The 110922-nt window shown below is 42.2% G+C and overlaps 2 protein-coding genes and 1 long non-coding RNA gene across 11 annotated transcripts; 1 reads left to right on the forward strand and 2 right to left on the reverse strand.

Moving 5' to 3' along the window:
* Nucleotides 1-2904: 2904 nt before the first annotated feature.
* Nucleotides 2905-26919, reverse strand: LOC309339468. The gene is made up of 3 exons (XR_014155384.1): nucleotides 26558-26919; nucleotides 6373-6455; nucleotides 2905-3114 (listed from the first exon to the last, which is right to left on the reverse strand). It is a non-coding gene; the product is annotated as an uncharacterized lncRNA (long non-coding RNA).
* Nucleotides 26920-27042: 123 nt separating this feature from the next.
* ID2 (inhibitor of DNA binding 2) lies at nucleotides 27043-29889 on the forward strand. Its single transcript, XM_081857538.1, has 3 exons — nucleotides 27043-27544; nucleotides 28572-28636; nucleotides 29255-29889. Exons 1-2 carry the CDS (start codon nucleotides 27197-27199, stop codon nucleotides 28626-28628), a joined length of 405 nt encoding a protein of 134 aa, XP_081713664.1. The 5' UTR covers nucleotides 27043-27196; the 3' UTR covers nucleotides 28629-28636; nucleotides 29255-29889.
* An 11162-nt stretch (nucleotides 29890-41051) lies between these two features.
* Nucleotides 41052-100765, reverse strand: KIDINS220 (kinase D interacting substrate 220). 9 transcript variants are annotated; one of them, XM_081856702.1, is made up of 32 exons: nucleotides 100566-100765; nucleotides 91849-91985; nucleotides 88472-88570; nucleotides 87939-88037; nucleotides 87203-87301; nucleotides 84533-84634; nucleotides 82982-83080; nucleotides 81909-82106; nucleotides 81441-81539; nucleotides 80199-80297; nucleotides 78971-79069; nucleotides 78461-78638; nucleotides 77318-77482; nucleotides 76796-76975; nucleotides 75930-76095; nucleotides 74646-74797; nucleotides 73590-73879; nucleotides 73101-73241; nucleotides 71953-72196; nucleotides 71713-71801; nucleotides 70764-70908; nucleotides 69384-69546; nucleotides 62964-63142; nucleotides 59378-59604; nucleotides 57453-57563; nucleotides 55862-55918; nucleotides 52665-52697; nucleotides 49320-49448; nucleotides 47154-47252; nucleotides 44967-45212; nucleotides 43973-44053; nucleotides 41052-41350 (listed from the first exon to the last, which is right to left on the reverse strand). In XM_081856702.1, exons 2-32 carry the CDS (start codon nucleotides 91954-91956, stop codon nucleotides 41210-41212), a joined length of 4317 nt encoding a protein of 1438 aa, XP_081712828.1. In that variant the 5' UTR covers nucleotides 91957-91985; nucleotides 100566-100765; the 3' UTR covers nucleotides 41052-41209. The 9 variants fall into 9 exon arrangements, with proteins under 9 accessions (XP_081712828.1, XP_081712822.1, XP_081712820.1 ...); XM_081856696.1 differs by lacking the exon at nucleotides 41052-41350 and having other exon boundaries at nucleotides 41587-44053; nucleotides 52665-52694; nucleotides 100566-100762; XM_081856694.1 differs by lacking the exon at nucleotides 41052-41350 and having other exon boundaries at nucleotides 41587-44053; nucleotides 100566-100762.
* Nucleotides 100766-110922: the final 10157 nt, after the last annotated feature.

The raw sequence follows: 110922 nt of genomic DNA on the forward strand, positions 1-110922 counted from the left end.
ATATATTGTTCTATGAGTTGTCAAGACCAGACCCTCCAAGTGTCCCTATTTGCCAGTGACAGTCTTTACAGAAGCTGTCCCAGTTTCTGATTTCATCCCACAATGTCCCGCTTTTCCTTAGGAAGTCCCTATTTTCATCAGAGAAATGTTGGAGGGCATTGTGTTATGTGACACACACACCCCAAATCAAGGAGATAAGTAACTTTACAACCTTTAAAAGACAATTGAAGGCAACCCTGTATAGGGAAGATTTTTTTTAATGTTTAATGTTTTATTAAGTTTTAATATATGCTGGAAAGCTGCCCAGAGTGGCTGGGGCAACCCAGTCAGATGGGCGGGTTATAAATATTATAAGAATAGTAACAGTAGTAGTTGTAATAACAATAATAGCAATAATAATAATTGAATAGGGTGTCCTTATTTCCATCGGAGAAATGTTGGAGGGTATGCGAGACTCAGGAGACATAACTGAAAACCTGATGATCTCTGGCATATATGCATGCTTGCTTACAACACTAAAGAAAGAAACCTCAGTAGCTCTCCAAAAAAGCAAAATGAACACCTCACCAGCATTTTAGCGGTGGAACGCACCAGGGATAATGACTGCTCATGGTAAATAAGGACAGTTGGGACACATGTCAAATAGCATTTCAATATACACGTGATCTCACCCTTAAAAACGACAACAAACATTTCGTTTAGTTTTCATGAGCAATTTACATTTCAGTTGAAGTTTCTGAAGAGGAGCCCTTTGGCACAGAATTTGCAAGAGAAACGCTCCAAAAGATATTTCTCCCTCTCTCAGGGAACAGAGGTACAGGAGCCTTCTCTGTTCTGCCACTCCAGAGACATATGTTCTGCTATCCCACCAGTTATGAAGTGATTATTAGAGTGGCACAAACAGATTTTTTTTTAACTAAGTGAAGGTGCTATTTTCTCAGGTTCTGCGAGAACACACACACTAATTTTTACCCATCCAATCTGTTCTCTAGGAGCTCAATGTCCGCAGGGTTTATGAGGCCATTTTAGGTGTTGGAGTTTTAGCAACTTTTATAGGGTGCTACCTAACAGCAGAAGTTTGAAGGGGGGGGGGAGAAGTGGAAGAGAACAATACAAGTTTTAAAGTCTGCGGGGGAAATAATTTTAAAACGAATTCAAAGTTATTCACCCAGACTTTGCCTTGATAATACAAACAAAGCCATACTTTAAAAGACAACTCTCTGAGGAAACCATGAATGGTCAACTGAAGCAGGGCCTCAGATTTATTATTTCAGATACAGTGGTATCCGTTGACGAACGTTTCGGTTTTCGAACACCGTAAACCCGGAAGGAAATGCTTTGGTTTTCAAACACGCCTCGGAAGTCGAACATGCCATGCGGCTTCTGCATTGAGTTTTCCATACTGAGGCTTCCATATTGAGTTTTCGGTTTTCGAACGTTTCAGAACTCAAACGGTCTTCCGGAACGGGTTGCGTTCGAAAACCGAGGTACCACATTGTATTTGTATAAACCTTAATATTCAGAATTTCTAAGCGGTGTGTCTAAAATAGTTTTTTATTAAAAAAATGTTGATTGAGAATTTTTGAAATAAATTACAGTAAGAATTGGACTAGTCTACAGAACAAGAATAGAAGAAGTAAGAGGAGAAAGAGAGAGAGAAAAAGAGAAAAAACTGTAAGGCCCGTTATCATGTTTTTATCATATATATCCTATCATTTAACCACACGCAGAGAGGTAGACCCTCCCATCTCCCACCTGGGACCCTACATCTTCTTGCTGGGAGACCCTTTCTATCCTGCCTTTCATGCCAGGACCCCCCTTCTCTCTCTGACTGTCCCCTTCCCGTGTGTGTCCTCTTCAGTCCAATTTAAAGGACTCCTCTCTCCCACCCAAAAAAGCTTTTTATAAATGTTTAATACAGAGAATATGAACAATTAAAATTCATCATGCCAACAAAACTGAACTACCTTAACATGCCTGTTGAAATAAAGTCTTTGTCATGCACCAGAGGTTCAGCAATGAGGGTGCCTGTCTAATCTCAGGTGGGTGGGAGTTCCACAGGCTTGGGCCCACTATACTGAATGTACAGCTTCAAGTGTTGGGCAGCTGAGCTGGGGGTGGGGTGGGGGGAAGGGGAAGGGAAGGAGAGGGGAGGGGAGGGGAGGGGAAGGGACCCTTCAACAGAGACCCTGAAAACCTCAGAGTTTGGGAAGCGGTGTTAACTCAACTGTTAATGGATTTTACATTGACCAAATGAATTAAACAACTATTTGTTAAGAAGCTGCAGAAGGAGTTAAAGGGGCTTGTTTTGTTTCTATGCGATCGGGTAGTTTATGAAGGCGAAGGAGGAGAGCAAGTAAATAATAATAAAAAAGTTGGCAACACCCTTTTTTAATGCACACTTTGACGTGTCACAAAGGTTTGGTTGGAGTGGTTAACAAACGTGTCCTATAGCTGTAAGACCAGCACAAACCACCTTTCTCTGGACACCCTAGCATTTGTAAATTTGATGCATGGATCCCTTCAGAAATGTTAGAAAGTAATCCGTTGTTTAAATGGGCATTGGCAAAAGTCTCTCAAAGTTCTCAGAGGCCCTACTGCACCATATCTGATGAGCAGTAGGATGCACCTTCTGGGGGAAATGTGCCCCAAATTGATTTTTCACTGGGTCGCAAAGTTAAAAGTCTTGTCATTTGCTCGTTTCTGTCTCCAGAGATAGGACAAAAATTCTTCCGAGGCAGGGACACACACAATCAACTTTCTGACTTTTTAAGAAAACAGTGTCAGTGCGTCTGAGAACTGTCTGTAGAATGAAACATCCTCTCTGCTAGAGGAAAAAGTATTAAACCAATGTTTCCAGAAATAGGTATTGGTTTGCACTGAGACAAATATACTTACCACTTCCTAATAAAGAATGTGCAAGGAGCCATTCTCTTTCTCTTCTGTTGAAACACCTCCGCACCATCTTCTTAGAAAATGTAACCACATGTGCTATCAAGCTTCTTGAACTGGGGTTTTAAATACAGTGATGGAGCGGGAAGTTCTGAAGTGCAGAAGCTCATCGCGACGCCCCCATAGCCACGTTCCCAAAGAGAGTCCAAAAGATGCAGGCAGCTGTGTTGATCCAAATACACACACGCATACATATACACAAATATACACCCACCCAAAAGCAGCAGTACGTAGCATAATAGGATCAGCTCACAATCATCGAATAGATGTTTATGGAAGAAATTCAACTCGAAAGACAAATGGAGCTTTAACAAAAGCTGAAATGAAACCTTTCGATTTTAATTAGAAATGGAGACAATCTTGCAGAGCGGTGTTGCCATTTAAACGGATAACCTGAAGTAGGGACCCCATCAAACGAAAGGAAAAAAGTATCTAGCCTCTGCATTAATGTTTTCCTCATTCTCTGGCTTCCCTCCATTCTGAAATTTACTAGACTAGTCTAGAAAACCGCTGTGACTTGGTGCAACTGTGTGAAGGAGAAGGATCCAATGGAAATACTTTTCATGAAGTTCATGCTGTGGGCACATTCTTAGCCAACAAACGTTACAGCGCTGAGCTCTTGCTAAGCCCTCAGCATGCTTGCTGAAGACGAGAGCCCATGAACTTATTAGCTGCTATCACTGATCAATGACCAGTGGTGGAGACTTAGGCAGGCATGAACCTTGAGATTGTTCAATGGGATTTTCTACATCAGCATAGTGCCTGAAGATCCCCCAGGACCCTCTTGAGATGGCTGGTAGTTATTGTGTGTGACACTGATGTTGGAGAGAATGGCCTGCTAATCTAGGCACTGTGAAAGCAGAACCCCAAACAACAGAATAGGCAATTTGTCCCAGAAACTATTTGGATGGGTGCTGCAATATCAGCCCATCATTTACTGAACTTCATGAAGGTAAAAAATAAAATGAAATCCAGCATTATAGCCACAGGTAGTTTCCTGCCTCAGAGCAACTAGCAATCATAGGGATGGCAATGGCTTTTGGATATGTTCGCAGGCAGACAGTGGCCATGTGCATAAAGTCAGTATGTTTGTGGAGGGTCAGTTCCAACAGCCAAGTGGACATGGGGTCAAGAACAAGGATTGCTGCCACAATCCCACTCCTTCAGGTGTGTTCAGTGTGCCTACAGTCAACGCTTAAAGAAGGCTTAGCATGTGCACCTTTAAAATACTGTGATGTGTTTGTGGGTGCTAGACTTCTCCTAAATCCCTAGGACCAATAGGTGCTAGAATTCAATTAAGGCTTGGGTGACAAAAGCTAATTGGGAGAGGCTAGTCTCGGAATTAAGTTTAAGATTTTAACTGATGCAAAGGATAGAGGGGGATTTGCCCTGCCGGACTTAAGATTATACTACGAAGCAGCAGCTTTCTGCTGGCTGAAAGATTGGCTACTTCTTGAGAACACAGACATCTTAGATTTGGAAGGATATGATAATTGTTTTGGTTGGCATGCATACTTATGGTATAACAAGGCAATGGTGTACAAAGGTTTTAAAAACCATACTGTTAGAAAAGCATTATATAATGTTTGGAGCAGATACAAAGATCTACTGGAAACTAAAACTCCCAGGTGGTTGTCACCAATGGAAGCCAAGGGGGTGAAAAAACTTAATATGGATTCTAAATGGCCAAAATATTGTGAAATCTTAGAATATGAAGGTGAAAGGGTAAAGCTTCAGAGTTACGAAAAACTAAAGTCCAAAGTTCGAGATTGGCTGCATTACTATCAGATAAATGAGACATTTAAAGAGGACAGGAAAATAGGATTTCAGAAGGAGAGGTCAAAGTTAGAAACGGAACTGTTAGAACCCAATACTAAGAATCTGTCAAGAATGTATAATTTGCTGCTTAAATGGAATACACAGGAGGAAACGGTGAAATCAGCTATGATTAAATGGGCACAGGATATCGGTCATGACATTATGTTTGCTGACTGGGAACAGTTATGGACCACTGGTGTTAAGTTTACGGCATGTAATGCCTTAAAAGAAAATATAATGAAAATGATCTACAGGTGGTACATGACCCCAGTCAAGCTTGCAAAAAATTACCATTTGCCCAATAATAAATGTTGGAAATGTAATGAGAATGAAGGTACCTTTTATCACCTATGGTGGACCTGCCCGAGGGTGAAAGCATTCTGGGAAATGATCTATAATGAAATTAAGAAAGTCCTTAAATGGACATTTACTAAGAAACCAGAGGCTTTTCTCCTGGGCATGGTTGGCCAATTGGTGCCAAAGAAGGATAGGACTTTCTTTATGTATGCTACTACTGCAGCAAGAATTCTTCTGGCAAAGTATTGGAAGATGCAAGAACTACCTACTCTTGAAGAATGGCAGACAAAGGTGATTGACTTCATGGGACTGGCAGAGATGACCGGCAGAATTCGTGACCAGGGGAAAGAGGCAGTGGAAGAAAACTGGAAGAAATTTAAAATATATCTTAAAAACTGTTGTAAAATTGAGGAGTGTTAAGATGTCAAGGGGTAAGAAGTAGAGAACTACAGGTGTAATTAACAAATTTATGGGAATTTAATGAAGGGAACTAAATGGATAAATTGACTAAAGGGTTGCTAAAAAATTTTAAAATAAGGATGCAGCGAAAGGGAGGTAAGGGGAAGTCGATTGAAAGAAGTTACAAGAAAATAAGATTATGAATTTATTTATGTTTGATTTGTTTATGTTTGTTTGTATTTTGTGATGTGTTTGTTTTTTAATTATGTGTTTTAAAAACTGAATAAAAATTATTATAAAAAAAAAGGGAGAGGCTAGTCTCCTGTGTGAGATGATAGCTAGACCTGTGTGTACTTGGGCTGTGTTTTAAGCCTTTTTAACCCTCCAGAATTAGCATGTGTGAAAAGCTAACTTACCAAACTGTGTATTAAAGGTAAAGGGGAGCTCACCCCATTGAGGGGATTCAAACTGCCGACCTTCTGATTGGCAAGTCCTAGGCTCTGTGGTTTAACCCACAGCACCACCCGCGTCCCAAACTGTGTATTAGGCACTTCTAAATCTTAGGGAATCAACATGGGTTAAGAACTGATCAAGACAGATTAATTTCCTTGTAGGTGGTTGCCTGGAGGTAATGACTCATCAGCACACAGTAATGACATATGTGTAAATAAACCATATGTCATTAAGACATCAGTCTCTGCTGTGCCTCACTTTCCAAAAAGAAACATATAGACCCGGGTAGGCATGCCTGGTACCCCTGGAATCTCGCACTGCTGTCGATATTGGGGTGGCATGTAACAATACTTTTGCGGGAAATTTATTGTACTTAATTTCACTTTCCCCAATAACTTCCCTGTAACTTTAGAAATATTTCTGCCACAGCAAACATTTTCGACTGAAATTTACCTGTTGTAAAATCTGAGGAATAATATGCATGGTCCTTCATTTCAAACATTGAACAATGGAACCAAACTTGTTCCCTTGGAAGTCTGTAAGAAAACAAAGAGTGGTTTTTCAAGCCGGTCAGCATTGTGCTTTGATGTCTGAGAGCACACAGGCGCTGAACAGGAGCTCAGCATCACCGATATTAAGCGAGTGCGATATCTCTGGTGGGTTCTTTTTGTGGAATCAAACAGACTCCTCCTCAATCTGCCAGGACTTTAAATACGGAACAGCCTGGCCTGCAAAGGATGCTTAGCCAGTCTTGAATTATCGGATTGCTGAAAGAAACAAGACTGCAAAGAATTGGAATATTGAGTAGGAGAGCCGGGGGGGCAACCCACCACGCTGTTTCACTATGTGTGTCCTCTGTACAATAAGAAGGGGATAAAACATCTTTGCAGATTCAACGGAGCTATGATACATGTACATCGTATCTTGTCAAAAAATGTTCAGCAGTTTGTATGTGTGTTTGCAGGAGATTGCTGGAAAGAGGTCTGTCTCTGCACCACTAAACGTGCTTTGCTGTTGAAGCAGCAGATATCCTTGATTAATAACAAAAGGGTTTTCTCTTCTCTTCCCCCTGCCTCCCCCCCCTCCGCCTCTTAGGGATCAGAGCCGTTTCCCACCCTTTCTATGCAAACCCAGCAACACAAACTGTGTCCATTAGCATTTCAAGGAACTTCCTACTAAAGAGCGGCAATAAAGCTCCTCTCCGTGGGTAAAATCCATTTTGTCCTCTCTGGTGACATCTGTTCTAACTTCTCAAGCCAAAAAGGAAACCAGATAATGCCACAGAGCCTTTTGATTTACTGTATTGGCACTTGCAGCAATGTGTCGAACTCTTAAAGCATGTAACCCTAGTGGACGTACATGGCTGTGTCAATGGGAACATCTGCATATTCCCACCACATAGTGTGAAGGGAAGGAATTCCAGAATTCCCTTCCCCGGCTTTCTCACTATCACACTTCACATTTCCATTCTTGCTTGGTCTGCTGTTGGACAAAATGCATTTTAAAACACCACCACCACCACTTTTGCTGTGTTTAGGCTGCTGGTGGTTTTCATACCCTCCAACATTTATCCAATGAAAATAGGGACATCTATTATTATTATTATTATTATTATTATTATTATTATGGTACCTCGGGTTACATACACTTCAGGTTACATACGCTTCAGGTTACAGACTCCGCTAACCCAGAAATAGTGCTTCAGGTTAAGAACTTTGCTTCAGGATGAGAACAGAAATCGTGCTCTGGCAGCACGGCAGCAGCAGGAGGCCCCATTAGCTAAAGTGGTGCTTCAGGTTAAGAACAGTTTCAGGTTAAGAACAGACCTCCGGAACGAATTAAGTACTTAACTCGAGGTACCACTGTATTATTATTATTATTATTATTATACCTCGCCCATCTGACTGGGTTGCCCCAATCACTCTGGATGGCTTATAAAAACATAATAAAACATTAAACATTAAAAAAAACTTCTCTATAAAGGGCTGCATTCAGATGTCTTCTAAATGTTGTATAGTTACTTATCTCCTTAGCTTGCGGGGTTGCATAAGAAAAAGAAGAGTTTGGATTTGCTATCCCACTTTATCACTACCCTAAGGAGTCTCAAAGCGGCGAACAATCTCCTTTCCCTTCCTCCCCCACAACAAACACTCTGTGAGGTGAGTGGGGCTGAGAGACTTCAGAGAAGTGTGACTGGCCCAAGGTCACCCAGCAGATGCACATGGAGAAGCAGGTAAGCGAACCCGGTTCACCAGATTACATTTCTCTGATGAAAATATGGATGTCCTACCATACCCTCTACCGTTTCTCCAATGAAAACAGGGACGTCCTGAGGAAAGTGGGACATTCTGGGATCTAATCAGAAACCAGGACTGAAAATCCAGGACTGTCCCTGGAATATAGGGACACTTGGAGGGGTCTGGCTCTGAACCCCTCTTTTCCCACAAGTTGGCTTTCATTCATAACACAATAATAATAGTCAAGCAGACGATCAGCCCAGATGACCTATTACCAAATGGTAACTTGCTACAATACGTATGCAGATTTTACAAAATGTTGGGCTTGAATGGTAGCCTGCACCAACCCAGAATTATTATTTTTTGGTGCAGGGGGCGGGGGCAGAGAGACATGGGAATCTTGGTATTTTTACTTCAGTTACAGACGCCCGAACAATGCAGGATAAAAGAACAAATTTAAAACGTGCAGGATTCTTACTCCTTTATACCATCTGTGCTGTATAGGCCTTAGCTCTTTTACATTGGTCATCCTGGGAACAAAAAGCTGAAAGCAGATTCCAGCAGTTTTTCCATTCACTATTCATTCAGAGGTTCATCAGCTCCATATGGATTCAGCCAACTGCTGTGTTAAATCAGAGGCCTTTCCCAGAATTGACATGGTAATGAAGTCATGGTATTGCTTGCAGAAAAGGCCTCTATAGGTATTCTACTCTTCAACAAACCCAGCCTTTTCACCCTATTCAGTCCCCAAAATAGACTCAAACCGTTCCAACATCTGTGAACTGGGTTCTGGCCGTTGGGTGAGCGATATGTTTTATGACACCAACATGTTTTAAGCGCTGGTTAACACGACTCCTACATGGTCCTGGGAAAACGCAATAGATTCCAATGTATGGGGCACTTGGTAATATGTACTGCATCCCCTTTTTATTCATTTGCACTCGAAAACATATTTAAACCTCGCACTTGATCTGTAACCCGTGATCTTCGGTGTGAGTCTTATAAACATTGTCTTTGATAAGAAACACACTGAGGGTTAAAAAAATAAAGCTGCCAAATAGTTTAAAGGACAAATAGTTTGAATGACGTTCTAATAGCTAATGAACCAGTGCCTTTTTCATAGCTGTCAACGTTTCCCTTTTTTTAAGGGAAATTCCCTTATTCCGAATAGGATTCCTCGCAAGAAAAGGGGAAAGTTGACAGCTATGGCCTTTTTATCAAGTTGCAAAAAAAGTTTGCATTCAGAGTGATCAAGGAAAAGGGAAACACATGATTTCGTAGTACACTATCTACAGATCAGGCAGACCCTGATCAAGAGATAGTGATTATTAGCTTGTGAAAGCACATTTCTGCTTATCCATCACCCGCTGGATTAGTAGCGGCACATGCAAAAGCCACATGTGCAAAACCATGTGCATGTAGATCTCTCCCAAGAGTCGAGCAGATGCCTGGGTCTTAAGGCACTCGGGATTTTAAAAGGTGAGCACCAGCACTTTTGAACCGAGCCCAAATACTATGCAACAATTGCAAAAATGCAATTGTAACATACAGACAGCTGCAAATTATGACAACTGCTTACTGCTGCACAAGTAAGGGCTAATAAGCACAGACGTGTCTCTCTCCACCCCAACTTCTTTTTCTTTGCTTTTACAAAGTCAGTGAGAGGTTGGAAGGAAATGCTCTGGCATTCATGAAAGGAAAGACACATGAACACAGGTGTGGTCGACAGATGGATCTTGCATAGTAGATTACTCAGAAAAGTTTACTTCCCATGATGTAATTCTACTGCCTGAACATTAAGATGACAACTGCTGAGTCACACAGAACTGGCCAGTCCCATGTGATCCTGCGCTTGCAAATTCTTTGAAGTTTGAAGTACAACCGGATAGAAAACTCAAAAGAACTTTACTTTAAAAACACAGCAAGGGACAGAAGAGATGGTCTACGTGTCACGTTAAACCACTGTTTACTCTAAAGCAGCCTTGGCTTCCCCAACTGTGGTTTGCTTGAAAGAAACAAATCACAAATGCTGTGTCATGCGCCAGCCTCTGTTTCTCCTCCTCATCCACCTTACTTTCTGGTATAGCACAAGCAGGAGCAGGGAAGGAGCGAATCAGGACACTGCTCTCACACATTACAGTATAATTTAAAATAAATTCTGGTTTAATGTGACATCTGAACCTGGTCTCTGTCTTAAATATAATGAATTATACTGTATAGCTGTTTTCCTTATTAAAAGAGAAGAGGAGAGAGGGAGAGATTACATATCAGAGACAACAGTTACATACTAGTACGTAGATTTACCCTGCATAAACATTCAAAACAATTCTGTAAATTTTTGTGTGGAGAGCATAAAGGTTGTCTGCAATAAAGGGTGTTTCACTTTTTTAAAAATGTGAATAGCAGGCTCTGGTAAATCTGCCCCTCATTTCTCAAACACTTATGTTTAGTTGGGATGGCCATGACAAAACTAATAGTTAAGATAAGCATCACATTAGCTCAGTTGGTTAGTGTGGTGCTGACATCGTCAAGGTTGCAGGTTCGATCCCTGTATGGGGCAGCTGCATATTTCTGGACTAGATGGACTTCAGGGTCCCTTCCAACTCTATGATTCCAAGAGAGGCACATTTCTGAGTCTCCCCCACCACCATCATTTCAGATACGACAGTGCATTTGCTCTTTGCTCTCGACATTCATTGGGTTAGGCACCGCGTTAGCACTGAATTTCGGAATACGCATTCCTGGCTTTGGTGCCAAGAAAATTGTGATGAAGGGCGAGTAAAGATATTGGGTCTACAGCAGGAGAGTCTTTCATGCAGTCTTGGTGTGTGAGGCAAGAAAAAACCTTCTCAACCATAGTTTGTTAAGGAGCTTAAAAATATATATATCCTACGGTACAATGTTGGCTGAAATTTCTTTCTAGTGTTAATAATGCTGCCTTTACATAGCTAAAAAAATAATAATTGCCACTGCCGTATTTAGAATTAGTGAATCAGTCAACTGAGGGCATCAGAGACTGTTTGTTTAAGTCCCGTACAATATTCTGGGAGCATAGCGTCTTTCAGCCCCTATATTTTAAACATGAACCAACCAAATGACCTTTGTTGCTGTGCCCCAACTTTTACCTCTGGCTGTACCCACCAATGCAAAGTGGCCCCTGAAAGGCTGATCAGGAAGAAATGTGGCCCTCAGGATGAAAAATTCTACCATAACCCAATTCCTGAGAGGAAAAGCAGGAGTCTCCATTATGCCGACTGCCCATGTTGCAGATGGCATTTTATGAGATCTTCAGACATCACAAGAGGTGAACACAGTGTGGATTTGAAACATGAGCGTGGCATCCCAATGGCTGGTTTCCTGTTAACTGTGGGAAGAGAGAATGAGGTTCCTGTGTCCTTGCCCACATCCTTGAGAAGAAACCAGGATCTTCCGTGTTATCACCAGTTTTCGTCAATATACAAAAACGCTCGGATCAAACTTTACAGGCTCCTTTGATAAACAGCAAGGTGGCTCTTTCATAGAGCGTTGCAAGTTTCCAGGGATTAGGGTGAGTGATTCTCCTATTGTTATTGAAAGCCGCCATCAGTCATACTCAACGTTAGTCAACTGGCCCAAGCACATTGCAGAGCAAGAGCTGGGATAGTGGTTTGATCATAAAGAACCCAAATAGAGGCTGAAAGAAAGGGAAACAAGGTAGTATTCGTAGGCAACATATATATAAGCTTCTCCTCCCCCAATTTTGCTTAATTTATTGCATTGTTTTTTGAGTTAGGCTACATTTTCCATCCGTTTTCTTTCGGCATTCTTCGTCTCCCTGATGGCCGACCCCTGCAGTACCTCCCATGCAGATCTTTTTAAAATGCTAGACATCGACTTAACAGGGAAGGATGTTTGAGAGTTATTAAATGGAACAGTCTCCAGGATCAGGAAAGGAGTTGGATCTGACAGAGTTCCCAAGCTGCTTATACATGTCCGTGTGAATAACATTCTTATTAATCTGTTAATTCTAGACTCATGATGCATTAGCACGGAGACAAAGAAAAAGGTTAGCCCTCTCCTCGCGCAGCCTCGGGCCTTGTTTGCTTATCTCACTTCGTTGCACCACCTCACTGAAGACAGACCAATGTGTCTTCATCTACCGCAAATATAATCACTTGGTTTCGGCCTTGGTTGTTAAGAGAGTTCGGATTCTCTGCTACAAATTGATGCTGGTTGAATCAACTTCCACCATGCATCTCACCTGCATTGCCTGGCTTTTTGAAGGCAAAGGAAGCTCATCTAGGTCAGTACTGACTACACTGACTGAGAGCAGCACTTCTTTTCAGGCATGGTTCTCTCCCAGCCCGACCTGGAGATGTTGGGGATTGAGCATGGGCTTTTTCCAAGCAATGGAGATGCTCTGCCGCTGAGCTAGTCCTTCCCAGGAAGGCATGCCTTCATGAAGCATAGCATGTCAAGGTTGAAGGTTCGATCCCCCTATGGGACAACTGCACGGCAGGGGGTTGGACTAGATGATCCTCAGGGTCGCTTCCAACTCAACAGTTCTATACAGTGGTACCTCAGGTTACATACGCTTCAGGTTACAGACTCCGCTAACCCAGAAATAGTGCTTCAGGTTAAGAACTTTGCTTCAGGATGAAAACAGAAATTGTGCTCCGGTGGCACGGCAGCAGCAGGAGGCCCCATTAACTAAAGTGGTGCTTCAGATTAAGAACAGTTTCAGGTTAAGAACGGACCTCCAGAACGAATTAAGTACTTAACCCGAGGTACAACTGTAATTCTATTATGTCTCTCTTTCAAGAGAAATAAAGTGTCTCGAAGTTTTTATTTTTTTAGGTGTAGAAACAAAGCTCATGAAAAATGATGCTGTTCCCTACCCCGTCCTTTTTGCCACATTTGCTTCGTTGTGCGTGCCTCATCTAATAGCTGGGCAATATCAATTCGGTGGTAGACACACACTGAGAAGGGAAACTTTTTAGCCAAGGGGATTTAAGACCTACCTTCCCCATGGAATTCCTGCCTTTTCTTCCACAGTTCTCTATCGCTCTGTGGAACTCTCGGCGACCAGATGGAGAGGCTGTGGCCTCAAATTAATTTGCAGTGGTGCTTAGTCTTCTTGGGTTACACAAGCACAAAAAGAAGGTCCTGTTCTGCATCTGAAAGATTCTGGGACTTTGGCAAGCCACCTAAAGAAGGGAACATCAGGAGCATGGCACAAAGGATGTGCATAGGAGTTAACAACAACAGCAATTTATTATTTATACCCCGCCCATCTGGCTGGGCTTCCCCAGTGACTCTGGGCGGCTTCCAACAAAATATTAAAATATCGTAATGCATCAAACATTAAAAGATTCCCTAAACAGGGCTGCCTTCAGATGTCTTCTAAAAGTCTGGTAGTTGTTGTTCTCTTTGACATCTGGTGGGAGGGCGTTCCACAGGGCGGGTGCCACTACCAAGAAGGCCCTCTGCCTGGTTCACTGTAACTTGGCTTCTCGCCAGGAGGGAACCGCCAGAAGGCCCTCAGCGCTTCTCCTGCAGGTCTTGCCCCCATTGAAGTACAGTAGTACCTCGGGTTACATACGCTTCAGGTTACATACGCTTCAGGTTACAGACTCCGCTAACCTGGAAATAGTGCTTCAGGTTAAGAACTTTGCTTCAGAATGAGAACAGAAATGGTGCTCCAGCGGCACGGCACGGCAGCAGCAGAAGGCCCCATTAGCTAAAGTGGTGCTTCAGGTTAAGTACAGTTTCAGGTTAAGTACGGACCTCCGGAACGAATTAAGTACTTAACCCGAGGTACCACTGTAGTTACTGAGACTGAAGGTTTTGCAGTCGTCGTCGTCCCCCCAATAATGAAGAAAAAACCTTGTTTACCAGAAAAGTAGGCCAACCACCAGGAGCAGTGGCAACTATTTCAAATCTCCTTAACTTCCCCGCGCCAAGATTATATATATGTAAATGTTTATGCATCTATCAAAAAATGGTGATTGGATATTGACAAAAGGAGCCTAATTGATCTTTTGCAAGTATTGTACATTAAAAAAAACCAAAAACTCTGCCATTCCCAGCATACTACATACTGAATGAACTTCAACTTTTCAATCGTTCTAGTCTGGAGGGATCAACTGGAAAAAACAACACGATAAAAGTAGACTACTGCATTGTTACATTTCTGCAAATAATCCAGTTATTCCACATCTAAGACAGGAATCCTTTCGAATTTGTAAGCCCGGGTTTTAAACCTCCTGGAAATAATTGTTTCCTACAGAGCACCCCTGAGCTGTGCAAGCATGTTGCCATGAGCCAGGATTGTTGAAATTATATGGGAACCCTGCAGGCAACAGCTGGGTCCTGCTACATATTCGAAAATGACCGATAATAAGCACCATGGAGATTCCCTTAATACCAGTAATAGCAGTGTCAGTTAAGTCACCCCGCAGAAAGCATGTGTTTTACGTTACTCTCCATTCCTGACTTGGTGGGTCAGAATGGGGAGCAAGCAATGCCAGTACAACAGACTTCCAAGTTTACTGAGAATTAGCTCATATGTTTAATCTGGAGATCTCAAACTTCCCCTAAAACTTTAAGCTATGATGATGATGATGATGATGATGATGATGATGATGACGACGACGACAGCGACATAAATAATGCAGGGCACTTCATGCAAATCCATCTTAACCCCACCCCTGCTGCTAAGAAAGAAAGGTTGGCTCCCCTCTAAAACAGTCACCTGGAACACATTTCCAAGATCTCCTTGCTAATCCAATTTCCCATCCGCCACCCCAAAACCCTCCGACGAAATTGAAACGGCATTCTATGATCCTCATTCACTGGGGTCCTGCCCCTTGAAATCTGTCACCGAGGCTGTGGTGAACAGCATAGGAAGACGCTTTTCGAAAGAATCGGGAGGTATTATTTCCAATTTAGTTGGTCCTATAATTCCACGAGCTGGTATCTGCAAGCAATTTTCCAATAGACTATTCCCCTGCCTAAAAAGCAGAGACATCACCTTGCCAACAAAGGTCCGTATAGTTAAAGCTATGGTTTTCCCAGTAGTGTTGTATGGAAGTGAGAGCTGGACCATAAAGAAGGCTGATCACCGAAGAATTGATGCTTTTGAATTATGGTGCTGGAGGAGACTCTTGAGAGTCCCATGGACTGCAAGCAGATCAAACCTATCCATTCTGAAGGAAATCAGCCCCGAGTGCTCACTGGAAGGACAGATCCTGAAGCTGAGGCTCCAATACTTTGGCCACCTCATGAGAAGAGAAGACTCCCTGGAAAAGACCCTAATGTTGGGAAAGATGGAGGGCACAAGGAGAAGGGGACAACAGAGGACGAGATGGTTGGACAGTGTTCTTGAAGCTACCAGCATGAGTTTGACCAAACTGCGGGAGGCAGTGGAAGACAGGAGTGCCTGGCGTGCTCTGGTCCATGGGGTGACGAAGAGTCAGACACGACTAAATGACTAAACAACAACAATAATTCCCCTGCCCTGTAACAACTATAGTTGTTAAGAGGCCATTTTCAGGATCCTGTGCGCCTTTATATGCTATTGTATGTGTCGGACTCTTAATATGCAGATCAACTGTGGCACAAACCAGATTAAAACACTCCACACAAGGAATGTTTAAAAGCCACTGCTGCCTCTGCCTCATGAATTAGTGAAAGGAGGGGGTTCTGGAGGGTGGGTACTATCACTGAGAAGGCCTGCTTCCAAGCGACAATCTTGCAAAGGACTAGCAGTCTCCTCTGAAGATCTTAAAAGATCAACTTCCTCTGCACCAGGGAGGCTGCTAGGTACCTGGTTACAGGTTACTTATGGCTTTAAATGCCTGCAGCAACACCTCAGAATTAAGTCGGTAGCTGAGAGGCAGCCAATGCTCATTTTAATCAGTACGATGTAATATGTGTAAATGCTCAGCATCCTCAGTTGGTAGAGCACAAGACTCTTAATCTCAGGACCACTGGTTCAGGCAAACACATTAGGCAAAAATATTCCTGCATTGCAAGGGGTTGGACTAGATTGATGACTCTAGAATTCTGAGATTCTATCCTCGCAACTGCATATTATTGCTATTACAGTTTTTGCCATACGGTTGGTATGTGGGACAATCTTAAGGAACAATGTGATGCATCTCAACTGACAAAAGATCTGGTCCATCATCTCTTTTAGACTGGTCTCTGCCACCACTTTGGAGAATTCTTTAAAAGTCATCCATTGGTGGTATTTTTTCGCCAGTGTGTTTGGTTCTTATTGCAAGATCAGGATCTCCCTTGTGCTGGTGGGGCTGTGGAGACACATGGTGGAGTCCATAAATTTTGGAAACAAATTATTGCAGAGATCAGTATACTTAATGTGATTCTAGGCCCTACTCTATGTGTTTTATCTGTTTTTGGTAAAGGTGATGTGGATCTTATATGTAAACAGTTAATTGTTTATCTGGCAGCTGCTCATTTAGTAATCGCTCAGGGCTGGAAAGATGCTTCGTGTTATACCTAGATAATGGTTCAAGAAAGTTATGTTCTCTGCTATTTCACAGACATTGACATGTAATCTTTGTGTTGCTAGGGGTTACGCCAGGCATAGGCAAACTCGGCCCTCCAGATGTTTTGGGACTACAACTCCCATCATCCGTAACAGGACCAGTGGTCAGGGATGATGGGAATTGTAGTCCCAAAACATCCGGAGGGCAGAGTTTGAGGAAGCCTGGATAACGCTAACCCTTCCGATTTCACCTCTGTTTTGGAAGTTATTTATTAAATATATGACATCTGCAGTGACACGATTGACAAATTCCTTCAAAATATGATACTGTTTGGCAGTGTCTGTAAACAGGCAAGACCTTTCTTCCCTCTTCGCCCCATTTTCTTCATTGTAATTTGTGTTTTTATACCCTATTTATAATTTTACAGTTTTATAATTTCATAATTCTACCCAGTTGATTTACTTCCTGGTTGTTGTTTTTATTAAAAAAAATCTTTTTACTTTATCATCAAAATTTCATTGTGTTGTATACATATGATTTTGTTGTTAATGTCTTAGTTGTTTAGAAAATCCGATCCCCCTCTCCCCTCCCCATGGCAGGCTACCAGGGATTAAGTAGACAAGAAAGCTCTTACCAAGTCTTTTATTCAATATTCACTGAGAGAGGCTTAGGAATGCCATCTCTTGGAGTACTGGCATTGCTCCGGGTAATCTCCACTCCCCCTTCCCTTCTCATTCATCCCCTGCGCCGCCCCCCCCCCTTACAGGGGCTGCTTAAGGCCAATTGCCTCTTAGCTCTTTGCTCTCCCACTTTCACTGCTCGCCAGGTTCTGGGAGAAGGGAGATCTGGAGTGCTTTCTAGTGATGACATGGCAGCCAGCTGCTCCTGCTCAGCTTCTCCCCCCATCCTCTTCCCCCATTATTTCCCAGCTTTGCCCCTCTTCTACCCCTGAGCCGTGCCCTTCTGCAAACCACTGTTGTAAATCAATACTGCTTCCCTCTTCTCTGGAAGGTCCCACCATTCCTCTTCAGCCCAATTCCTGACACAATGCTATCTGTGTGCAGGAACAGTTGCACTGGGTGCACCAACCAAAATCAACAATTGTTCCAAGCCACTGAGGTCATGTGGACCTGTAGCGATGAATCTAAGAGCACCCGAAAACTAGGCACTTGCTCCATAAGATGGAGTACCCCCCCCCCTCCAGAGCTGGTACACTGCCCAATTCCTGATCCAGGGAGCAGCGTGTCCACAATGCCCAGATCTTGTCAGACTTCAGTCACCGTCTAATACCTTTCAACCAGCCCATGACTGCATGCACACATCACTTCCAGACGTGTGCAGAAATTGAGGTGGGCATCATCAGCATACTGACACCTTATCCCTAAATTACTACCCCACCACCACTGATATTAAATAATATTGGGAACAAAACCATGCCTTGTGCCACCCCCTCACACAACAGCATGTTGGTTGGGGCTGATAGGAGTTGGGAGTTTGAAAAGATCTGGAAGACGCCAGGCTGAGAAAGGCTGGCACACACCAGTGCATCTCAAAGCCTATTGCAGGCTGCAAAGCAAAGCATATGTATATGGTTGGATCCTGGACATGATCATACTTTGAGCAGACCCACTGAAACCAATGGGACTCAAGCTGGCCATGACGAATGTAGGACCCATAGATTTCAGTGGATTTACTCTTCAAGTGTAATTTATGTCCAGGATCCAACTCAAACAGAAATGAGAAACAGCATTTCAAAAGTACAGGAAGCGAGGGTGCCAACTTGAATAAAATACGGGGGGAGGGATTCCAGGTAAGCCCTGCCTCACACAAGCCATCACAAGATGTGGCACACTAATAATAATAATAATAATAATAATAATAATAATAATAATAATAATTTATTATTTATACCCCACCCATCTGGCTGGGCTTCCCCAGCTACTCTGGGCGGCTTCCAAAAAAATATTAAAATACTGTAATACATCAAACATTAAAAGCTTCCCTAAACAGGGCTGCCTTCAGATATCTAAGTCTGGTAGTTGTTCTCTTTGACATCTGGTAGGAGGACATTCCACAGGACGGGTGCCACTACCGAGAAGGCCCTCTGCCTGGTTCCCTGTAACTTGGCTTCTCGCAGCAAGGGAATCGCCAGAAGGCCCTTGGTGCTGGACCTCAGCGTCCGGGCAGAACGATGGGGGTGGAGATGCTCCTTCAGGTATACAGGACCAAGGCCGTTTAGGGCTTTAAAGGTCAGCACCAACACTTTGAATTGTGCTCGGAAACGTGCTATTTAAATGGCAATGCCCATCAACTGGGGGTGGCTGCCCCCCTCAAATGCTTTATGGGGGGAGAGGTGAAGGAACCTTGGCCCTTATGATAGGAAGGTTTTTCGTTTTGGTATCCATTTTCTAAAGCGTTCTGGTAAAATATTGGTTCACTCTGCCTCGAATAAAGATTGTCTATGATACATGGGGAGGGACTCAAGTTCTAAAGTTACCGCAAATAGCAGTAACCAAACAGCAACATACAGTATTCTGCATCTGAACCTTGCTTCTTTTTCTGCAGGGCAGCCAAACCTTGAGAAACGGAACGCGCCGCGGTTTAATACGAAACCCAGGGTTTCTCTTGCAAATTTACACACACCCCCTGCACACACATCTGGCTCTTTTCTGCCCGTCAGCCTTGCATCCGCTCGGGCGACGCAGGCGTCTGCTGCCCACCGAAGAAGCCGCGGCTTGGTCCGCCTCCCCTCCCCGTCGTGGAACTGGAGCCACCGGCAAAGTTTACGCAGAGCAGCACGCGACCGGCGTGTGGCGGAGAGTTCGCAACAGCGGCGCCTGGTGTTCCGCAGAACCGGGCGCAGAGGCGGAGGGAGGAGACACAGAGGGCGGGGAAACCGGGGGGTGACGGGGGGGGCGGTTGGCGCGCTTGTTACCTCGGGGACAGGCGGCGTGGAGGAGTCCAGAAACTTCGCGCAGAGGCTTTGCTGTGCGGGGGCAAAGGGGGAGCCGGAAAGTGGGGGGGGGGGGATCAGCCGTGCGCATAGCAAGCGAAGGGGTGCGCAGCGCAAAATAATAAAATAATAAAATTGAAATGGAATATAAAGAGGAAATGAGTCAGCAGCAAACTTCGAGGGAGACGAGCGTGAAAGAGTTTGCACATCTAAGATCACCAAAGTGAAGCGGGGGCGGGGGGAGATGCAGCTTGTGCATGCAGCTTGGTAGCGACGCATTATTTCTACCGCCACCCCTTAAATAAAAATAAAAGCAATTAAGTTGATGGTGAGAACTCGATGGCGAAGTTTTCGAAGGTGCCTTTGCGTCCCTTTCCCACTACTCTGCGCCCAGTTACAAGAGGCGGCGGCGAACAGCAAAGAGCACAATGTGTTTCTTGTTACGCGGCCCGGCCCGGCTTTCCCCTTTCTCTTTTTCTGTATGGGTTACATCGTAATATTAAGCTGCAAGTTTAAGTTCTGGACAAACAATCTCTTGTTGCATCTCTAGGGCGCGGGGGGTTGATGAATTCCCACAGATGATGTTGCCCAAACAGTGATCGGCTTGTGACTTGATTTCCAGCATCATGATGGCTGGTTGGTGTGTTTTCTGTTTGTGTGAGTGTGTGGAAATGGAAGGAGGGAAGTGGGGCGGGGAGAGGAGAGGAGGGAGGAGAGGTCAGTACAGAAAAGAGCTTTGAAGGGAAAAGGCTGTCTACAGCAGGATTGTTTCTACAAGCTAATTGTACTGAGTGCAGCTGCACAAAGCTGGATCAACAGTAATAGAAGGCGGCGCAGACTTCCTGACGCCAGCCCTGCAGAGCTCCCACCAACACTGGCAATTCCAGATTGTTTTCCAGACCTTATCTCTCCCTAGTTAATTTCTTTCGCTCGCTCCAGTTTTGTGACCGGAACAAAAGTAACAGCAGAATCCTTTGTGGAAGCAGGAAAAAGAAAAAGGGGGAAAAAAAATGCTGTTCGAGATCAGTGCACTTCACAGATTTCTGCAGCAATATTTCGCAGGCATTCCTCTCTCGCTTTCTCTACTACCCCCAGCCAGAGTGCGCGCGCCTCCATGAGCTGTCCTCCCCTCGTTTTCTAAAACTTTGAACAGATGGGCAATGCGATGCAAAAATAAAAACAGTTTGCAAGTCATTGCCCTGGTTGTAAGTCGGACAGGGTTCACGCAACCCCTGCCCTGTGCAGTTCTCGATCTACTGTATTTACAGTGCAAATTCTATGGCATGTATGCATGCGCAAGCAAACCTTTCTCCAGGTAAGCGCGTGTAGGACTGTTAAGCGACTAGAAACACAAGCATGTGGGATTCTGTCAAGAACCAGAAAATACTGGGATCCTGCAGGTTTTAATAACACCTTTGCATGGCACTGTTGCCGCGCTATAACAACTAGTTTTGAGTTTGCAGCCCCCACCCCGCTTTTTTTTAAAAAAATTGAGTGCTTCATCCCCGTCATTCGGCTGTTTCCACATTAAAGCCACTCCCCCATTAGAGTGTGTGAGAGGTTTGTGAACCCCGCGAAGCAACAACTTCATCCAGGTAATAGGTAAGAAAGCAGAACCACGTGCCTTGCAATTAAAATCTATAGTAGTTGGTTAACAGCGTGGCGCTGATAATGCCTGCGTCGTGGGAGGCTGGGCCAGATGATCCTCAGGGACCCTTTCGACTCTACAATTCTATTATTCTATATAACTTTTAAGTACATAGACCTGCTTTTAATAGACCCACTCCAAAAGAAAACCCCTTTCTTTTGAGTGTTTAGGATTTTGGAGAGTGCGCCCAAAATGGAATGGAGAACAGGAAACTTTTCAAACATCCGCGAAAGTCACTATTATTCAACTCCCCACCCCACACACGCAACAAAAAAATAAATTTCCATGATCCTTATATTGGACACATAAATACACGCAAATGCCTATGTAACCTGTGCCAGAAATTATCACGGGACTAGGGAAATATCCCAGCCACAGAAGCAGTTATGGGGGGCAACCGTGTTGCGGCGGCGCTCTCCGTTCTTCCGCGGCGGCGCAGACTGGCGGCGAGCGGTGTATCTCTGCGCGCTGCGTCCGCAGAAGGAAAGCCTCCCGGGCCCGCTTCGCTCCTTTCCTCAAGCGCAAGCGCGCACCAACGCACCGTTGCAAAGAACAAGTAAGCGAGGCGGGGTGGGAAGGAGAGCGCGAGCTGCCCTGCAGGTGCGGGCGAGAAAAAAGCGCGCCGCTGCTGCTGCTGCCAAGCCTGGGCCGGGCCGGGCCCCGCCTTTTGCAGCCTCCCCCAGCCCCGGGCCGAGCCCCGGTCTCCATGGCAGCCGCCTGAGAGGCGCCGCCGGCCTGGACCGGGAGGGAGGGCAGGCAGCGGGGGAGCGACGTCACGGGGCTGGCGCCGCCGAGTCGGGCCCGGCCTCTGGGTGGGAAGGAAGGAGGGAGGGAAGGCAGGCAGGCAGGCGGGCGGTGGGAGGCCTGCCCGGAGGAGCGGGAAGGGAGCCGCAGGAGGAAGGAGGCGCTCGGCGGCGCTCAGGGGAAGCCCCCTCTGCAGCCGCCGCTTGCTGCCCGTGCCAGCCCAGGTGCAGGAGGCATGGATTCGGGGGCCGGGGCGTCCTTTTTATTGCTCACTTATGGGGGGGTGAAAGGAAGTGGGTCGTGAAGAGAGAGGCCGGACTGAGGGGCTTTCCCTCGCCACCCCTTTTTTGAGGCGCAGGAGCTCCAAAGCGAAATTCTTTGCACACTTAGCCCTCCCCCCCCCCTTGCAAGAAACAGGAGAAACAGCCTCTCTTTTTTTCTCACCCCCCCTCCAATTGCGTACCTCCCTCCGCCGCTTCCCTGTAAAAGGAACCAGAGGCGGGTATTAGAGTTGGAAGGCACCCCAAGAGTCATCTATACCAACCCATAGCTGTCAACGTTTCCCTTTTTTCAAAGGGAAATTCCCTTATTCCGAATAGGATTCCTCGCAAGAAAAGGGAAAAGTTGACAGCTATGTACCAAGTCCCTGCTAGGCTGGGATCTCTTTGCCTGCGTGAACCCGCGACCCTGAGGTTAAGAGTCATGGTCTCGCTCTCCTCACGCCCCGGTGAAAGAGGAAGAAGATGGGCACCCATTGCATACATAGACGGCTCCCACGCCTCGTCCTCGCCGTCAAAGGTGGCGCAAACACTTTTTCCTCAAGCGGACGCTCTCACTGTTCTCTTTTCTGCGACAGAAGAAGAACCGAGAGGGGAAAGGCTGCCAGGCTCCGCCACTTGGATGGGCAGCTTCTACATCAGGCCCTAAACAAACTGTTTGAATTCCCAACCAATTTAACTCTGAAGCCATTCTTTGAAAGGACTTCTTATTCCAGCTTGCAGTACATTTCAGAGCCCTAAAGAGGAGGTTCTCAGAATGCACTGATTTTAGTCTTCAGGACACCACACAAGGATTTGGGTGCTTTTTCCATCTCTTGTGCCTTATTTTGCAAATAAGGAAGCAGTCTCCTGAATATGGGAAGCCAGCATGAATAACTCTGGCTTAAATGTTAAACTAGTGCAAACTACACCGGATCTGTTTCAGAGCAGGGCTTTTGCCATTTGAGCTGGCCTAAACCTGGCAAAGGAAAACAAGCCTTTAACAGAGTTTGACTTACACCACACTTTTTGCCAGGCTCCTAAATTCTGGCAGGTTGCCACGCCACATGACCAAGCTGAGCAGAGTTAGGATACAGCTTTAAAAAAATCCGGCACGATCCCACTCTCCTGGAACGGCCATTTTTCAGAGCTTACTCCAGCAGAAGTTTCACTGGTCTCAGCTCAGTTGACTTGAGGCTGGCATATCTCCAACTGAGTTGGGGTTGGGGACTTGCTGCCAGCATAGCCCAGCTGAGCTGGGATTTAGTATGCTGAGCCAAATATCCACTGCATCTTAACTCATCCCAGCAGACCTATGGCTAGGATTGTACCCAACCTAGCTTGATGAGGTAGAAACAATCGAGCATTGAACCGGAGCGCTGGAATGCAAATAGGCTTGCAGAGCTGTACAATCTAGTTTAGATTTAGGTTGCAATGAGAATAAACCCCTCTGAATACACCACGACTTCTGAATAAGCATGCATGTGACAGCTTAGTTTCTGGAGAACACTAGTGCACAGTTTCTCAATAAAATACAATTGGATATTAAAGTGGCTTCCAACGGAAAAGAAAATGCTCGAGAAGATAACATAGCCCATGGTTCGCCTCAAGCACAGCAACGCTTCAAAAGTATTTATAGCAATGAATTGCTTACAAAGGTTAATACAATAGTAATTGTGTACATTTGGTAGTGGAAGTGGTAAATGTATACTAAAGTAATTTTTATCAAAGAGTGTCCATCCACAATTAAGTTCTTCTCTAGCACTGATTTCAGTGGAAGAGATTTAAGCATCATAAATGTCATGTGCCAAATTAGTATGGCTTTAACAATGGTTTTGGCCTTCTGTTTAAGATGCTTTCCTCTGTATTTCAAAGTGACTGCAGTATATCCTGCCAGCCTACCTGGGTTTTTTTTTATCTTTCCCTACCTATGAATGTTCTTGGTTATTATTTTTTTCCTTGGTTATACAGTAACAAACCAGTGATAAATGTCTGTTCAATTTGCATACAGTCTCGTCTGAAATAAAAACATGAAGTGATGAAGTCTGACATAGCCAGAAAAATGTATCTCAGAAGACCTCAAACATAGGCTAAAAGCTAATCATAAGGAAATATTGTGGGGGTTAAGTCATTGGGGGCAAAATCATGTGTTTGGGTGTGTTTTTTTACTAGCCATCATACATATTTAAGAAATAAAATTGTCATGAACATTATTTTGTTGCTAAAAGATACGGCTGTGATCTTGCATGTTGCTTAAGGCTGAAGTCTCAAAAGCACTCTTGTTAAGTAGCAACTCTCACTGAGCTCATTTACTTCTGAGTAAGCATACTTAGGGGTCATGCTGCATGGATCATGGCCTTCCACTGGATTTAAGTAGCCTAACAGCTGAATTGCAGTTTTAAAGTGCAGCCCTGTGCTTCGTTACTGAGAACTCTTCGGTAGAACTTCCATATTATCTGCGTAGCATTACAGGGTCAATTAATCTTTTCTTTAGCATAAGGCATAGTAAAGCTTCAATTAAATGAGTGGCAAAGTACACAGGAAACACTACCAGGTCAGTTCCTTAGTCCACCTAGTCCTGCATTGTCTACTGGCAGCCATCCTCCAGGGTTCCCAGCCTTGGATGAGGATGCTAAACACTGAACCTGTGCTATAACTCGGCATTATGGGCGTAGACAGGGGGGCAGGTGCCCCCCTAAATCAAGTAAATAAATAAAAATACCAATTGTGTTGCAGATAACTCAATTCTGCCCCCCCCCAACAAAAAGCCTGTCCCCCTGGCCACGCCCATGCTCTGTACCCAGGTACCCTGATTAGGAATGTTAAGTGTAGTCTTGTGGCAGAGAAGCTACATACTTTGGGGAGGAGGAAGAAGTGGGGAAAGGGTTGAGAGAGAGCAAGTCCAGGGTCATATCTTGGTTGGTTGGTGGAAGCAGCTACTGCCCTTCAACCTATTATGTTCCTTTCCAATAACATGTAAGCTGGCACTCAGTGATTACAGCCACTTGCGTGGAGTGCAATTTTATTTCCCTTGCAGGGTGGGAAAAGAACGTTTACAAACAATAACGCCACATGACGAAATGTCATTGGGATGTTAACAATCCACATCTTTTTTTAAAACAACAACAAAAAAGATACATAGGGGAGGAGCACCACCTGTACTCATTATGGGAGAGAGTTGCTCACAAATTATGAGCTGGATCGAAAGGCAAAAAAGTGGGAGAGGGGAACATGAGGGATAGCAAAACCTGAAGACCTTCCAGTAGCCCAGAGATGTCAAAAGGCAGAGGTGCCAATGTCTGATCTTACCTGCGCAAGTAATCTCCCTCAAAGCTAATTTCAAAGTACAGTATATATAGTTGTGTATGTGTACACACACACACACACACACACACACACACACACTGCATTATAGGCAGCATAGATATTGCAAATAACCTCAAAACCACCTATGCACCCCTGAATCTAATGTTTACTGGAGGTATATTTATTTTCAGTGACAACCCGCCATGTCATAATTAAGTATAATGATCTATATGGTGTAGTGATTTGTTTTGAGCAGGCTTCCGCCATAGTTATCTTCAAGAAAAGCTTCACACATCCAAATAAAGTAAGGCATTCATATTTGTCCTGTGATTCATTTATATCTATTTAAATGCCATGTATACATTAAAGGGGCACAAGCAGGAGTCTTACATGAACAATATATGTCTATGGGTACTACATATGCACGTTAGCCTAACGCTCTGAAATTTATAGCGTCGCTTAGCTAGCGTACTTGCGAAACTAAACAACTCCATCACCTCGAAAACTTCTGGATTTCTGCACCGCTGGCAGAGAGGGAACAGTTCCATTTAAGCCTCGCATGTTTGACAGATGTGCTTGACTAGGTTACAGTTACACACACCCCCCCCCCCCGTGGTGCCTCGGCTTCCAGCATCCAATGATGTCTTTTCACTAAAATAGCCACAAATACACTATTCAGTTGTTTTAGCCAAATAATTACAGTATCTGACCCTGAGTGAGATCACACACACACACACACACACACACACACACACACACATATCTCAAGGGAACTGCTTCAAAATAAGTAATCTGTGATTGCAAGTCTTGGGCCAATCAGGCTTGAAACAGACTGCCAGAGAAGACTGGAAGTTACTATCACTGCTGTTTGGTTTGCTTATAAAAAGAACTTGTATGTTCCCTTTTTGGTAGGCATTGCATCTAAAAACCACTCTTGCAGGATCTTTAAAAATATATATTATAATACTAACTCTGTGGCCCGTACATGGAAGAAAACTAACTTGTTACACTCATGGTGACAACTGTATATGATGCATCCTATGTCCAGTTGACACGCAGGAAGAGTGAAGTAGCCACAGCCACTGTGAGAGCAGGATGGAATCTCGTTGGCCTGATCCTGCAGGGCTCTTCTTGCGTTCTTTTCTCAGGCCTGCCTCTTGGGAACCAAGCTGCAAAGAGCAGCCCTTTCCGCGCCTTCCTCTCCCTCGGAATGCTCTCGGTTTGACTCCAGGCTCGGCTCTTGCCTGTGCAGTATTTACTACCCACAGCTGTGCTCGGGGGCCCGCCCCGCTCTGCCAGGATTGGCTGCGAACGCGGAAGGCCCGAGCCTTCTCTTCGGCTGCCTTGGCGCCAGTGAGAAGTGCCTGCGCGCCTGACGGACGTGTCCAGGGTGCCCAATCGCAGCGCGCCCAGCCTGGATTTGTCAGCTGCTGGACGTGCGGTATAAAAGCAGGAACGAGGCGCCTTCGGCTTCATTCCGAGCGCGGATCAGGCAGCTGCAAAGTGCAGGAATCGGAGGAGGAAGGCTAGGCGCGGAGAGAAGAGACGCGAGAGCCATTTCCTCCCTGCGGCGCGTGCGTTTTTGCGTTTCGTCTCCAAAAAGGCAAAGCCGGCTCTCTTGCTCTCTTCTTTCCACCAACATGAAAGCGTTCAGTCCGGTGCGGTCCGTGCGGAAAAACAGCCTCTCGGAGCACAGCTTGGGGATATCCCGGAGCAAAACCCCGGTGGACGACCCGATGAGTTTGCTGTACAACATGAACGACTGCTACTCCAAGCTCAAAGAGCTGGTGCCCAGCATCCCGCAGAACAAGAAAGTCAGCAAGATGGAAATCCTGCAGCACGTTATTGACTATATTCTAGACCTGCAGATCGCTCTGGACACGCACCCCAGCATCGTCAGCCTCCATCACCAGAGACCGGGACAAAACCCTTCCTCCAGGACCCCGCTGACCACCTTAAACACAGACATCAGCATCCTGTCATTACAGGTAAGCAGTGGCGTAGTGGGGGGGTGCAGGGGGGGCCGGGCGCAACTTGGGGGGGGCGATCGCTGCCTCCGGAGTCCCCGAGGAGCCGCCGCCTGCCATGCCGCCCTGGCTGCTTCAGCCGCGTCCGACAGCCAGCCGGCTCGAGGCTCCTTCCGGCCGGGTCTCCCGACGGGGCGCTGCGGGCGGAGGCTCCGGCACCAAGCGCCACGCCGCCCAGGCTCGGGGCGCTGTCTGGACGCGCGCAGCCCGCCAATGAAGCGCCCAGCCGGAGCCACCTGCGCTCTAGTGCCGCCCACCCGCCCCGACGGGGCCCGCCCACCCGCCCCCGAGGCGCCCCCTCCCCGCGCCAGAAAGAAGCCGCGTCGGGGCTAGCCGGGCCGGGGAGGGAGCCCGAGCAGGCTGCGCCGCGACGCCCAAAGACGCGCGTCTTGGCGCAAAGGGGCCCGCGGCACCCAGACGCGCAAGGGACCCTCTCCCCCTGACCCGCCACTGAACTGCAATTCCCAGCTCCCTTGGCAAATCCCAGTCCCCAAGATGCTTTCTTTGAGGCAGGGGTCCTTTAATTGCAAAAACACCACCACGGAGGGCAGTAGTCACCACGAAGTTTGCCCCAGAGTAGAGCCGTCAGTATTAATGACCATGGTTAGGGGTTAGGGGGCGCAAATTGCCCCGGGTGCTGACAACCCACGCTACGCCGCTGCAGGTAAGCGCCCTGTCCTTGGCTTACTTCTTCCTCCCCGGCGATTTAGTGTATCGCATCTTTAATAGGATTTGAGAAAGCGACATTGTTCTGAACCTGCGCGGTTTTAGATCTCTATTTTTTTTAAAAAAAGTGGTTGGATTCAAAGGGAATGCATAATGAGTTGGGGTTCCTTGTCCATTCTAATGTCCCCCATTGTGGTCAAATCGGAATCCTTGCCCGTCACGTTTAGTGCCTTTTGTAATCTGGAGTGTACTTCATATGCTTTCTTGAACTGTTAAGCATCTTAACACCCCACTGCCTTCCCCCTTCCCTCCCCCCTTGCAGGCAGCTGAATTCCCCTCAGAGTTAATGTCAAATGACAGCAAAGCACTTTGTGGCTAAAAGAATTGGTAAGTTGTTCAGGTTTCTTTCTGTTTTTTAAGTATATGATTTAACAGTGTTGCCCATCAGAAATGTGGGGGGGGGTGTTCAGAATTGCCCTTGGAACTGTCTTAAAATTACACAGAACCGAGGATCCTATGAAGTGGCAGTTTAAGTCATAAAATGCATGTTGGCTTCTGCATATTCTGTACCCAAAATGTTGGATGCTGTAAATTCAGGGACAACCTCCAGAAAGCCTAATCAAATGGGGCAGTGAAACTTAACATGGAGATACAGAATCGTTCCTTGTTAAAGAACTTGTAATCAAAGGATAATTGCTCAGAGAAGTCTCTTGTCACCGCAAATAGATTCAAATAGTTATAATATAGAGAATTTGGGGGCAGAGGGGAGGGTGTTACCGGGAGTCTCTTCATACTCTAACCCCAGACAATTTTTAAATTTCATATGTGGTGTCTGTATCAGAGTGTGTGTTTGTGTGCGCATGCTGCATCTGGACGCCAGGGTTTGCCCAATCTTTGAGTGTTTGGTTAAATGTTCAAACTGTGGCTTCCTCTCTGGCGCCAGTCTGTCCGGATCTCTGCCCTGTTAGCATTCTTCTAAATATGCCTCTCTTCAATCTTTTGCAGGTGTTTGCTGACTTTTTTTTTTTTTTTTTGCACAAGAAGACAGCCTCTTTTTTTCCCCTTTTTTTTGGGCGAGCTGCTGAATCTGATTTTCAGCTGTATCTGGAGGGGGAGAATCCATAGCCAGTTAAATGGACATTTTAAGCGAAATTGTGGACACCCATCTCCCCTCTTCTACAACATGGACTAATCTTAATTATTTATGAAGAGACTTTTAAAAATGCCCTTTCTCTAGTTTATATAATATCCCCACAACGGGGAGCAAAATGAAATGTAAAAAACGAAACAAAAACTCATAAGGAATTGCCCGTTTTAAATGCAGACTTTGCCTTTTTTCCTCCAAAGGTGGAGCGTGAGTACTAGAAGGATTTAGTGTTCAGTTTTTCGGTGAAGTCTTTGTGAAAAATTATCCTCTTTTGACACAAACGTAGGACTGAATGCTATGTATATATTTATATATAAATATGGGAATGAAACTTTGAACTCTTTAATTAGAGTTTTCTTGTATAGTAGCAGAAATGTGCATTTCTGCAAAAAGTGTAATGATGTACGTAATCATGCTAAACTTTTTATAAAAGTTTAGTTGTAAACTTAACCTTTTTATACAAAATCAAAATAAATAATGTGTGTTTATTGAACAGTAGTTTGCTTGCTTTATTCATAGTGACCAACAGTTTTCTGGGGGTGATTTGGGGGGGGGGAGTATTTGTAAAACCTACACAATAAAAAAGTACCTGAAATGAATGTATGTTCCTAAGTTGCTTAAAAAAAGAGGGGAGGAGGTATGGTAGATGTCTGATAATCAGCTTATGAAATCGCAGTAGGGGAAACTGCTTAAGTTGTTCATTACCTAGAGAATGATGTTAAGCTCTGGCAAAATCAAATTCAGTTTAGCCAGAGAAATTCCTCTGCTCTGTTTGTTCTTCATCCTGGGTTGATTGACTTGCATTAACTTCGCACAGGAACTACTTCAACTCCAAGCAAACTTGCCCTTTTGGATAATTATGCCTAACTAAGATTAGCAGAGAGCTGTTACATTTCCCCAGCCATTCAGCTTCTGCAACACATTTTAACGGAGAAGCTGATGTGTAGCACTAAACTGAAATTTTTACCTAAATCCATGCAATATTTCAAGGCAAAGGGTATTAGTTAATCAGTTGCAGCAGCTTCCCTATATGACTAAGCTATTGAGAAATGAAAGTCACCCCTCATGTTATTGATTAAACTTTGGCTGCTCTAAGCATCACCCTCTCCCTGCAAAAGAAATTGAGTTGTATTTGTGGTACTGCCTTAAGGCAGGCTGCAATCCTGCACATAGTTAGGATGTTGCAATACAGTGATTCACATGGAATTCTGGCGGCATAAATATGTGTAGGTTTCTCCTCTCCTCCCCCCCCCAAAAAATTCTGCACCTTTTTTTCCTGTTCTGCATGAAACCCCAACTTTCTAGTGCAGAAATACTCGTTTGTAGCAGCTATACTGTACCTGCCTATTGGAAATTAATGGGATGTGGTCAATTTCTACCACCAGCAACAGCACACTATGTTAATTTCTGACTTTTGGCAAAGCTGCACAGCAGAAGCATCTGCAGCAGACTGCACTAAGTTTTGGGGAAAGAGTCCTGCTGAAGAATGCCTCCGTTTGGCACCTGGGCGTGAGCCTGGGTATTCTGTGCTCTGGGGACTCTTACACTGAAATGCAGAAGCCTCACCTGGGGCCTGTAACACTTTCACCAAAAAGAACAGGTGTGTGGGTGGCGCCGCACAGTCTGCCGCAGCTGTCTTTCCTCGCCCTTGACATCAAATCTATCCACAGAGACCGGGGGGGGGGGGGAGCCAGCTCAGATCAGTTTAGTACAGAAGCTGCCCCAACCAATCAGCGGCCCAGCCTTCTCAAAAGGGATCAGAGCAATCTAAGCGGGAAGAGAGCTCATCTTCTCTGCCTCCTGTGTTCCGTCACTATTTCCGTCAAATTAATGAGGACCTCAAGCCTTAAATATACGATAAATATGGTTTTATCTTTCACCAAACAGGCAAAGTTCTGTCGACAGCAGATCGCTAGGAGTTTAGAGTCGCATATCTGAACTTTCCACATGCTCTGGGATGCATATCTGCAAACTGGAATTTAATTTGCAGAGGGTTTTATTCTGTGGAGTATTTTGGCTGCTCCCAAGAGCAACCCATATGACTCACTATCCTGCTTCCTCTTTCTTTCAAGGCATTTCATCTTAATATTCAAATTCAGGCTCTTTGGCATAGGCAGAACAATGTGTCATTCATGCCACTAATGTATTTGACTCCTCCCCAGGAGTAAAGTAATAAGAACTCTGAAAACTTTCCACAGTTACTTACAACTTCAATTTTTAACGCGTGGGCATCAGCGGACACTACAGAATCTAAACCCATAGCTGCCTCCTCCCTACCAGTCAGTTTTAGTGTTTGCATGTAACAAATGAGGGAACGGCAGAGAATTAATTAAACCTAAATGACAAATAATTGCCTTAAACTGCAATAACTGTCACACAAATTGTATATCTACCCCTTTTTGTATTATGGGCTTCGTTAGTTGCATGATTCTGTCAAACAATTCCTCAGCATTTCAACGGAAACAACAGATTTTACATCAAATTTAGTTTTGCTGTTAAGACGGACTCCACTGTAGCGTGCCAAACCCAACACTTTACAAGAAGGTACAAGTGTTATAAAGATGGCAACATGCTCTCAAGCCTGTATCAGATTGTGAGAACGGATCATTAACATTAATCATTAATCTATCATTAACATGGTTCATAAATACAATTTAGATGGAAGTGAATTTGAGGGAACAGCCAGTCTCAATATTTTATTTTCCAGATTAACTGATCTGTGGGGCTTGCTCTCAGTCACTGATACAGAACAGCTCCCAGAGCAAGCTTCTGAAAAGCTCTTCACTATACAGTGGACGCTTGGGTTGCGAACGTGATCCATGCGGGAAGCACGTTTGCAACCTGCAGCGTCCGCAACCCGCAGCGCCACATCTGCGCACACACGGGTTGGCACTTCGCATGCATTTGGCACTTCGCATGCACAAAGTGCGATTTAGCGCTTTGTGCATGCGCAAGTGCCGAAACCAGGAAGTAACCCGTTCCAGTACTTCCAGGTTCGGGGCGCTGTGCACAACCCGAAGCGTCTGTAACCTGAGGTATGACTGTATTCAATATGATCATACTTCTGCTTATATAAACAGCTTGATGAAAAGGTAGAATGTCCTGTTGACTCACTAGTGAACAATTCCAATGTGCGTAGTGTACATCTGACTCCATTCACCGAGAGTATGGTAATTTAAAAAGCCTTTTGCAAGAGTGGTAAAAAATACTGCATTTCGTCCTGCTGTGTAGAAAAAGAAACGCAGTAAAGATTAACTGAACTGTTTGGCAAAAGTTTCCTAAGGAACAAACATCAGCATGCCAATAGTTCTCTCTTTGGGGGCCTAATCTAATGCAAAACAGGCCTGAAATAGCACATTTGCAGATACAGCACTGAACAAAAAGATGGCCAATACAGAGCAGGACAGTCTATGGTCAGAGGTGTGTCAGCTAAGGATAGCTGACAAAAATGATTCCATGTGGCAACATTCACACAGTGTAAGCCAGTCTTGTAAGATGTATTACTGTCAAGTTCAAATTACAAGAACGTCAAAAAAAAAGTTAAGGGAACTGTCCAATCACAATTTGGGGTTGCTAAGAATTTAGCAAAGTGCTTTACAAATCCTCTCTCTCTCTTACCTAAAGAAGCCTGCCATTCTGAAATGTAACTGTGAGGAAATGCATGCAAATATTGAATATTCCTATTTTTGAGAAGCATTCCATTCGTGCCAAACATTACTGTTTCTGTCTGTGGACACTGAGCACCACCTTGCGGCCTAGACAAAGATGACAACTTCCACTTTAAAAAAAAAAAAAAGGCTTCCTGCTGTATTTACAAATAGATCAGAACTATCTATTTGAAAGAGATATTGATAGAAGTAAATTTGGAAGTCTGAACTTATTTGCTTTATTAAGTTTATATCCCACCTTTCCTCCAAAAGAAGCCCATTTTAATGATTCAAGTGACACAAATGTCCTTGGGCATTTTCTCAAAAAGTTGGCTTGTGATTCTGTTATAACTCAATTCGGCTGCCAAATAAACAAACACAAACTCTTTCCTGTCAGAAAGGGCCAGAGAGTCCAATGAAATATGGGACGCCCATTGCATTCTATAGGACAAGATATTCTAATTCAAGTTCTCCACAACATTTAAGTAACCCTGCTTAGCATTCCATCCAACTGCATCTGAGAGATGAGACACAAAAACCCTCCCACACCACAATTCGGGCTGGGACTGGCTCCTTTCATTTATTTCTTTAATTGTAAGATTTTTCCAGTGCCCACTGCAAGGTCTCAGGGCCGGCTGTAGCAATACTTTTATACAATAAAAAGCAAATGTTTATACAACTGTTTATACAGTCCAGCTGTTTATACAAAAAACCCAAGCAGAACAAATTCAAGCAAAAACAGCAGAGCATAAATTAACCAAAACAGAAAAGTTGGGTCCCATAATACCATAACTTATCAAAGGGTAGGCTAAAAGGGGGTGCATCTTCAGCATGACATGGAAGCTATACAATGAATATGCTAGATGCACTTCTGTGATCTTTTCTGGACCACTGTACTTGAGGGTGGTGGAATATCAAAAGGGCCCTCTTTGCTCATATCAACACCCAAGAGGGTTGGTAGGGATGGAGGCGGTTTTTCAAATATTTGGGCACTAAGTTGTTTCGGGCTTTCCACCCCAATAGGAACACCTTGAACTGGGCCTGGAAACAAACCAGCAACCCGTGCTTTTAAAACAGGGCTTATATGAGCTCTAAATGAAATGCCAGCCAGTAACCTGGCTGCTTCATTTTGGAACAGCTGGATTTCTGGAGTCTCCATGTAGAGCGCATTGCAGTAGTCCAATATGGTAGTTTCCTGAACATGGAGTACAGTGGCCACATCGTCTCTGTCCATGAGGAGCCATAGCTAGAAATGAAGGCACTCCCAGCCACGGAGTGCTAGTGCTAGATCCAGGAGCACCCCTAAACTGGCAGGACAACAGGGAGAAGGAAGAGGAGGAAAAGGATCCCTGCGAGGGGTGTAGCTGGGACTAGGACACACTGGGGCAAGCTTGGGCTGGGGAAGGAGAGAATGATGTAGAAAGTACTCACAGGAGGATGGAGGATGACAAGGAGATGAGGGTCAGTGCACAGGAACCAGAGCAGCAGGGCCCATCACCAGGGCGGGCTCCGTCTTCAAAAATGCAGCGGGCTCTGAGGCTTAGGGAACAGCAGACAGGGTGCTCCAAGAGGCTGAGGCAGGCGAGAGCCCACAGCCCAGCTCCCTAGCTGACCTGGTGGGGCTTGCTAGCTCTGGGAGGATGTGTGTGATTCCTCAGCAGCAGCAGGTTTGGAACAGGTGAGGGTCATCTGCCTCATCAAGCCCAGATGCTGCAATCAGCAGAGCAGAGGTCCCGAGTCTGCTCACCTGACCAACTTGAGTGCTCCAGGATCTCTGCAGGGCTGTGCTTTGGTCTGGACTTTGGAAATATGGATTAACCCCAGACTGGGAACTTGACATGCTGACTTGTCGCCAGACAGGCCAGGGGTTCAGGACAGGGTCCTGATTTTTCCTAGGGGTGGGGTGCAGTCCTGTTCAGAACAAGCAGTCTCACCCCTCCCCCCAGACTCAAGAACTCAGAACACCTCTGTCTTTTCAGGATTCAGAATCCTATTTCTCCCAGAATGCATTTCCAACAGCAGCCATTCCAGTCAGCAGAACAACGATGCAACTACTATACTGTATATATGAAACAACCAATGGCATGGTTCGGTGGCTAACTGGATGCCTTCAGGAAGGTAGGAGGCTGAAAGGAAGGAAGGCAAAAGCCTTCTAATACAAATTATTGGTATTCAGCGACTTAGGTCCTTTGTATTCAGAGACTAGCAACAGAATGTCAGAATGTGAAATGACAGTGTGCAGGAGTTTTCCAGGGTGGAAAAATTTCCATCTTTTCCCCTCTCACAACACTCTGCTTTCGGCAGCCACTGAGCATTCATTTTGCTGTTTGGGGGTTCCTCCTTAGGATGTTTCTCTAAAAGTACTTCCGCAAATGTTGGGAGTTCCCTAATTTCTGCTACATAAGGATTGTCAGAGAATGAATGCTTCATTAGTATACAGAATACAGTCTTTGAACATCGCAAGCGGACTCAAATTGGTGCCATTGCACCCGCAGATTGACACACTAGAGGTGTCTGATAATGGAAGAGGCAGATTCTGCCTTTCCTGTTGTTCCCTGAAGCTGATTTTCTGGCAATGCTGAGGGTGAAGGGAAGAGGGGGGACATGCAAAAACTGACTCAATATCTCTTTCCTGGACAGTCACAGTCATTGAGACCCCACTCAGCAACTGGATACCATTTTTGCCCCATTTGCCCTTCTGCTGCTGAGAGTACTCCTTTTGAGAGATCTTCCTAGAGCTCTTCATAGTATGCGTTCAACTTCACTGTACTAACTGGATGCCCTCTGAAAACCTCTGCTCTTGCTACTCCAGCCTGGCTTCAGATCAGTTCTGAATGTTAATGCAAACAGTCCCAACACAGCTCCTGTATTGTGAAAATGGTCCACTCCTGCAGCTTTCTGCCCTTTAACCAGCTACAGCTGCTGCCCCATGATTCATATCCTGTGTGATGGCGAAGTTTGCTCAGGAGTCTTGGGTGTCAAAAGCCCAATTGTCTATTGAATCACACCATCAATATGCTTGTTGACACTCTCAAAAGAATTCTGAAAGGTGGATAAGGGGAAAAACTTCTCTTTGTAGAAGCCATGTGATGCAACATCGCCAAGGCTCGTTCTTTTGCATAGGATTAATGCCTCCTCCCATATGTACTTACGACTGTACTCAAGTTTCAGAATCCACGCTCAGTTACTCTCTGAGGCTTGAAATTCTGTAGACACTAGGGATTCTTCAGTCACTGAACCTCAGCTGTGGAAAGCCCAGCTTCTGGCATATAACCCCAACCTAGCTATTTAGACAAGCCTTTGGGCAGGTTAGCATAGTTACTAGCTGTGGCATATATTTTACGAGATGGGTCTTTTTTCCTTAGCTCAGCTTTTTATTTTTAAATGTATCACTTTATGTTGCATGGCAGCTACAAGCAAAACAAAGGCAAGACAAAAATTATTCTCAAGATCCATGTTTTAAGATGGGTGCTCATCATAAATGAGGCATACATTCACTAAATCACTTTGGGAATAATGGAAGACTGACCAGAGGTTTAGTTTGGCGTGTAATATATGTGAAAGCGCAGACCCACGTATCCAGCAGCATAGCCCTAGTACATTATTTTTTGTTTTTCATTATTTTCTCCCACAGTGATTCTATTCAGAGGCTTCTAATTTATTGCGTTCAAGAACCTCTGGCATATAAAGCACAAACGCTGTTACAACAGACTCCGTCCCTATGTAGATTCTATATCTGGGCATTATTATAGTAATTCCAAGATATCACAACATATGCCCCTTCAACTGTACAGAAAATCTTCTAGATGCTCACTAAAAAGATTGGAGTCATAACCAAATGAGACATTTGCCACACTTACCTGAAACCAGATGGGATTCATCTTGTATGGGAGACTTATACAGGTGCAACATCAGGAGCCTTGTGTTCAACTTGACGAAGGTTTTGACTAATTTAGAGTCTTCATAACAGCAGAAAAATGTATGATTTTAAGGCTGCCCCTAAGGAAACACCACCTTTCTTATTAAAGGAGACCATGGGCGAGATGCAAAGTGGCACCAGTGGGCATCTGCTCATGCAACAGGTCTTCCCCCTCCTCTCTTCCCTCTGCAGAACCCCAAAAATCTGTTTTAGAGGGTTGGGGCCCTTTGGGCCGTATTTTGGGGGCACCCAGGAAACGGGAACAGAGAAACCAGATTTTCATTGTGCAGGCAGGTAGGTCATCCTTGGATGTTGCCCCAAGAGAAGGTAGAGCTGCCCTCCTCCCTCATCTCTAACCTCCAGCTAAATCCCAAAGAACTCTGAACCGGACAGATTCATAAAGGGGGTGGGGGATGTGACCATCTCTTTTTAACAGTGAAGAGGCACCCGAACTTGTACTTCAGCAGATTTCCAAGGAAAATTAATTTCACAGCAGAGGAGAAGCCTCTAATAACACTTCCATTACTTGTTCTTGCAGCCCCGTCTTGAGGTATACTAGAAAATTTAAGAGACCATTGTTCAAACATTCTCAGATTCCACACAGTGCGGCAAAGGAATAGGAAATGTGTCTTTGTTGTGCAGGGCCCAGGCTATCTGGAGCACCAGAGGTTCTAAGCAGAACTTGGAACTGATCCTGTACAATGTTGGGAAGTCAACACAGGCTCTGAAACGCTGTTAAGTACTCCTGCGCTCTCTGCACAAGTCAAAGCTTTCAGACTGCCGTCCAAGGGCAGCTGTGTGACGAGCACAGTATATGCCTGAAATGTGGATTGCACTGTAATTTGTGCCAGCATAATTCTCTCGTGCGTTCTAGTATATTTCAGTTGCCTGTAATTGGAATGTTCGGTAAGCTATACTGGGGGAAAGACTGCATTTTCTCAGTGACAAAATATGGCAGTCAGGATGCCAGTGAAATGCAATACCCCAGAAACAAAAGCTCTTCTTTGGGCAAAGATATCTGGATCCTCCACAACTGCACGTGGAGGGAAAAACAGGGTTAATCTGACCATGGAAGATGGTCTGAGCTGTTTCAGGCAGCAAAGTGAACGTGCTTTCTCCTAAGACACCCTGCCCCATAGAAATCACTGTCCTACAAACGAAGATAGTGGTGGAATGAAGGCAATAAAGCCAGTTTAAAAACATCTAGCCCTAGCCCTGGTTGAGGCAGGGGGTGTACGAGGGGCAGAAGAGATGCAATGCAGTGCTCTGATTCAGGCAGCATTCCGGACTAGCAGTGTAGAAAAGTTGCCTGACCTCACCAGTTATTTATCAGGGCAAAAATCCCAATGTAATTTTGGAAAGCTGAGAACCTAGAGTGATGACAATTCTCTGGGTCAGCTATAACCCCAACTGTATGTCTGTATGCATATAGAATAGGATATCTCGCTTTAATGATGCTCTCAACCTAAAACAGGGTTTTTAGGAATGTGACCTTCTTTTGAAAAACGTATTGGGGGCTCTGGTTTCCAAAACTTTCTTGAGGTTAGGCTGATGTCAGTCTTCAAGTCTTTGACCAGTACTGCACACAGAGGATCATATCCTGTGTCCATTCCACCACTCCACTCCCAGAATGTGACAAAAGACCGGTCCTTTTCTTGTTGAAGAAGTTTGAAAGACATAAGCAACAAGGGGCTCTTACACCATCATCAGCAAGATGACTTCCTATGTCCATAGATCCCCCCTCCCCCACCCCCGGAGATAGCAGGTGCCCATGAATAAGATGGAAAAGAAAGACTGGATGATTTGACCTGAATTCCCTCTCCGCCCTCTGCCCCCCCCCCCATTTCTTGGGAAGAGATTAGTCACAGCTGCTATGTACAGGAAAGCCAATCTCTTTCATTCCGTGCTCAACGTGGGCAGATGGGTACCTTCAGAACCGGGGAAGGAAAACCTATTGCCTGGTTTTTTATGCTTCTGAGGAGTCCCACTGAACATGAATAAATACTGTGAGCGCACGTAGTACTGAAAGAACAGTGGGCCAGAACAATAATTGGGATTCCTTTTCACAACTAGTTAAGAGAAGCAGCTGCAGGAAAATCCTGAGACTCCATCTTTCCTAACTGAGGGATACAGCAAAGGAACAGATAGCCGTCAACCTGGAAATATTTAATACCAGACTGAATTGTCAGACCAGGAACCTCTGGGAAGGATGGAGCTTCCGCATGGCTAGCAGATATTGGGATTTGTTCCTTCCTACAATTCTGAGGACATATTGCTCAGAATTAATACACAAGCTGTGCTCATATTAGTCCTTAAAGTCTTAAATACTTGCAAATTCTAAGCCATTCTCCTCCTCCTCTAAATTATAAACCTCTAAGACAAATGTTTTCATTCTCACTTGCTTTTTCCTTTCTCTTTTTTATCACTCTTTTTATAAATGGAATTCTTCGAATGAAATATTAATAAATAAAATCTTTCAGTTTAACCTACCTCACAGGACTGTTGGAAGGATAACTCTAGGGGAAAGGCTACAGAGGATTTGTGTTCCTTGTATGCAGGAAGGGCAAAATAAAATGGAATCCATATAAGAGAGTAAAACAACAACAACTACTGTCGATACACCAAGTACATTGTACATCCAATGTCAGCAACTAGTTTTTGGAAGGCCGGTTTGAAGATGGGATTCGGGACAGCTGATGCTAGCAAGTTGCAACAGCCACACTCCTCCACAACCTTCAGTTGCATCAGGCTTGTTAATTTGGGGGGGGGGGAAGCAGCTGGTACTTCTCAGGAGACCCAAGTTTGGGCAGCCAGTTTATGATCCCTAGTAACATTACTTAAAGTTCTCACATTGTAAAAATGTTAGTTCCTTTCTGAATTTAATCAATACCTGTCAATGATACTGGAGGGAACACAATTTGGGGAGGCAAGTATGCTGTTCTGACCATATAGCCATCTTTATATTATGAACTTTTCATAAAGGAAGAAATAAAGTTTGGCATAGGGCTAAAATCTTTCATAAGAAGTATTTGTTCTGTGAACTGAAAATCTGGGCCATATAATATAGCTAGTGGTGATTCAAAGCAACAATATTCCAGGAATAGGAAACGTAATATTTTAGTATTTTACAAAATACTGTACATATTATATTAATCATTTAGCAAACATTGGCAAAACATCAATGTTAAATATCAATTGTGTGCTAACTCAGACCTGGCTTCCTTTCTCCTGTGTTTTTAGAATCTCTCTCTCTCTCTTCAGTCATTATCTTCCTTAGTTTTCCCCTTCCTCATTATGGGGATATCGACCCCTCTCTATTTTTGTAAATGTTCGTCCTGTAAATACCAATAAAGATGTACAGTACTCAACTCAAAGTTCAGTCATTCTGAAAACACAGCAGCAGCTTTTATATATCACAATAACAAATCAGTGTATATCCAAGTGAATCCAACTATTTAAACGAAGACACCTAACTCATGCCCAATTATTTCTTGGACTATGCCTTTTATGTACAAGTTCCACTAAAATCATTGGATTTTCCTTCCATGTGTTCCCTAATCCACATCACAGAAAGGCTCTGACATGCATAGAGCTCCAAAGTAGCTGCTGTCCCATTAAGAAAGGAAAAGCTCTTCCCTTTCTCCTTCCTTTGGCTGCATTTGGATGTCACAACAATCCATTGCTTATGATGACAGGAACAAGTTTCATATTCTACTGGGCTCTTTCTTCAGCACAGAAGCAAGGAGTTCCAAAACTTTTGCTTCTGTATTTCATCAACCACAGCTTGATAGACTGTTTTAGCTCAGTAATATGTGGCTGACTACTGTTGGTTTGAAACAAGCCAACTTCAAACTACAGTGGTACCTCGGGTTAAGTACTTAATTCGTTCCAGAGGTCCATTCTTAACCTGAAACTGTTCTTAACCTGAAACACCACTTTAGCTAATGGGGCCTCCTGCTGCTGCTGTGCCGCCGGAGCACGATTTCTGTTCTTATCCTGAAGCAAAGTTCTTAACCTGAAGCACTATTTCTGGGTTAGCGGAGTCTGTAACCTGAAGCGTATGTAACCTGAGGTACCACTGTATCTGTATGGAACTGGCTTGCTTAAATAAACCAAAGTTAAGATGAACCACAGGTTAGGATTCAGACATTAACATTCAACTGAGATTAATTTAAATTTGAAGCAAAAGCTTCTTATCAATGCCCTGTGGCCATGCTGCAGGAGGGTGCAAGTTAGGCTAGTTTCCATCATGATAAACCAGGGTTTATTGTGACCTCTGAACACAGTTGTTGCATGTATGTTTCATCGTTCAAGCAAATGGCATTCCTCATTGAACAAATCACCTGCATCTTGCTATGCAGAAAGGAGCCAAGCAATTTTCCATCAGGCTGTTGGGTCAAACAAATGGTGGAGAATTAGAACTCTTCACAGAGCACCCAACAGTTAACATCTATCCAACTCTGGATAAATGGAGATGCAGATGCTTCATACTTCTAAGGATAACCTACATTTTTCTTCATCAATTCTCTCGTTATCCAGATAATATTTTTTTTTTTAGAACCAGTCGCCTTAATGCTTCTAATCACCTGAAGACACAAATAAAAAAAGTCTGACACAAAGAGCATCATGCTTATTATTTTATTGTCCTCTCAATGCTAGCAGAATACACATGGTTCACTGATCGTATTCAAATTCCTGCATATTTCATCTGCAGAACAAATTACTGACATTACAGGCACAATACTGGAAACAGAAGGGGGGAAATTATGTACCATTTTGTTGCACATTGCCAAATGTTAGATTATTATTTTTTTACTTACTCTTGAGGGAACGACAATTTCACATTCCTCAGACTTTCTACAATCTGATCAAACCTATTAATCAAAGGCCATGATTTCTGAAAACTGTAAATATTCATAATAGCTCCAAAGACTACACCCAAACTGGCTTCACCTAACACCATGACCACGACTACTTTGTTCAATTACTTCAATACTACTGTGGGCACCATCTACAACAAACAGAGAATTCAGCCTGAAATCCTACACAAAATTGCCTGGAAGTAAGTCCCACTGAAATCAATGGGGCCTACTTCTGAGTAGACATGTGAAGGATTGTGCTGTTCATCAGTTACGTCCAAATCTCAGCCACAGCTAACATGTCCAACATGCAGTAATCCATTAAAACTACAGTCACACACATGGCACATTCCCAAAGACTGCACTGCTTAGAAGGAACAAACAACAGTTGTACTTTGACCACTCTATACCAATACTTAAACCATCAAGACTTTTAAAAGTGTCACACACAGAATTGGAAAATGCAAATTAACAGTTGTTTCCGTAGTTTCAGGTTCATAACAGTCTGACCCTTCCGCTTCGTTGAATGTGAGACATTCCTTCCTCCTATTTCTAAACAAATAAGTAGTACTGAACCTTATGATATACAGATAAACTATTCATTTTTGCCTTTGTGAGATCATCCAAATGTTTAAGGCATTTCCCTTTTCAGCATGTAGACTAAGGAATTTGTACTTGCACTGGAAAAGTTAAGCTTTTATTTAAGAAGGAAACGCTGGTTTTATTTTGCCTAATTTTAAGCAAGTGGTTGAATCTCTCCCATTGAAATCTATGGGACTCAAACATGCTGAACTTCAGCAGGATTCTGTCCTTCACTTGCTATGGAAATTCACAGGTGAAAAAAGGGCAGGGAACCAAGCCTTGTTAAGAGAAGATTTATAGGCCTGGTTGAGAGCCAGCAAGAGGCAGCATGTTTAAAAAGTGTTGAAGCAGCGTATGTTTTAGCTTGGCTCTCTTTTAAAGAATACTTTCCCTCTCTTCTCCAAAGCCTGCACCATCAGAGCCAGTAACAGTAAGGAGCTCAGAAGAATCTTTTGAAAGCCTGGCATAACTCGAGCGCTGGCTACGCTTATGGGCCACACCTTTGATGTTATCATTTTGTACCGGAACAGAATTAGGACTCGGTCCGGGGCACAAAATGACCTGAGAGTGCTCTCTCATGCTCTCAATCTCCTCAAAATTCTGATTAGCTCGGTTGGTTGGCTGGTTGGCGCTGTTGTTATTCAGCGTGACTGTGCTGGGTGTTCGGTTTAAGTTGTAGGCTTTCTGGCATGCTGGCCAGTTCTCTTCCGGGCTGCTGGCTATTAAGCTGCTGTCCGAAGGGCTTTTCTTGTCTTCCGAGCAGATTGACATACGTGCCATGGTTGCGTCTTGAAGGCCGCTCAAGCTGAGGGGGATTCCCCGTTTCCCACTGCGGCCATCGTCTTCAAGCTCAATGAGATTTGCTTTTTCGAGCTGGGAGTCATCTGTATCGTTGTGGAGAGAGTGGTTTGGAGAACTTTCACTGGATCTTACCCCAGAGTCAGAGGAGTCCTTTTTGTCGAGAAGAGCATCCGTCAAGTACTCCTTTGCTTTAATCAGGGTTCGAATGGGCTCAGATCCATGTTCTGGAGATTTGGGCTGCTTCTCTGTTTTCCCTTCGACTTTTCTGTCTTTACCTTCCTTGAGGAGGGGAGTGTTATCAGATTCTTCTGTTCCAGACTCATCTTCATCACTTGGAAGTTTCTGATAGCGCAGAGCTACACCCTTCAGCTTCAGGTCTGCAGCTTGGAAAATGCTGGTTCTTTCAGAAGATTTCTTCCCTGGGAGAAGTTTGGAGCCAGACTGATCTGATTTTTCATCTTCTTCCGTGATGGGATCCAATGGAGACGCATCGCTAGTAGACACACCTGATGTACTATAATCTACAACATCATTCCGTTTAATCAAGAAGGACTTCCTTCCATCGTCTTGCTTTTGCTCAGCATCCTTTCCTTTATCTTGTTCCACACTGGAATGAAGGGAGCCTGTTGATGTGCTCTGGCCCATATAGAAGGCTGCTGAACTGTGAGGGGAAGATCTACCACTCACCGTGCTAGAACTGGCACCCCCTTCTAATTGTGACATTTGAGCAATATATTCTCTATATGCATCTCTATATTCTGCCTGTACCTTATCAGTAAGCTTTGAAATTTCAATACTAGAATCTTGAGAATTCAGGCTTGAAAGACTTGGCGTCCGACGGGCCTGTGACTGTACAAATAGAAAGAAAACACATTAATACAAAGTCAGCAGAGTTGACACCAGTCCTTCAAAACAGAAAAGACATTCACCCCAAGAACACAGTTGTGAACAGAGCAGTGTAACACTTGGCTCCTTCATAACCAAAGAGGACCAACAGCTCAGTGGTATAGCATACGCCTTGCATATGGTGGGAATACTCAGTGTTGTGGGCATCCCAACTATTACCTGTGCACAGTACTTTGAGCACTATGTTCACTTAACTATATAAATATTTTTACAGACAACTTGAGATGCATGAATTTCTGCATCTCTTATTTCAAGCATCTTATTTACCTGATGCTTAGAATAAAAGGGTGAGAGAATGTATGATTCCTGCCAGGTATACAGGAACACAGAGACATCTATAATGCAACATATTTTTGTCCCTTTCTATAGTGCTGCATGAAAAGGTTCGCTTCAATGAAGGAGGCAACCATAAAAATCTTGCATATACACACACATACCTGCATTTATGCAAGTGCACACATGCAAGGTGTCTGTTGCAGAAAGCTGGTCTTATACACACACACACACACACACCCCTATTTATGCATTCAGAGTTGCCTCTCCATTGAAGTGAAAGGGGGAAACAGTGCCAAATAGGAGATTTCTATGTCTCCATCTGGTGTTTTGTAAGTCACTTTGCATATCAAGCAACTGAAACAACAACAACAACAACAACAGGACCTGAAAGGGGGTTTATATTTGTAACTCCAGAAAATACATTTAATGAACATAAAATTTAATGAACATAAAATGTGGCATTTCCTCTTCATGCCACCACTGCCTGCTGACTTGGGCGAGGGAGGAAGCTATTTGCTCTGTAAAATTGCTAATGTTAAGACAGAATGGGCCGAGATTAAGTCTATGTCAAAGAGAGTACCTGCCAACTCAGGTTACTATGACGAGGAGGGGCTTCTTCTAAACCAATGGTGTTCAACTCTTCAAAACTGAAGTTGAGAGCGTAGGGGGCTTGACCTGGAAGACCAGTCAGTTCAGTATGAGGCAATTCAGTGTTCAGTGCAGGACGACGAGCAAGATCATTATGAGGTATGGCACTGGCGTGTTCATTTGCTGCCCGGGAATCTTCATGGGCAGCCTGACTCTCAACATTTCTCAAGTCAAGTACCTAACACAGAAAATGCAGCAATTAGGATGCAGCATGAAAAGCTCTGAAAAGATAATCTGGTTGAGGTGATTAAAACCTGGATAAACAAGTCAAAGAGTATAAAGCTGCGAAGCACACTTCTGTGAGAAAACCAGGATTTGTGAAAACCCTTGAAAAAGTTCTTTGAAATCGCTGAAAAGCTATTCTGGAAAATTGGGAGACCCAGCAGAGCAGGTCGTACTGTAACATAATGAGAAGGGGAAACCTGAAAACTCTCACTGCATGCATATGAAGACATGTGCGCAAAGGACTCTTTGGAACCTGTACTGTGTTTGTGAACACTTTTCACAAACAAGCTAAGACATACACATTTATGCAAGTACACGGTATCAAGATGTTTGCTCCAAAACACCAATCTTATATAATTGTGTGTCGAAACAATGGACCGTTTCTAGTAAGTGGGATAAGAGCATCACTTTAGTATGGGGTTGGGCAACCTGTGGCACTCCACTTAATTCCAAAAGCTCTCTGCAAGTGATCAGTTCAAGCCTACGGCAAGACTGATCCATCCCTTTCCTGGCAGCCCGCGGGGTGGGAAGGCGAAAGAGAAAAAGTAAAAGGGGTAAGTAAAAGCCACTTTTGGCTCTGCCCACCCAATCACGGGCTTCGGCCCATCAGCTCGGCATGCAGTTCTGACAGATCACCCCCAAAGGAATGTAGCCCTCAACAGAAAAAAGGCTGGCCAACCCTGCTTTAATAAATAACTCCTTTCTTTCCCCAATGCCTCCTATAAATACTCACCCAGGCTTTCTATGAGTGCACTGACAGGGCTGAAACAGACAACTGTTCAAGGCCGCAAAGCCTTGTAAAAAGCAAACATTCCTGGCACAGTGCTGCCACTTTATATAAAACACTATGCCAGATACGATGTCAGACATTATTTTGCAGGAAAAGGCCTTAGAGTTAGGCAAACCAAAACATGTAAAGCCTGCATTTCCATGTATAGTACCTGGTGCTAAACCAAGAGTGAGGAACCTTTCTTTGGCTGAGATCTACAAAGTTTCACGGCAAACCCTATGGGGAACAGGGATGGGCGATATATTGTGCAAAACCAGTTTGAAGTTGGTATCATGATATGGGTTTCATAATTTTTTACCTGACCATGTATCACGAATCACGGTGTGTGTGTGTGTGCTACGCAAAAATCACAATGTGCAAAAACCATGAAGCCAGCCAACGCTTCTCTCGATTCCTGCAGTCCCTGCTAACTCTGCTGCCTCAACTCTCCCCTGCCACCTGGAGGGGGCAGCAAATCACAAGAGCAGAAGCCAGCAAAAATCACGATGCAGGAAAAAATGTGAAGCCAGCTGACATAGCTCCATCCTTACTTCAGACATCATGATATATAGGTATATTACAATGTTTAGTTGCTGATATATCACAATGTTGAAAACCAAATATCACCCACCCAAAATGAATGTGGTCAAAGGAAGAACATCTCCCCCATGCAACTTGCTCACACATGCAACACACCCATTCACTCTCTCACATGCAATCTCTCTCAAAATAACCTTTTCAGTCTCAGTATTTAGGCTCCTCCAAAAAGCATCTTCCTGGGCAAGAGGAAGGATTTTAAAGCAGAGGATGGGGTTGCAGCCGGAGAGGAAAGGCTAGCTTTTCACTGCCCCACTGTGCCACATTTAGGCTTCAATAACCCACCAATGGGATCAATAAGAGGATTTTGTGTAGCCTAAATGTGGTATTGGTAGGTGAAGGGGTTGGGAGCTGATGATGCAGGCTGGGTGGGGAGCATCCAGACTGTGAGCCAGCAATTCCCAGCCCCTGTGCTAATTCCTACTGAAGACAGTGGGAGTTACTTCCAAGCTAACACGACTAGGATCCAGCCACACAAGCACCGTCAACAAGGCATCTGTATTTACATAAGACTTAAAATTCTCTTACTGCACTTCTGAAGAGATGCCAGTCGCCAAAATTCATGTTCATCTCTCTCTTCAGTTCATCAATGTTGCACTGTGCTAAAACGCGACCGTTTATATTGGCCTAAACAAATTTTAAAAACACAAAACAGATAAACACACCCTTGCCATCTGTAAATATTTCGTGACCTAAAAAACAACCCCTGAAATTGAATTTCACGTGAAAGTACACGGTTAATACGAGTGGGATAGAATAACTGTGCCTTTTGCAAGAAGAAATTTAAACACTTTGATAAAATATGCAAGCCTATAATTTCCACTATGGCATAAAACAAATTGTAAGTTTGTAATGTTGAGAAAACAAATCAAATGCATCATATTCCTTAATTACGTATAGGGAATTTGCAGTTTCTGGATTTAAATCTGGCCTTTTAGAAAGCCTTCTCACAAGGCAGTTTACGAAAATATATTCAACCAACAACAAAAAAGAATGGATAAATAAACATAACAAAAACCAGCCCATCTGAAAATATTTCAAAAAGAAAGTCAAGCAAATGTAGATTTTGAAACTTTTAACAAAATGCCTTTCAAAAAAAATTTAAGCGCTTAAAAGTGTAAGAGGGCAAATTTCCCCAGGGACAGAATCCCACAAGCAAGGTGGTGCTGCAGAAAAGGCTCCATCTCTGGTTCACATAAAACAAGCATGAGATGACTATCTTAAATGTCTGATAAGTTCATACTGGCAAAAGCAGTCCTGGGAGTCCAAGGCACTGAGGGTTTTAAAAGTCAAAACCAGCACCTTAAATTGAGCCAAAAATATATCAGTAAACCAGTGTAACTGGTGTAGAATAGGTATCGCCTGATCCAACCAGCATGCTAATATCAGTATTTTGGCGGCTACATTTTGAACCAATTAAGTTTCCAAGCTGTCCTTTATGGCAGCCTCATGTAGAAAGCATTGCAAAAATCTGGATGTACCAGCACATGAATAATTTAAACCAGGTCTGTTTTCCTCAAACAGGGACACAGTTGGCAAAATCAGCCAAAATAGAAAAAAGATAATCTGAAACGCTGATGCCATCTGAGCCTCTAAGGTTAGTGCTAGGTCCAGGAAAATTCCCCCAGCTGCAAATTTGATCCTTCAGAGGAAGTGAGACATGAGTACGTAGGTATTATGGAGGAAGATGGTTACATTTCTTTGTCCGTATCAGTAGAATTTCCCAACTAACAGCCCTTCAATCTTTTCTAGATTAAGTGTCAACCTGTTTGCCCTCATCCATCCCAGTTTTCAGACACCTGTTCAGAACATCCATGGTACAACAGAGCTTTAGAGGCTCCTTGTCCAGCTTTCTGCCAGCAGTTTCCTGTTGAGATGCCAGCTAAGTTCTCAAGCCAAGCTCAGGGGTACATAAATTCCCTCTTTGAAAGCAGAAGTGAACCTTAACAGCCTTGGAGATTTCCATCAGGCTGAGCTAACCCTGTGCCAACTAGGGAATTATTGCAAACAAAGATCCAGCGTGCTAAGAGAACATTCAGTGCACTGATTCTTTAGCAGTCAAAAAAACTTTATAAACCTCTTAATTTCAGCTCTATGCAATGTAGTGGATCAGTGTTGCTGTATCACACTGAATAGGACTGGGATTAAAAGATGTAGGGTGGAAAAGGGAAGTCAGTGCCACAACCAGGTATTCTTAGGGTAGCACCCTTGATGGATGATATCATCATCATCATCATTACTACAATATATATACTGCCTTTCTACAAATAACACCCAAGGTGCCTAACAATGATAATACCACTTAAAATATACAGCAACACAATAAAAAGAAGTTACTAACAAGATTAACTTCATAGTGATGGTTTGTCATGAACGTGCCTATCTAGGCTGCTTTGTTCCTTCATGCAAATGAACAGAAAACAAACCATAGTCCTCAGCTTACTTATGAACCAGGGACTGTGGCTTCTCTCTCTCTCTCAAACCAACCGTATTCAGTAAGCCAAGAACACAACTTGTCCTATCACGGTTTGTTTGCTGTGCTTTCTGCATCACATGCTGGTGTTCAATTGGCAATGAGTTTTGCAAAAAAAGGAAGGGACACTCAATATATGATTGCTGGAGAATGTAGAGCCCAAATGAAGGTGCCATTTTTAAATGAAAAACGATGTGCCATTTTTAAACGAAGGGACTCACCTTCTTTATAGTTGCAGAGTACTGAGCCAGCATATTCTGGTCGAGTCCTTCGATCTGTTTCAGCTTCTCGCACACAGCGTCAACCGTCATCGAGCTCAAAGGCACTTGGGGTGCTCCTGAGCCTGTTCCCTGCGCAAGGGAGAAGTACATACATGCAATACGTTCAGAGGCTCATTATGCCTACTGCACATTGCTTTTCTTTGCAGAAGCAAAACGTAACACACATCTGAGTCACAATGGAAAGGCAACGCCCCCCCCCCAAGAACTGGGAATATTGGTATACTGTCTGGTGCCCCCACCCCATCCCAGTTGAGACACTGTCCTTTCCAGATTAATACTCCAGTTTTTAAAAAGTGTTTAAAAATTAATAATAATTGCATTGTGTCGTTATAAGCAAGGAGACCCATTAGAAATTTGCTCAAGATGTTCATGGATTTAAAAGTTAAATAACTTCTGACATAAAGACCAAGGAAACTTGATGACCTCTGCAGTGTACTTATTCTTCACATATACTTTCAGTGCTTGGTTCTTATGAGAGCAAGGTCTAAGAACCAAGGAAGACGCTCAAAATATCACTCATTATATAAATCTGTCCCAAGGATTCCTGGCACAATAGCATAGTGTCCTTGAACCAGATCTTAGCTAATGCTAGTTCTAATCAGAGCAGACCCAATGAAATTAATAAACCTGACTAATTTAGGTCAATTTATTTCAATGGGTTTACTCTGAGTAGGACTAACACTGGCTGCAACCCGATGCTTTTTGAATAGCCTGAGCCAATAAAGAGGGGGACATAATGGTATGTCCTCAGTTTTAGACATTTTGTCTTAGGGAGGAATCCAAGAGGCAGTTGTGCCACATGAGAGCCCTCTATGTGTTTGTGTGTGTTATGTGCAAGGGAAATAAATGCACATTTTGAAAAATTGGTGCTTTAAAACCACAAAGGTTACCTGCTAATGGAAGCGTGTCTTTTTTAAAAAAAAATCATGTCCGTCTCCCAAAAAAACGAAGGCTTCTTTAAAAAACTGTAGCATCCTCACTCAACTTGTTTAATAAGGAGCTACCTCATCGACGCAGAAACATTCCACTGCTCTGAAAAACTCATAAATACTCTCTTTTTCACATTCAAAAGCCAGGAAAGCTCACTGTCTAAAGGACCATAATCAAGGACCAGGACAGATAACTGGGGGCCACTGGGTTAGGAAGCCCTGGTGCTAAATAAACATATTTGCAAGAAAGGATGCAATTCTCCAAAGTATTTTTGGCACTGAAAGCCCCAGAACAGCAAGCTGCTTCAGGAAGGGCATGAAGTTGCAGCAACAAAGTATTTTAATGCCATTGTGGGGTATTTGCACTCAGCTCAGCTCACAGGTAGCAGATTCAACTAAGGACCTGTCAAAGCAACTGAAAGCCAAGCCAAACTGTGACAACCGATACATTACAGTATTCAGAAAACGTCTGGAAAGCAGACTGCAACCTGTCTGGTGCAAGGTGGAAATATTATTATTATTATTAATAATAATAATAATAATAATAATTTCTGTTCGCTTAATGCAGTCTTTAAAAGGTTTCCTTGAGTGCTTGAGTCGGGCCCACTACTAACAAAAAACTTGCTACCATAAAACAACCAAAAAATGATTCTCAGATGCTAGATCTATGCCTCATTTCTGTATAACTTCTACACCAGGATACTGCCCAAAACTGTAATCTTAAAAGACAGTTGGCGTTAAAAAAAAAAAAGTGATCAGTGGTTGTGTTGCATGTTAAAATGAACAAAGACGTTGGCTTAATAAACCACACTGTGCACAACCGGCATGTTGGTTCCAGGATTGATGGACAGTCTTAAACCAAGGTTGGTTGTCTGCTTCTTAATCCTGACTTGCTAGGGAGAAAGAAAGAAAACAATGATCCCATGTTTAGATGCCATTCTAATCCTCTCTATGGTTCGTATATCCATTCGTGCAAAGGGAAGAACAAAGTGGGCATCGCCAGGCACTATACGGTTTATTAAACCAAGGTTCTTTAGGTTATCATTACACATGAGTGTGGCCACTAAGAGAGAGATGTAATTTGGAAAAAAATACAGTCCTCTGTACAAGTTTTTTGAAATATTCCTTCACAAGACTGGCTTCACAGCCTAATACACATTACTAATCAATATAACATTGACAAAGTAGTAATTATTTTTCTTTAAGTGATCCCAAAATGGTCAATGAGACCATACATTTCTCAGGATCTATTCTATTGTGATCAGATGCAGGGGGAAGAGTTTGTGCCTGCTATTATGGGGGGCGGTGTCCCAGTTTTCAGTGTGCACGCAACACAAAAAAGTCTGCTTGAACAGGGAAATTCCTCCCTCCCCACCCACCCCAGCATTGCATGGGACAGGCTTGTGTGTGTGTGTGTGTACATATACATATATACATACATACATACATACACATACACAAAGACTATGGCTGCATGGAGATGGATAACTAGGGCTTTCCATCTTCCTTGGTCAATATGTAGCAGTGGTAGTCATAAGTCTCACTGTGTAGCCCATATTCACATGCGACAAGTGGCTCTGACAACGTTTTCTTAACAGAAGTCACAATTTTAATAAGGCATAAAGATAATGAATAAAATAGTCCATAAAAACTGAAGCAGAATGTTATAGATCACTTCTTACTCAACTCAGTAATTCAAACAATATTAAAAATAACGCCTAAATGCATTAGTTTTATCTATATTATATAAATTCTATATACAGTTTTAGTGGGCTTTCCTAACATGTTTAGAATTCAGTTACGATTCCAACTATCCAGTTACCAAACTCAGTATCTGAACTATGTATGAAGCAGGAAGGAAAGCAGAAAATTGCTAAAATACAAAATGTAGTAATTACTGATGCTGTATTTCAGTGGCAAATAGTCATTTCAGCATGCATTGTAAGCTATTTTAGGGAAGACTTTTCTTACAAAAATACATAGATTACTGATGTCAATGCATGAATCATATGACAGAGATTCAGTTTAATCTGGAATGCTCCCTATTAAAAAAGCAGTATTTAAATAATAAGCAGTGCAGGTGCTTTTAGTGATATTTGTCATAAGTGAATTGGAACTGTACTTAAAACCGACATATTTTTTTCCCCCAGTGGTAGTCTCTTTCATTATAGATGTGGAAAGAACATTAATTCTACTAAATATCTGCCATGCAAAATCCAAAAAGCAGGATGTCAAAGCAATCCTCAAGACTTGAAAAGTGCATTAGTGCATAAGACAGCCAGCATGAAGTGCTAGTATGGACAATCTACAATGAGAATATAAAAATAAGTGAACAGTTTGCAGAAAGTTGCTGTACCTGTCTCTGTCTGTTTAACCCAGTTTTACACTGCTTTAAGAAAAAGGACAAAAAAAAGTGACACAGCTTAACATGAAACATGAAAAAAATGCCATTAAAGAATGAGCTAGTATGGTTATTAAAATTTCTTCGTCAAAGTGATGGAGGATAAACAGCTGGGATTTCTTTTAAAAGTGGAATACCTCCTGATTAACACATGCTAGACAAGGTCCAAAGAACTGTTCTACACACCCAAGGGGATTCTGTGTTTCTCCAATAATTCCATGTTGCATTGCAAACCGATGTTGGGCTTTCGAAATCAGTTTCTGATATGGTATCACTGATCATAACCCCACAGTGCAGTCTCAGGCCCTCAGAGACACTTAGAGCAACTGTTTGACAACACGGTATGCACTGGAGAACTTTTTATGCACCTCTGCAGCTGGTTACACTCTTGATCTGCGGTGAAATTCGTGCAAAGCAAGGGCAGCCAAGCTTTGGCTCTCCCATTGCTGTTGAACTCCAACTCCCATCATTCCTTGCTGGCTGGGGCTGACGGGAGATGGGAGACCAACAACATCTGCAGGGTCACAGCTTTGCCACCCCTGCTATGGAGGGCTATTAAGGCACAGAAGTCTGTGTAAAAAAATATCATGAAAACTCAGGGCTTCCAAGTTCAAAATGGTATCCAATACTGCCTGCGCAGACCTCCGTTCCCACAGCAGGACTCGCCTTCCCCTCCTCCCCTCTACAGCCTTCATGTGCCTGGAAAATCTGCTCTGGAAGGTACCCCAGCTCTCTGGAACAGATTTTGAGAGCATTCTGAGGTTTGGAGAGAGGAGGAGAGTAAGGTGAAGACCCACTGTGCACAAGTGAATACTGTCCTTGTTGAACTGTGTTTTACTCAAGAGTAAACCCACTTAGATTAACAAACACCACGAAGTTAAGGCCATTGTTTTCAACAGGTCTATTCTGAGCAAAACGTGAGTTCAATTCCACCCTTCATATTTATACAAATAAAATACTTGATTTATTGCAAACAGGGATTGTAATCCAGCAAACGTTTCCTCCAGGTGTAGCTAGGTTTTTACTATTATTGCAATGGCCAGTGCTGGAGGTTCCTTGCTTTTACTGCTGATAACAAGACCTAGCTTTATACTCAATTCAGGGCCATGGGTATAGTACCAATCTCTTTCACTGAGAGGAATCCAGCAAGAGTCCCACTGAAAGCAGTTACTTCAGTGTGACTTAGCCCATTATGTTAAACAGTTCTGCAGAACCCATAGCAGGATTTATTATTATTACATGCATAGTGCCATTGGGGTGAAATACTAGAATCATGCCTGTACCATGCTTCAACATGAATGACACTCAATTTTTAATGCAAACTGAATCCCTCATTTTCACATCATTTATTAATGCTAGCTTCTTTTGGTAATGCTTTCCTTCTACCTTGCTTTGGTCTTTTCTAAATAGCAAAATGTAAAGGTATTATGTTTAATAAAACCAATTTTGTCCATTCTACTGGTACAATCACCTTGTAATCTATCAAGTTTTTATAACACTTATTGTAGTGACTGCCTGGGAGAATGTAAAAAAAGAACTTAGAATTTTGATGAGACAAATATTTTAAAACATTTGAGCAAAACTGACACCTTCTTCAAACTTCAGAAAACTGTGAGGTTGAGGTCACTCATACTTTCTCAAATAATCACTAGGAAATAATTAAAATCTTACTATACAATCAGGTAAGCACCTTTTAATTAATTCAAATGCACTAGTGAATAAAAAGAAAGATAGCAAGGGAAAGAAAGTATATTTTATCGGTATCATAAAGCTGTTATAAAAAGGGAACTTACTATCTATGGGGGGTAAACCATCTTATATCAGATTGAACAGGAGAAAAACAGGCTCCATGCAACTACTCAAAAGTTTCTCCTATCTGTTTATATGAATGCTTCTATATATACCCTTCCCTGTGAATAATTATCATTGTACTCAAACATATGTTAGGCTGGATTCCCAAATCCATAACATAACATAATCATTCCAACTTTTATCCAACTTTTATCTTTTATTCCAACTTTTATCTTTATTATCCATGGACTTGTCTCACTCAAGACTTGCACCAGTAATGGCCAATGTGGTGGCAACAAGAGAAAGGAAGGAATCTGCTGTCACTGAACAACAGGTGTGAAGGGAGAAGAGGCAGGCTAGGTCATTTTGCTGGACCCATACCCATTATGCAGGTGATTCGTCTACACCAGTGTTTCCCAACAATTGCCATCATCCCTGACCACTGGTCTTGCTAGCAAGGGATGATGGGAGTTGTAGTCCAAAAACAGCTGGAGACCCAAGGTTGAGAAACACTAAGTCTGCGCTACCATAAGCTATAAACAAGGTGGAAGTGATGCAGTGAATTTTGATGGAATCCTCCTCTTATTCTCTAAAATATTTGGAAGAAGGTGGGAGAGGCTGAGTTTATCCTGCATGAGTATTTAGACTATGATCAGAAAACAAAAATCATACAACCGAAAGCTGTTGCAGAAAAACAGGATAAAGCCATTGAGAGAAGGGTGACCATCCAAGTTCAAATCAACAACTTTAAAATAGATTTAAGAGTTAGAAGTTTTGGAAGTAAGATCCGAGTTTAATGCTAATCTATGGAGATATTTGTATGCCAAGAACAACTATGATAGAATGTAAAATGCAAAGCCTGCCTATTCCTAAGGCTCAAGACAGGCACCTTCCATTCTCATGGCAACTGACCAGCTTTATGTCTTGTCGACTGCAGCAGCTTTATGCCCTGACATAACTAAGAAAGGGCAGATATAAATTATTTGGCTAAAACACTTAGAGAAGGCATCAACCAGTCACTTTTATGTAAGTGAATAGCTAATAGCCTAATTCCCTTCTACTAGCCAGGGCAATACTGCTAATGAAGACAGAACACACTGTACTCTACTGAAAACACTGTACTCCACAGACTACAGAAGTCTAGCAAGGGAAAGACAAATACAATATGCATTATAAGTAGAATATTAGCTCGTACTCTTGTACTCATTCACAAACTATGTTCATTAGTCTTCATCTATTCTATTTGCTCATCAAGCCACCAATGCAGTGTTAGTGAACTGCCATGGTCATTCAAGCAGACTCATTACTGTTGAAGAAGCAATGAGATGCTAAGGATCCACACCACATGACTACTCATTTACCATTGAGGGGCCTGTGGGTGAAGGAAGCCACTCAGCATCCTCCTCCTTGATAACATCCTAACAACAACAACAAATTATTACGATTTGGACAAAACGGTTAAGCATGCAACAAAAGTATGAAGGAACAATGGATGAAAAGAATATATCATTCTGCAAAAGAACTGGTTTTCGGTTTTTAAGGGGTGAGGAACGTTAAGACTTGCAAGAACATGATGTGGCTCGACAAGGCTTTTTCCCCAGATCTGTGAAAAAGAACCGTGCATGGCCACTGTGAGTTGGTTCCCAGCACTCAATCAGGAACAGTTTGCACCCCTCTACTCTTCCCTTTGCATGCTTCAATTCCCTACATTACTTCCGGGTTAGCAGGAAGCCATTGTTTGCCATTACACATCACTGCTAGGCAAACAATGACTTGTGTGGAGCATAGTTTGTCCACAAATCAGAACTTGAAATGAAGCAAAAGAGGAAGAGGCATGTGAACGCAAGGCTCATTCATGTTCTGGCCAAGCATTATATCCGAACTGAGCGCCTGTGATGACTCAGCAGTAGATCAGTCATTCCCGGGAACTGGGAAGAAATGCTCTTTCAGATTAGAAGTCTTTGCAGGTCAATAGTGGTCCACAGGCTATAACTGCCTACTACTAGGTTTTGAAGATGTTTACAATAACATTTTTATAAACTCCGTACAGCTTTGCCTGAAAGGCACCTATATTCCACAGCTGAAGTAGCTTAATAATTTTCTTAATACTTCCTATTTAAAGAACATAGTACAATGTGATTTCCTGTTAAGAAATTTTTAATTTATGGAATTATGGCACCATTTCACAAATGTGATTAAAAGTTCAATTTATATGCTGAAGGAAAATTCAAATTCTAGAACTTGCCCAAACCAAAAACAAAACATATTTTGCTTTATATCTGAATGTTAGCATACAAATTTTTAATCCACAGCTTCCCCTTTGTCATTATGGTTTGCTATTTTCTTAAATCTAAACAAAAAAGAACCTTTAGGTTGTATCCAACACTGTACAAAAGGAGGCCTGCTCACACCACATGACTTCCCCTTCCTCTCCTTCTCCCCAAAATCTGCTTTTGGGAGTCCCCCAACACTCTGGAGCAGATTCTGAGAGTGTGTAGGCAGCTGCAGAGGGCAGGGGGAGGGGAAATAAAATTCTGTTGTGCAAGCAGAACAGCAGTGTTGGGTACAACCATTATCTTTCTGTAGTCTATAAGTGGCTTAACATTAATCATTTTATTCTAGCAAACGACACCTAAATTCACAATAAGTTAACTACACTTATTACATACTATAAACAGAACCTCTACATTTTCACTCTATAAAAATATTCTGTAAGACTCTTACATATTACTCTTAACACTAGAGTTCAAAATTTCTATGTATATAAACTTGTTTAAAAGTTTGAAAAAAACACATTTTACAATCTTAGTTAACCTTGGCTTTAATTTTTATAAAAGATATTTTTTAAAATTGCTTGTGCATTTATGTGCTCACATCAAACATCTATTGCTGAATTATTGACTAATCTTATTTTGTAAGTTAGCATGTTCACGTACTGTTTGAGATACTTACTAGACCACTGCTCTGTTCCCTGGACATACTCGTTTTTAGTGATGGACGTGAGATGAGATGAGAACTGCCAGGATAATACCTTGGCATGTAAACATATGGGGCAAAGAATGGCTATGGAAAAAAACATGCAACAAAAAGGGACCATTACAAAAATCAAAAGAAAACTTAATTCAACAAATACAACTTATTTAAGAATGTAAAACATAAAAGTAAAACACATACACACACACACAAAATTTACTTGAGGTAATTCTAACAATCCTATTTTGAATATTATCAAAGGTGAAATAATTAGGTAGTTACATACCCAACTTGAAGCCAATGAGAGATTTCCAATTTAGTTCAATGAGACACAAACAGTAGGACAATGGAACATTTTTATAATGAATTATGAAAACATCTATACACCTTCCAAAAGCAATTAAATGAGACAATTTAGAGCAAATACTAAAATCAGACAGTTTAATTCCATCCTAATACTTGAATAATCTCACGGGAATAAATGTGACTTGAGGACTATGGCTTAAGTATCTAGGAAGTGTTCCACGGGTGAATTCAAGAGACAATTTGTGTTATTCAATTCTCATCAATTTTAGAATTCAGACTGCTTCTCAAACCTTGTCAGGTGTAACTTGAAAAATCCTTGTGATGGAGACCTCTAATATTAAAAAACTTAGTGACTGGCCAATTCATGACTATGCATGTATCCGGGTCTACATCTGAAGGGTTCAAGCCCAACATTTACAGAACAATCCTATACATGTCTACACATTTGTGAGTTCAATGAGACTTACATGCAGAGATAACTGGCTATAAAGTTGCAGTCTTAATCCAGATTGTGTGATGAAGTCAACACAAACAGGTTTTTGCAGGGTTTGAACGCAATCCCCATGTTTGGACGATCACATATTAGCTTAATAAGCAGAGATAAGAACAAATATTTTGCCTGCACATACAAACCTTTCACTCTTTAAAAAAAGAGCCCTCTAGTTAGCCAAAGTTCCCAGACTATTCACCAGTGTTTGAGGCTGGTTTACTATAATGGCTTTTTCCAAAGCTAAGCTAGCAAGCACAGTTTCCTGGTTTGAGCTACATGATTCATGGTCTGATTGCTCACGCTGCAAAGAGAAGAAAAGGCTGTGTGTGCAGGCAAAAGGCTCATTTGCATCTCATTTCAAGCCAAAATATGGTCACCCATACTAGGTTGATGAACTATTCTACATGCATCCAGATTGCAAAACAGCACCCTGGTTGAACACACTTTTCAGAGATTGGTTTGTGTAGCACTTGGCAACCTGGTAAACCATTGAGAAGACTAGTTCAACACGTGCCATAACTCCATACTTGTAAGTGAGCTTTGCACATTCTAAGCAGCCAACATTACGCCCTTTACCTGCTGTTGGAATCCAATTCCGATCAAAACCAGCTAGTATGGCCCATGGTCAGGGATGATAGGAGTTGCGAGTCCAACAACATCTGGAGGGCACCAGGCTGGGGAAGCCGCTTTAACCTATGAGCGACCCTATAAACAACCTTCCTTCTATGCAGTTACCAAAACCATGGAGCCTAATCTTTCTTCCATTTGTCTACTTCCTGCAATTACGTAAAGATTTATGGCTACCGATAGTCTTGTTCAAACGTGCATGTTCAAAACCAGCACACTAAAAGAGACAAAATCCTTTTTTAAAAATTCTGAACATATTCCAAAATATTTCATCATTGTTGCATCATTCGAACCAAAAGTGCATTTCTTCAGAAACTTAGCCCAATGGTTGAGATTTGCTGTGTACTTATGAATAAAAATGCTATTGTTTTCATCAGTTTTCTGCTGAAGAAGTGTGGCATTTTAAACAAAGTATTTATTATACCAGGAAAATCATCATCATCATCATACGTCAATTTTCAAAAGCAGCTTTCTTTCTTACTCTATTATAGAATGGATGCTGAGGTCCAGTCATGCCACTGTAGTAGCTGCTGTGAGGCTGTGGAGATACAACTCCTGCATTAAAAGGCCCATTAAAGGAGTGTGTTGAAGAGCAGGCTGAGGAAGGCTGGCTAAACACCGACGATGCTCTAGGAGCTGCCTCTTGCAAAGGTAACGTGGGATATGGGATTGCTCCAATGTTAATTTGGTCTCTTGCAGCACGGACATCTGAAATATTTAATTTGCAAAAGTAATCAGCAAGCATTGCCAATAACATATAATCTAAAAATCAAAACAAAGGACACAATTAGAGCTTCCTGGCAAATTGTTGCACGTTCTGTTCTCTCTCTGGAGACAGAAGTGGATTCAGCATTAAGATCAGTCTCTCTCTCCCAGAACCAGAGGAAGAACAAAAACTTGGAAGGTCTTGACAGAACAAGGGCTTTCCTTTCTTTCTCCAGACCTCTTAGTTCAACACTGAGAACGCAGAATCTCAATAAAATAAAATAAATTTAAGAGCTGACCCCTGGTTCCTCGAACCCCTGTTATATATGAGTACTGCTCCATTATGGAGAGCAATGAAAACAGCAAGGATCAGTGGCAGCTGGTCCTTATTGGTCCTGGCAGAAGACAGGGCAGCAAATGGTAGATAAAGCCAGTGGTAGACACGCCCCATTCTACTGGTTCTGCTCCTCTCAAATTACCTTGCGAGAATTATGAATGAAGGACCTTCAAGAAAGTGGTGTGTCTCCACACTACTTCTATAAGGAGAGGGGCAACCAAACCTCAAAAAAGAGTAAGGAAAGTAGGGGGGGTGGATAAGACATTTGTCAAATCCCCCCACCCCATCCCAACAGGAAGCAGACTAAAGGGGCAGTTTCATATTACCTCTTGCTCCCTATTTTTGCTGCTGCAGCTAACAAACATATGGAAGAAGGGAAAATGCTAAGGGGAGACGCTGGTGATGCTAAGCACCCCCTCCCCTCAGCTCCCTTCACCCACTGCATTGTCCTCTATTATAAATAATAATAATAATAAATAGACTCACTCACTGAGATGTTTTTTTCCTGATGCTTGGCTTCATTCCACCTCCACTCCAAGTTCCCTCTCTCTCTGTCTTTCTGTCTGTTACTGTCTGTCACACATACACACACACACACACACACACACACACACACACACACAGCCAAGGCTCTTAAATGATATAAATATAAAGGCAAGTGACAGCCTTCTAGCCTTTTCCTCTTTTCCTCATATTCTGAAGGGACAGAAGACAAAAACTGGAAAATGCAGCAACTGAATTGGTTGGAGACACTGATTAAGACCACCATACCACGGTGCCAATTGCCATGTCCTGAAAAACTCCTGAATGTTAACAACAATGGGAAGATGTCCACAAAACCTGCTGCCCATCACACCAGATGGGTCCAATTTCTTCTGGTGCACAGACTCATTAAGAGGAAAAGATTGCTGGAAAGGAAACGACCAATGCAACAAACACATCCCACCCCATGATGGATTGCTTTGCATGATGGACAGTCATATCTTGCTTCTCGAATTTAATCCGTTCTGGGATTCAACACCCAAAATGGTTCGAGAACCAAGTCACAGCTTCCAATTGGCTGCAGGACCTTCCTGCAGCCAATCGGAAGCCGCGACGGACGTTTGGCTTCCAAAAAACATAACAATCACTTCCAGTTTTCAATCGTTTGAGAGTCAAAACGTTCGAGTTTAAAGGCGTTTGGCTTCCAAGGTATGACTGTATTCTGTCCTATTCTTTAGGGTCCTAAACATATCTAAGGCTTGTCACTTTGTCTATTTAGAGCATGTAAGTTGAAGGCATTAAGGGACAAATGAATTCTTGAGGCTTGTGAAAGGCGGAATTCATCCTGGGAACATTGAAAATGCTTCAGTGGAAAGAATTGGGCCTTCAGTGGAGCAGAGAGGGAGAAAAACTGACCTCACTACAGTGAGGTACTGTGGCACAGGTTTGTCTCCTGTCTCATCACAAAGAAAACCAACTTATTCTTGAAGAACCCTTCCAACCAAATAGAAAAGGACACAAAACCATTCATGCTGGGCTGCTAAGTACACAGTTGCTTTCATGCTTCCTGCGCTGGCTCTCAGGAGATACTAGTCATTCTCAAAGAGCACTTCTCATCAGAACGGCTCTGCAAGGCCATGGGTTAACAAGTCAGAGTTAGAGCAGGCCTTTTCAAGAATCACCTATATGGTAGTCCTATCCCCAAGTCCAGTAGGATATAAGAGTACCCGATGTCCTCCTGGCTCTCACTTAAAAAATAGTAATATTCCCAACGCCCTGGAGAAATAAAAGTGAGTGTGGCTTTGGAAGGAGAGGCACAAAAGACCTCCCTCAAAAGAAACTGGGAACGAGCCTCCTCTCTCCAGACTTCCATGTTTATTCTTGCCTATCTGGGTCAAGAGGAAAGGCTTATATTGATGCAGAATACACTGCCTCCAAAGGGAGAGCTGCCTTTCAAGATGTTATACATCATGTACATACTGTATATGTATGCAGTGCTTTTTTTCTAAAAAAATAATATATGTTTAGGGGTACTCTCATTTTGACTCAAGAAAATCACCATTTTATAGTTCAAATCGGGGGAAATAAATACAGTAAATGGACAAAAGTACGAAGATTCACAAAATGTTTATGGGTATGCGTATCCCTGTGTCCCCCCAGAAAAAAACCACTGTACATATGCATGTGTTATATGCTAACATACAAAAATTATAGTTACAGGTAGGTAGCCATGTTGGTCTGCCGTAGTCAAAACAAAATAAAAAAATTCCTTCCAGTAGCACCTTAGAGACCAACTACGTTTGTTATTGGTATGAGCTTTCGTGTGCATGCACACGTATCTGAAGAAGTGTGCATGCACACGAAAGCTCATACCAATAACAAACATAGTTGGTCTCTAAGGTGCTACTGGAAGGAATTTTTTTTATTTTGTTTCAAATACAAAAATTATGTTACACTGGAAGGGGGAAACCCAACCATTTCCAGTCTGTTTCTCTAGCTGCCTGAAAGGACAACATACGAGAGCTTGTAAAGCAGCCCTTACAGAAACAATATTCAGCACTACAGAATACATATGTGTATTCTGGTTTTCTCAACAGGAAATACCTACATAAAATATCTCTTAATTCCTCTGTGACAGTGTATCTCCTGCATTATAAGCACTGCTAGGATTTTATATGCTAAATTCTAGAGACTAGTAGTTCGAACACTAACAATGGGAGATTTAACTACAATAATAATATGCAGTTCTTGTCAAATTGACACATTACATATGGACCAAAGAAGGTGGGCAATGCTTTTTATAAAGAATTGCCAGTCCTTTATTCATTCATTACTAGAAGGGTAAAACATACTCAATTCTGAATAGTGATCATGTACTTGGGATTTGTGCTGCCGTGTTTCTGTTACTGTCCTTGTGTACGTTATTCGTTTTGATAACACAAATATCTCTTTCTTAGAAAAGTAATTTATTTTATTTATTCATTTCATTACACTGATGTTGGTATTAAAAGCTTTCCTGTTGGATGGTCAAATGGCAGTTTACCTGCAATAATTTCTCGGAGTTTTGGATCAAGGTTCACTGTACATGGAAGAAAGGTTTTTACATCACGTGCTATAAGGACTGGAGTTCGTGAAGACAAAAATACTTCAAAGTTGCGAATATCCCCATCAATTTCAAGCAGAGGTTCGACATCTTTAGTTGTTGGAATATTCTTTGAAATTCTGCAGAAAGCAAAGAAACTCCACATTATAAAGTCCTGAGTAAATTCAGACAGAAGGTTTATCAGGCATTTGTCTAGCTAAGGATCACAAACCTAGTAACAGATCTATCGTTACTAACTTAAACATGTTCCTATCCAAATCTTCCCTCAAATAATTCACAAACAACTTGTAAAGAAATGCAGCTTTTCACACATTCATGGCTGAGATTGCCGCAAAACAAAGTTAAGAACGAGAACAAAGAGTTAAAGTTTTTTGGGGTTGTTCTTTTTCAAAACAAGATTCCGAAAGAAAAGGAGCTGAAGACTTAGATGAAAAACCACAGCTGAGAAGTCACATGAAGCAAATTAGCTGAATTTTAATGCCAGCTCTGCTTAAGTCTGAATGTGAACAGTGTTCTGCATATGATGAACAATACTCCTGTTCAGAGGCTAATAGCCTACTGCTGTTTTATAGATTGAAATCTCTATTCTAACCTTCTGAGCTCAATACATTAAACTATTATGTTGAAAGAGATATTTATGTAAATGATAATCTTTTGGTGAAGGGCCACAAATCTATGTGTCTGTGCTTCTCAACTTAAAAAAAAGGAAAACGCTCACCCACAAATTTTTGCAAAGTTACATGCCCTTAAAACCCAAGTTAGTTCAAAGACTACACATTATGCGATGGAGGCAGCAGTATTCTTGTTTTGGAACATCTGCTGCTAATAAACCTTAGTTTCTCTCAATGCATTAGTGGAAAGGACCACGGAGGAACAAAGTGACCATGATTTGCTCTCCAGAAACACATGTTCACACTAAGCCAAACTTTAGTGACCCAACCAGGCCAATATGTGCACATTATTTTGTGCCAAAACTGAGAACAGGAAGATGGGAAGTTGCCACAGAGTTAACGATGGTTTGTTGGTGCTCTTTTATGTTTTGTTGACTGCTCAAACTCTCATGCACTATGAAGATTGTTTCGGTTAGGGATTAACACTGTGAGGTAAGGCACTCACATGCACACTACAGAATTTGGAAGCCTGAATTGCTTCTAGCTAAACTCCTTTTTATTTGTCTTCTGTTTATCAACAGTAGCAATTCTATCAACAGTAAGCCTCACTGAACACAAGTGGAACTTGTTTCCAATGCATACACAAATTTGGGTTGTTCATTTCCATTTTTTCCAACTCACTTTTTCCTGGGGATTGTTGCTTTTTGAACTTCTGCTCTTCTTATCTCCAAATTTTACAATTCACCCTACCTCGGCTCCTTCAACACAAGATTAGGATGAAGCCAGGCAGAGCAAACTACGCTTATCAGTTATACAAGGTAATTAACAGAATGTTTTGTTTGTTCTTTCTTTTTTTATGCATCAATAATCTTTGCCTTGTATTAAGGAGACAGGTTACTCAGGGAGTTGAATTTTAAGGCTACAAGGAAGTTAGCAAGAGTAAGAGTAAACAGCAGGAATTTCTGAATGTTTCGGAATCAGAAAATCACGTGTGTGTATTTTTAGAAGCGCGGATAAATATAGTGTCAAATGGTGGATGTAAGTTCATCTATTACAAGGCTTCAGTGATGGTTTGAAGGACCTTCCATAAATACGAACCTTTTGTCTACTACAAAGACAGTTGAGATGGTCAAAATAGAAAGATCAATCAGATGGTGGAAATAATGGGAATATAATAAATAGAAAGGGATTAAATGCATGGTTGTACTGAGAATGCTAGTTAAGAGATGGTCAGTATGAGAGGCTGGGTGTACAGTGACAGGGAGAAAGGTAAAGAGTCTGAGAGTATGGGTATTCTCCAATAAAGAGGACTGATGTGTGTGGGTGTGTTTATGTGTGTTCATGCTATAGGTTGTTTGGAAGTGTAGGCTGCTCATCTTGAAACAAAATTTGCAAATTCAACTATTACAGCTTGTTAAACAAGAAACGAGGCAAATTAGCAATCAAGTAAAAAATCAGAAATAGACAGTTGATATCAGGCTTGTCGTACCACTGAGATATGTATAAGAACACTAAGAATGTAAAATAAGGACAAAGTAAAATGGTGTACTAAACATATGCATATCATTTCTGGCAGCCAAACTAAGTAATTAGGGGAAATTAGATAATTGGGTATATTTTAAGGCAAGCTGAAGGGGAGAATGCAATGAACACAAGAAGGAATTTGCTAACAAAAACAAGGCACATCCAAATAACAATATCTGGGTAGTGCCAGAATACAGACACGGCATATAATTTTGCAGAGAAGATGGCACATCACGTATGCTGCTGGTTTATTTCCTTTTTAAGGGTAACAGGCCATGGGGTGGGGTGGGAAGTACAGCTGGCTAGGCAAATGGTAAAAAAGGAGCAATGGACTGTCCTCCTTTCAAAAGCTTTGACCACTGTTTCTGTCCATGTGGACCCTTGGAGGCAGACTCCTTTTCAGCAGATGGGCGCAATCAACAGCAGAAAGTGTCTATCCCACCAACTGTTATGTTTATGCGCGTAGCTAAACTCTGAAATCCGCTCCCACACGAGCCAGCGATGGCCACCAACTCAGACGGCTTTAAAAGAGGATTAGACAAATTAATTCTGTGACCTCTATGATCTCTAATGGAGGGTGAGGCTGTAAGTGGCCACTAGCCATGATGGTTATGATCTACTTTACAGGCAGTATGCCTGGGAATGCCAGCTGCTTGGAATCACAAGTCAGGAGAGTGCTGTTGCTCTCAGGTCCTTCCCATAGTCATCCCACTTTGAGAAAAGGATGCTGGACTGGATGAGCCACTGGGAGGTGGGGCAAGAAAATGTCAGGATAAGCTATGGGAGGGGGAAATGTTACATATTAGAAAAGTAGTTGTGAGCACACGCTAACACGTGGGTTGTATCTAATGCAGTGCCCTTGCAAGAAGACCCAAATTTCCCATTGAAATCAAAGTACCTAACTCTTGTCAGGACTGCATCAAAGTGGCTGCTTTTGGATGCAATGCTAAGCCAGCTATATAAATTTTAACAAAAAAGTGCAACTTCAAAAAGCACCCCTCCATACAGACTCAATAGAACCTCATATATTTCTCCCTCTCTCTCTTAAACAAAACTGGTTAAAAGTGTCCTAAAATAGAAACCCGCTACCACCTACTGGAGAAGAAACCTTTTTTAAAAAAGAATTACCTTGTACAAATGTTCTCATTTTTAAAAAAGCACCCTACAAATCTCAAATACAGTTTATAGAATGAGTAATTATCATTTGTCTAAATGTGGTACTGGAAAAGTAGACAGAAAATGCTCGAGTTTTCATTTCTCTTTTCTCAGTTATGTATATGTTAACAAAAAAAATCTCAAATGATTTAGACAAAGGCTTTTAGCTCAACACATAATTGCAACAAAATTACAATAATTGTACCAATTAAAATAATCCTGAATGAACAGTTTGTCATCTTAATGTTCTGATGGTTTATAGAAGGATCTACTTAATTAGCTGAAATTGCTTTCCAGTGTTAGTATCAAATGTCATTTGTTAAAAGTTGAACGATTTGGAAAATAATTTAACAAAAGCAACTTTACCAAACATCAAGAACCAACATTTTTTTCCCCAGCTGAATAAAGCAAGCAGATGTGTCATCAAATTGCTATAAAAATAAATGAGCCTTTTTATGGGAGGGGGGATTTAAACTTTACTACTGGTGCTAAAGATTTCTTATTCTGATTTTTTATCAGCTCAGATTTCTTTAATAAAACATGTATCATTTATGCCTTCTCCTATTAACACACTGTAAATACTTTTTCAAACCCTACTAACAACCCAGAGAGACAGAAATATGTTCCATTTGCTAAAAGCAAAGTTATAATGCAGAAGTTATATTATTTACCCCAGAAAAATGCTGTTTAATAGAACACACCAAATATTATCATTAGAACTGGTAAAAATACTGAGCAAAGCACATTTATCTGCAGAACTTAAGACACTCTATATATACCCCAGGGGCACTTAGGGCTGTATCACATGAGAACATTTTCACTGTCAGAATAGAGCTTCCAAGGAACACAAGCCCACCTGAGACCCCCACCCCCCAAAGCTTTTTCAGACGTATTTTATAGTGTTCCTGCTGATTAGACTTCAGTGAGGTAGCTAGTGGGAAGCAACTAAAAACCTCTCTCACATTCTTGCTGTCTGAAGATTATGCACGCCATAGTTTGCAAACCAGGAGTGGAATTGGTTAGTTTCAAGAAGGATTTACATCACTGCATGTGTAATTATATGCAAAAAACAGGAAGTGGAGTGAAATTTGGAAAGCAGAAGAAGAGCTCACATTCAAGAATTTGGCTTCTATTTGGAAACCATGGTTTGCTGAGTACCAAGCAATATACCTGCACTGGGCCTTGGAATTGTAAGAACAGACTCTCATTTACAGGTAGATGAATTAGTGTTTGTAGCTATGCATAACCTGCAAGCCACAAAGAGTATCCCTCACCTATTTCAGTGTTTAAAAGTTACAGAGAAGCTACTGAAACGAACAGGAAACAAGCAGGAAGACAAATATGAATTCTAGATTTAATGTTAAAACGCTGAATGACAGACCTCTTCACCAATATCATTGGTATGTTAGTGCCATCTGCTGGAAGATTAAAGGCAGTTACTAATGAAAAACAGGCTTCCAACTCTATACACATTTATCTGGAAGTTCCACCGAACTCAACAGGGCTTTCATCTGAATTGTACTGCAGACATATTCCGGCAGTTTATCTAACTGGTACTAACAATGAACGTTAACCTACCATTACGACATACTACATTAGAAGGGCAAAGCTATTCAATCCAAATGGAGACCCTATAACTAACAGTTCTGTAGCTCGGGCGTATCTGACCTTGGCCCAAGTACTGCCAACCCTGCTGGAGCAAGCAGGCAGGCAGAAGCCCCAGCTACTATTGTTCTTTCTTGACTCTATTAGCCTGCTCTCATGGCAGGTTTTCTAATTCCTTGATACCATCTTGGCCGTGAGTCCTGGAAGATCTACAGGCCTTTTTCCACCTGGCCTGGGAACGCAGGGCCCTGACTGACTCCAGCTGCAGAAGCTGAGGCTGCTGAACAGACTCTTGCACAGGGGTGCTATTTCAGGTTTTTTTGTTGGGGGAAGGGCTGCTGCTGTTATGGATATTATTTTTTTTGTATCTTTATTTTTAGATCATACCATGATTTATGTTGAAATTGTTTGGTTCGGCTGCGCACCTGTTGATGTGTTTTATTGTTTATGACTAATTTTCTTACGCGTGTAATTATGTAAATTTCTTCATGTCAAAACCATGCTCAAGGTGGCTTACAACTATGGAAAGGTGGCACACAAATAAAATGATGAATGAATGTATCAAAGGAGTATCCCAAAAGGGAACAAGGACACACAGAAGGTAGTAAATGTGTTTAATCCCGTACTTAGTATTTGTGTGATGTGTAACATGTAACAAGTTTTTGAAAACCTTAACGTGCATTACCTAGTCATAATCCTTATATCTACTCTATGGGGTGAATCAACGTCATTATCCCACACCCCATGGCAGAGGTGGACAACTGCCCAAAGAAAGCCTATTCAGTTCATGGCAGAGTAGAGATTAAAACTAGTTACTATACAACAACTAATTACTATACTACAACTATTCCTTACAGTTACGTATGTTCCCAAAAAGATATGGATGGATAGAGGGGATAATACCATTAGATTATGTTATACTGTGTCCTTGCTGCTTTTCCAATGATGGACAAAAGAAAAAACTAGAAGACAGTAACAGCCATTAATGCCTTACTCTCTTCATTTAACAGATATAATTATACCCCATTCTGTTAACGAATCATAGTGCCTAATCCAGGCATGACCAAACTTGGCCCTCCAGCTGTTTGGGGACTACAATTCCATCATCCCTGACCACTGGTCCTGTTAGCTAGGGATGATGGGAGTTGCAGTCCCAAAACAGAAGGACAGCCAAGTTTGGCCATACCTGTCTCTTTTAGCATAGTAATTAAGAATCACAAGTTATAGTAATCAAAAATAGTAATAGCATATAACAAATAATCACACCTTATTTTGTGAGTTTGAAACATTTGCCCCAACAAAGCAAAGCATTCAGACATATGCTAATTTCTAAGTACCAGAACGCCAAAATAATTTACTCCCATCTACTGTGGACATTTACTTTCTCTCACCCAGGAAACAAAGATAGTTAAATCCTGACTTTTGAACACCCACCAAGAAATGGAAATTTCAAAATCACGCCTACCTCTCATAGATAGTTTTTAACGTTAGCTGATCTGGAACACCTTCTGTTTCTTCCAAATACAATATGAGCCAAGAGGTCCTGTATGGCCACTGTTCTGTCAAGTTGATCCAGCTAGCCAGTCTATCCCAGTTGAAAGTGATCTGATTAGCTCTCAGTAAACGACCTTTAAAATATGAAAGGCTGTGTAGGTAAAATTTCAAAATCCACAGCTGAGCCATACCTTTATTTGGACCAACCAAAATGTCACCAACAACCGAGCAAGTTCTGAGTTCACAGGAAGGAACTTAATGGCCACATATGGACGTGACCCGAAGTCACAAGCTGTACTGTGCATAAATCCTTCAAGTGGGGCAACAAAGCATACAGCAACTGACTCAGCATTGTATCTAGGCCAGGGTTCATGGTTTGTGTTCCCCAAAACAAACCACAGTTAGGAAATCAGGAATAAACCTTGCCTTCATAATCTGAAACCACATTTCATTTCTCTTCTGCAACAGGTTTCCCCTTTCTTTCTCCTCCCACCAGCCTCCCAACATCTGATTCTGGAGATGCATGGAAGGCTATAGGAGGAAGGGGAAGAAGTGGAAGCCCCAGTGCACGAGTAGAAGCTCGTTCTGTTCATGCACAGATAAATGTCACCTCATGTACTTTATACTACCTGTGCTTTGCTTTTCTCAAGTTAGCTTCTCTGATTATACCAATTTGTTGAAAAACCTGATCATTCTGTAATTTTTCAGCCAACTTCACTATTGAAGGGTGATAAAAAGCTCGATTGAACCCCAAAAACCATTATGCCACAGCAGGCATGCCGCCTTGTTCCCACGACTTCGAAGGCTGCATGATATCAATGCGGCATGCGCACATGACATCAGCACGCCCTGCACCATGCTGACATCACTTTTGCACATCACAGGGTGTGCAGCCACCACAGAACTTTGTGTGGACCCTTCAATGAAAATTTGAGGCCTTGGCCCTCACAGCTCCAAATAGATGGCGCCCCTGCACCACAGGTTGATCACTAACCGTAAATAGAAAAATCAAACAACTCCAGCAGCCATAGTTTGGCTCATCTGACACTGCCCAAATTTTCTCTGGATAATTTGACTTTTATGCAGTTTTCACCGTCTTATCGTGAAAACAGTGTGTAATGAATATGGTGTAAATTATTTGATTCCTCATCACACAAAGTCTCATTTCCATGGCTCACTCTAGAAGACTAGGGAGGAACTGCGGACTTGCTCTCCATGAACATGTAAACAGTTTTTCTTTCCTAGGGCAGCTAACAGACTATGGTACATGGCTGACATGCTACACATAGCATGGAAACTGTAGGTTTTAAATGTCTCACTTTGATATGTAAAGTATAATAAGGAAACACACCTGTCACAGAAACAATATTTAGCAATCGCCTCATTGTCTGCGGGCTAATATCACTGAACCAGTCTTCTGTAACCAAAAGCTTAGTCAGATCAAAAGACATTTGACGTGTAATGGTACGCTGAATTTGTCTTCTTCTGTAAGTGTCCTAATTTTGGGGTGTGGGGAGAGAACACAGGTATTATTTGTATGAACTGTTTTCATGTTTTACAGTCTACCAAAAAGGCAAGATGTTATATTAGTGCATTCAGAGGTGAACAGAGTTGGACAAACACCAGGAGTCAGTAAAGTACTTCGAAATGTCTCACCAAGAAAAAATATGTAGGTATTTCTTGCAATAATTTTCATTTCAGTGACACTTTTAAAAAAAGTTAGTGATGTTACTGTCCACAATATAATATTTCTATATCATAGATTCAAATGCTTATGAGATGTATAGCTTTCAAAAGTGTGCACCTATGGAGCTTAAAGATCTCAATGTAAGAAACAAATCAGAAATTTACTCATATGTTTCTTCTGAACATTCTAAGCCTGCTTGTTAGCAAAAGCTGTATCAAAAAACAACTTCCCAAACATAATACTGAATCAATATGTCCTATTTTAAGGTTTCTATGCAGATATTTTTATTATTAGATTTGTTCCTCTCTTACTATGTTTGCTTTTGACGTATATATTTTTGTAAGATGCCTTATGAGGGTTTACCCTAAAGGCAGGACATTAAATGACCAACATGGTTGATCTGGTCTTGCCAAGCACCACTTTCTAGCAGCAATTTGTGGACCCAGTCCAGGGTCCACAAAGCCAATGAGCTTAAAGAATTTTGCTACATCTGAAGCCAGTTTATGAATATGAACCCAGAATACATGACCTAAACAGCTGTTTGCTAAAATGCATAACAATAATTTACATGTGTAAATTATGTGTAAAAGATTTCCAACTGGCCATTTCTTACCCGCCTGTTGAGAGCTGTTTTGCTTCCAAGCTTGGTCACATCTCCCAGGCTATTCTGTGAAACCCTTCGATCAACATCTTCATGGAATCCTAGGAAATGTCTCTCATTAAAACACATTTTCATTTTACCATGCAACAGATGATTTCTACTAAGTGGTAATCGTTCAAATATTTATGCTATCTTTTTTAAAAAAACACCACTATTGGCATTTGATGCCTGATTATTTATAATACACTATACCTGCACCATCTGAGTATGGGACGTCTCCATTTGTGGTTGCGGCTACCATCATCTTTTTAGCACTACTGAGTCCACGGCTGTTAAGAAAGACAGGTAAGTGTACGATATTTCTCATGTAATCATGCCCATTTATATTTGAGTCACGGAGCACACTGTTCAGGTTCTGATTAATTGCCTTTATGATGATGTGTGGGTCACTAGCAAAAATTGCAATAAATGGGCCTTTTGAAAACAGGACTCTAACCTGTGAAAAGAAAAAAGAAAAATGAATGAAATCATTCAAAATATGTATCCCATGGGTGGTCTAGCCACAGTAAAGATGGCACAAGTGGCTCAGGTAGCAAGGCTTTCATGACACTCCTAGAGTTGGAAGACCACTAAGGCTCACCCCGAACCCCCCCCCCCCGCCACTGCCCATTTCTTCTGTACTGGGTTGCTGCCCACTCCCAGTTCAGCAGGAAGTAAAATGTGGAAGGGGGCTGCAAATATGTGCTGTGGTGTGCATTGTGAACAGCACACTCATATATTGCCACCACAGGAAGCAAAGGATTCTGCTGAGACACAAAGTTTATGGAACACAGATTGGGTTGGATCCAGAGAAGTACTTGCACAACAGGGCTCTCCCACTTTCATCTTGTCACTTCAGCCCTTCACGCTCTACAAGAAGTTGCCTTCTGGGATATTTTGGGATGTGACTAATGGAACTGCTGAAGGGGGTAGAAATGGCAGAAATCAGGAGGAGGGGCTGTTGAGTGCCTTCCACTCATGCAAGGGATTCTCTGGATCTTGTTGCTGTTGTTTCTTCAGGTTAGCTCACAAAGGGAGGGCGGGGATGAAATCACATGCCACTTTTCAATGTTATAGTTCCAAAACAATTCACACAATCTCTTCAGGCAAAGATCTTAACTTAGGAGCAAGCCCCCAATATAGGTGGAACATAGGCTTGGGCTGTGAGTTCCACTGAAAGCAAATCAACTCAAAACAGCTAAATTATTCCATTGGTTTTGGTAAGATTTAGTCACAACTACTCAGTCTGGATTGAAACCAAATATAAAGGAAATCTTATTCTCATATACTTGACTGACTTCAGAACACTCAAAGTGTTTGATTGCCCAAGAGCACTCAAAGGTAAAATAGTAGTTACTTACTGTGTCAAGCATCTGTAAAACTTTGTCCTGCTCACATGCATCCAATCCATCAATAATTACCGCAAGCCTGGTTTGATTCTGAGTAAAGCTATCAATGGTTTTTGCCATCTTTGCCATCAGTTCCACTTCACATTTAAGAACCTATCAAAATAAAAGTAGTGTTAAAACGGTAGTGTTACCATCCTCCAACACGAATCTCATTGAAATGACACATTTTGCTTTCACTGTTTAAAACAGTGAACCCCTTTTGCACAAATGTATTCCTTAGGTTCACTGGGAATTAAATATAAATCAAGACTGCTTAGAGGTTTTATTTACAATTAAGTAGTGTACAAATTCTATTAAATAAAAAAGACAGAAATGTTCAATGATATAACTGATGAAGTGCTTTATTCTCATGACTCCCCACCTTTTAAATTTTAAGTTAAACAAGCACCATACAATTCAAAGCACCTGCCACAGTTTTTATGACAATATAATAATACTTACTTTCATAAACCCCTCACTTTTCAGCTTGTGTAGCTTTGAAGCAGCACTATGAAGCCGTTTTCTCTGTGAGTTCAAGACTGAATCCATCACTCGCCACCACGTGCGACAGTTCAAGATGAAGCCCAAACCCACAACACATAGAAATGATATCAGAATAGCATTCACTGTCATGTTTTCAGGATTCACTTTAAAATAAGCTAGAAGAGTGATCCCAGCAACAATGCAGCTCAGAATGAAAAGGAAAATAACGAAGGATGGGAGGCAACAAGTTTTCTTCCATTTCTTTTTACCTATGAAACAAACCAACAACTGCTAAGCACTTTTCTACGTTCAGCAGGAAACTCAAGTACCACCACCAAAATTTAACAGTCTGATATTTTAAAACTGAGATGAAATTAGAAGAACAGCAGCTATAGGAGGTTTTTAAGCAGAACCTGTCATCGAGGCTTTAGTCGAGATTCCTGCATCACAGGGCGAGGATCCCAACTCTATGATTCCATGATATTCTTGAAAAATATTAACATGAGGTACCTTCACTTTCCCCCATGGCTTCAAAATGAGTTATGTGCACAAGTTTCAGAAATCCTTGTCCACGGGTGAAGAATGTGTGGCCCTCCAGATGTTTTTGGCCAACACCTCCCATTGTCCCTATCTACTAGCCATGCTAGCTAGGGCTGGTGTGAGCTAGCTAGCATCCAACAACACTTCTATCTTAGCTGTTATATGAACTACACACAGAGGATCGCTTATGAGGCCAGGCTAAAAGAGCAAAAGTAATGACTCTCTCCTGAAAAAAAATACAGATCCAAATAAGATCCTGAGGATTTTACAGATCTTTGGAGAGCTTCACGTTATGTGTTATTCTTTCCACAACTGCTAAGTTTCAAACATTTTTATACCATGGGGATATCTGCAGACCTTCTAGCTTCTTCCATTTATTATACACTTTCTAAATGTTTCAGGGAAAATATATTTGCGAAGCAGATGCATTTTTCCATTGTTACAACAGAAATGGGAGAAAGCAGTGATTTGGTAAAATAATAATAATAATAATACCTTGAGTATCTTCAGTCTTGAATACTCGGAAAAGACGTGTTGCTAAGAAACCAAATTCCCTCTCGCAGGCATCGGAGAGTGTGGCAATCATTTCAGCCATTGAAGTTTCTCCGCCAACACTGGATAGCCTGTTGTAATCTGTAAATAAAAATCTGAAGACAAACACATGAAACAGTTTGATTGCTATTGGCTGATAGAATAAGCTTTTTTCTGTCATTAAGATACACATCTTTAAACTGCTAGGCTGCTTTTAATACAGTAAACTTCTGTATTTTTATTTGCCACTCCTCCCCTGCTTTTAAAAAACATGCAATGACAGTTCTTAACTTCTACACACTTCTAACAATGTTATACAGGAATTATTTCAACCAAGTGCTTAATCAGGACTCCAGGGTTTAGAGTAGACTCACTAAAATTAATGGGCCTAGATTAGTCATGTTCATTAAATTAAATTGGTTTACAATGAGTAGGTCTACTGCTGGCTGCAACCCCAGATATGTCACAAAGGCATGTCACTCCATGCAGAATTGCAGCCTTAGGGAAAATCCAACAAAGTGTTAGTAACTGTATTTTGATGAAGAGCTTCCTAGCACGCCTAGGAAAATATTCTGCAGTTTTACTGGCGAGTTTGCCAGCGATCCCAACAATATTTCTCTCTGTTGCTGCAGGACAAGATCTCAAGGAACCAACCCACTTAGACATTTAAAAATCCAAATACAGGCAGACAGACACACACACAGGATGACAACATTTACACAGCGTTGCCACCTGAGGAATTTCAAAATTCAGTTCCAAGAGATTTTAGCACAATAGAATGTTGAAAAGAGAATGTTGCCTATTTCTATGCTGTGTGGACAGTCCTACACAGGTAGGTGGCTGCATAGTCAATCTAATTAGAGTATTGGCTAAAGATCCCAGATCAGTTGATCTCCATGAAACTTGGTCTCAGATGAGCATTCAACTACAGTGGTACCTCAGGTTAAGTACTTAATTCGTTCTGGAGGTCTGTACTTAACCTGAAACTGTTCTTAACCTGAAGCACCACTTTAGCTAATGGGGCCTCCTGCTGCTGCCACGCCGCCGGAGCACAATTTCTGTTCTCATCCTGAAGCAAAGTTCTTAACCTGAAGCACTATTTCTGGGTTAGCGGAGTCTGTAACCTGAAACATATGTAACCTGAAGCGTATACAGAGGTACCACTGTATCAGACTTCTTTCTTTTTTAAAGCAGATGCTCTCTGATGTGATTCACAACTAGAAGAACAAGATGTGAGATTATACTAACCTTACAGGTAAGGCTTTAGTTGTTTGCTCTGGCAGCTCAGGTGGGTTCACAAACATAAGTTTAAGAAGCAACTCCATGTAGCCAATATGTCTTGCCAACCTTGTACTTAACACCCATGCCCAATTCCAGTTCTCTCCTTCTCTTCGGCTACCAAAGTATATCACAGCTAGAAGAAGACGTTTTGCAAATACCCTCCATGTTAATAGCAGTTACGGGTTTAAAACAGGAAACCAAATCACAAACCCTTTTGACACCAATCACATTTTAACTTTTGTCATTGCTATATATTTTATTTATATGTTATCAACTATTTTCATTTAGTTTCACAGCGTATTTCTGGATAAAGCATGACAAAAGCAGTTAGCTCATACTTAACAATCCTAATTCTTGAGTTATGTACACATCCAAAAAAAATTCTGAGCTTCTTCTGCAGAATATGATGCTGCAGACCCCAATGTTATTTCCCATTTAAAAGCTAGAAACAATAACACCCAACTTTTCACAGGTGGGGTGAAAATTTGGGACATGCAAATTTTGGTGCATGCATATTTCTTTAAATCATTGTCATTGATAACGTCGTGGAACAGTAATTAATAATCTTCAAAATTAATGGAACATTGTATTTCTGGAGCCAAAAGAAAGGTACTGGCCTCCTTCTCAATTTAACAAATATTTGAAACCTGAGTATTGTAAATATTTAGCTACCCTTATTTTTGTGATAGTGTACTTGAATACATCATATATTGAAAATCCACGTTTCACAATTTAGTTCAACATCCGAACAGTTTCATTTCGTGGACTAAATTTCAGCTTAATTCTGGGCACATAATAGGTTGTAATTACCAGTAATTCAATTTAAGACTTACTAAAAAAGACATATAGCAGTGCCAGCAAGCTCAGTGCCACTGCTATTCCAAGTTTTGCATCCAAAGTGAATGAAAGCAGTAAACCAACACCACCACACAACAAAAGTGTAAGGACCACAATCAGCCAGGAAAATTGGAACAAAGGTTCAATCTGCTGCCCAGCAAAAGTTTTCATTTCATCTAAAAAAAGAGAAAAGAAAAGAATTGATCAAAAGATAATTCTAGAGGCGGTTATCTGTATGGCTACAATTGCTCCCTTGCAGAACAATCTACCGTTTTAAAAGAAATGAATTACTCTTCCATATTATCTTCCATTAGAAAGCATGATAAGGAAGGGGTGACTAAGAAGAAGGGATGGGGGGGGGGATTAGATTCAGTTTGTACTTTAAGGCAAGTCTACCCAATACACATCCTGCAACAATACAATAACTGAAACACAGCCATCCTTAACAATTCTAACTTCTCCGAATTTCGCGGTGCAGATCTTTCATATAAAAAAGCATAAACTGGAGTGATTTTTACCTTCAAGTTTCTTGAGCAGAAAAGATTTCCCACTCCCCCATTGGGCATACAGCCCAACACAGATGGGAGGCTGCATAGTTGGCTCACTAAGAATGTCGGCTAGTGCACTGCTATAAAGATCATAACCCAGCATATCTCCATCAGATTCTGTCGGAGATAAGTGTCCTGCAAAACCAAACAGCCTTCATGGAGTAAATTAGTTATGCACGTAAGTATTTAGCTTTTCATACATTGGCAAATCATGACGAGCATGCTTAAAGCAACTTAAAATAAACCACTCACTCTTGAAAAGAAACCCTCGCTTCTTTTCATAGTCCCACATAAAATTAACACATTTATTTTCTTTTTGCATGCTGATGATTTTGATGCAGTGAGAGCAGCACTGCAGGAATGTCCAAACACACACACACAAGTTGCGGAGCGGTCAAACAAGAGTATATTGTCACAGAAAAACGCACACACACCACACCCCTCTTTTGCTGTGTGTGTGCCAAAAGAACTGCAGAAAATGCACATGCACATAGAAGAGAGGAGCGGTGCAATAAGAAAAGATTGCCACAGCAAGCCACGCACACATTAAGGAAGAAGCGGTGGTCCTGAAAGACACACTATTTGGATACAGATTGTTCCAGGAAAAGAAAACACACACAGAGTGAGGGAACAGGGGAGCACCCATTGCAAGGCACCACTGATAAGAGGAAGGCCCCCCCCCAAAAAAATGGGCAAGCAGGCTGCTAGAACAACAGTAAAAACAAGCCTCCCTTAGACAAACACGAAAAGAACTTCAGTATCTTTTCAGTGTGGCCTGTCTTTATGTTATGTTATGTTTATTTTCTTCATTCCAGGCTACCCTGTCCTCAGTGTTGGCTGAATTAAGTTGCTTGGTTGGGAAAGGTGACCAGAGGGGGGGGGAGGTTTCTTCTTTGCTCCAGGAGCAGCTGTCTTCTCTTCATAGGTTTGTGGAGCTAAAGGGGAGGCTGTGCTGAGGAGGGATAGGTGAACGGGTGGAGAAGGCTGGCTATGTTAGGGGTAGAGTCTGAGAGACCCCCCTCTGCTTGCGAGCAACAGTCCTCACTTGACGCCTTGGTCACTTCCTTGCAGCTTGGAAGCTGGCAGATTAAGAAGAAAATGCACAATACTTACGAGCTCCAAATATCTGAGTTAAAATGCTTTTCTGGTGGCTACAGTCAATGTTGTAAGGCGTCTCTCCAGCTTTATTGGGCCTGTAAAGCAGTCTGCCGTCTTTAGGATTTCTTAAAAGCAGCTCTGCAAGCCTACGGCTTCTCCCACGAATAGCAATATGAAGTGGGGTGTCTCCTTTCTGTAACAATAGCAAAAGAGAATGGGCGAGGATATAGCTATTGTGGAGATCACTTACTTACTCAAAAGCTGCCCTGACAAGTAACCTTCACTGCCATCCCTTATCCCCCTAGAACAGGACCTTCCCTTAGTTTTTTCGCTCTCTAAATAACCCTTTAGGGTTAGGGTTAATTTTACTGAATCATTTACAAGCATGTGTAAAATCAGTTGTCTACCTCAATATCATTTTCAACTGCCTTCATTTAATAGAGGACAATGTGCCCTAAACAGTTTGGTGAAAGCATTAAGGACAATAAATTAAAATAAATACAGTGGTTATCAACTAGAGTTTACCTTGTCTACAGCAGAAACTTTAGCTCCTTTGTCAAGCAGAAGCTCAACTATTTCAATATTTCTCATCTTGGTGGCCTTTATAAGAGGTGTTTCTCCATCCTAAAAGCAAAAGTAAAATGGTGCTTTGTGAATGCCTTCAAAATAGACAGGCACAACAAGCCTTCTGGCAGCAATGAATTTTGAATTCTGGAACACCTGCATATTTTATGGCAAAAAAATTAAGTACCCACCTCCAGCCTAGAAGTTTGAGGTAATTTTAATTGTAACATAATTTTTTGTTTGCCCTTGGGGTCAAAACTGGTAGCCCATGTTGTTGATTTTCAAGGCAGATACTCAGTATTACATAATGAAGTTCAGTTATTCCTCAATACATTTACAGAGCAATCTTAACTAGAGGAAACTGGTGTAACTTGGGCTGGCATAACTTTCACCAGCATACATTACTACTATTCTAAATTCTGTTTGGAAGCCTCTGTGAAGGTCTAGGACTGGGCCCTAGGTTGCATGACCAAACTGAACAGGGCTTGGAATAGGTCTACATCTCTCCTTGCCGGGTCCAGTCCCACCCCTTTTTGGGGAGATTATGCTGGTGTAAGTAACACAGGCTTAAATTCTGCTGGCTGAGCCCTGGCCGAGCTGGGGCGAGGGATTTATTCTGGTGATCCAAGAAAGCCCAAGATCCTCTAAATCCAAGCTGTCGTATCCAAGCAGATATTGGGTTTCGATTGTGCTGTTAAGCATCCCCTTGAACACAAATTTGGTGTGGTATTTTCCCCATGCTATGAATTATTTCCTTTGTTGATGTTCTAGTTTGCAATGGTAGTTATTGCTAATTAATACAAAGTAAAGCATTTCCCATTAGACTTATTTATGGGAAAGTATCTCAGAAGGAAAATTAGCTTAAGTATGTGCATATAACCTCTGCTCAAAATGCATTTCAGTTAAAGATATTGATTTTCTATTTTTTTAAAGGTGATGGGAAATGCTGGTGATATATATTTTTAATGTGCTCCACAGGCTTTCTGAACATAGTTTTAAAAGGAAATTTCAAGCACAGAAAAGCAAATATGAACAAACTAGAATTGTACTCAAGTATTCTCGCCTCCCATTTAGTGAAGACAACATTTTTAACAAAAATGCCATATTCAGCAACACAGGGAAGAGCGAAAAAGCACTGTTGCAAAATAAACCAATCTCAAAGATCAAAGCCATTGCATGATATATTTACCTTTGTACATATTTCAGTGTCTGGGTTGCACTGCAAGATATCTCTAACCATGGTAGCATTTCCTTTCTCAACAGCCCAGTATAAAGCAGTTTTATTATCCTACAAATAAACAACATATTTGAAAAGCACATTAAATGCAGTCAAACTAACTTCACAAACCACGTATTATGCAGGTTATATTCAACACTATATAGCAAAGTGATAAAATTCAGAATGGAAAAAGGAAACTGCCATTGGGTTTTTGTTTTGTTTTTTAAATGTAATGTAAGTTACATATCAGTGTTTGGATAAAATTAGGATTATAGTATTTCAAAAAAAATCTTCAACACATGGCATTCAGAAACCACTTCACAAAAAGCTGGCATAAACGATATATTTAATTGAAAGGGATGGAGAATCTTCTCTAAACACTATATCACAACCAAATCTAGAAATCTAGGGTGTGTCTTAGGAAGAAGAATCTTCTGCTGGTATTTGCTTTTAGGAACAGTACTGGATGTACAATGAATTGCCTAAGATTTCCGTATTTATTTATTTATTTATTTAAAAAAGTAACTCAGCGTCATCATATCAACAAAGCAACTACAATGTGTACTGCATCACCTCTGAACTGTAGCTTCAGGAAACTCCTTGCAACAGATGTACTTAAGAAATATTTTTACTACAGTGAAAAGCTGAAATATTCTGATTTCGCAGTCCAGCCTGACAGTTCATTATGCACTCAGCATCAGCTGCTGTTCTGATACACTGACAAATAGCAGCTACTGTCAGAAGCTGTACTGAGCACCTGTCATTTTGCAGGCTTCTGAGCTCTCAATTCGATCCCCCTTCCATGACTAAAAGCAACAGCAGATTTTTGGTTAACCAGTTTATATAAAGATGGTAGGCAAGTGCTTCATGACTCACTGAATTAGACTCACTAGCATGTGCCTAAAACTAAGCTGGATGCAATGCTCCCAAGCAGCAGAATAGGGCACGGATGTTCTTTATGATCAAAACAAATATACCTACTTTACACATATCTTAAGAGACAGTAAGTATAGAATGCCAAGGAACAAAATGTTTGTCTTTATGTGTTGTGTTAAAGTGCACCGTTCTTTCCAGTTGCAAATACAGTAGGAAATCAAGTGTTTTTCAAGATGCCATCTAGAAATGTGCTTCCTGTTTCCAAGGGATGCTTTTGGAAATGATATATTAACAAGAGCATTTTTCAAAATCCCGAACTCACGCAGAATTACTTACCTGCCCTCTAATGTCTATATCTGCATACTTATGAAGCAAGGCTCTCACAATTTCAACATGACCACCTCGGACAGCCCCAATCAGCACAGTATCTCCACTCTGCAATGAGGACAGAACACAGTCAAATGTCTTAAAGCACTTCCAAAATAGAAGAAGAAGAAGAGTTTGGATTGGATATCCCGCCTTTCACTCCCTTTAAGGAGTCTCAAAGCGGCTAACATTCTCCTTTCCCTTCCTCCCCCACAACAAACACTCTGTGAAGTGAGTGAGGCTGAGACACTTCAGAGAAGTGTGACTGGCCCAAGGTCACCCAGCAGCTGCATGTGGAGGAGCAGAGACGCGAACCCGGTTCCCCAGATTACGAGACTACCGCTCTTAACCACGACACCACACTAGCTTTTTATACTTTGTTATAAGTATTAAAAAAATAATGAATGTATATATACACATTATCAAACCCTTACTTACCCTGTCAGGAATATTCACGTAGGTTCCTGCATCTAAGAGGTCCTGCACAATTTCAGTATGTCCCTCCTTTGCGGCAATCATCAAAGCTGTGTTTCCATCTTTATCTGTTAAGTTGACATTTGGATTCCTTTTCAGGATTTCTTTTACTGAATCTGTGAAACCACCTTTTACTGCTACTATAAGTGCAGTCATGGAATTCTGGAGAGGGGAAGAGGTAGAAAACACACAATATATTAGTGGCAGTATGAGACTAACTGGTCAATACAGGAGGAAATTTTTTCCTCCACTTCTGAAGTTCATCTTATTTCAGTAGCATTAACTTCAAACACACCATTACATTCCACTATTACTTTTACACCAAAAGCAATTCTACATTTTCAGGTAACAGCAACAAGGGAAAATCCCCCAGAAAATCTGCACCCCAGATTTTATATTCACAGACCTTAGAATCCAATACAATAGGTTTCTTTCAAGCCCAATAGCAGCACAACAAATGGGTTTCTGGCATGGGCACCACAGCTCAGGAGATAAGGGTTAATTATTTTCTCCTCAACTATGACTCCTTCCTGAAATTGCAAAATAATAGCTAATGAAAGACTTTTTAAAATCCTAACTGTATGGTTTGAGAATTTACTGTGATTGTCAGAGCTGTAGAGGAAAATGTCTCCACATCACAATTAAGCCTAGAGCTGTGAAATTGAGGGCCACCATCTGAGTGACAGACTTGTTCATCTGACGGACCTCCTTTTGCCTGCTCTTTTCTTCTTTTTCTTCTTATTTTTATTTTTAATTCTTGTATAGCTGTGGCCTGTTGGCTTTGCTAATAAAGTTTTGATCTGATCCCACAATTAAGCCTGAAGAAAGCCCTCAGTTGGGCAGGAGAAGGGTGGTATGGTCATCAGGGTAGTCCTCAGTGGGCACATGTGTGTGTTCGGATTCCAGGCTGGCAACTCCAGCACTAAACCATCTGGACTAACAGACATCATGATCCCATCTTCTTTAAACACTATCTACTGCTTTATTATTAGAATAATATTTAGACTAATCAGATCCCATTTTTTTTAAGTACTCACAGCTCCTTCTTGATCAACATCCGCTCCCATATGCAGCAAATACTTCACACATTCCAGATGACCTTTTCTTGCAGCCCAGATCAGTGGAGTAGTGCCATACTGTAGAATATATTTTGAACATATGAGACACATTCCAGCTTTGTTTTGAAAGCAGAACAACTCCCTCAGTTTGTGAGTGGGCAGGAGAAGAAAGGTGTCAAGTAAGTAGGCAGAATTTCAAGCGGAAGACATGAAAATAACATTTTAGGATAATACCAGAACATAACAGAAGACCTCACTAATACAGAAATGTGAAAAGGAAGTTAAAAGAGTTACTAAGTTGGCAACATTCCCAAAGTGGTCCAGGGAGACAGATCAATGGTAAGAGGGAAAAGGCAAAGTATAGGTATGGTAGAGCTGAGAAGTGCTATTGGCATATATTGTGGACTCAGAGTGAGGTAAAATCACAGCTAATTCAATAATCATACGTGGTCAAAGAGAGGGTGGGAATATCATGAAAGATTATATAGTACACCTAGAGGTCAGCATCTACTAGTCCTTAGGAGGCCGTAACCAACAGTCTCACTCTAATAACAGTTTATGTACTATCATTGGGCAGAGTTTGGACAACATACAGCCTGTGAGCTCTTGTAAAGTCTTAAAAATTATTTCATTTGATATTTTAAATGTTTTAGTGACTAGAACAGTATTCCCCAACCTGGTGCCTTCAAGTTCTTACTAGATTCCAACTCTCATCAGTCCCAGACACCATGACCAATGGTCAGGGACATGACAAGTTGTAGCCTAAAACCTATGGAGGGCACCAGACTGGAGAAGCCTGCACTAGAGCTGGAATACTGTTGAATGATTGCTCAGAGCACCCCAATGGATAGGTATGCATAGGTAAGCATGCATAGGACTTCTGGCAAAGTCGGTTTAATTGAAATTGAAATACTTTATTGTCACTTGTACAACTTGTATACAGTGAGATTGCACAAACACCCCCCACGCAGCTCTCTTAGTCTTAATTCCCCTCGTTTACTGACGCACACCCACCAATCCCGAAAGTCAGTTGCCCTGTTGTTATCTTTTCATTCAGCAGCCTAACAGCCCACAGACAGAAGCTGCTCTTTACCCTGTTGGTGCGACTAATCATGCTTCTATATCTTCTGCCCGAGCGCAGGCGATCAAGTAAGTGCCGGCCAGGGTGTGAATCATCCCTGAGAATTTCCCTCACTCTCCTGAGGCAATGTTCTTCCGCTATTTCATCCAGCGGATTCAGGGGACAGCCCATAATATCTTGTGCTGTATTCACCACCCTCTGTAGGCACTTCCTATCAGTTGATGTCAAACCAGTGCACCACACTTCTAACTAAGTGTGGTACTAACTAACTAACTTAAAAAACTTCTAACTAAGAACATCCTCGTGAATTAAGATGAAGTCTAAACATAAATTCCTCTCAAATCCCATGAAGTGAAACAGAGCTTAGGATACTGTCTTAACATTCTTAACAATTTTAACTTATTAAGGTAACGAGGTAAGCTTTTACCGGAAAGAAAGAAAACTCCTACCTTGTCAGAGCAGTTGACCTTGGCTCCATGATGCAGTAAAAGTTGTACTATACGAGAGTGGCCTCGTCCTGCTGCCCAGATTATTGGATAGACACTGTATTGCTTTGAGGAGAAAAGGTTTGAAAGTTGTAAGAATCCCAAGATTTAAAGGGCAACATCAAGCAGCGCCCAATGTGACTTCTCCTTCCCCTTCTCCTCCCCACACCCAACACAGCTCCCTGCAATCTGCAATGGAGGGATGGAGGACCTCTCAGAATAGATTGGGAGGGTGAAGAGAGAGGTAGGGGAAGTCCCACTGTATGAATGGAAGTATGTTCAGGCAAAGCTGGATTTCACCCAAGATACCTGATTCCTATAGAGTGGGACCTCTAGTTACAAATTTAATTTGTTCTGGAGGTCCGTTCTTAACCTGAAACTGTTCTTAACTAGAGGCGTGCTTTCGCTAATGGGGCCTCTTGCTGCCGTTGCGCCACCAGCACATGATTTCCGTTCTCATCCTGGGGCAAAGTTCTCAACTTGAGGTAACTCTTCCAGGTTAGCAGAGTTTGTAACCTGAAGCGTTTGTAACCTGAGGCGTTTGTAACTCGAGGTACCACTGTACAAACTTCTGACAAGAATAAGAATTACAAAAATTCTATACTGCAATACAGTGGTACCTCAGGTTACATACGCTTCAGGTTACAGACTCCAGAAATAGTACCTCGGGTTAAGAACTTTGCTTCAGGATGAGAACAGAAATTGTGCGGCGGCGGCAGCAGGAGGCCCCATTAGCTAAAGTGGTGCTTCAGGTTAAGAACAGTTTCAGGTTAAGAACGGACCTCCGGAACAAATTAAGTACTTAACCCGAGGTACCACTGTACTACCTAAATGTTAATAGTGAAAGCTCAATAAAGCATATAGCATTATAACTCGGTGGATAAAACTACTGAAAAAATAAAGTTATTCTTCTTTTGGAAGGACAAACAGTAAGACCAATTTCAAGCCTGACTGTGATATATACCCAAGAGCCTTGATTGAACCAGGAGACTGATGCATGGAAGCAGGCTGTGGAGAAACAGCTGGAAACAGCTCCAATTCCCACACTCCACTAGCTCTGACACAGCTGTGTTTACACCCAGCTATGCCAGAGAGGATGAGGCTTGGCCTGAAGGTGCTGACTCCCCTGCCTACTGCATCCAACAGCTGGGACAGGGGAGGAAACATCAGCAGAGATAGCAGGACAGGCAGCGGCAGGAACAAAAGGAGCTTTGAGTACTAGCACCACCAACCTCAGAGGCAGCAGAGAAAGCTTAGGCAAGGTAGACTTAATATAAAGGTAAAGGGACCCCTGACCATGAGGTCCAGTCATGGATGACTCAGGGGTTGTGGCGCTCATCTTGCTTTACTGGCCGAGGGAGCCGGTGTTTGTCTGCAGACAGCTTCTGGGTCATGTGGCCAGCATGACTAAGCTGCTTCTGGCAATCCAGAGCAGCGTATGGAAACGCCATTTACCTTCCCGCTGGAGCGGTAACTATTTATCTACTTGCACTCTGACGTGCTTTCAAACTGCTAGGTGGGCAGGAGCAGGGACTGAGCAACGGGAGCTCACCCCGTCGCGAGGATTTGAACTACCAACCTTCTGATCAGCAAGCCCTAGGCTCTGTGGTTTAACCCACAGCGCCACCCGCATTCCATAGACTTAATATAGGAACTGATTTTTATCTGGTTTTTATCAGACTTAATATAGAAACTGATAAAAAGGAGGAATGTATGCAAAGTAGCAGCATAGCCCTGGACACTTGAGTGTCTCTGAGTAGAGAGAAATGTGTATGTAAAACACAGTGTAGAAATTAAAACTTTAATACTGAGCCTCAAAAGAGGCTGTATGTTGAGAAGAGACTCAGAATGCATCTACCAAAGGATTCAGAATCTCAGCAGGTCTCCTCAAAAAAATCTGAATAGACTTGGGACTCTGAAAAGATCCTTACATACTACTGCATCCTGCTTTAAAATAAGACACGGGATTTTGCTTGTGCAGTCAGTACTTAATCTGTATTAGGATAAAAATCAAGGCACCACAGAACTAGCTGAATACATATTTTGGTACAGTTGTTATGTACATCCCATGCCATTTGTTGCATACAGTTAGTTGTGCATCAATAGAGATAAATCAGGGTCAATGTTTTATTTTTTTCAAAGTATTTCAGGTGGTTTAAAGGTGCTCCATGCAAAATGTTAAGTTTATACAGTGGTGCCCCGCAAGACGAATGCCTCGCAAGACGAAAAACTCACTAGACAAAAGAGTTTTCCGTTTTTTGAGTCGTTCCGCAAGACGAATTTCCCTATGGGCTTGCTTCGCAAGACGAAACGTCTTGCGAGTTTGTTTCCTTTTTCTTAAAGCCACTAAGCCGTTAATAGCCGCTAAGCCGCTAATAGCTGTGCTTCGCAAGACGGAAAAACCGCAAGACGGAGAGACTTGCGGAACGGATTAATTTCGTCTTGCGAGGCACCACTGTACAAATTATCAGTGAGTAGTCCTAGGCCAAAAAACTAAAAGGAGAACTTTAAATTCAACTTCTATTTGCTCAATATGCATCCAAACCACAAGCTAATAATGGCAAATTACTCTACCGCAGAATTCTTCCCCTACTATCCCCACTGCAAATAGAAACAAAGATGGAAAAAACTTACCAGGCCAGTGATGTTGGGGTTTGCTCCCCTTTCAAGAAGCAGTTCAGCTGCTTCAGTACGGCCTTTGTAGCATGCCCACATAAGGGCGTTCCATCCACCCTAACACAGGAAATCAATACATGGACCATTTTAAAATCTATTTTCAGCATTTGCATAAAATATTATGTTTCACAATTGTTAGCCCAGTTCTCTGGTGCAAACAACTTGCTACTGAGCAATGAAATCAAGGAGTATTAATCCATCTAAACTACTTTTAGCTGAAAATTCCTATTATATGCTCTAGTTCAGGGGTGTGGAAACGGTGTCCCTCCAGATGTGGCTAGACTCTCAGCAGCACTCCAGACATTGTTGGATTACAACTCCCATCATCCATAAGAATTTCAAAGGTTACCAGAATTTTGATAAATTTTCAAAAGAACAAACTCTGAAGCACCTGGTAGGATGGCGCTATGCTGCTCACCTGACCTCTCTCAGGATGAGTTGCTTCTGCATATTGGGAGGGGAAGCTGGGAGCATGGTCAGCACAGTGCAAATGCCAATCTGCTGTACTTGTTTACACCACACCAGCCAGAGGGAGGTCTGGCGAGTGGCACAACCCAAGCATGCTGTCAGCTACTAGAAGTACAGATCTATCTGTGCTGCAACTTAATTAAAAAAAAGGCCTACACCATTTTGAAGGACTAAAATGTTATTTGTTTATTACACGCCCTTCACCCTAAGATCCCATATGCCATACCATGTCTCGATGTTCCATGTTCACATTGCAATTAAGTAGCTCTGACACAATGGCAGCATGTCCCTCTTTAGCAGCTGAGATAAGAGCTGTCCAGTTATCCTAAAGTGAGAAAAAGGAAAAATTAACAGTCCAATAGCTAACTAAAACCACAGTTTATACCAGTTGAAGTGAAGTGACTATACCTTGAAGAAATAGACTTCTTATCCCAGGATAGGGAAGGACAATGTGGTGCCCTTGAGATGTTGTAATATATATAGACTACAACTCCCATCATCTCAGAACATGGCTATGCTGGCTGAGATTGATGGGAACTATAGTCAGGAACATCTGGAGGGTACCATTTGGGTACCTGATTCATATGGGGTGCGGCAAGTGATAAAACACACACTCTTGTCTGGACCTGTCGTGCTTACAAGACTCCCAAGTCTAGCACATGAGAGGGATTAACAAGAGAATTACGTGGTCAAAATAGGACATGCAGCAGGAGGAGAGAATAATACAGCAAGGAATTAGATCACCCATTCAATACTTACTGCATCTTCCAAGTTGCAGTTGGCACCTTTCTTTATCAATTCTTGGACAATTTCTAAGTTGCCTTGCTCAGCAGCTAGCATTAACGGAGTCTGACCATTCTGAAATTAAACGAAACATGCAATTACATTGTCAGAAACTAATAAATTGTACAGGTGGTCTTACAGGTAGATTCTTATACAAGAATGCTGCTAATGTTTTATGCGTTGCTTCACAATGGCACACAAAGTGTAATTTTTAAAGAAACAAACAGAAATTGTAGTACAACTCCTGAAAACATTATTAGAAAGATGGGTCCATTGTTACAAGTTTTAGCAAACTGAAGGGGCACTGTTTACTGCTGCTTAATAAGCATCCTGCACTAATTATTTTCTTGTGTGTGTCCCCCCATATTATACTGTAAATGTCTGTTTCATCCAAAAAGAATTTCTGATCAAACATTTATTTTCATAAAGGATTTTCGTTGTTGTTGCTATACTGCAATAGAACACCACCCCGCCTTGAAATTATGGTGTTCTGATAGGTTTTTAAATCTACTTTTCCATGTGGGCACCTGATGGATTATTGACAAATTCATATGCATCACTTGGTATCTTTCCACCCACTGACAATCAGCTGAACACTGTGAAGTACCTCTACTTAAAAGTAGCATTTATGTGATGTTTGTTTCGCATATCCAAGTCCTCACAGTTGATGATTATAGAGTATGGACTATTGAGCAGCATGATTGCTTTAAATAAATAAAACCATTCTACATGGATTTTGAATTTCCTACAGGAAATAAATTTTGGTACAAAAGTGTACTTTCTGAAAACAAATGGAATGGGAAATAAAATGGATGCGTGTTTAGCCCTAATTATGCTGTTAAAGCGAACAGCATTGAAGAGAGGGAAATGGCTAAGGCTAAAACCCATCAACGGCAGGAATCTTTTTTTTTTTTTTCCTGTCAAGGGCTACACTTCCCCAAGGATAATCTGCCAGGGGCTGCATGGTGGTAGTTATGTGAAACCAGAGCCAATTATGGGGGAAGCCAGAAACAAAAAGGTGTCCTTAATTAATTAATCCAGAATAATGAAAGCCCTGGGACTTCCGGGTTAGCGCCACCGCCGAATGGCGGATTCCCTCCGAGCTCCGGAGGGAATCGGCTCAGCAGGGGTCGGGTCCTGCCGCGGCGGCGATGCGGGGACCCTAAAAAACCACAGGCGCGGAAGCCTGTGGACCTGGTGACTCGGCGGGCACCATTTGCGCCCCCCCGACCTGCGAAGGAGCCTTTTTGAAGGCTGCGGAACAGGGGACGGGGAGCGGCATGGTGCTGAGAGTCCTCTGCTTCCCCTGCTGAGTGAAGCCGCATGCCATGGACGGAGAGCGCTGACTTTTTCCTGTGTACATTCGGATTAAAAGCAACAACCCGTGAGTAATACGGAAATTGGACTTATAAAAGAAAGAATTTTTCTGAATTTGGCACGATCGGGGAAGACGCAAAGAGGAAGTCCGTCTCCCCTGCCTTGTAAACAATCTGAAGCAAGGACTAAATAATTAAGGTCGAGAGAATATCTCCTTTTTATTGGAAAACTATCAATTACACGGATTGACAGTATAAGTAATTGTGCTGGAGGATAAGAGCTAACTTTGAGAGCCAAAGTGCCCCCCCCCCGAGACCCGGGAGCGATCCACGAGAGGAGCCTGCCGAGGAGATATAGAAGACTTTGACAGCTGTCAAAGTTAGCTGTCAAAGTGGGAAAAAATAGAGAACTTTGTTTCTGATGTTTTTGCTGGTTACACTAGCTACAATATAGTGATAAATTGTTGAAAATAAAGAAGAATTGAAACAAGTTAACTGGACTTTTGGGCTGGAAGTGAAAGGAATACTCAATAACCAGAATCCCTCTAGAGGGATTCAGGGACACTACAAGAATGGAAATAGGTCAAAAAATACTAGCTGATCTGGACGAGGTTGCTTTTCTCGTGAGAAAACTGGTAGAGCAGAGTCATGTTTTGTCTACAGTCCAGGCAGCTGAACAAGAAAAGAAACTTGAGAAACTTGAGGAAGTGGAGAAAGAGATATTTGCTGAACAGGAGCACCAGGAAGGAGGGGCTGAAATGTTGCAGAAGGCAAAAGAGAGCCGGAGGCCTGTCAAGATGGATATAAAAGAAAAAAAGGACTGGATGATGAAAATTTGGTTTGAACTGAAGAAGGAGGAATGGAAAGATCTCCCTTTGTGGAGATCTGAAGATTTTGGGACATTGGGACCTAAAAGGATTAAGAAACAAGTTTTGAGCTCCACCTTTAAATTTGGAGGCCCGGCCGGATGGAACATGGACAATTTTGGGACAGAGCCCTTCCGAGATTTGGTGGTTAATACAAAGGACTATCAAAAAAACCAGCAGAAAGGAACTGAGAGAGAATTAAGAGCCTCTGACGTGAGGAATCCAGGCTGATAGTAGATGGACTAATGGACAATGGTTTGGGGATTGAAACCAGGAAAGGGAGGGTGGGGTTTGGGAATCCGAAGGGTGTACAAATATATTCTGATCCTTTCTATTGTTTCTTTTTTTGTATTGCTATTAGTATAAAAATGGGGAATTCGTGTAAGGGAAATTGGGTCAACCTTAGAAAAAGTCTGTAAGTATAATGATCAATGCATATAAGTTAAAATTTGATATATAAACTGAATTAAGTATAATAACAAATTAGGGTTAAAAATTAAGGATAAGAACTTGTTGAATAAATATTTGGACATGGAATACAAGAAGGGGAGGTGAGGGGAAGTCGTAGAAAAAAGTTATCGAAAATAAGGATTGTAAATGTTGAATTCTTTTTTTTCCCCTTTTTTAACTCTGTTTTTTCTCTTTTGTTTTTTTTTTTTCTTTTTTGTATTATCTGAAACTCCAATAAATATCACTTAAAAAAACAAAACAGAATAATGAAAGCCCTGCTTCAATTTCACCATGGAGATCTTGTATTAAAATACCCAATCCTCTGCAGGTCTACTCAGAAGTTAAGTCCACTGGGCTTGATAAGGTTTCTCTCAAATAAGATTACAGAGAGTTTTTTTATTATTATTTCTTTATACAACAGATCTCTACAGTTACTATGCTGGAAAACAAGTGAAAGCCATTCCTTTCTGACTTAGCAGGCAGCTATACATATGCATCACAGAAACTCTATCAGAGAGTGGGGAGAAAGATGTCTTTTCTCCAAATTATACAACTAGGAAAAAAGTAAAGAAACATCAATTTATTTTTATCGAATAAAATTATCCCCCCCCCCCAAATTCATACCTCCACATTGTAGAACAACACAGCGGCATATGTTTATCGATTATAAAAATGTATGTCTACAATATTTATTAAAATATTTATTACAAATTTATCTTACCTCATTCCTCTCATCCACATCTTTGCACTTCTCAAGAAGTGCCTTCAAAGCAGGAACATTTTCTTCTTCTACATATGTCACCAAACTCTGAGACACGAGACTCGCCATCTTTAGCCAAACTCCACAATGCTAGTTATCTATGTTAACAAGAAAAACAATTTTAATGTATCGCATGAGGTTTTTGCACAGAGTGGAACAATACAATGACAGAAAACCTACTGCAAGAAACAATTTCTATTGTGCCAAAATTGTTCTGGGTGCTCCAAACTACAGAGGCAATACAGTCCTCAACCAGAAGATTTTATGAGGTGGTAAGGAGTAGCCATGTTATCCTGAAGAGACGGAGAAACATGAGCATGAACTAATAGAAAGCAGAAGGGTGGCATAGAAGATTGTCCATGAAAAAGCAGAAACACAAAGCCTGTGGTGGGTTGTGAAAAGCTTTGCTAAATTTTTAATTTTTTTAAAAAAAAGAAGTCAACCCCGAAACTTAAATATTAGCCCACCATTGTAGAGTTGGCTTCTGGGTGTTCTGTCTGGCACTTATTCCGCTTGAAATAAAACATTTAAAATGCATTGTTAATGCAGAAAGATTTCAACAGAAAATAGATTGGTAGCTGTTGTTTAACTGAATTACTAAATGTTTAGTCATCTGTTTGGTACAAGCTTTACAGCTAGGAGCCAAAGAACATCTGATGCGAGAGACTTCAAGTTCACAGCAACCACTGGGAAGCTCCAACTGCCATCAGGGCAGTGGAGCTGGGCTGCTTAAACCTTATCCAGGGCGGTACAGTGGTACCTCTGGTTATGTACTTAATTCATTCCGGAGGTCCGTTCTTAACCTGAAACTGTTCTTAACCTGAAGCACCACTTTAGCTAATGGGGCCTCCTGCTGCTGCCGTGCCGCTGCGTGATTTCTGTTCTCATCCTGAAGCAAAGTTCTTAACCCGAGGTACTATTTCTGGGTTAGCGGAGTCTGTAACCTGAAGCGTATGTAACCCGAGGTACCACTGTACTGATTTAAATGGGAAATCACCTTAAAATGGAACTTACGTCAATGGGACCTACCATAAAATGTTTCTGTGCAGAACATTCCTATTCAAGTTTCCCTGGACTCTACTGTACACTCAAACATCCTCTCTCTGCCACCTCCCCACCCTGTTTCCCCCCCCCCCTTCTGCTCAGTCTGGATTCTGTACCCACTGTGTCCTCAATGGTTCCCCACCTTACACTTTTCCCAGCAATATCTTTTATATTCCTGTAAATAATCCTGTAGTTCTCCCAAGCCTTCCAATACCTCCCTCTTTTGCATGTTTCAGCTACACTAGGATCAGTACTCAGAATGAGTTCCAAGCGAGGACCTGCAAAATAATGATGCAGCCTATCCATGGCGTGAATCAGTAACCTCCCGTTGTAGCTCAGGAGGCTGAAAAAACAAAAGCTAGCACCAAATACAGGAATCTCTGCTCTTACCTGGGTCCTACATATATATTTCCCACTCCCATTTTTTGAACATTTTAAAGTGAAACTGGTCTGCATGCAAGTTAAAGGAATTAAACTTTTCTGCATGCAGCTGAGTTGCTTGATTTAGCCTGGAAGGAGGTCACAGGGGGCAATTTACTGCAACCTGAGAAGTGTGTGTGTTCACGCATGGCGTGTGCATATGAACAGGAATCTAAACCAGTCTCAACCCTACTTCATCTGCAATATTAACTATGGATTACACTGCAGAGTTTCTGTAAACTACTGTCAACAAGGCTGAAATAAGGGTATAATAATGAACTGCACTGCAACATTATACTACTCTCTTAGCTACTCTGGGATATTTAAAATAAACTATTCTAGAAGACAAGCTTAAGTGAGCTACCTGAAATCAGCTAAAATAAGCTTTGCTTCATTAGCATCATTAGCATTCATGTACCATCATTAGCAGAGTAAAAAAAAAATACATGGACTACAATTTTGCTAACATTCTACAATTACAGAAGGAAAAGCACAGATGATCAAATTTGGGGAGAAACTGATTTTTATAACAAACTGAAATAACCAGTTTTCAGGGCAATGTTGAACTATGCATATTACACCATACAGATGAAGGAAGTATGTTACTTTCTTAGTTTTCCTAATTTAAAAGCAGCATCAAAACCACTGATGACTGAAGTTAATATAAACCCAGGATCTCTGCCCTGCCATCTTGCCTGTTTAAGATTGCTAATTGCTGTAAACGTATATGAGCCTGTTCTGCATTTATTCATGGTTGCAAGCCTCACATTTGCAAGCAAAGTAGAAACCTCAGAGAGAATGGCCATTTGGAGCCATGGAGGTAATTTGTCTAGTAAAATTGGCAGTGCATTAGAGACATAATCATAAAGGTAGGAAATTTGCTGAAAAGAACTATAATTTATATTACGAATTATTTTGAGGTGAATTTTTGATTAGTAACTGGGTTTGTAAAAGAATTTATTCTGTCTACAATTTCTGTCATGCACGTAACTTGCAACAACTATTAAAAAAATTAACACACCTTCCCCAGAATATGATGAATCTTCCTACATGACATCTATCGGGTCATATATTCTCAGTTATCCAGTATGCACGTAACTGTTGAGATGAGCAGCAATAACTAACTTCCACAACTAGGTGAGGTCCCTCTATTCTGTGTCCTACCACACCCAAGCACAACCAGGCACCATACAAATTTTTACACAACAATTTGAGACATAAATCATATATTTCATCTGAAATTGTCAGTAAAAACTGGATTCACAGCCCTTGAAAAGCACTGGCTCCTTCTTACAAAGCTGCTACCTACTGCTTTGAAAACATTTCTAGCTATCCTAAACAGAGCAGAAAACATCACATAATTTCACCAATTTTGCACTCCTGTTCAGATTGGATACCTGGGTCAACTTTTCCCTAATTACACTACCAAGCCTTGATTTGAATGTGATTTCTGGAAGCTTGCTACCTACACTTCCAGCATATACACTGCTTAAAAGTAAGACACAATTGCTGCTTTGCTATAAATGCATTTTGCACATTTCAAACTCCTGTGATAACTTAGCTGCTGAGTCGGCAAAGAACTCTCTTTAATGTCGCTTGCTTTACTCTGTGACTTCAATATAAACCGCAAGCGACTGATGCTACAGTAATGTGGAAATAATGTTTCATTCAACAGTCTGTTAGGATAGATAGTCCCCCCCCCCCTGCAAAAAAAAAAAAAGTCGCTTAAGGGCACATCAAATGTGGTGCATATGTAAGAGACCGGTGTGTGCACCCTGTGGGGTTTTATCAGCCATACATGTTGCCATCTGTAGAGAAACAAGGAGCTAAGGTTGACAACACATCTCACTGATTTTATACATGTGAGTAAAAGCATTCGGTGATGCATTAGAGGTGACCCAATCTTTGGATTGCTGACCCTAAAAGGCAATATGGTACAGGTGAATGAAAACAGAAGCCTGAAGGGCAGAAAGTCCAGCTGCTGAGGCAGCATTTGAGGTAAGCTGGTGTTTGTAACTTTGCACTTCCTGTCTAAGACAGAGAAGTCTCACTGCTTTGTGGGATAAGCCTGAGCCCTAGAGATGGCCTTAACAGATTCTTCAGTCATAAAAGTTTGAGCCTTTGTGTGCTCTTAACACTCCCCATAGGTCTCCAACTTCATATGGAATGGAAGACAGATGGAAAAGGTTGAAAGATAATAGCTCTCAACAGTAACACTTACTTCTTAACCATGCTATTCCAAGTAATTGCCATATTCTGCTTGCCTTATTCATAATTAACAGTTTCTAAAAATTGCCATGTAAACAGTCTACTATGCAACTTCCTAGAAAACTCTTAAAAGAGTTACATACTGCTGTATATCAAAGGAAGTTTCTGCACTATGGTCTGTTGTGTTTCCATCTGTCAATTACTGCAAGTCATATGCTACACATGAATGTCTACCATGGCCACACAAACTCATTTCTAACCATTTTGAGACGGGTAGCTATGTTAATCTACTGCAGCAAAAACAAAAATCAGTATTGTTGCACCTTAAAGACTAAGAGAAACTTTTTGAAAGAGCAACTGAAACTTCCAAGTACAAAAATATTAGAAATCAGTAACTATATATGGACTGAAAACAGGGATAAGTGTTATACCAACAACTACAGACACAGCCAAGGGATGAGACAGAAAGAGCTGTTCCTGCAGAAACACAACTAAAAACTAGGTCTAGGACAGAGGCAGACAATACCAATTAGGCCTGGGTGATACCTACTGTTCAGATCCATTTACAATCTATCAGATCCAACTGCAGATTCTGCAGTCATCCCTCTACAATATGCAGAATGGATACTTATCTCCAATTTTAAACCATTAGTGCCATCACACCACCCAAGAAGCTTCAGGAATGCTAAGGAAGTTTTAGCAGGGTTCACAAAGAGGCGTTGTACATGCTCTTCATTAGGATTTGCCGGATGATGGGTCAGTGTGTGTGTGTGTGTGTGTGTGTGTGTGTGTGTGTGTCATAGTGCTATTGTTAGGATTTCTGCTTCTGACTAGGAGAAAACTCATAATTTTCCTATCATTGCTTGATGACAAAGTCTTACCATAAGTCGAAGCATCATCTGATTTTGTCCTATCTAGGATGGTTTTCAGCAACATCAGATACAGTTTTCACACCCAAAGCTTAAATCAGCGCCTCCCTCAACAGAAATCCCAAATCTGTAAAGGCTGGAACACTCATTTGTCCCCCCCCCCCAATTTCAATTCTTCTCCTGTGTTAGCGACACTTATACATAGCTCAAAAAGGGGAAATGCACTCTATGAAACACATTTCTAAGGTGTTAATTTCTTTATTCATTAGAATATATAGTACTAGGCTTGATATCAATATCAAGACCACAATGGCTGCTTCACCCAGGAGTATATTCAGACTACCCAATATGAACATATAAAACTGCCTTAGATGACCTGGGCAGTTAGTCAAACACTGTAGGAAACACAGGAGAGGCCACACACTTACCATAACTTGAGCATTTCCACATTCAGGCCCTATATGCAAGAGTGGGGAGATAGGTTAAGCCTTTTCTCTCCATGTTCAAACTCTGATCTACACAAGGAGGTGGGGTGGGCCAGCATGTGCCATGCCCATTTCCATCTTCCATGAAATTCATTTCTACAGTGTGGTGTAGTGGTTAAGAGCGGTAGACTCATAATCTGGTGAACCGGGTTCGCGTCTCCGCTCCTCCACATGCAGCTGCTGAGTGACCTTGGGCTAGTTACACTTCTTTGAAGTCTCTCAGCCCCACTCACCTCACAGAGTGTTTGTTGTGGGGGAGGAAGGGAAAGGAGAATGTCAGCCGCTTTGTGACTCCTTCGGGTAGTGATTGTTGTTGTTGTTTAGTCATTTAGTCATGTCCGACTCTTCGTGACCCCATGGACCAGAGCACGCCAGGCACTCCTGTCTTCCACTGCCTCCCACAGTTTGGTCAGATTCATGTTCGTAGCTTCGAGAACAGTGTCCAACCATCTCGTCCTCTGTCGTCCCCTTCTCCTTGTGCCCTCAATCTTTCCCAACATCAGGGTCTTTTCCAGGGAGTCTTCTCTTCTCATGAGGTGGCCAAAGTATTGGAGCCTCAGCTTGAAGATCTGTCCTTCCAGTGAGCACTCAGGGCTGATTTCCTTAAGAATGGATACATTTGATCTTCTTGCAGTCCATGGGACTCCCAAGAGTCTCCTCCAGCACCATAATTCAAAAGCATCAATTCTTCGGCGATCAGCCTTCTTTATGGTCCAGCTCTCACTTCCATACATCACTACTGGGAAAACCATGGCTTTTACTACATGGACATTTGTTGGCAAGGTGATGTCTCTGCTTTTTAAGATGTTCAGGTAGTGATAAAGCAGGATATCAAATCCAAATTCTTCTTCTTCTACACTACTTGACTGTCTACTAACTAAGTGACACCACTAGCCCAGAGAAACTTTTATTGGGTGGTTTAGAAATATTTAAAATAAATACCACAAATAACCCAGAGATGCATTTTAAATAAAAGGGCACATTCTACTCATGTAAAAACATGCTGATTCCCGGACCGTCCGCGGGCCGGATTTAGAAGGTGATTGGGCCGGATCCGGCCCCCAGCCCTTAGTTTGCCTACCCATGATGTACACAATCACTCACTGATCTGCAAGGCTACAAACAGACCTAGCACACACACACAACAGGTGCCATTAGTAAGAACACTATACAGGTACAACACAATCATTTGTAATGCATTCAGTTATATTCCTCCCTCCATGAATTGTTACCTGGCAAAAGCTATTTCATCGGACTATAGGAGAGGGAGTGAAAGCAGGGCCACTATTAGCCCAACTCAGAGCACAGAAAACGTCTGGCTCATCATCTCTCTAAAATAGTTCCAATCCGAGCTGTTCGTTCTATGAGTTTGTAACTAATACCTAGGGCCTGGGTTGACTTTTTCCTCCTCCCCTCCAGCCCTCCCCTGTTTTGGGCTGTAAGTCTGAGGACAAGGACTGTCTCCCTTTTGATCTCTAATGATTATTTATTATTTATACTATTTCATAGCCACCTGATATAAAAAAACCCAATATACAAGAATTAAAAACAGATGCAACAACAACCAACCACTTTGTCAACACAATTCTAAAAGCAACATCTCATAACTAGCAGAAGACAGACCAATTTAAACACCCAGCAGATTAAGTGTCAAATGCCTAGGAGGAGAGAAAAGTCTTTGCCTAAAGCCAAAAAATTTTAATTTTAGCACCAGGCACATCTCATTAGGGAACAACTACTCTGGGGATCTTTCTTGGTCAGAGAAGGATAAAAATTCTTCAGATATGTACAGTGGTACCTCTGGTTACATACTTAATTCGTTCCGGAGGTCCATTCTTAACCTGAAACTGTTCTTAACCTGAAGCACCACTTTAGCTAATGGGGCCTCCTGCTGCCGCCGCACCGCCAGAGCCTGATTTCTGTTCTCATCCTGAAGTAAAGTTCTTAACCCGAGGTACTATTCCTGGGTTAGTGGAGTCTGTCATCTGAAGCGTATGTAACCTGAAGCTTATGTAACCCAAGGTACCACTGTATAAATAAGTGAATATGAAGAGGCCAACACCAGACAGTCAAAAACACTGCATAATTATTAATAACCTCAGGAACATTTAGATTTTAAACACTGGATGTATTCATCTCAGAAAACCCTATACAATGATTCCCCAGTCAAATATAGAAATAATAAGCAGGTTCACCACTTTCAAAATAATTAATGCTACTCTTTTCATTCTTAATCATTTGTTTTCACAAATTCTTACAGAACACTGTTGCTTCCCTTTTCTTGGATTCCCCACCCCTCAACACATTAATTCCTCTACAACTGTAATTCAGTAAATATTCTCCAGTTATTCTCCTGTTACAAAAAAATGAAATAAATAGCTAACTGAATGAAAATAAAAGTTAAAAATAAAGCAATTACTATAATCACAATCAGTGATAATATTTTTTATCACAATATATCCATCCACCCATTCACACAAATAATGTAATACCATTCAGACACCACATACTTAACTGGAGCTGGCAACCATTATTGCTCATACTTACCATGTGCTGTTTTTGAAATTCCACTTTTTCATGATCTTAAAAAAAAACCCATTCTGTTCTTAGGGCACATATAAAACCTGGAAGGCTTCCAGCCATTTCTCCATTCACTTTCATTCTTGCATTTCTTAAACTACAAATCAACTAGACACTGTGTCTGCACAGCACCAAGCACAAAGCCAATAGTATGAATTCTATTCTCTGATTTTTAAAAAAATGTTAAGATAACAATGCTAACAAAATTCAGCCATCAACCATCCTTAGACAGCGTCTCCTTTGACAATAAGCTCAAGATGTCCTTCACATATTGCACCAAAATCTGTAAGGCTGACAAAGCTACAATAAAGCAGCAATGAAATAAAGTTACCTGGAATAGGTATTGCTTATGGGTATGCATGCAAGGACACACACACACACACACACACACACACAGTTAAATCTGAGACTGTTGCTTTTACACAGGTTTACAAGATATCGCATGGTAGATGGGATTACTTGTCTGTTTTGTTTCCTTAGGGGAAATTTATACACCGAAATACACTGGTTAGACTTTCAGGCACACAAAAGACGGGTGTGTTTTCTGTGACACAGCACAACCCACACGCACATCTACTAAGAAATAAAAGGGTAAAAAGGTAAAGAAATAAACCCCACTGAGTACAGGTAAACGAGTGCAGGATTTCAGCCTAACACAGCGACCCCCCCTTTCCTACAATTTCTCACCCCCAAGACAACGGCAACTCCCGGGGTTTTGACTGACGCCGCAAACAAGCGGGCACTGAAGAGAAGAAGCCACCCAGACGCGCGTCCAAAACATTCACACGTTCGGGGACGTCATCGAGGAAGGGGGGGAGGGCGGAAGAAATACATACTGAAGAGGCTAAAGCAGCAACCTGTCCTCCTCCAAAAGTAACTGGGCAGAGACAACCAGCCTCACCGCCGCTATTCTGTGCCTTCCACCATGGCTCCTCCGCCTGACTGCGAGGTGGTGGGGTTTGGGGAAGGAGGAAGAGGATGCTGGGCGGTGCCGGCTCCACTTCCCTTTGTTTTGACAGGTTCACACGACCACCCTCCCCCGGAGACCCCTCGCCCATCAAACGCCCCTTACCAGCAAGAACGGGAGACCCTGGGTGGAGGAAGAGGGCGAAGGGGGTCGTCGTAGCAGCGTCAGGGCCGCCTCAGAGCCCGGCGAGGGTCTGGAGCTTCTCCTCCTCCTTCACCACTCCCCGCGAGTAGCGGCGGCAGCCATCTTGCCTTCTCCGCCCCTCGCTCCGTTCTCGGCGCGGTCACGTGGGCGCGGCTGGCCTCCTCCTCCTCCTCCTCCTCGGGCTGAGGCGGGCGAGCTTGAGAGCGGCGAGATTGAACGCCGGGGGGCGGGGGGAGGAGGAGGCGTGCTCTGCTCGGGGTTGAGCGCCGCTGGGTTGGGTCTGCTTGACTGGCTGGGTCTGGGTTGCCAAGCCCCCTCACACTGTAAATCAATACAAATCAATATCAATCTGAGTTTCTGTCGCCCCCCCCTCCCAACAAAAATCCAGGCTACGCCCATGTCAAGAGTGGGGGGGGGGACCCGACCTCTCCGTTTACTGTGCAACAAAGAGCCCTGTGGCACCTCCCCATAGCTGTCAATAATATTGATTTTGTCTTGAAAGAAAATTGCAACCAAGTATTAGGAGATAATTTGCAGGGAGGTGTGGGGGGGGGAACCCCCAAGATTTCGAATGTCTAGGGACCTCCACAGGGTTTAATCCAGCACTGGGCGGAGGCCCTCCAGCACACAGAGAAGCCGAGCGGCGATGCTTTGAGGTGCCACCTTGGCTGCCTCTAAGTTCGGCAAGAACCAGGGCACTCCGCCTATGGAAGTGGTTGGGGCAGGAGGTGCCAATTCCCATTTTGCTTCATGGAAGAATAATAATAATAATAATAATAATAATAATAATAATAATAATTTATTTGTACCCCTCCCATCTGACTGGGTTGCCCTAGACCACTCTAGGGCTATTATATACAAAACATAATTGTTATGTACTGAAGTTCTCACCCTGGGCCAGCAGGGGGATACTGTAGATAGTTATGCAAATAAGGGATCGAAAGTGACGTTCAGTGATTGGATAGTTTTAGAAAATTGTTACAGTTACATTGTGCTCACTGAACCCTTCAGTTCAGTTCTGTCCTGGCCTGTGAATAAACAAGAGCTGTTTGAAGAATCGCTGTGTTGCCTGAATGTTCACCCACAACTTAACAATAATAAAACATTAAACCTTAAAAAGCTTCCCTATACAGGGCTGCCTTCAGATGTCTTCTAAAAGTTATATAGTTACTCATCTCCTTGACATCCACAGGGTTGGAGCCACTACCAAGAAGGCCCTCTGGAAGGCTGGCCCTTCCTGTAGGCACACTCAACAAGGGGTTAGCAGTGCAATCATGTTCACTTGGCTTATTTTGAAATCCAAATAAGTCTGATGAGGGGATTTGCTCTCAAGTAAATGTGATTAAACCTGGAGTCTATGTGTATAGAATTTAGCAAGGAGATGCATACACCTAAGCCTTTTGAAATCAAACCATCCTATGCTCTGCACTGGGCCACTTGTTTGCCAGTAAATGTGGTTAGGGTTAGTCTATTTTTTAAAATATGGCTTACTAACCCTGCCCTGCCCTGTGGAACTAGTAATCTAGCCCATAAACATTATAAAACAGTTACAGAAGGGAGTGTCCTCTGTTTATGAACAAGTTATGAGAAGAGTAGAGTTAATTGTTGCCCTCAGAAGTTGTAGGAAGAGCCTGACTGCAGGATATATACAACTCTAATAATAGTTCCTGTGAGTAATGTGAAATTGTAACTGCACTCTCCCTTTCCAGCATAGTAGCAAGCATTTTCAGATGTTTATTTTAAACTCTACCTGGAGAGAATGTCTTTAAGGGTGGGTTAAAGGGAGGAAAAGAATAAATGGGCATCCTTTAAGGAAACAGCTCCCCCTCCCTAAAAAAGGTGGGGAACATTGGGATAATTTTACACACATCTGCATAGATGCCCAGTTTGGTCAAGAAGGTTTTTGTCGCTGTTTTACTAAGCATGGAATTCTGGAAATGTCATGAAATGGAAGACTTCTAACCCGGCAAACAGTCAAATATAAAAGAGGAGGGTGTTGATTAAGGTCATGTGACTTTCCTAGCACTCATTTCAAGATGAACCTGAATCTAAGCATTGCTAAATTGTCATAGAAACCTAACAACTATTTTGTCGGCTCTTTTCCAGGAATAGACTGAAAATGCTTCAGGACTAATTGGCTTGCTTGGCTTTTCGTGTATTAGGATTAACGCGAACGGCAGGAAACTTAGAAAGCTGACATATTCTCTAAAGCCTGCCTCATTATGTTTCTCACCTGAGGTTTGGCTTGTGGGGATACAGCAAGAGGTATTTTTTGGTTGTGGCACCAACGGAGGCCGGCACCAGTAGGGTAAATGGGGCACTATCCCACCAACTTCAGTCTGCCTTCAACCATCCCCGACTTGCCTGGCTTCTTAGTCATATCCAGCTCAGGGAGTGTTGCTGACTGTCAATTTCCTCTTTCTTATTCTCCATGTTGCTTGTTGGAGAACTCAGCAGAGAGAAAATAAGAGGCAAAACAAGGTTTAGTGGGCTCTGCCTCTACCTACTGTGGGCTTTCTGTCTTCTGCCTGACCAGTCCCAATGAGCACCAGCCAGCACTGTGTGGAATCTATGGTACGGAAATCCCTGCCCCTAACGATTCATTTGTCTCCCTATTTACCACGGCTGCTCCATCACCATAACACACACCCCCAAAAAAAAACACTTTCAGCATAGCATTCTATTTCTGCTGTAGTGTTGGCTCTTCCTAGTTTCTCCCTTTCTTTTGTGTTACTTTTGTTTGTGTTATGGGGTTTTTATGTTTTGTGCTCTTTGTAAAGAGTCTAGAGCACTTGTTGCTTTGTTGGTGGTAGAAATGGGGGGGGGGATAAGGACAACTTCCTTCATTAAGCCCTTCTGTGCCTAGTTTCTCTCAGCGTTGCCTACACAGCTCTTTTTTTTTTCTCCTTTTGGTCCACAACAAAAGACAAAGGACAAGTAAATATTGCTAACGTGTAGCTCCAAGCTCCCCATACACCAGAAGTGGGGGAACCTTTGGTCCTCCAGATATTGCTGGACTACAACTCCCATCAGCCCCAGGCCACACTGTCAGTGGTCAAGCATAATGAGTGTTGTAGTGTTTACCCAAGGGCCACAGAATCCTCATCCTTCGTTTAAGCTAAGCAAAGTAAACTACAAACAGAGTCTGACACAGCTCTGCTGGAACCACACAGAATTAGCATCTGGTTCGTTTTCCACTGAAAATCCAGGAGGTCCTCATACTGTATTCCTTGGCCCAATGAACTCCCTCCAGATATCATGCTGCTTCCGTGTACATAATTTGTGAAGGCAAAAGCACTGGCTTCAGAGAATAATCATGCCAGCTATTAAAACTTTCTGCCATTTGCTCTAATCCCAATACGAAAAAGCCAAGTAGGCCAATTGTTACTCTCCAAGCATTTTCAGTCCCAAATTACTGGGAGAACTGCTAGGTTTCTATGACAACTGAGAAGCAAGCACTACAGTCTCATTTTGTAACGTGTGACCTTGTTCTTAGTTTCTTGTTTTGTAGTTCTGTTTGACAAACCTCGAGGAAGATGTGTTGGGACTTAGGGGGAAGACTGTAGCTCCGTAGTGGGTAACTGCTTTGCAGGCACAAAGCTCCAGGTTCAATCCCTGGCTGCTGCCTGTCAGTGTCAACAATAATCAGTTAGATGGGCTAGTGGTGTGACTTAATATAAGACAGCTTCTTTTGCAGTGAAATTTCTGGAGTGCCGTGTTTTGTGAAGACGCTGCATTGTTTCAAATTTTCCTTTCCCACCTTTCATTAGAGGTTCAGGGCTATGGTTAGCCTTTTGTTTGTTTAACAAAGACAGACTGGATTATATCAGTGCTTTAAAATACTAACTTGGTTTTTCAGTACAAGTGTTTTTGCAGACTGCAGTCTTACTTTGTCAGGAATGGAACAGCGCAGGAAACGGATGAAGGTTCCAGTTTGAATGTTAAAAGAAATCGCTCATATATCTAAAAGACATACACTTTTTCTTTCTGTTATCATGTTTAGTGGTGAGAGATGAATCCATAACAAAAAATCCCAGGGTGATGGCTCCCAACACTTTCATATATTTTAAGTAACTTGGGAAAGAGAATAGCACCTGAAACAGTAGGTAAAGGTAAAGGGACCCCTGACCATTAGGTCCAGTTGTGGCCGATTCTGGGGTTGCGGCGCTCATCTCGCTTTATTGGCAGAGGGAGCCGGCATACAGCTTCCGGGTCATGTGGCCAGCATGACTAAGCTGCTTCTGGCGAACCAGGGCAACGCACAGAAATGCCGTTTACCTTCCCGCCGGAGCGGTACCTATTTATCTACTTGCACTTTGACGTGCGTTTGAACTGCTAGGTGGGCAGAAGCAGGGACCGAGCAACGGGAGGTCACCCCGTCGCAGGGATTCAAACAGCCGACCTTCTGATCGGCAAGCCCTAGGTTCTGTGGTTTAACCCACAGCGCCACCCGCGTCCCACCTAAAACAGTACCTCTCCCAATATCAGCCACATTGGGCCACTATTGGGTGCAGGAGTGGAGGAAGGGGGGCCGGTGTGGGCGGCCCATCTTGGGTGTCATTACGGAGGGGGGTGACACTTGGCGCGCCACCTGCCTGCGACTCCCAAGCCTACCCCGAGCCGTCAGGGGAAGGGGCAGAGCTGCGCCACCTTGCTGGCGCCCTTCACCCCTTCATTTTGACAGCTTGAGGAGGCTTGGGGCAGGTGACGTGCCATTGTCCCCCCCCCCCCCCGGTCCCGGGCTGCTTCCTGGGGGTGGGAACCTTCCCCGAGCTGTCGAAAGAAAGAGAGAAGGGAGGAAGGCTGCTGGCAGAGCAGCACCGCTTCCTCCCCCCACCCCCACTGGCCAGGAAGCAGCCCATGGATGGCTTGCTCCACCCCCTTGGGTGCTTGCCCCGCCCCATGGCCCCACCCCCGGGTTCCGGAGCAGCTAGCTCCACCCCTGATTGAGTGCTGTCTGGTTTCCACTGACCCATGAAAGGGAGCTGGATGCAAGTTAAGTAGTTGTACTAGGAAGTTGCACAACAGGACTTTTTCACATCAGGGTGGGGAGGGGTCTGGAGAATCCCCAGAAAACCACATGGCAGGCAGAGGGGAATCATTCCTCCAGGCAAAAATGCTTGCATGAATGGAAGAATTGGAAGCGTGTGATGCTGAATTCCTCCCAAAGTACTTACATGGTGTGTTTTTTAATTGTATTGTTTTGCAGCTTTGTTGTCTGCTGCTTCTCGAGAGATGTGTCTTTGACCCTTATCCCCACATCTCACCATTTCCAAAGTAATTTTCCATTTCAATGATTCTTAAAAGGTTGCTTCTGCCCACTGCTCCTGCCCTGCATTCTGATTAGAGGTCAGCAGTGACCCCTAGTGCAACTCCAATCAAACAACTTCTCTGGAAGTCTGCCACAGACATAGATAGCCTGCCTTTTAATCCCATTTCTTTCAATTCTGGATCAGAACTGGCTCGAGTTTTGGACATGCAAGTGCAGTTGTTAGCCTCTTTATTAAAAAAAAAAAAAAATCAGACCACTAGTATCAGAAATGGAGTCTCTCTCACCACTGAGTAAAATTTTGGTAAGAGTCTGGCATTTTGTGGTCTCAAAGTCCCATTACATGCAACCAGCTGGGTTTGGAGACAGTGTTTCCTCAAAACGTATTGGGAACCAAATCTACTGTGCATCTGTATACATGCTACAGAAAGCAATGTTTCCAAATGCATGGAAAGAGATAACCACTAAAAAAAAGGATAATCTGGACGAAAGAGCTGGCAGACTCATATGCTACCAGTTTTCATAACAGCGTTTCTCCTATTTGCAGATAAGGGATTAACCTTCACTTGCATTTATAAAAAGTAATGTCTGAACAGGCTCCAGACAGACCACATTCTATTAAATTTCCAGATGTCATTTATAAAGTCACATTGTTCATGGTATGTTTCAAAACACACTGCACACTGTTCAGTAAGTGAATTGTAGGTCTGCTGTGGAAGTGTGGTTGTTTGCGTCTTTTTGCGGTGACTCCTCTCACCAAGTGAAGGGATAAAACAGCTACCGGTAGTTGTTTTTAAATGCATCACATTGTGTAAGTTAAACAGCACCAAACAGATGGAGAAAAACAATTCCAGGCCTCTCTTTTTTTAAACTACCGTTTAATCAGATTTGAAAGACACAAATTAGAAAAACATTTATAGGCAAGTTAAAAACACCTTTTAAAACATAGCAGTCTGCTACTTGTACGTAGCATCTCTTGAGACAAAACTAGAAATAAGTAATTATTAAAATATCACATCACAGTGTAAACTAACACAGTGGTATTTTAAATTACCATACACCAAGACCTAATTTTATGGATCTGTTGAAAAATAACAATTTTTAAAAAATATATTTATATATATATATTGGAATAATAAAAATGAAACCCATGGGCAACGCCTTTATATTTTGAATCGGGGAAGGCAAATCGAGGAAATACTGCAACTATCCACTTTTGAAGCATATTCTCATCTCAAAAAGCAGATTATCTGAGGAGGGAGGGAGCATAACTATCTCTGCATTGAGCTAAGAATAGACCCCTTCAATATGTGGCCAGGTAAGAAATAGCAAAATTCCATATTTATATTCCTATATTGAATAATTTTATATTATTTTAATTATCATGAATTGGGGTGCTAGTTTCCTTTCAATACACATATAGAAATTTCTCTCTGAGCTAGCATCCGCTTGAGGTCTGTTTCAAGAATAACTCTCTACATACTACTGTATTTGCATGACATTTTTGCCACTGTAAGACACATCCAAAGACTTCAAAGAGAGTCAAAATCAATGAACATTGAAAACAAAGGTATGAAATGAGACCGTCATTAAACATTAAGAACCTGACAAAATACATTCAAGGCAACGACGACAACAAAAAGTGTAGGCAAATGCTCCTTTTATAAAACCTTTTCTGGTGTAAGTGCCGATATGCACAGCTAAACGATGTTCTGAGTCATCTACCGGTGGAGGCAGCACATCTCGCATGTTAAGTGGGAATACAAGAGCCCAAATGAGCCCGACGTGTCTTGTAGCAACAGCGAACCAGACGATGAAGCCAAAGAGGCTCACCTGAGTAAATGCCAAAAGTAACAGCAGTTTTTTTTTCCCCAGACGGGCAGGACAGTGGGGCTGAATAAAAGGGTAGAAAGAGAGCTTCCAGTATTTTCAAGTGGGTCCAGGGTCGAAGTCACATACTAGGGTTAAAGTATCAGCGAGTGGTACGGAAAGTTGCACAAGTGGAAATGTGCTTGCGCAACAGTACTTTCCCGTCCCTTCCAATCTACCACAGCCCCTTCTAAACAGCCTCTTCTGCGAAGAGGGGCCCTCAGACAAGGCCTGAGATCTAGCAAGAGGAGAGGGGTTGCCTAAAATTGGGAGGCAGCTTGCACAAAATTCAACATCCCACTGCAACTTCACATCCCATCCCATCTCAGGCCTTTCCAGAGGGTCTCCTGGCCCCCCAGAGAGGATTCTCGGGATTCTATGGGAAGATGGGAACGAGAAAGTCCCACTGCACCATTAGAAATTTGCTCAGGCAAAGATTGGATGCAGCCCAGTTTCAGGGTTTTCGAAAACAGCCACTCGTCTGAAACCAACCAACTTCTTACTTTGCAAAAGGATTCCAATACTCTATTGTTGCTCACACAACAGGTTGCCCAGATATTGTAGACATCAGTGGCTGAATGAATATTTGCAGTGAATGTCATCCAAAATAAAAACAATAGAGCAAGAAATTGCAAATATTAAATTTGAAGTGCATGTGTTTGCTTAATGCCAGGCTTCAAAGTGTGAGCCTTAAGACCACACATAGTTTTCTATAATCTTAGCAGGAACGAGAGCAAAAACCTACCAGAACCAATTAATAGCATGGGAAATGGCTCAACTTTTAAGACAACGGCTTAGAAACCTTTGAGACCAGTCATCTAACTAAGGATGGTACTATGCAACTACTACTCTTGCCAAGGTGGGGCAACAGTCTACTACCATCCCAATAGTGTTAGCTCCAGCTCACAAAAGCCAAATTCCACTTCAATGTCACACAGCCTGACAATATCCAAGAGATGAGAGCTTCAGCCATACAACATAGGCGGTCCTGGCACCTGCTATGCATGGGTAGCCCTACAGACTTCAATGGCACTTATGCATGAGTAATTAGGACAGGACTCCAGGAAAGTAGCCACGTTAGCAAAAACAAAGTGTTTGGTGGCACTTTAAAAGATGAGGCCAGGTCCAGGCACCCCATGCAGAAAAGCACTGATCTGCGTGTCCTGTAGGGGGTGGTGTTCAGATTTCCCCCATGGCACTTCGGCTTTTTGTGCCAAACTGAATGAGGAACCATACCTCACTGATTTGCATTTGGAAAACTCCAGGGTTAATCCCATTAAAAGGATCTTGCAAAGGACATGTGGAGGATCTCTACCCAACCCCCTGCAAGTTGCTATTAGTCACAGTAGATGATACTAAGATTGATGGTCAAATAGTATTGATACAAGGCAGCCTACTAGGTTCCTATGCTTTTTCAGGTGTCCCCAACTTTTAAGATTGTGTTTTTGGGGGAGGGTACAAGTCCCAACAGTAGGAAGAGAGAGCATGTGGCTCTTTGGATCCTAGCCCAACCATTTTATTATTAAAGGAACTGATTGGGTGATTGGATTCTGGTCATTTCTTTAAACAGCAACGTTCAAATGCTAAGTTTCTCAAAACAATGTACTACAAAATGCATCATCAAAAGCAAAATATCCTTTGTAAAAGTGACAGTTACCCCTTAAACAACTTACAAGTGTCAAATTTCAATTGGATGCCAAGGCTTTTAAGATACCCTACTTTTAAAGCTAAAACTCTGCTGAATATGGAGCCAGTTGTGTCAGTATATTCCTTTAAGAATATATGGAAATGTTTAAGAGTCACAGGTAGCTGTTAGGACAAGTCAGGTTCATGTTAAATTGCAAGCAGTCAGAATTGACTTCAGAATGCAAATTTGTAAATGCACTTTATATAAAAAGGCGGCAGGTGATAATAGTAAGTTACGTTTAGCCAATGGAGACATGTATAAATTAGGTTCAGATGAATCCTAACTTAATTTATGGAGTGGCAATTAGAAGTTAAAGGCTGATTTGGAATACTAAGATTTTGCAGTGATTTCCTCTGGCTGAAATCACTATTTGAAAATATCAACTCACTTAGAATTAGACAAATGGTGTTGTTTTTTCTAATTCCTGGTTCCAATCCAGTGGGAGTAAAGAGTGTTTCTCACCAAAATGAATGCAACTAAGTAAGCCACAAGTCCTGATTAACTTTAATCTCATTACTTTGATTGAGAATAAGGCTATATTCCTTTACTGCCTACGTGGGAATAATCCATTAAACTCAACCAACTTACTTTTGAGTAGGTATGTATCGGTTAGTTTGCACTGTTAGTTTGAACCAACTGCGGCTATAATGAAGCCTAATTCATGTGCATCTAAGCATATATTTTGTTTACAGTTGGAAGAACTAGTCATACAATTAATTGCTTATCTTGAGCTGAATTTTCAATCTAGTATAGGACTAGATATAATGAAGCAGAGAATCAGTTGTGTATTCACTGTGCAACTCAATGCATGTTGGAATCCCACTGCATTCAATAAGATTACTTCCAGGTATGTGTGCATATAAGTAGTCGTAAGCACTAAACCTTTTTCTTTTCTTTTTGCATCACAGGACAGAACTTTATATTCATGTTTGCAAATGTATGATGTCAAAAATATATTATTTGCAAGTGATGTCAAAAATATATTATTTGCAAGTGTCTATCAATGTAGATATTATGCAACTATAATAGTCATGCAAGAATCCAAATAGCATCACTGTATTATGTTAATAGGCAGTGGAGAAGACAACTGGATTTTAAGGAATTAATCCTTTCCACTTCCGTCTATCCTCAGTGCAACTTTTGGCTTGGTGTGGGTGGAATACATTCCACACTTCCTTCTCAGGGCCTTGGAGTCAGAGTTGGTTTGGAAAAGCAGGTGGACAGATGAGTAAGATATGGATAGAAGAACCTTTGATCCTGCGCCCATTCACTATTCTAGTTCCAACCGAGGCCACTGCTATTGCTATGGGCAGGATCAGGCCACCTACTTTATTTATTTATACTTTTTTTAAAAATCCCACCTTTCCTCCAAGGAGCTCAAAGTGGCATACAGGGCTCTCCCCCTCTCCATATTATCATCATCACAACAACCCTCTGAGGTAGGTTAGGTTAGTCTAAGAGAGGGTGACTGGCCCAAGATCATTGAATGAACT

The sequence above is a fragment of the Podarcis erhardii genome (genome assembly GCF_964252035.2).
Source record: "Podarcis erhardii genome assembly, chromosome: 3".
NCBI classification, from domain to species: Eukaryota; Metazoa; Chordata; class Lepidosauria; order Squamata; family Lacertidae; genus Podarcis; species Podarcis erhardii.

Excerpts from the sequence above, each read along its gene's own strand:
- ID2 (XM_081857538.1), top strand. The coding sequence starts at position 27,197 with ATGAAAGCGTTCAGTCCGGTGCGGTCCGTGCGGAAAAACAGCCTCTCG. Across the intron at positions 27,545-28,571 it reads TCAGCATCCTGTCATTACAG|GCAGCTGAATTCCCCTCAGA; the intron begins GTAAGCAGTGGC and ends CCCCCCTTGCAG.
- KIDINS220 (XM_081856694.1), bottom strand. The coding sequence starts at position 91,956 with ATGGCGAGTCTCGTGTCTCAGAGTTTGGTGACATATGTAGAAGAAGAA. Across the intron at positions 78,639-78,970 it reads AAGTTTCTGCTGTAGACAAG|AAAGGAGACACCCCACTTCA; the intron begins GTAAACTCTAGT and ends CTATTGTTACAG. Across the intron at positions 73,880-74,645 it reads CAAGACTGAAGATACTCAAG|GTAAAAAGAAATGGAAGAAA; the intron begins GTATTATTATTA and ends TTTGTTTCATAG.